General features: G+C 42.7%; 2 protein-coding genes and 1 pseudogene across 9 annotated transcripts; 2 read left to right on the top strand and 1 right to left on the bottom strand.

The window, feature by feature from the left end:
- Positions 1–71,404: 71,404 nt before the first annotated feature.
- Positions 71,405–72,760, bottom strand: LOC101179416 (annotated as a pseudogene). The gene has a single exon (XR_178835.3). The product of XR_178835.3 is annotated as an uncharacterized LOC101179416 (transcript).
- A 109-nt stretch (positions 72,761–72,869) lies between these two features.
- LOC100594689 (zinc finger protein 181) lies at positions 72,870–81,563 on the top strand. Its single transcript, XM_012500217.2, is given in 5 exon segments — positions 72,870–73,070; positions 73,953–74,029; positions 77,970–78,090; positions 78,348–78,443; positions 79,425–81,563. Coding segments are annotated over 4 exon segments (1,653 nt in total). The 5' UTR covers positions 72,870–73,070; positions 73,953–74,020; the 3' UTR covers positions 80,852–81,563.
- ZNF181 (zinc finger protein 181) lies at positions 80,683–135,585 on the top strand. 7 transcript variants are annotated; one of them, XM_030820208.1, is made up of 5 exons: positions 80,683–80,737; positions 129,905–129,981; positions 131,864–131,984; positions 132,235–132,333; positions 133,334–135,585. In XM_030820208.1, exons 2-5 carry the CDS (start codon positions 129,973–129,975, stop codon positions 134,818–134,820), a joined length of 1,716 nt encoding a protein of 571 aa, XP_030676068.1. In that variant the 5' UTR covers positions 80,683–80,737; positions 129,905–129,972; the 3' UTR covers positions 134,821–135,585. The 7 variants fall into 7 exon arrangements, with proteins under 7 accessions (XP_030676068.1, XP_030676067.1, XP_012355670.1 ...); XM_030820207.1 differs by lacking the exon at positions 80,683–80,737 and adding an exon at positions 129,080–129,323; XM_012500216.2 differs by lacking the exon at positions 80,683–80,737 and having other exon boundaries at positions 129,080–129,981; positions 132,238–132,321.
- Positions 135,586–144,179: the final 8,594 nt, after the last annotated feature.

The raw sequence follows: 144,179 nt of genomic DNA, 5'->3' as shown, positions 1-144,179 counted from the left end.
GCCAATAACCCTAATTTCTATTGAAAAACTAGGATTACTTAATTTAACAAAATAATTTTGAAACTAGCTTTATTTACCAAAGATTACTAAAGTCACATGAACTAAAAGGCATTTGAGCTAGCTTCTGTTTTTTTTTTTTTTTTTTTTTTTTTTTTTTTTTTTTTTTGATGGAGTCACCCTCTGTCACCTAGGCTGGAGTGCAGTGGCGTGATGTTGGCTCACTGCAAGCTCCACCTCCCGGGTTCACACCATTTTCCTGCCTCAGCCTCCTGAGTAGCTGGGACTACAGGCACCCACCACTGTGCCTGGCTAATTTTTTGTATTTTTAGTAGAGATGGGGTTTCACTGTGGTCTCGATCTCCTGATCTCATGATCTGCCTGCCTCGGCCTCCCAAAGTGCTGGGATTACAGGCATGAGCCACCGCGCCCAGCCACTTTTGTTTTTTATTGATAAAATATTTCATTTAAATGCTTACTTTTATTTAAGCCAATCAATGAGAGCTTTTTCTTATAATTTTAGTAGTGAAATAGACTTGTTTTTCTTTCTACCTAAAGAAAGAAATAGTTCTGTACATTGTGAACTATTACAAGAGGAGGTGTAAACTGACCATAGCCCACACCTGTGCCAATCACTGAGTTTTGGCCAGTCAGATGTAGCCAACTATTCAAATTGTGTCCAAATAAGGCAAATGTTAAGCTGTAACCAAGCCAGTTGTTTCTGTACCTCACTTCCAGTTTCTGTACCTCACTTCCCTTTTTTTGTCAATAAATCTTTTTTCATCACACAGAGACTTCAGTAAGTCTCTGTGAATGTGCTGTGATTTCGGAGGACTGCCCTGTTTGTGAATCATTCATTACTTAATTAAACTCCTTTAAATTTAATTCAGCTGAAGTTTTTCTTTTATCAGGTGGTGTCAGAAGTGGGATCCAAAGTAGAGCTTTAATGACCTCCAGGAGCACTGACTAAACAAGCAGGGTAGAGACTTGCAGTTCCAAGATGGCCAAATAAGAACAGCTCCAGTCTACAGCTCCCAGTGAGAGGTGACAATGTGCTAACAGCCCTTGCAGCCCTCACTCGCTCTCGGCGCCTCCTCGGCCCTGGCGCCCACTCTGGCCATGCTTGAGGAGCCCTTCACCCCGCCACTGCACTGTGGGAGCCCCTTTCTGGGCTGGCCAAGGCCGGAGCCGGCTCCCTCAGTTTGCGGGGAGGTGTGGAGGGAGAGGCGTGGGTGGGAACCAGGGCTGCACGCAGTGCTTGCGGGCCAGCGCGAGTTCCAGGTGGGTGTGGGCTCAGCGGGCCCCGCACTCAGAGTGGCCAGCTGGCCCCACTGGCCCCGGGAAGTGAGGGGCTTAGCACCTAGGCCAGCAGCTGCTGTGCTTGACTTCTCGCTGGGCCTTAGCTGCCTCCCCCACGGGGCAGGGCTCGGGACCTGCGGCCTGCCAAGCCTGAGCCTCCCCCTCCACCCCGTGGGCTCCTGTGCGGCCCAAGTCTCCCTGACAAGCGCCGCCCCCTGCTCCACAGCATCCAGTCCCATCGACCACCCAAGGGCTGAGGAGTCTGGGCACACAGCACAGGACTAGCAGGCAGCTCCACTGTGGCTCCAGTGTGGGATCCATTGGGTGAAGCCAGCTGGGCTCCTGACTCTGGTGGGGACTTGGAGAATCTTTATGTCTAGTTAAGGGATTGTAAATATACCAACTGGCACTCTGTATCTAGCTCAAGGTTGTAAATACACCAATCAGCACCCTCTGTCTAGCTCAGGGTTTGTGAATGCACCAATCAACACTCTGTATCTAGCTACTCTGGTGGTGACTTGGAGAACCTTTGTGTCGACACTCTGTATCTAGCTAATCTAGTGCGGACATGGAGAACCTTTGTGTCTAGCTCAGGGATTGTAAATGCACCAATCAGCATCCTGTCAAAACAGACCACTCAGCTCTCTGTAAAATGGACCAATCAGCAGGACGTGGGTGGGATCAGATAAGAGAATAAAAGCAGGCTGCCCGAGCCAGCAGTGGCAACCCGCTTGGGTCCCCTTCCACACTGTGGAAGCTTTGTTCTTTCACTCTTTGCAATAAATCTTGCTGCTGCTCACTCTTTGGGTCTACACTGCCTTTATGAGCTGTAACACTCACTGCGAAGGTCTGCAGCTTCACTCCTGAGCCAGCGAGACCACGAACCCACCAGAAGGAAGAAACTCCGAACACATCCGAACATCAGAAGGAACAAACTCTGGACACGCTGCCTTTAAGAATGGTAACACTCACCACGAGGGTCCACGACTTCATTCTTGAAGTCAGCGAGACTAAGAACCCACCAGTTCTGGACACACCAGCATGAGCGACACAGAAGACAGGTGATTTCTGCATTTCCAACTGAGGTACCAGGTTCATCTCACTGGGGCTTGTCAGACAGTGGCTGCAGTCCATAGAGTGTAAGATGAAGCAGGGCAGGGCATCACCTCACCTGGGAAGCACAAGGGGTCAGGGAATTCCCTTTCCTAGCCAACGGAAGCCGTGACAGACAGTACCTGGAAAATCGGGAAACTTCCACCCTAATATGGCACTTTTCCAATGGTCTTAGCAAATGGCACACCAGGAGATTATATCCCATGCCTGGCTTGGAGGGTCCCACAACCCCAAAGCCTCACTCGCTGCTAGCACAGCAGTCTGAGATTGAACTGCAAGGTAGCAGCAAGGCTGGGGGAGGAGCGTCCACCATTGCTGAGGCTTGCATAGGTAAACAAAGCGGAGGGGAAGCTTGAACTGGGTGAAGCCCACCACAGCTCAAGGAGGCCTGCTTGCCTGTGTAGACTCCACCTCTATGGGCAGGGCATAGCTGAACAAAAGGCAGCAGAAACTTCTACAGACTTAAATGTCCCTGTCTGACAGCTTTGAAGAGAGTAGTGGCTCTCCCAGCATGGAGTTTGAGATCTGAGAATGGACAGACTGCCACCTCAAGTGGGTCCCTGACCCCTGACTAGCCTACCTGGGAGACATCTCCCAGTAGGGGCCAACTGACACCTCATACAGCCGGGTGCCCCTCTGAGATGAAGTTTCCAGAGGAAGGATCAGGCAGCAACATTTTCCGTTCTGCAATAGTTGCTGTTCTGCACCCTCCGCTGGTGATACCCAGGCAAAGAGGGTCTGGAGTGGACCTCCAGCAAACTCCAACAGACCTGCAGCTGAGGGTCCTGTTAGAAGGAAAACAGAAAGGACATCCACACCAAAACCCCATCTGAATGTCACCATCATCAAAGACCAAAGGTAGATACAACCACAAAGATGGGGAGAAACCAGAGCAGAAAAGCTGAAAATTCTAGAAACCAGAGCAGAAAAGCTGAAAATTCTAAAAATCAGAGCACCTCTTCTCCTCCAAAGGAACGCAGCTCCTCGCCAGCAATGGAACAAAGCTGGACAGAGAATGACTTTGACAAGTTGAGAGAAGAAGGCCTCAGAAAATCGGTAATAACAAACTTCTCTGAGCTAAAGGAGGATGTTCGAACCCATCGCAAAGAAGCTAAAAATCTTGAAAAAAGATTAGACAAATGGCTAACTAGAATAAACAGCATAGAGAAGACCTTAAATGACCTGATGGAGCTGAAAACCATGGCATGAGAACTACATGATGCATGCACAAGCTTCAGTAGCCAATTCAATCAAGTGGAAGAAAGGGTATCAGTGATTGAAGATCAAATGAATGCAATAAAGTGAGAAGAGAAGTTTAGAGAAAAAAGAGTAAAAAGAAATGAACAAATCCTCCAAGAAATATGGGACTATGTGAAAAGACCAAATCTATGTCTGATTGGTGTACCTGAAAGTGACGGGGAGAATGGAACCAAGTTGGAAAACATGCTTCAGGATATTATCCAGGAGAACTTCCCCAACCTAGCAAGGGAGGCCAACATTCAAATTCAGGAAATACAGAGAATGCCACAAAGATACTCCTCGAGAAGAGCAACTCCAAGACACATAATTATCAGATTCACCAAAGTTGAAACGAAGGAAAAAATGTTAAGGGCAGCCAGAGAGAAAGGTCGGGTTACCCACAAAGGGAAGCCCATCAGACTAACAGCAGATCTCTCGGCAGAAACTCTACAAGCCAGAAGAGAGTGAGGGCCAATATTCAACATTCTTAAAGAAAAGAATTTTCAGCCCAGAATTTCATATCCAGCCAAACTAAGCTTCATACGTGAAGGAGAAATAAAATCCTTTACAGATAAGCAAATGCTGAGAGATTTTGTCACCACCAGCCCTGCCTTATAAGAGCTCCTGAAGGAGGCACTAAACATGGAAAGGAACAACTGGTACAAGCCACTGCAAAAACATGCCAAATTGTAAAGACCATCAATGCTAGGAAGAAACTGCACCAACTAATAAGCAAAATAACCAGCTAACATCATAATGACAGGATCAAATTCACACATAACAATATTAACCTTAAATGTAAATGGGCTAAATGCTCCAATTAAAAGACACAGACCAGCAAATTGGATAACGAGTCAAGACCCATCAGTGTGTTGTATTCAGGAGATCCATCTCATGTGCAGAGACACACACAGGCTCAAAATAAAGGGATGGAGGAAGATCTACCAAGCAAATGGAAAACAAAACAAAACAAAACAAAAAAGCAGGGGTTGCAATCCTAGTCTCTGATAAAACAGACTTTAAGCCAAGAAAGATCAAAAGAGACAAAGAAGGCCATTACATAATGGTAAAGGGATCAATTCAACAAGAAGAGCTAACTATTCTAAATATATATGCACCTAATACTGGAGCACCCAGATTCATAAAGCAAGTCCTTAGAGACCTACAAAGAGACTTGGACTCCCGTACAATAATAATGGGAGACTTTAACATCCCACTGTCAACATTAGACAGATCAATGAGACAGAAAGTTAACAAGGATATCCAGGAATTCAACTCAGCTCTGCAACAAGCGGACCTAATAGACATCCACAGAACTCTCCACCCCAAATCAACAGAATATACATTATTCTCAGCACCACATCGCACTTATTCCAAAATTGACCACACAGTTGGAGGTAAAGCACTCCTCTGCAAATGTAAAAGAACAGAAATTATAACAAACTGTCTCTCAGACCACAGTGCAATCAAACTAGAACTCAGGATTAAGATACTCACTCAAAATCGCTCAAATACATGGAAACTGAACAACCTGCTCCTGAATGACTACTGGACACATAACGAAATGAAGGCAGAAATAAAGATGTTCTTTGAAACCAAAGAGAACAAAGACACAACATACCAGAATCTCTGGGACACATTTAAAGCAGTATGTAGAGGGAAATTTATAGCACCAAATGCCCACAAGAGAAAGCAGGAAAGATATAAAATTGACACCCTAACATCACAATTAAAAGAACTAGAGAAGCAAGAGCAAACATTCAAAAGCTAGCAGAAGGCAAGAAATAACTAAGATGAGAGCAGAACTGAAGGAGATAGAGACACAAAAAAACCCTTCAAAAAATCAATGAATCCAGGAGCTGGTTTTTTGAAAAGATCAACAAAATTGATAGACCGCTAGCAAGACTAATAAATAAGAAAATAGAGAAGAATCAAATAGATGCAATAAAAATGATAAAGGAGATATCACCACCGATCCCACAGAAATACAAACTACCATCAGAGAATACTATAAACACCTCTATGCAAATTAACTGGAATATTAGAAGAAATTGATAAATGCCTGGACACATACACCCTCCCAAGACTAAACCAGGAAGAAGTTGAATCCCTGAATAGACCAATAACAGGCTCTGAAATCACTAATAGCCTACCAACCAAAAAAAGTCCAGGACCAGACAGATTCACAGCTGATTTCTACCAGAGGTACAAAGAGGAGCTGGTACAATTCCTTCTGAAACAATTCCAATCAATAGAAAAAGACAGAATCCTCTCTAACTCATTTTATGAGGCCAGCATCATCCTGATACCAAAGCCTGGCAGAGACACAACAAAAAAAAGAGAATTTTAGACCAATATCCTTGATGAACATGGATGCAAAAGTTCTCAATAAAATACTGGCAAACCAAATCCAGCAGTACATCAAAAAGCTTATCCACCACGATCAAGTTGGCTTCATCCCTGGGATGCAAGGCTGGTTCAACATATGCAAATCAATAAATCCATCATATAAACAGAACCAAAGACAAAAACCACAGGATTATCTCAATAGATGCAGAAAAGGCCTTCAACAAAATTCAACAGCTCTTCATGCTAAAAACTCTCAATAAACTAGGTATTGATGGGACGTATCTCAAAATAATAAGAGCTATTTATGACAAACCCACAGCCAATATCATACTGAATGGGCAAAAACTAGAAGCATTCCCTCTGAAAACTGGCACAAGACAGGGATGCCCTCTCTCACCACTCCTATTCAATATAGTGTTGGAAGTTCTGGCCAGGGCAATCAGGCAGCAGAAGGAAATAAAGGGTATTCAATTAGGAAAAGAGGAAGTCAAATTGTCCCTGTTTGCAGATGACATGATTGTATATTTAGAAATCCCCATTGTCTCAGCCCCAAATCTCCTTAAGCTGATAAGCAACTTCAGCAAAGTCTCAGGATACAAAATCAATGTACAAAAATCACAAGCATTCTTATACACCAATAACAGACAGAGAGCCAAATCATGAGTGAACTCCCATTCACAATTGCTTCAAAGAGAATAAAATACCTAAGAATCCAACTTATAAGGCATGAAACACTGCATGTTCTCACTCATAGGTGGGAATTGAACAGTGAGAACACTTGGACACAGGGTGGGGAACACCACGCACCAGAGCCTGTCATGGGTTGAGGGGAGGGGGGAGGGATAGCATTAGGAGATATGCCTAATGTAAATGACGTGTTAATGGGTACAGCACACCAACATGGCATATGTATACATATGTAACAAACCTGCACATTGTGCACATGTACCCTAGAACTTAATGTATAATTTTAAAAAGCAATTAACTTTAAATAAAAAAAAAGACACATGCACATGTATGTTTATTGCGGCACTATTCACAATAGCAAAGACTTGGAACCAACCCAAATGTCCATCAATGATAGACTAGATTAAGAAAATGTGGCACATATACACCATGGAATATTATGCCGCCATAAAAAAGGATGAGTTCATGTGCTTTGTAGGGACATGGGTGAAGCTGGAAACCATCATTCTGAGCAAACTATTGCAAGGACAGAAAACCAAACACTGCATGTTCTCACTCATAGGTGGGAATTGAACAATGAGAACACTTGGACACAGGGTGGGGTACATCACACACCACCAGGGCCTGTCATGGGGTGTGTGGGGGAGGGGAGGGATGGCATTAGGAGATATACCTAATGTAAATGACAAGTTAATGGGTGCAGCACACCAACATGGCACATGTATAGATATGTAACAAACCTGCATGTTGTGCACCTGTACCCTAGAACTTAAAGTATATATAAAAAAGAGTCAGATGAATTTTCTGCCTAGGAAAAAGCGTTTAGATTATAATTCGTAGTTCCAATGAGTGGACAGTGAAATAGTTCCAGCAGCGATGGAGATGGGGCAAATCTTATAGTATTAACATCAAACCATTTGGCAATAATGTCAAAAGTTACAAAAATACTTGAAATCAGTAATTATGTTTATGAGAATGTATACTGGGAAAACTTTCAAAACAAATTCAAGCTGTATGCAAAAAAAGAGAATGTACCTATTCCTTATTTATAATCCTTAAATAGTGTTCCTATTCCTGAAAGATTAAAGTCACATGAAGTAAAAGGCATTACAGCTTTTCTTTTTCCTTCAAAAAATATTTTATCTAAGTGCTTATTTTTAAAGCCAGTTATTACTCTTTTTTTATATAACCATTACACACATAACATATATATGACTACACAGACAGAAGAAAACCCAGCAGTTGTAAGGTTTTTTGTTTGTCAATTTTCTAATTGGATTATTGGCCTCAGGGTGGAGCTCTTTAAGAACAGGGCTAGGAAAGCATACAGTTTCTAGGGCCTAATAAACAGGCATACCTGAAAGGCAAAAAGAGATTTTGAGTGGGTTATATTCACCTCTAATTCTTGGGGTTTCATGAGGAAAAGAAAGATTTCTCCCAAAATGGAATCCTTGGTATTTTTTTCTAGTGTTTTTTTCCCCCGCTGCCCAAGGAGTCCCAGGCCATCAGAGGCTATCTAGGGCCTTTCATACATGCATTGACTGGCAAGACAAAGTGGAGAAAAGTAGTTTAGTCGACTGAGGAAAAAAAACCTTTTCAGAAAAACAAGATCCAAGGAGAGAAAAACATAAAAATCTTTTAAATATACCTATAACTTGGATATCCACTTTTAATTAAGCTGAGCATTCTTTTTTTTCTTTTTTCTGCACACAAAACAATAAACATTTTCTAAAAATACATACAAACAAAAAGATGCATATCAAACATATTAGGAAGGTTGCACATGGGAAGACTGGGAATAGAAATGAGGGGTGGGAATGAAAGAAAAGAAATGAGAGAGGGACTTTGTATGGATCAATGATAATAACTCAATCCTCTATGTCTTTGACAAAGAAGAAGGAGAAGGAAGAAGAAGAAAAAGAAAGTGGGATAAAGGATCAGAAAGGGAGGAAAATAGAAAAAATTAGAGTATGACTCCAGGGTAGACCTGTTTTGTTGTTGCTGGGTTGGTTGGTTGGTTTGTTTGTTGTATTTTTCATATGTTTCGCCATGTTGGCCAAGCTGGTCTCGAACTCCTAGCCTCAAGTGATCAACCCGCCTCGGCCTCCCAGAGTGCTGGGACTACAGGCGTGAGCCACCACGTCCAGCCCCCACACTGCGTCTGGCCTCCATGGTAAACCTCCCAGACGGGGCAGCCAGGCAGAGATGCTCCTCACTTCCCAGACGGGGCGGCCGGGCAGAGGCGCTCCTCACTTCCCAGACGGGGCGGCCGGGCAGAGGCGCTCCTCGCATCCCAGAAGATGGGCAGCCGGGCAGAGGCGCTCACTTCCCAGATGGGGCAGCTGGGCAGAGGCGCTCCACACTTCCCAGATGGGGCAGCCGGACAGAGGCGCTCCTCACTTCCCAGACGGGGCGGCCGGGCAGAGGCGCTCCTCACATCCCAGACAATGGGCGGCTGGGCAGAGGCGCTCCTCACTTCCCAGATGGGACAGCCGGGCAGAGGTGCTCCTCACATCCCAGACGATGGGCGGCTGGGCAGAGGCGCTCCTCAGATCCCAGACGGGGCGCCGGGCAGAGGCGCACCTCACTTCCCAGTTGATGGGTGGCCGGGCAGAGGGCTCCTCACTTCCCAGACGGGGCGGCTGGGCAGAGGCACTCCTCACCTCCTAGACGATGGGCGGCCGGGCAGAGGGGCTCCTCACTTCCCAGATGGGGCAGCTGGGCAGAGGCCCTCCTCACATCCCAGACGATGGGTGGCCAAGCAGAGATGCTCCTCACTTCCTAGACAGGGCGGCGGTTGGGCAGAGGCACTCCTCACCTCCCAGACTGGGCGGCCAGGCAGAGGCGCTCCTCACATCCCAGATGATGGGCGGCCAGGCAGAGACGCTCCCCACCTCCCAGACGGGGCGGCAGCTGGGCAGAGGCTGCAGTCCTAGCACCCTGGGAGGCCAAGGCAGGCGGCTGGGAGGTGGAGGCTGCAGCGAGCCGAGACCACGCCACCTCACTCCACCCGGGGCAACACCTAGCACCGAGTGAGCGAGACTCCGTCTGCAGTCCCAGCACCTCGGGAGGCTGAGGCGGGTAGACCACTCGAGGCCAGGAGTTGGAGACCAGCCTGGCCAACATGGCGAAACCCCGCCTCCACCAAAAATACCAAAACCAGCCAGGCGTGGTGGCACGCGCCCGCAATCCCAGCCACCCGGCAGGCCGAGGCAGGAGAATCACGGGAGCCTGAGGCAGGGAGTCTACAGCGAGCTGAGACAAAGAAAAAAAAAGAAAGAAAGAAAAAGAAAGAAGGAAGGAAGGAAGGAAAGAAGCTAAGCTGAGCATTCTTTAAGAATATCCTTTTTCATTAATTAAAACTTTACAGGGAATATAAACAATGATTCTTATCATTCCTTCACTGGTTTGCACAGGGACAGAGAGGCCAAAAGTCTGACTGTAAAAAAACTTTTACCCTTTTACCAGCATGTCTGGCTTCTGGGCTTTCTAGGGGAGTTTCTTTGAGGTCCTCCTTGGCTGCATATGTTTGCATGACTGTTCAAAGCCATATTCAGGTTCTTCAGTTTACCTCTGGGAGGTAAGTGTCTGGGTTCAGGCATGGACAGGTTTTTTAACTGGACTGTAGATTCCTCTAACAGCAGAGCCTGATCTTTGAGGAGGTGATTATCTGTTGGCCAGGGACTTCTCTTAGAGGACAGCAGTTCTGCCACATTATGTGGGTTATATACAGTTAAGTCATTCCTCATGGTTAACTTGGTGGCCACTGACAACAGTAAAGCCACTGCTGTAACTGCTCAGAGGCAGGCTGGCCATACTTTAGCCTCCTTGCTTAGGTAACCTACTGGCTGTTGAGCTGGACCTTGAGCCTGAGTTAAAACTCCCAGGGCCATTCCCTTCCTTTTTGGTAACATAGAGACTGAATGTCTTTTCTATGGGAAGACTAAGGGCTGGTGCTTTAAGCAAGGCTTGTTTTAACTGGTTAAAGCTTTTTTGAGCCCCAGGTTCCCAAGTCAGGGACTGAGTTTTAGCTGCTTGCATTTCTTTTAAGAGGTGGTATAAAGGTCGAGTTATCTCACTGTACCTGGGTATTCCTAGTTTGCAAAATTCAGTAATGCCTAAGAATCCCTTCAGATGTTTAAGGATTTTGGGAAGGGCAAAGAGGAAATGGGCTTAATCATTTCCTTACCTAGTGCTCTTGTTCCTTCTGACAGGACTAGACCTAGGTACTTTACTGAAGTTTGACAGAGCTGAGCCTTAAATTTTGAAACCATATATCCCCTTTCAGCTAAAAAATTGAGGACAGCCTCAGTGCCTTCCTGAGACTTTCTCAGTTGGGGCACAGAGGAGAATGTCATCTACATACTGCAAAGCTTCAAATTGAGGGTGAGAAAAATCAGAGAGATCTTTGGACAGGGCCTGTTTTTGCAACTTCCTTCAGATATTAGGGGCTGCCTGAGTAAAAAACTTGTCCTTTAAGATTAGCTGTCCTTCAATTGAAATGAGAGATAGAAAGGTGTGTTTCACTAAAGCTTCTCTCAGCCTTTCCAAAAAGGCTGAGGGGTTTTCATCTTTTTTTTTTTTTTTTAATCTATTATGGAAAGCTTGTAGTAGTTAATAGGTTTGGCTATAGTCCTTTGCGGCTTCTCCAATATACGCATTTGAAAGAGTTTTCTTCTCCATTCACCAATGCTATTATTATGGTCACATTTAGGGTCCTTTAAGGGCACTGTTACTCTCCCAATTGGATAAGGCTCTTCCTCTTCCCTGGCACTGTATGAGACACAAAGTTCATCTCCAAATTTCTTTGCTGCCTGCAGGGCCACCTGTTTCTCAGCAGCAGTTAGGGTTTGATTTAAGAGTAACCTAACATCCTTCCAGCAGATGTGAGTGAAGTTGGGACTTTCCTAAAGCAAACTTCAGGGTCTGAGGATTAAAAGAGATCCAGGCTGCACTCGAGGAAAGTGCAGGCTTGAAGATGGGTTGTTAAGCATCTGGAAAGAGAGGGGAGAAAAGGCGTACCTTAGTCCACTTCCTCCCTTTGAAGTGACCCAGGGTACAGAGAAAGGTAGAAAGGGCGTCCTCCTTCTCCTCTTTCCTCCCATCTCCTCTGGGTCCTGGTGGCCATCAATTGTGCTGCCCATGGATGCAAGAATTACCACCCACGGATGCAGAGGAGCTGGTCAGCAGGAGTAGTCATGTTTACCTGTGAGATTCCCTAGCTCTCCACCTATCTCTGGGTATCCCAGACCTACTTGACCTATAAGGCTCCCATGGTACCCCAGGGACCCAGGAGGGATAGTGCAGTAATTGGATTTGAATAAGACCATTTAATGGAGGGAATGTCCTGACTCGGTCCCTGGCTTCTCTTACTGTGGCCCTAGCAAAGCCCTGATTTCCCAGAGAATGGGACCGATTGACTTCTAAGCATAAAATCCTCTTTTGTTTAAATGCCAATGTAGTTGTGTGTAGGACAGGTGCCTCAAAAAATTTAAGGATTAAATGGCTGTTCTACCTTTGATGAGGAGAGTACTGAGCCTAGAATTTGTCTCTCAAGGGCAGCTTCCTCCTGACTATTGAAAGTGGAGTTTTCCTTGCCTACAAATAGGGCATGGGGTCTGATCACTTATAGAGGGATGCAGGAGGAAAAAGAGTTGAGGAACTAGAGGTTTTGGGAAAAGGGTCAACAGGGCCCCCCAACACAGAAAAATCCTATTTCACTAGGTGGTGTGGCAATAACTGAAATGTTAGGTAAAAACTGTGACTCCAAATTCTTTCCAGGCAGAGAGGTGTGGGGCTTGGTGGGCTGTCCCCACAATATGCCTCTTAGCAAAAATACAATTTATCTCATGGAGGAACTGTTTAAATTCACTGGGCAGTGCTGAGCTTTTATGTGGAGGAATAAAACAACCCAAACGGAGAGGAGGGTATTCACTCAGGGTGAAATATCCTCCTATAGAGTGCCATGAATGACTATCACTGGGGAACAAAAAAGCCCTTACTAGGTGAAAGTTTAGTTCAGTTTAGTTTAGTTTAGTTGAAATCTTGAAATCCCCCCATCTCAAGGAAGTCACAGAAGCAGCAATTCTTTGAGTTACATTCCTGGTTACTAAGGCACTTGCTAACTTTACCCAACATGGTTATCTCCCCAGGCTGTAAAAACTCCCTAAACATAGCATACAAAGAAGGTATAGGAATCATGAGAGCTGCAAAAAAGAAAAGAAAGGAAGAAAATGTGATAGGAAAGTCTGGAAGTCCTGGTGGGCTGTTGGGGACTGGAGTTAGTCCAGGAGTCTTCAGGTAACACCAAGGTGCAGCCTCGGCCAGATGCCTTCAGTTGCCCCAGGACCTTCTTCCAGCCCCACATGATGGCTAGATCTTCTGTGAAAGGGAGCTAGGTTGGAACAGAGCCAACATTCCCAAGAGTGATGGGGGATTGATAAAGTCCTCTCCATCAAGCCTGTCCCCTGAGTCTTGTAAGGCTGGCAGCCACTCTAGAAGCTTTTAATTGGCTGACAGGGGCCCAGTGTTTTGTTTGATCTTACAAGAAAAAAACAGAGGATAAGGATCCTTGGAAATGAAAGTAAAGTGTTGGAGGTCCTCTCCTACTCATCTTCCTGTTTCCTTTCCTGGCCAGTGCACCACAGTGTTGCATTCTTGTTATCTGAGGTATTATTCAGAGTATTATCTGCTTATTCTACTTAGTAACATTTCTGCAGTTTGCAGCAAAACCCTTAATGTTATAAAAGAAGTGGGGTGGAGCCAAGATGGCCGAATAGGAACAGCTACAGTCTACAGCTCCCAGCATGAGTGATGCAGAAGACGGGTGATTTCTGCATTTCCAACTGAGGTACTGGGTTCATCTCACTGGGGAGTGTCGGACAGTGGGTGCAGGACAGTGGGTGCACTGCACTGAGTGTGAGCCAAAGCAGGCGATGCATCGTGTCACCTGGGAAGCGCAAGGGGTCAGGGAATTGCCTTTCCTAGTCAAAGAAAGGGGTGACAGATGGCACCTAGAAAATCGGGTCACTCCCACCCTAATTCTGTGCTTTTCCAACGGTCTTCGCAAATGGCACACCAGGAGATTATATCCCATGCCTGGCTTGGAGCGTCCTACGCCCATGGAACCTCGCTCATTGCTAGCACAGCAGTCTGAGATCAAACTGCAAGGCAGCAGCGAGGCTGGGGGAGGGGTGCCTGCCATTGCCAAGGCTTGAGTAGGTAAACAAAGCAGCCGGGAAGCTCGAACTGGGTGGAGCCCAATGCAGTTCAAGGAGGCCTGCTTGCCTATGTAGACTCCACCTCTGCGGGCAGGGCATAGCCAAACAAAAGGCAGCAGAAACCTCTGCAGACTTAAATGTCCCTGTCTGACAGCTTTGAAGAGAGTAGTGGTTCTCCCAGCATGGAGCTTGAGATCTGAGAACGGACAGACTGCCTCCTCAAGTGGGTCTTTGACCCCTGAGTAGCCTAACTGGAAGGCACCCACTAGTAGGGGCAGTGTGACACCTCACACGGCCAGGTACTCCTCTGAGACAAAACTTCCAGAGGAACGATCAGGCAGCAACATTTGCTGTTCACCCATATCTGCTGTTCTGCAGCCTCTGCTGCTGATAGGCAAACAGGGTCTGGAGTGGACCTCCAGCAAACTCCAACAGACCTGCAGCTGAGGGTCTTGACTGTTAGAAGGAAAACAAGGACATCCATACCAAAACCCCATCTGTACGTCACCATCATCAAAGACCAAAGGTAGATAAAACCACAAAGATGGGGAAAAAACAGAGCAGAAAAACTGGAAACTCTAAAAATCAGAGCGCTTCTCCTCCTCCAAAGGAATGAAGCTCCTCACCAGCAACGGAACAAAGATGGATGGAGAATGACTTTGACGAGTTGGGAGAAGAAGGCTTCAGATGATCAAACTACTCCGAGCTAAAGGAGGAAGTTCGAACCCATGGCAAAGAAGTTAAAAACCTTGCAAAAAAATTAGACGAATAGCTAACTAGAATAACAAATGCAGAGAAGTCCTTAAAGAACCTGATGGAGCTGAAAACCACGGCATGAGAACGTGATGAATGCACAAGCCTCAGTAGCCGATTCGATCAACTGGAAGAAAGGGTATCAGTGACGGAAGATCAAATGAATGAAATGAACTGAGAAGAGAAGTTTAGAGAAAAAAGAATAAAAAGAAACGAACAAAGCCTCCAAGAAATATGGGGCTATGTGAAAAGACCAAATCTATGTCTGATTGGTGTACCTGAAAGTGATGGGGAGAATGGAACCAAGTTGGAAAACACTCTGCAGGATATTATCCAGGAGAACTTCCCCAATCTAGCAAGGCAGGCCAACATTCAAATTCAGGAAATACAGAGAATGCCACAAAGATACTCCTCAAGAAGCGCAACTCCAAGACACATAATTGTCAGATTCACCAAAGTTGAAATGAAGGAAAAAATGTTAAGGGCAGCCAGAGAGAAAGGTCAGGTTACCCACAAGGGGAAGCCCATCAGACTAACAGCTGATCTCTCGGCAGAAACTCTACAAGCCAAAAGAGAGTGGGGGCCAATATTCAACATTCTTAAAGAATTTTCAACCCAGCATTTCATATCCAGCCAAACTAAGCTTCACACGTGAAGGAGAAATAAAATCCTTTACAGACAAGCAAATGCTGAGAGATTTTGTCACCACCAGGCCTGCCCTAAAAGAGCTCCTGAAGGAAGCACTAAACATGGAAAGGAACAACCGGTACAAGCCACTGCAAAAACATGCCAAATAGTATATACCATCGAGGCTAGGAAGAAAATGCATCAACTAACGAGCAAAATAACCAGCTAACATCATAATGACAGGATGAAATTCATACATAACAATATTAACCTTAAATGTAAATGGGCTAAATGCTCCAATTAAAAGACACAGACTGGCAAATTGGATAAAGAGTCAAGACCCATCAGTGTGCTGTATTCAGGAAACCCATCTCACGTGCAGAGACACACATAGGTTCAAAATAAAGGGATGGAGGAAGATCTACCAAGCAAATGGAAAACAAAACAAAAAAGCAGGGGTTGCAATCCTAGTCTCTGATAAAACAGATGTTAAACCAACAAAGATCAAAAGAGACAAAGAAGGCCATTATATAATGGTAAAGGGATCAATTCAACAAGAAGAGCTAACTATCCTAAATATATATGCACCCAATGCAGGAGCACCCAGATTCATAAAGCAAGTCCTTAGAGACCTACAAAGAGACTTAGACTGCCATACAATAATAATGGGAGACTTTAACACCCTACTGTCAACATTAGACAGATCAATGAGACAGAAAGTTAACAAGGATATCCAGGAATTCAACTCAGCTCTGCACCAAGCAGACCTAACAGACATCTACAGAACTCTCCACCCCAAATCAACAGAATATACATTTTTTTCAGCACCACACCACACCTATTCCAAAATTGACCACATAGTTGGAAGTAAAGCACTCCTCAGCAAATGTAAAAGAACAGAAATTATAACAAACTGTCTCTCAGACCACAGTGCAATCAAACTAGACCTCAGGATTAAGAAACTCACTCAAAACTGCTCAACTACATGGAAACTGAACAACCTGCTCCTGAATGACTACTGGGCACATAACGAAATGAAGACAGAAATAAAGATGTTCTTTGAAACCAAAGAGAACAAAGACACAACATACCAGAATCTCTGGGACACATTTAAAGCAGTGTGTAGAGGGAAATTTATAGCACTAAATGCCCACAAGAGAAAGCAGGAAAGATCTAAAATTGACACCCTAACATTACAATTAAAAGAACTAGAGAAGCAAGAGCAAACACATTCAAAAGCTAGCAGAAGGCAAGAAAAAACTAAGATGAGAGCAGAACTGAAGGAAATAGAGACACAAAAATCCCTTCAAAAATCAATGAATCCAGGATCTGGTTAGTTGACAAGATCAACAAAATTGACAGACTGCTAGCAAGATTAATAAAGAAGAAAAGAGAGAAGAATCAAATAGATGCAATAAAAAATGATAAAGGGGATATCACCACCGATCCCACAGAAATACAAACTACCATCAGAGAATACTACAAACACCTCTATGCAAATAAACTAGAAAATCTAGAAGAAATGGATAAATTCCTCAACACACACACCCTCCCAAGACTAAACCAGGAAGAAGTTGAATCTCTGAATAGACCAATAACAGGCTCTGAAATTGAGGCAATAATTAATAGCTTACCAACCAAAAAAAGTCTAGGACCAGATGGATTCACAGCCAAATTCTACCAGAGGTACAAGGAGGAGTTGGTACCATGCCTTCTGAAACTATTCCAATCAATCAATAGAAAAAGAGGGAATCCTCCCTAACTCATTTTATGAGGCCAGCATCATCCTGATACCAAAGCCTGGCAAAGACACAACAAAAAAGGACAATTTTAGACCAATATCCCTGATGAACATTGATGCAAAAATCCTCAATAAAATACTGGCAAACCGAATCCAGCAATACATCAAAAAGCTTATCCACCATGATCAAGTGGGCTTCATCCCTGGGATGCAAGGCTGGTTCAACATACGCAAATCAATAAACGTAATCCAGCATATAAACAGAACCAAAGACAAAAACCACATGATTATCTCAATAGATGCAGAAAAGGCCTTTCACAAAATTCAACAACACTTCATGCTAAAAACTCTCAATAAATTAGGTATTGATGGGACATATCTCAAAATAATAAGAGCTATCTATGACAAACCCACAGCCAATATCATACTGAATGGGCAAAAACTGGAAGCATTCCCTTTGAAAACTGGCACAAGACAGGGATGCCCTCTCTCACCACTCCTATTCAACATAGTGTTGGAAGTTCTGGCCAGGGCAATCAGGCAGGAGAAGGTAATAAAGGGTATTCAATTAGGAAAAGAGGAAGTCAAATTGTCCCTGTTTGCAGATGACGTGATTGTATGTCTAGAAAACCCCATCATCTCAGCTCAAAATCTCCTTAAGCTGATAGGCAACTTCAGTAAAGTCTCAGGATACAAAATCAATGTGCAAAAATCACAAGCATTCTTATACACCAATAACAGACAAGCAGAGAGCCAAATCATGAGTGAACTCCCATTCACAATTGCTTCAAAGAGAATAAAATACCTAGGAATCCAACTTACAAGGGATTGAAGGACCTCTTCAAGGAGAACTACAAACCACTGCTCAATGAAATATTAAAAGAGGATACAAACAAATGGAAGAACATTCCATGCTCATGGGTTGGAAGAATCAATATCGTGAAAATGGCCATACTGCCCAAGGTAATTTATAGATTCAATGCCATCCCCATCAAGCTACCAATGACTTTCTTCACAGAATTGGAAAAAACTACTTTAAAGTTCATAGGAACCAAAAAAGAGCCCGCATTGCCAAGTCAATCCTAAGCCAAAAGAACAAAGCTGGAGGCATCACGCTACCTGACTTCAAACTATACTACAAGGCTACAGTAACCAAAACAACATGGTACTGGTACCAAAACAGAGATATAGACAAATGGAACAGAACAGAGCCCTCAGAAATAATGCCGCATATCTACAACTATCTGATCTTTGACATATCTGACAAAAAGAAGAAATGGGGAAAGGATTCTCTATTTAATAAATGGTGCTGGGAAAACTGGCTAGCCATATGTAGAAAGCTGAAACTGGATCCCTTCCTTTCACCTTACACAAAAATTAATTCAAGATGGATTAAAGATTTAAATGTTAGACCTAAAACCATAAAAGCCCTAGAAGAAAACCTAGGCAATACCATTCAGGACATAGGCATGGGCAAGGACTTCATGTCTAAAACACCAAAAGCAATGGCAACAAAAGCCAAAATTGACAAATGGGATCTAATTAAACTAAAGAGCTTCTGCACAGCAAAAGAAACTACCATCAGAGTGAACAGGCAACCTACAGAATGGGAGAAAATTTTTGCAATCTACTCATCTGACAAAGGGCTACTATCCAGAATCTACAATGAACTCAAACAAATTTACAAGAAAAAAACAAACAACCCCATCAAAAAGTGGGCAAGGGATATGAACAGACACTTCTCAAAAGAAGACATTTATGCAGCCAAAAGACACATGAAAAAATGCTCATCATCACTGGCCATCAGAGAAATGCAAGTCAAAACCACAATGAGATACCACCTCACACCAGTTAGAATGGTGATCATTAAAAAGTCAGGAAACAACAGGTGCTGGAGAGGATGTGGAGAAATAGGAACACTTTTACACTGTTGGTGGGACTGTAAACTAGTTCAACCATTGTGGAAGTCAGTGTGGCGATTCCTTAGGGATCTAGAACTAGAATTACCATTTGACCCAGTCATCCCATTACTGGGTATATACCCAAAGGATTATAAATCATGCTGCTATAAAGACACATGCACACGTATGTTTACTGCGGCACTATTCACAGTAGCAAAGACTTGGAACCAAGCGAAATGTCCAACAATGATAGACTGGATTAAGAAAATGTGGCACATATACACCATGGAATACTATGCAGCCATAAAAAATGATGAGTTCATGTGCTTTGTAGGGACACGGATGAAGCTGGAAACCATCATTCCCAGTAAACTATCACGAGGACAAAAAGGCAAACACCACATGTTCTCACTCATAGGTGGGAATTGAACAATGAGAACACATGGACACAGGAAGGGGAACATCACACACCAGGGCCTGTTGTGGGGTGGGGGTAGTGGGGAGGGATGGCATTAGTAGATATATGTAATGTTAAATGATGAGTTAATGGGTGCAGCACACCAACATGGCACATGTATACATATGTAACAAACCTGCACGTTGTGCACATGTACCCTAAAACTTATAGTATAATAAAAAAAGAGAAATTTGTGAACTTTCTTAAAACATTATGAGATTTTTTTATAATTTTTTTTTTTTAGCTTATCATTCTATCGTTAGTCTTAGTATATTTTATCTGTGGCCCAAGACAATTCTTCTTCCAATGTGGGCCAGGAAAGCCAAAAGATTGGACACCTCTGGTTTACAGGATAGATAATGAATATTTCTATAAAAATTGTACTCCTATGTACTAACAATGACCAATTTAAAATTGAAATTTAAGAGTACTTTTTACAAGAGCATACAACATATACTTGAGATATATAAGATGTGCAAGATATATACACTGAAAACTATGAAAGATTGCTGAGAAAAATTAAAGGTCTAAATAAAGGGAGCGATACACCATGTTTATGGGTTAGAACACTCAATATTGTTAACGTTAAAATTCTCTTCAAATTGGTATACATATATTCAAGGCAATCCCAATCAAAATCCACAATGCTTTTATTAGAAAATGACAACTAAATTCTAAAATTCATATGGAAATGCGAAGAACTTAGAAAAGCCAAAAACAAAACAAAATAAAAACAGAAAAAATTTAAAAATTAGTACAAATTTAAAGGATTACATTGCCTGATTTAAAGACATAGTGTAAAATTATGTTAAATAAGACTTTAAAATATTAGCAAAAATACAGATTAAGAAAGTGCAGAAATAGACCAACAAATATAAGATCAACGAATTTTAAAGGAAGGTGTAAAGGCAACTCAGTGAAGATTGTTTTAAAAAAATGTTGTTGAATGAACTGGACATCCGTATTAAAACAAAAACCAAAAAACAACACTGTAAAGCTGTGACCCCAAACCTCACACGGTATACAATATTCAAGAACTACCTCAAAATGGATTATAAACCTAAAAGTACAAAACTTTAATTAAGTAACATGAGATAATTTCTTAAATCTTGGCAAATACTTCTGAAATATGTACCAAAAATATGTTCAATCAAAGGAAAAATAACACATTCAACTTTGTCAACAGTAAAAATTTCTGCTATAGGACAGACTCTGTTAAGATGAAGGTAAAAAAGATCCATATACTAGAAGACTATACTGGCAAATCACATATCTGAAGAAGGACTTGTATTTAATATTTATTAAGAACCCTCAAAACTCAATAATAAAACAAAGAAAAAAGTTTAAATGGGCAAAAGATTTGAACACTTAACCAAAGAAGACAGAGGGATGGTAGTAGTACACATAAAAATTGTAAACATTAGTCATTAGGGAGATACAAAGTAAAATCACAGAGAAATACCACAACACACCAAATGAGAATGGTGAAAATTAAAGACTGACCATACGAAGTGTTGGTGAGGACATAGAGTTCCTGAAATCCTCATAACACTGTGGAGGGCATGTAAAATAGTATAACCACTTTGGAACACAATTTGTCAGTTTGAAAAAGGTAAACATCCACTTACCCTGTAAATTGGTGTGCTTATGCTTATTTTCTGTATTTTATGGTGACATCTTTAAAAGTTTGCTGGCTCTGGAGAGACTGCCCCTCCCAGGGCTAGCCCTTTCTTAGAGATGGCAAAAGGCTTGACCCAGAGCACCTCTCTCATATACAACCAACCAGTCCAGAGTCTACAGCCCCAATTACCTCTTTATCCAACTCTTACACCCCACGCCAATCTCTCTCCTGCACTAAAGTACCCCCAAACCAGGTACCAGGTAACCAGAGACCAACCCTGTAGGCCAAAGCCTGCTGAAATTATGCAAACTAGCTAATCATAAGCTGTTTACTCTGCCCTGCCTGGTCTTTTCCACAGAAACCCCAATAAAGGCTGTGGCCTATGCTTTCCCCTTGCTCCTGCCTCCTGACCAACACTGGTGCTTTCCATGTGGCCCTCTGTGGCATGATGCCTTTCCTTCTCTTGGAAAATGTGAATGGTGAATTATTTCAATGGCACTGGCTTCTCTGTGTTGTCACTTAGTCACCTGCATAAATTAACATCCCACAGGTAGAAATGAAACACTCAATCCTGTTACTCCTAGGTATTAACATATAAGAAAGACTAGCACATGAATGTTGATAGCAGCCTTATTTGTAATAGCCCCAAACTAGAAGCAATCCAAATGTCCTTTAACAAATGAGCAGAAAAATTATGGAGTATCTATATAAAGCTATACATGAGTCTGTAATAAAACAATGAAGTATCGATACATACAACACGGAGGAATCTCAAAATAATTATGCTGAATGAGAAAAAAGCAAACAGTAAGCATTTTGTTATTCCATTTATGTAAAGTTTTAGAAAAAGAAAATAAGTCTACAGCAAAAGACAGTAAATCAATGTTTGTGGGAATGGGGTGCCAGGGAGGGAGGGATGAATCACCTTTGCAGGTGATGAATCTGCTCATTATCATGATTATGGTGATGGTTTCCTGGGTGTACACATTAGATAACACTTAATACATTTACATTTTAAATACACACAGTTTACTGCATGACAATATCTCAACAGAGCTTTAAAAAAATGGCTCCACATAAAAAATCTAGATCTCCTGCTTCTCTTGAAAAACCAGAAGATTTAGCACATATATAAGGGACTCCACCATAACTATTCTCATTCTTTGGAAGGGACAGCCCTGCTTCAATGGGAGCAAAGACTAGTGAGCAATAAAGCTTGTTTGTGAGTCACAGAAGTCACACGCCTAGACTCCAATCTCTCCTCTCTGTCCCGTTTCTTGCTTGTCTAGCAATGGCCTAGAGGTGAACAGCCAAAACAGCCTCAGCAATCCAGAACACATTCAGATTATTTTCTCTGCCATCGACCTTGTGCATAGGAGAGACTAAATCTGGAAGTCCTGAGAATATCTGTGTACCCTCATGCCTCACAGCTATAGCACACTCTGGAAGCATGTTTAGATGGGGCACATACCCTCTATTTTGTTGCCCCGAGCTCTATGAATCACAGGCAGTGTGTGAATGTAATTATGGTGGTCTCCAATGGCCTCAGCCCACTCATGATTTCCTCCAGGGAAGCGGAAGGAGTACAGAGGTCTGCCTTTGCTGAGCACCTTGGGTAACCTAAGGTACACTTGCCAGCTGGTAGAGGTGAAATGGCTTCTCCCACAGGTACTGGCAGTGACAGAACTCAGGTAAGAGCCTTGGGCAGGTTAGAAAGTGCAATGCAACTCCTGAAAGCTTCCCACCTACCTGGCACTCGCAGGGAATCTCTCCAGCATGGATGTCCAGATGTGAGATTAACTTTTGGCTGATAGCTACTACACAAAGGCTACTCTCAGAGCTTCTGTCCGGTGTCACCCACTATGTGGACCAAGCAGACAGCCTACTCCCTGTGTTCCAAGGCCTTCCTCCAGGGTGAACTTTCTGGCACCACATAGGCTGTTGGTTTAAGCCTTTTCTCCAATGTGATTTTTTTTTATATTTAATGAGGCTGGACTTGTGGCTAAATAATTTCCTACATTCACTACACTCATAAGGTCTTTTTCTAGTATGGACTCTCAGGTGTTGAACAAGTGTAGATTTAATGCTGAAGGCTTTCCCACATTCACTGCATGCATAGGGCCTTTCACCAGTGTGAACTCTCTAGTGTAAAATGAGGCTGGATCTTTGGCTAAAAGATTTCCCACATTCTGTGCACTCATATGGCCTTTCACCAGTGTGAACTCTCTGATGTGCAATAAGGCCAGAGCTTTGGCTGAAAACCTTCCCACATTCAGTGCACTTACAAGGCCTTTCTCCAGTGTGGATTCTCCAATGCCGAGCAAGTGTGATTTTGCAGCTGAAGCATTTCCCACATTCACTACACTTATAAGGCTTTGCCCCAGTGTGAATTCTCTGGTGTTCAATAAGGCCATAGCTTTGTCTAAAGGATTTCCCACATTCACTGCATTCATAAGGCCTTTCTCTACTGTGGATTTTCCAGTGCTGAACAAGTCTGCATTTCTGGTTGAAGGCTTTCCCACAGTCACCACACTCATGGGGTCTTTCACCAGTGTGAATTCTCTGGTGTTGGTACAAGTCTGTTTGTAGCTAAAGGCTTTCCCACATTCATTGCATTCATAAGGCCTTGCTGAGATGTGAACTCTATGGTGTATAGTAAGGTTGGAGTAATGGTTAAATAATTTCCCACATTCACTGCATTCATAAGGCCTGGCTCCACTGGGAACTCTCGGGTGTACAATCATGCCGGAATTCTGGCTAAATAATTTCGCACATTTGCTGCACTCGTAAGGCCTTTCTCCAGTGTGGACTCTCTGGTGCTGAATTGAGTGTGTGTTTGCTGCTATAGGCTTTCCCACATTCACTGCATCCGTAAGCCCTTTCTCCAGTGTGAAGGTTTTTATGCCGAACAAGGTGGGTGCTTCTGCTGTAGGCTTTTCCACATTCACTGCACTCATAAGGCCTCTCTCCAGTGTGAACTTTCTTGTGTCGAACAAGATGGGAGCTTTTTCTGTGGGCTTTCCCACATTCGCTGCACCCATAAGGCTTTAAACCCACGTGAACTCTCCGATGTACAGTAAGGCTAGAGTTATGACTGAAGAATTTCCCACATTCACTGCATTTGTAAGGTCTTTCTCTGCTGTGGACTCTCTGGTGCTCACAAAGCCTATTTCTGTGGCTAAAGGCTTTCCCACATTCACTGCACCTGTGATACCCTTCTCCAATGTGAAAGGCCTCCTTGCACTATTTCTGGGTGAATTCTGGGTCTGGTACTGGAGAAGGCCTGACCTGGGCAGGAGGTCCTTCTCACAGTACCCACATGTGAAGGGATTCACTGACATGTAGACTCCGCAGTTCTTAACAAAGCCCTATCCTTATCCCGGCTGAGGCATTTCTCTCCACTGTGCTGCCTCTGGTGCTAGGGGTTGTCTGTACTGACCCAGAATTGTCTCCCACATGCCCCCTGTGTGTGCAGTTTGTGTCCGGGGTATATTCCCTGATGCTCAGCCAAGAGCAAAATGTCTTTCATGACTGGACCACAAATCCCATAAGGGGAGGCTTTCTGGGCAGCCGGACCTGCCTTAGGAGCCCTGACCTGTGACAATCCTTGAGAAGGTGCCTCCTCATCCCCCACTAGAAACCAACAACCTGAAAGCGAAGAAATGTTGAAGTATACATACAGCCTGGTGGGATCTACTGGGTTCATTGCAAGACTCCTGGTCTAGGACTGACTTTCGTGGGAGAGGCAGCCCTATCACAGTGTGTGTCTTACAAATGCAGGAACAAGTACAGAGGACTCTTGGGGGACTACAGGGGTTACAGGTGACAAAGAGTCTATTGCGCTAAGCCTGGCATCATGATACAATGGGGAGGTCTAGGGAGGAGCAAGGGCACAGCGATGGGATGCAGCCCAGGAAGGAGAGGCTGCATCTCCCTCTCACTTCTCTGCAATGGCTTTTAGCAGGAGCTTGTCTGCTGGTGATACAGGAGCACTGAACAAAAGGGTGTGTCCAGACTCAGGAATACCAACTGCAACTGGGTAGCTGTTCAAGAACTACTTAGGCTATGTACACATCTCCCAAAACATTATGTGTAGCTCAGCAGTAGAGAACACTGCAGAGGGAACAGTGGAAAGGAAGGGGTGAGACCTGGAAATCAGAGAGGTGGGAGTCGGCCCTGGCCAGATGTCAGTGTAGGAAAGAGAAACGGGCAAAATGTCAAGAATGCAAAAAATAGAAAAGAGTTATGGCCCCTGCCCTTGGTATAAAAACAATGATGGACACTGGCAAGGTTGCTGGAATCATGAGAACCCAGCCCTGACGTTAAGCCATCCCTCACTTCCTGCTTACCAGAGCCAGTCCCCCACAAAGTCCCTCCTCCCATAGCTTTGTCAGGCATCCAGGTCTCTTCCTCCAGCCCCAAGTGGACAACTACCTGAGTCTGGGAAGATGCAAGGCCTAAGGGAAAGACAAGGCAGGTGAGTGGACAGCAGGAGCGCAGAGTAACCCACCCCGTGACAGACCCCAGGAAAGAAAACTAGTATTACAAAAAGAGGCTCAGAAGAAGATCCCATAGGAACAGCCCAGTGGTTCCTGCAAATAGTAACCACATTGGTTCTGCAATTCCCAGCACGGTGAGGCATGAGGAAATGCGACCAGGAGGGAAGGGGGCAGAGAGGTGCAATGATTCTGCATAGTCACTCTGCCAGGGTGAGGCCAAGCCTGGTGGGATCTATTGGGTTCATTGCAAGACTCCTGGCCCCCATCTCCTTCCCTGCAAGGCTTTAGGGCATCAGGTAGTGGGGCTGCCTGGGGAGGGGACAGAGAATGCACTCAGTCCAGCACTGGCACCCACAGCGTCTATGCAAGAAAAGCTAGGAAGGAGCAATGTCTATAACCTGGCTGTGGGAAGGAAACAGCAGCTCCTGGAGAAAAGGGGAAGCAAAGAGCCCAGCCTGGGATGCTGAGGTATGAGGGACTTACCCAGTGAGGCCACAAGTGTAAAGTTCTCCAGCATCACATCGCAGACAGACACCGGGTCCATCCTGAGTCCCTCAGGCTTCAATTCTTAGAAGCGCTACACTCCACAACTCATCATGAGGCAGGCAAAATCATTAAAAAAAAATGGCTGGGGGATTTTTCTAAAATTGCTAAAATGGTTGATAATAAATATTTTGTGTTATTTATATTGTTTTTATTTTTTCCTGATCAGATCCATAAGGCAAAAACTCTCTCTAGAGAAGAAAATAATGAATGTTTTGGTTTGTCAAACCCGTAATTCTGGAAAGGCAATTAAAATTTCAGGTGGGAATACACCACCTGATGGGCTATTTAAAAATTTACGGATGGATTTTTCTCAATTGCCAACTTCAATGGCATATCAGTATGTTCTCTTATGAGTTTGAATGTTTTCTGGTTGGGTAGAGGTAGGTAAGCTGAGGCTGTGACAGTAGTTTAAAAAGTCATTAGAAAATTATTAGAAAATGTGTTTCCTTGCTGGGGCATCCCTGGAGAAATCCCCAGTGATAAAGGGAGCCCATTTTACTAGACAAGTTATAAAGTAGTTATATAACATAAGATGTCATGGACACAGTGGCATTAACACTGTCCTTATCACCCTCAGTCTTCTGGAAAGGTCAAAAGGACAAATGGCATTTTGAAACAAATTGGGCCAGGTGCAGTGGCTCACACCTGTAATCCCAGCACTTTTGGAAGCTGAGGTGGGTGGATCACTTGAGGTCAGGAGTTCAAGACCAGCCTGGCCAACATGGCAAAACCCCATCTCTACTAAAAATACAAAAAATTAGCCTGTGGTGCATGCCTGTAATCCCAGCTACTCTGGAGGCTGAAGCAGGAGAATTGCTTGAATCCAGGAGGTGAAGGTTGCAGTGAACCATGATTGCGTCACTGCACTCCAGCCTGGACAACAGAGGAAGATCCTGTCTCCAAAAAAAAAAAAAAAAAAAAAAAAAAAAGAACACCCATCCGCCCCCCCCCCCAAAAAAACAATGACAACAACAACAAAACAAAAACAAAAACAAAACTGAAATCGGCAAAGCTCACTGAATTGATTATATTTCCATGGCCAACTGTATTACCATTGGCCTTGTTGGCAATCAGATTCATCCCCACCAGAAAGCATAAATTGGCCCCTGATAAAATAGTCATTGGAAAGTTTATGCCCCTAATAATAGAATTTCACTCTCTTAAACTCTGATATGACTAAACACTTCAAAGGTTTAATGCCAAAATATATTATCACCAGGTAAAGGAAGCTTTTCATAATCCACCAATGAGAACAATCAAGCCCTGTTTGATTTGGAATCTGGAGATTGGGTCTTCTGGAAATGATATCAGAGGAAGATTGCCCTTAAACCCCATTAAAAGGGACCATATCAAGTTCTTCTTACCACCCAAATTGCAGTAAAACTTCAGGGTTGCAAACCTTAGATCTACATCACACAATTCAAAGGGACCTCTGCAGACTCTTGAAGTTTTTCTCCAGAAGCAGACAGCACCCTACATATGGACAGCTCTCCTAAGACCATGGGCCAAGACTTACCTCCCTCCTGAAAGCCGTATCCTTTTACTTTTACTTTTACTTTTTTTCCCCTAATTTTCTTCTGCCCCAATTATTTCCTTTTCCTTACAGGAATATCCATGGGACCAAAATCTGTGGATAGCTTTACCTAAGGCTTATTCTGTAGCAAAAAAAACCTTGAGCAATCCTTGGGCTTGTGGGCTAATGCCAAAAACTCAAGCAATTTCACAAATGCCAATGCCTCCGTGTTTCCAATTCACCCTGGCACTCCAAAAGAAGAACAGAAAGCTATCTTGATATTCTAGACATCACTACCACTTGTTTTCCTACACTTGCTGGAAACAATATCCTAACATTTCCAATTAGTAACCTAATCACTACCAAATATAGAAAACACATTAGAGTGATGCCTGCAAAAGATGTATTATGCTTCCACGCATCACATACTCAAGATCTGGGGACTGTGTATGCAGGCTATTCGTGCATAGTATCATAAGTAATTGCTATATAATGTCACCAGAACAAATCCAGTAGGGTACTTCTTCATGTGGTTATACACCTTAACAGCATGCTGTAAAAGGACCACAAAGAATTTTCCCACTGAACTTTGTTCAGGAGCCATCAGGCTTACATGTCAAATTTAACTTACTTCTGCTCAAACACCACCAGGAGGCGCTCTTTTCCAATGCTTGAGGACCTATCTTGGGTCCGCAGAGAATTTGCTTACCCTTTCTTCCTCTTCACTGGTTTAGATCTTGCTCTTTGATGGGTCTCACTCCTGCCTTTTGAATAGCTTCCCCTGAAAGTTCCCATAATAGCTTCCATAATCAGAGGCCAAAACAGTAAACAAAATGATCATCGGCCTTGAAAGAGACTAAGATAAGCTAGTTTCTACTGAAGAAAGGTTCCAGTGGGGTTCCTGGGGGCTTGCTCTTGGTGGTAGTAGGGTGCTGGTAGTGTGGAATTCGGAACAGATCCATAAATTGGGGAAAATCTTGGACTTTATGGCCAACCAAACCTTCCAGTGGTTCAGTAGGAGCCACCCTCCAAAAGGTAGATGATAACCTATGCATCTAACGAACACTTAATAGAATATCATGCAGCTTAATTTATTTATTTGAGATAAGGTCTTGCTCTGTCACCCAGGTGGGAATGCAGTGGGGCTCACTGCAGCCTCGACCTTCTGGACTCAAGGGATCCTCCCACCTCAGCCTCCTGAGTATCTGGGATCACAGGTGTGCACCATACCTGGCTAATTTTTAATTTCTTTTTCTTTTTTCTTTTTTTTTTTTTATAGAGACAGGGTCTCCCTATGTTGCCCAGGCTGGTCTCAAACTCCTGGGCTCAAGTGATCCTCTCATCTTGGCCTCCCAAAGTACTGGGATTACAGGTGTGAGCCCCCGCACCCAGCCTCATGCAGCTTTAGATCATTTTGCTCATGTTGGGGACTTGTGCTGAACCAAACTGAGTGCCGTATCTATGCTTCCCCTGATTTTGCTACTACAGAAAGCTTAATTTAAAAGGTAGCTGTTTCTTTAGATACTTTTATCAAATACGTGAAGAAAATTCCAATACAAGAAGAAAAAAAATTTTTTTTTTACTCTGGTAAAATACACATAGCATGAAGTTAATCATTTTGACTATGTTAAATGTATAGTTCCGTGGCATTAAGTACATTCACAATGTTGTGCCACCATCATCATCAATGTCCAAAACTTCTTCACGAATGGCAAGCTTAGCTTTTCCAGGGTTTTGTCATCTTTATGTTTTTTTCTGGTGGGTCTCCAGGTTACTATGACTTATGGTACCAGGCTAATGACACAACTGGATATCTCTTTATTATTTTTTTCCAGATGTGAAGTTATAAATGCAGGGACTTAGAGCTCATACAACTTTAAAAAGGTTGGGAGAGTGAAGTTATCACCACTTGGTTATATCTCCTAAGGAAACTAATTTGAGGTCTCCTGTTCTCAATTTTTCCTTCTTTATAGGTACTATTAATGCCCTAGCCCAGCAACCTGACTTTTATTGAATATATTCAGGGTGTGATGGTGAATACTTAATCACCATCACACCCCGAACAAAGATTATGACCAACTAGACTCATATACTATTGAGCTGCTCATATGCCTGGACTTTGACTTGTTTGGTTTTGACTGGTTTTGTTCATAGGGCCTCCTGTGAAGGAGTACACTTTGGTCTCTTAGTATTATTTTCTGGTAGTCATCGTAATAGTCCCCCGGTGCACTGTATCCTGGCGACTCTTAAATGTGTGTACGCAGACATCCACTGTGCACTGAATGGTCTCCCTTTGACTAGATCAGCAAGAACACAATTATCTAACTGATCTGACATCATGACTTGTGAATTCCATGCTGAGGCCAAGTAAGTCTAATACAATGGTGACAGACAGTGTCAATGCCCAGGGTCTTGGTCACTATGTCAAAATCCAATGGCTGACCCAAAGTGGGGAATTGGCAAATTGAACTAAATTTGGCCTGAGGCTGTCTCCATATCTTGAGTCCCTGTGGAGCTGGGTTTGGAGTTTCGTTTTGGAATTTGGTAGCTGAAGGTCAAGGTCGTTTGCCAGCTGGCTATAACTTCTCTTTATGCTCAAAGATCTTGACAGTATGTAAATTGGGTGATCACGTTTTCTATTTCTGGTTTTGGTCAATCTTCTGTTGGATTTGACCAACTCTTGGCCCCTCTTATGTCGACTAAAACTCCTGCAGCTGCAGGAAGTCAAGTTCCAACACTAGAAACAAGGACCAGTTAAGAGAAATCAACATTTTATCCTAAAAATATATTTCTTTGACATATTTTGAAGGGACCCTGCTAGATCTTTCCTGGTCTAGATCTAGGAAAGATTAGCTAAAGGTCTTCATTCTGAAGGCTCCCATATATACACATTAAATAAATTTGAATGCCATTTCTTCTAAAAATCAATCTTCCTCATGTCAGTGATTTACAGTAAACCTTTCAGGGGCCAAGAGCCTTGTCCCCACAGTTTTGGGGCAGCAAGCAGGGTCTCCAATGCCACTCTGCTGTTTTGGAAGCTGCAGTGAAGGGAACCCAGGAAGCTGACAAGCTGGCAAAAAGGGTAAAAACTTCTTACCAGTCAGGCTTCCAGCCTCTTTCTGTACAATTTAGTTGAGCAGATGATAAAAGATCAGTTCTGTCTCAAAGGATTTTGTTTTTCTTTTCTATAAAGGCAAAGGGCTAGTGGGAGACCCTCAGTGTCCTCAGTATCACTGGGGACTCCTGCAATGCTACCCACAGGAGAGCCCCTCCACCCTTGTGGGCCCTAAAACTAACATAGGGAGCTGCTGAAAGATTGTACCATGGCACATACGTGAGGTTTTCTTCAAAACAGATTGTGTTGGAGGAACTGAAACACCACCAAAAACAATCCCATTAAAAGTGGGCGAAGGGGCCAGGCCTGGTGGCTCACACCTGTAATCCCAGCACTTTGGGAGGCCAACGCAGGTGGCTCACGAGGTCAGGAGTTCAAGACCAGCCTGGCCAACATGGTGAAACCCTGTCTCTACTAAAAATACAAAAAAATTAGCTGGGCATGGTGGCAGGTCCTTGTAATCCCAGCTACTCGGGAGGCTGAGGCAGGGAATTGCTTGAACCCAGGAGGTGGAGGTTGCAGTGAGTCAAGATTGCACCACTGCACTCCAGCCGGGGCGACAGGGCAAGACTCTGCCTCAAAAAAAAAAAAAAAAAAAAAAAAAAGGGCACAGGACATGAACCAACATCTCTCTAAAGAAGACATACAAATGACCAACACGTATATGAAAAAATGTTCAGTATCACAAATTATCAGAGAAATACAAATAAAAAACAATGCAATATCACTTCACCAAAGTTAGAATGGCTGTTATTAAAAGAACAAAAAATAACAGAAGCTAGTGAGGATACGGAGAAAAATGAACTCTTAGATACTATTGGTGGGAATGTAAATTAGCACAATCACTATGGAAAACAGTATGGACATTTCTCAGAAAACGAAAACTAAAACTATCATACAATCCAGCAATCCCAGTACTGAGTATCTATCCAAAAAGGAGGAAATCAGTCTATCAAAGGGATTCCTGCACTTGTATGTTTATCACAGCCTGTTCACAATAGCCAAGACACTCAGTCAACCTACGTGTCCATCAGTGGGTGAATGGATAAAGCAAATGTGGTACATATACACAATGGAATACTATTCCTATACTATTACTATAAAAAAGAGTGAAATCATGTCTTTTGCAGCAACATGAATGGAACTGGAGGAAATTATGTTATTTGAAATAACCCAGGCATAGAAAGACAAATACCACATGCACTCACTCATGTGTGGGAGCTAGAAAAGTTGATCTCATAAAGGTAGAGAGTAGAAGGATAGACACTACAGGCTGGGAAGGGTGTGGGTGGGGGGTGGAGAGGGAGATTAATGGATGAAAGCATACAGTTAGATAAAAGGCATAAGTTCTACCATTCAATAGCAGAATAGAGTGACCATAGTTAACAACCAAACATTGTGTATTTCAAAGTAGCTGGGAGGACTTGAATTGTTCCCAGTGCATAGAAATGATAAATACTCCACGTGATGGACCCTTCAAATACCCTGACCTGATCATTACACATTCTATGCCTGTAACAAAATACCACATGTACTCCATAAACATGGAAAATATTATGTATCAATAAAAAATAAAAGGTATTCCTAGAATGTTAAAAGGAGAACATTAGACAATTTCTGTTCAGTGGGGATAGTCCAAATTTGAGTAAAAGTTTCAAAAAAATATTTATTTAAGGGGAAAAAATGGTAGAACACCTGATAATGATAAAGATGGACAATGTGAGGTCTAATTATCCACAAGAAGTCAGGAAGTTAAGCAGAAAAAAAAAGAAGACAATTACTTTGTACAAGAAGGAAGGAAAGGTAATTACAATGTACTATATATCCCAGCTGTGAGTATATCAACAACAGAAGATTTGTGATTTATGATTTATGATTATATCAACAACCAAAGTTTTGCAGAACTGTATTGGGATGATGGGTAATGTGGCATAAGAGCAGATAGATAACTAAATTTTCCTCTTCATCTTCAATATTGGAAAGTCAACAGACAGTGCCGAAAATAAAAATTTTGTTTGTAGAGACAAGGTCTCACTATGTTGCCCAAGGTGGTCTCAAACTTCTGGCCTCAAGAGATCCTCCTGCCTCAGCCTCCCAAAGCACTGGGATTACTGGTGAGTGCCACCTTGCCCAGCCCCACCCTTGTTTTTTTTTTTTTTACTCTGGTAAAATATACACAGCATGAAGTTAAATCATTTTAACTTTAAGTGTATAGTTCAGTGGCATTAAGTAAATTCTCAATGTTGTGCCACCATCACCACTATCGATGTCCAAAACTTTCTCATCATTTCAAACAAAAACTCGGTACCCATCAAGAAATAACTCCCCAGGCCCCGCCCTGCCCCCTTGTAACCTCTCTTCTACTTCTGTCTTACAGAGTTAGTTGCTTATTCTGGGTAACTCATATAAGTGAAACCATATAACATTTGTCCTTTTGCGTCTGGCTTATTTCACTTCGTTTTATTTCTTCTCAAGTGTCAGCCATGTCACGCATATAGAAAAAGTTCATCTTTTTGGCCAAATTATATTTATATATCACATGTATTCACTTATGTGCTGACGGACACTTAGGACATTTCCATGGACTCACATAATTTTGATGCAAGTAGAAACTTTTATAATTAACACAATATTTTATGAAAGGCTCATATACAATAAGTACTATTAACTGAGTGCCCAATTTGCAGAACCTGTGTGAGGGGCTTTATATAAACTGAAACACAACGAGCTTGGGAGGTGGAAACTGCTATCAGTTTCACAGATGAGCAAGCTGTTTCAGTGTCTTCAGAGCTGAAAGGGCCTCACCCAAGTGCACAGGCCAGAGCCTGTGCTCCTTCCACTGCAAGCCCAGGTGCTGGACATGAACACAGACACAGGGAGAAACACACACACGAACCCAGATATCTACCCAGAAATATCTTTGTGAAGGGACAATAAATGCACAGGCACACATTCAGACAAACTCACTTAGCAAATGTCTGTTGAGCCTGGACTCAGTGGCAGATTCTGATCTAGGGGATACCAGGTGCAGATACATTTGTCAAGACACAGGGTCATGCCCCAGGGGCTCCTGGGCACACATGCACACACAGACCTGCGGGCTCACACCACAGTGCTCAGCCTGTTCCCAATCCCAGGAAACTCCAGGGAGGACAGAGACTGTCACGCCAACACCCAACCCCTCCCACTGCAGGCTGAGCTGAGTTCCTGATACGCTGCCAGCCCAACAGCATAGCCCAGGGTCCTAGGTCTCTCTGCAGACCTGCCCTGACCCCACTTATGTGCGTACACAGACACAGACACAGACACAGACAGACACACACACACACACACACACACACACACACACACAAAGGTGTGTCAGTTGTCTAGATATACATAAAGCTCATCCATGGCCAATTCCCTGTCTGTGCCTGCTGGGACCAGACTCCACTGTCATGAGGATGACACCCACCGCCTGTGCTCTTCTGCTGGCTCTAATCTGCAGCGTCCAGCTGGGTGAGAAAGAGGCGGGCAGGGCTGGGAGGAAACAGGTGGCCCTGCTCCTTCACTGTCATTGCCATCCCAGGGTCTCAGCTGTCCCTGTTGCAGACATTTGCCATGGGAGGTTTCAGTGAATTCTGACCTCTGCTGCTTTCTTATCTTGCCTCATCCACCACAGGGGATGCCTGCCTGTGTTTGGGAGAGTTGCTTTTGCATACCCAGAGGATCTGAAGCGGGAGCTTGCTCAATACAACCCCAGCCCCCTGACAGAGGAGTCCTTCCTCAAGTTCTAGCAATGCTTTGCCTCTGTTTCATTCCCAGAAAGGCTTGCTGTTGTTGGAATATGGTGAGTGTGCCCTGGGGAACCTGCACATGCTGCACGGCCACAAGTCCCAGGCCTTGTGCCCTGCACTTACCTTCCCTTCCTGCTTGCCATATCCTGAGCAGGAAGCCACATCCCAGGATGCTCATGATCAGATGAAGGCCCCCACGTGCCCCAACAGGGCCTCCTGCCTCACCTTTTTCAGCCCTGAACCCAGACACTGCAACCCTGCAAGGGGAGAACCTCTGCCCCTGGTGTCCAGGAGAGGCCCAGGGACACAGGGAACCACAATCACTGCGTCAATGCACTGATGATGAGCACACAGCAACACACACTCACACAGGATGCTGTTAACAGCAACACATACACTCCATGCCTGCACAAGCACATGCATACACGTGTGTTACACCAACATATGCAGAGTCACACTCAAGCAGGAGTCACAACCCACACTCACCGTGTTTGTCCAGAGCCTGGGATCCCCAAGAAATGGACAGACCTTAAGGAGCTCCTCTGACCTCTGGGACTGGGTGGTAATGATGGGTCTAGGGATGCTTTCACAGAGGCTCCCAGGTCCCCACTTTATTTCTTTCCCAACAGTCTAGGATCGTCGTCAGCGATGACTGCAAAGATGTGTAGATACTTCCTTTTGATCTGAGGACCCCTGCAGCCCACCTGGCCCTCCCTTCCTCGGGGCTCCCCACACTCCTGACCTGACTCTGTCCATCAACAAACAATTCCCAATAAACACCTGCAGCTCAGCTCTGTATTCTGGCGTCTCTGTGGGGTTGGCTGTGACCACATGTGCAGTGTGTAACCAGGGTCTGCCTGTGAAATTATGTGACTGAGGAAGAACTCAACAGGAATGTGTACACATATGTGTTTTCTGAGCCCAGGAAATAAACCCTAACACAATCCTCCATCTCCTCCTACCCAAGTCCTCCTTCTCTCTACCCCTACCACAACCTCACCCTGCCTTGACCCAACCCCCCAGGACTCGGGATGCTGGAGGCTGGGAAACCTTGCCCTCCTGACTGAGTCACAGGCCTCAGCGTCCCCATAAATACCTGCAGCTCAGCTCTGCTCCTGGGGCTGTTGGGACCAGGCAATCTGCATGAGGCTGTGGGGGTCTCTGTGGCCATGTGACCATGACAGGGGACACTGAGGTCACAGGGAATGAGCGCCACTCTCAGGCATGGCACCTCTGTCCCACTTCACCCCTCAGTTGATTTCATCCTCGCTGGAGGTCTCAGTGGCCTTCAATACATTGACGAGGCTCCATCAACTCCCTCAGGGGGAGGTCCCTCCCCAAACCTCAGGCCCTTTCCGCAGGCTCCTTGGATCTTCCGGGCAATGGTCACCTGTGCCCATCAGCTCATACTGCCCTAAACTCCTCTGTCTCCCTCCCAGACTCTCACTGCCCCAAATGTCCTTTCTTCCCTCCATTCATTCTTTTTGTCACCTCTCAGCTGTCATTTCCTCCCGGGTCAGACATTTCTGGCCCCCATCTCAGGCCACATCTTCTCACCTTTGTCCCCAGAATTGGCTTCACTTAACACACTGTCTGTCCCAGTCATCACCCATGCACTCAGCCAGGGAGGGAGTGTCCCCTGCCACATGTCAGGACTTTTCCCAGAGCCGGACACCCCATGGAGAACAAGGCAGATGAGGGCGCTGCTTCCCTGAAGTTCACATCCAAGGTGAAGAGGGGGTTGTAAAGCTAAAGAAAATTGTAATAGTGATGAGAACCACAAGGACCACCCAACAGGGAAATGTGATCAGGTGGGACTGGCTTGGGGTGCCACATTGGGTCAGGTGGTCCCAGAAGGCACTTGAGGAGACATCTCCCCTGAGTCCTGAAGAACTTGAGGCAGCCACCAGGTGAAGGTCTGAGGCAGAGAATGCAGCATGATGAGAAAGGGTTTAGTGTGTCGGAGAAATGGCCAGTGTACCTGGAACAAGGGGCAGTGGGGAAGCAGGTCACATTGGGCTGGAGCAGCTGGGTAGATGTGATGCTACTGCTGAGGTGAAGCCTGGGGAGAAGCAGGTTTAGGGCAAATATCCGGAATCCCACACTGGCCTGGATAAGTTTACAATCAAGACATCCATTAGCCATCCAGGAGGATGAGACACAGAGAGCGTGAGACGCGCTAGTTTGGAGCTCATGGGAGAGTCAGGCCTGGAGACAAAAATATATGCTTTCAACATGTAGGTGGAATTTAAATCCATGGAGATAAAGACAAGAATCAATCTCATGTTATTTAATTCAGACACACATAACATTCAGCTTTTAACAATCAAAGGCCATGGGTTTCAACTATAAGTTAATGAAAACAGTTAAAAATGGCCTGAGAAATTTTGGACAAAGAAGCTGTTGATGTAAGTTCTCTGAGGATGCAAAAGCATTTCACATGTGTTTGAAAGAATAAGGAAAATGTAGGCTGGGCGCGGTGGCTCACGCTTGTAATCCCAGCACTTTGGGAGGCCGAGGCGGGCGGATCACGAGGTCAGGAGATCAAGACCACGGTGAAACCCTGTCTCTATTAAAAATACAAAAAATTAGCCGGGTGTGGTGGCGGGCGCCTGTAGTCCCAGCTACTCGGAGAGGCTGAGGCAGGAGAATGGCATGAACCTGGGAGGCGGAGCTTGCAGTGAGCTGAGATTGCGCCACTGCACTCCAGCCTGGGCGACAGAGCGAGACTCCGTCTCAAAAAAAAAAAAAAAAAAAAAAAAAGAATAAGGAAAATGTTAGAGAATATTTGTCTGGTTACCATGAGTCTACCCATAATCTGTAAGTTGTCATGAAATTGAATAATTTCTTATAATTACAATGTCCTTTAATCAAAACATATTTATTGCCAAGCTATGCTTTTTAAATTAATTTTGTTCATATTTATCTGGCAAATCCACAGAATATATTATGTTAAATTATGACCTTTGTATTAATGTTAAAATTTTGTGATATGTCTTTTTCCTTTTTTCCACAGTTTTAATATATTACTCTTTAATATTTTTAAACTTCATACTTTTTTGGTTATTAAAATGAATTTTTTAAATGCAATAAGAACGTGTTGCATTATTTATTTTAGAAATTCCCCTTTGTGTTGGACTGCAAATTGAGTTTCTTTCTCTTTGGATCGTTCTTTTTTATTTTATGATTTATTTTATTTATTTATTTATTTATTTTGAGATGGAGTCTTGCTTTGTCGCCCAGGCTGGAGTGCAGTGGTGCGATCTCAGCTCACTGTGACCTCTGGCTCCCGGGTTCAAGCGATTCTCCTGCCTCAGCCTCCCAAGTAGCTGGGATTACAGGCATGTGCCACCAAACCCAGCTGAGTTTTTGTATCTTTAGTAGAGACAGGGTTTCACCATGTTGGCCAGGCTGGTCTTGAACTCCTGACCTCATGATCTGCCCACCTTGGCCTCCCAAAGTGCTGGGATTACAGACGTGAGCCACTGTGCCTGGCCTGGATCTTTCACAACTAGGACTGACAATGTATGTAAAAGTTCTGCAACAGTACAGAAGGAAAACAGTTTTTACGTATAACTTCAAAAAGGGAAGGAAAAAAGAGAGAAATCCTTTGACTTCCACGTGCCCATCTCAAGACATTCCACTCACAGATTTGAGGCTCTGGGTTCTGGGTTTGGAGTTTCAGTCTTAACCTCAACAGAACTGACACACACACATAAAGATGAGTGTAATGTGTAATTATTATTCCTCTTGCTGGTCACCACCACCACTTTCGATTTCTCTTTTTTTCTGTGAATTTACTTAAAAGAAAAAAAAACTTTTTGCAATAACTATTTGGAGTTTAAAAATCAATAAACCAGCCAGGTGTGGTTGCTTATGCTTGTAATCCCAGCACTCTGGGAGGCAGAGATGGGTGAATCATTTGAGGTCAGGAGTTCGAGACCAGCCTGACCAACATGGTGAAACCCCGTCTCTACTAAAATACAAAAAAATTTAGCTGGGTGTGGTGGTAGGTGCTTGTAACCTCTGCTACTCGGGAGGCTGAGGCAAGAGCATCGCTTGAACCCAGGAGCTGAACAGGCAGACCCAGCCTGATGCCCTTGGGACCTGATCCCACTGCCCTCTTCCTGTGCACCCCAGCTTTCCACTCTGTTGTTCCCCATCTGTCAAGTTTCTTTTTGTCTCTGATCTCTGCCAGGGTGATTCCAATGCCTGACCATCTGTTCTTTAAGTCAAGGGTGAACTCTCAGCCCCACCATTTCCTCTTCCTCCACTCCTAAGTCATCCCCTAAGTGCCCTGAGGGCAATAACTGGGTCGTAAATGCCCTATGTGTCTCCAGCATGGGCTCTGCATGACTTCACTAGACACTGAGTCACACTGGTTGAGGGCAGAGGACAGAAAATCTAGCGAGAGAGGGACTGGAGCAAGAGGTGGAGCGTCTGACCCTTGTCGGGTGGTTCAGCTACTGGGGCTGAGCGTACCAGAGACCTGGAAACTCACCATGCCTGACATTTACCTTTCTGCTTTAATCCCAAGAAACCTATGGAGATTGGGGATCTTCCAGCCGAGCCAGCGGCAAAGATGAGGATTTCCTGGTGCCCCTTGGCCAAACCTCCCGCTCACCTGGCCGAGCCTGACTCACACTGGTATGTGGACCTGTGGTGTGGGTGGTGGCCACATCACTGAGGAATTGGGCTTCATCCAGGGTTGATTTTCCATGGTTAGATTTTCACTCAGTAGAGGTTGTTATGAACAACAATATGACAACAAATTAGAACACCTAGCAGAAATGTATAAATTCCTGGAAAAATATAACCTACCAGGATTGAGCCGAAAAGAAATCAAACTCCTGAACAGACCAATTACAAGTCAGAAATTAAAATCTGTGATAAAATGTCTCCTATCACAGAAAAGTCTAGATTCCAATGGCTTCATTGCAGAACTCCACCAAACATTTAGGAAGAAATAACAGCAATTCTTCTCAAACTCTTCTAGAAAATTGAAGAGCATGGAATTCTTCCAAATTCATTTTGCAAGACCAACATTATCCTGATACCAAAACCAGAGAAGCACACACAACAACAAGAAACTATAGGCCAATATCCATGATAAACATAGATGTAAACATTCTCCACAAAATACTAGCCAACCAAATTCAGCAGTACATTAAAGTAATCATTCCCCATGACCAAGGGGGATTCAACCCAGGGATGCAAGAATGTTTCCAGATACACAAATCAATAAATGGAACACACCACACTGACAGAATGAGTACAAGAACCATATCGTCATCTCATTAGGTGTGGAAAAAGCATGATAAAATTCAATAGTCCTTAATGGTAAAAACTCTTAACAAACTGTGTATAGAAGGAATGTAGCCCAACACAGTAAATCAATGCATGGCAAACCCACAGCCAACATCATAGTGAACAGGAAGAAGTACAAAGCTCTTCCTCTGAGATCTGGAACAAGGCAAGAATGTCCACTTTCACCACTTTTATTCAACATAGTACTAGAAGTCCTAGGCAGAGTGATTAGGCAAGAAGAAATAAAGGGCATCCAGACTGGAAAGGAGGATGTCAAATTATCTCTGCTTGCAGAGGACACGATCTTATGTACAGAAAACCCCTAAAGCACCACCAAGAATCTCTTAGAAAGAAAACCCCTAAAGCACCACCAAAAAAACTCTTAGAACTGATCAACGAATTCATTAAAGGTGAAGGATACAAAAATCGACATATTAAAATCAGTACCATTCCTGAACATCAACAACAAATTAGAAATCGAGAAAGCAATCTTATATAAAATAGCTATTAAAAAAAGAAGTGCTTCAGAATAAATTTAACAAAGAAGGTAGAAGACCTCTACCAAAACAACTATAAAATACTGAGGAAATCAATTGAAGAAGACACCAAAAAATGAAAACATATCCCATGTTCATAATTAGAAGGATCACTATTGGGAAAATGACCATGTTACCAAAAGTGATCTGCAGATTCAATGAAATTCCTATCAAAATATCAATGATATCTTCACAGAAATAGAAAAAATAATCCTAAAATTTATACGAAACTACAAAAGACTCTGAGTGGCCAAAGCAATCCTGAGCAAACAAACCAAAGCTGGAGGCATGGCATGACTTGACTTGAAAATAGACTACAAAGCTATAGTAAACAAAACAGCATGGTACTTGCATAAAAACAGACACATAGACCAGTGAAACTAAATAGATAACTCAGAAACACATCCAACTGTTTACAACCAAGTGATTTTCAACAAAGGCACCAAGAACATTTACTGGTGAATGGACAGTCTCTTCAATCAATGATGCTGAAAAACTGGATATCCGTATGCCAAAAAAATGAAACTAGCCCTGTATCTCTCATTATGTTGATAAAATCAACTTGAAATAGTTTACAGACTTAAAAGCTGAAACTATGAAACTGCTTGAAGAAAACATAGGGGAAATACTACAAGACTGATCTGGGCAAAGAGTGTATGGTGAAGAACCCAAAAGCACAGGGAACAAAAGCAAAAATAGGCGAATTGGATTATATTAAACTAAAAAGCTATTGCGCAGCAAATGAAACAATCAACAGAGAGAAGAGACAACTTGCAGAATGGCCAAAAAAACTGTAAACTATTCATTCAACAAGGGATTAAGATCCAGAATACACAAGAAACTCAAACAATTCAATGTCAAGAAGAAAAACCACAAGTAATCTGATGTAAAAATGGATAAATGAGCTGAATAAACATCTCTCATAAGATGACATATACATATGGCCAACAGGTATTTTTAGATGAGATCTGGCACGTTCAGGGTGGTATGGCCATAGACACCAACAGGTATTTTTAAAATGCTCAACATCACTTATCACCAGGAAAATGCCAATCAAAACCACATTCAGATATCACCTCACCCCAGTTAGAATGGCTAATATGAAAAAGACAAAAGATACCAAATGCTGGTGAGAAAGCAAAGAAGAGGGAACTCTGGTGTGCTGTTGGTGGGAATGTAAATTAGAACAGTTATTATAAAAAACAGTATGAGGGTTCCTCAAAAACTAAAAATATATTTACCATATGATCAAGCAATCCCATTACTGGGTACACATCCAGGCAAAATGAAATCAGTATATCAAAGCGATATCTGCACTCTCATGTTTATTGCAGAACTGTTCACAATGGACAAAACATGGAATCAACTTAAGTGTCCATGAACACGTGAACAGATGAAAAAAAATATGGTATACATACACAATGAAATAGGATTTAGATATGAAAAAGAATAAAATGCTGTCATTTGCAGCAACATGGATGAGCTTGGAGTCATTGTTTTAAGCAAAAGAAGCCAGGTACAGAAAGATGAATCCTATATGTTCTCACTCACATGTGGAAGTAAAAAAGCTGCTCTCATAGAAGCAGAGTGTAAAATAATGGTTACTTGAGGCAGGAAGTAGTTGGGGGAGGTGGGAGTATAGCCAAAAGTTGATGGATGGATACAAAAGTGCAGCCAGATAGGAAGACTAACTTCTAGTGTTCTATAGGATTGTAGGGTGCGTGTAATATACAATTTATTGTATATTTTCAAATACATAGAAGAGCAGATACTGCATGTTCCCAACACAAAGTAATGATCAATGTTTGAGGAGGTGTATATGCTAATCACCCTGCTTTGGTCATTACACATTGTATACATGTATTGAAATATCACTGTAACCCATAAATATATACAATTATTACTGCAACCATTTAAAATAATAATAAAAGCAAAAGAAGAAAAGAAAAAAAGCTACAGTCTAATATCCACAAGTAAATCTTCAATAACATAGTAGAAAACCAAGTTCAAACACACATTAACAGAATTATACAATATGACCAAGTAGACTTTATCCCTGAAATAAAAGAATAGTTCAACATATGCAAATCAATCAATGTGACATTCCACATTAACAAAATAAAAACCACGGGATCACCTTAAAAGATGCAGAGAAGGGTGGAGCCAAGATGGCCGAATAGGAACAGCTCCGGTCTACAGCTCCCAGCGTGAGCGGCACAGAAGACTGGTGATTTCTGCATTTCCGTTTGAGGTACCGGGTTCATCTCACTAGGGAGTGCCAAACAGTGGGTGCAGGACAGTTGGTGCAGCGCACTGTGCACGACCCGAAGCAGGGCAAGGCATTGCCTTACTCGGGAAGCGCAAAGGGTCAGGGAGTTCCCTTTCCTAGTCAAAGAAAGGGGTAACAGACGGCACCTGGAAAATCGGGTCAGTCCCACCCTAATACTGCGCTTTTCCAACGGGCTTGGAAAACGGCACACCAGGAGATTGTGTCCCGCACCTGGCTCGGAGGGTCCTATGCCCACGGAATCTCGCTGATTGCTAGCACAGCAGTCTGAGATCAAACTGCAAGGTGGCAACGAGGCTGGGGGAGGGGTGCCCGCCATTGCCCAGGCTTGCTTAGGTAAACAAAGGAGCCAGGAAGCTCAAACTGGGTGGAGCCCACCACAGCTCAAGGAGGCCTGCCTGCCTCTGTAGGCTCCACCTCTGGGGGCAGGGCACAGACAAATATTCAGCAGGAATCTCTGCAGACTTAAATGTCCCTGTCTGACAGCTTTGAAGAGAGTAGTGGTTCTCCCAGCACGCAGCTGGATATCTGAGAATGGACGGACTGCCTCCTAAAGTGGGTCCCTGACCCCCAAACAGCCTAACTGGGAGGCACCCCCCAGTAGGGACAGACTGACACCTCACTTGGCCAGGTACTCCTCTGAGACAAAACTTCCAGAGGAACTATCGGAAAGCTGAATTTGTGGTCTCACGAAAATCCACTGTTCTGCAGCCACCGCTGCTGACACTCAGCCAAACAGGGTCTGGAGTGGACCTCTAGCAAACTCCAACAGACCTGCAGCTGAGGGTCCTGTCTGGTAGAAGGAAAACTAACAAACAGAAAGGACATCCACACCAAAAACCCATCTGTACATCACCATCATCAAAGACCAAAAGTAGATAAAACCACAAAGATGGGGAAAAAACAGAGCAGAAAAACTGGAAACTCTAAAAAGCAGAGCACCTCTCCTCCTCCAAAGGAACGCAGTTCCTCACCAGCAACAGAACAAAGCTGGATAGAGAATGACTTTGACGAGTTGAGAGAAGAAGGCTTCAGACGATCAAACTACTCTGAGCTACGGGAGGAAATTCAAAACAATAGCAAAGAAGTTAAAAACTTTGAAAAAAATTAGATGAATGGATAACTAGAATAACCAATGGAGAGAAGGGCTTAAAGGAGCTGATGGAGCTGAAAGCCAAGTTTCGAGAACTATGCGAAGATTGCAGAAGCCTCGGGAGCCGATGAGATCAACTGGAAGAAAGAGTATCAGTGATGGAAGATGAAATGAATGAAATGAAGCGAGAAGGGAAGTTTAGAGAAAAAAGAATAAAAAGAAACCAACAAAGCCTCCAAGAAATGTGGGACTATGTGAAAAGACCAAACCTACGTCTGATTGGTGTACCTGAAAATGACGGGGAGAATGGAACCAAGCTGGAAAACACTCTTCAAGATATTATCCAGGAGAACTTCCCCAATCTAGCAAGGCAGGCCAACATTCAGATTCAGGAAATACAGAGAACGACACAAAGATACTCCTCAAGAAGAGCAACTCCAAGACACATAATTGTCAGATTCACCAAAGTTGAAATGAAGGAAAAAAGGTTAAGGGCGGCCAGAGAGAAAGGTCGGGTTACCCACAAAGGGAAGCCCATAAGACTAACAGCTGATCTCTCGGCAGAAACTCTACAAGCCAGAAGAGAGTGGGGGCCGATATTCAACATTCTTAAAGACAAGAATTTTCAACCCAGAATTTCATATCCAGCCAAACTAAGCTTCATAAGTGAAGGAGAAATAAAATACTTTACAGACAAGCAAACGCTGAGTGATTTTGTCACCACCAGGCCTGCCCTAAAAGAGCTCCTGAAGGAAGCACTAAACATGGAAAGGAACAACCGGTACCAGCCACTGCAAAAACATGCCAAACTGTAAAGACCATCGAGGCTAGGAAGAAACTGCATCAACTAACGAGCAAAATAACCAACTAACATCATAATGACAGGATCAAATTCACACATAACAATATTAACTTTAAATGTAAATGGGCTAAATGCTCCAATTAAAACACACAGACTGGCAAACTGGATAAGGAGTCAAGACCCATCAGTGTGCTGTATTCAGGAAACCCATCTCACGTGCAGAGACATACATAGACTCAAAATAAAGGGATGGAGGAAGATCTATCAAGCAAATGGAAAACAAAAAAAGGCAGGGGTTGCAATCCTAGTCTCTGATAAAATAGACTTTAAACCAACAAAGATCAAAAGAGACAAAGAAGGCCATTACATAATGGTAAAGGGATCAATCCAACAAGAAGAGCTAACTATCCTAAATATATATGCACCCAACACAGGAGCACCCAGATTGATAAAGCAAGTCCTGAGTGACCTACAAAGGGACTTAAACTCCCACACAATAATAATAGGAGATTTTAACACCCCACTGTCAACATTAGACAGATCAATGAGACAGAAAGTTAACAAGGATATCCAGGAATTGAACTCAGCTCTGCACAAAGTGGACCTAATAGACATCTACAGAACTCTCCACCCCAAATCAACAGAATATACATTTTTTTCAGCACCACACCACACCTATTCCAAAATTGACCACATAGTTGGAAGTAAAGCTCTCCTCAGCAAATGTAAAAGAACAGAAATTATAACAAACTGTCTCTCAGACCACAGTGCAATCAAACTAGAACTCAGGATTAAGAAACTCATTCAAAACTGCTCAACTACATGGAAACTGAACAACCTGCTCCGGAATGACTACTGGGTACATAATGAAATGAAGGCAGAAATAAAGATGTTCTTTGAAACCAACAAGAACAAAGACACAACATACCAGAATTTCTGGGACACATTCAAAGCAGTGTGTAGGGGGAAATTTATAGCACTAAATGCCCACAAGAGAAAGCAGGAAAGATCCAAAATTGACACCCTAACATCATAATTAAAAGAACTAGAAAAGCAAGAGAAAACACATTCAAAAGCTAGCAGAAGGCCAGAAATAACCAAAATCAGAGCAGAACTGAAGGAAATAGAGACACAAAAAACCCTTCAAAAAATTAATGAATCCAGGAGCTGGTTTTTGGAAGATCAACAAAATTGATAGACCGCTAGCAAGACTAATAAAGAAGAAAAGAGAGAAGAATCAAATAGATGCAATAAAAAATGAAAAAGGGGTTATCACCACCAATCCCACAGAAATACAATCTACCATCAGAGAATACTACAAACACCTCTACCCAAATAAACTAGAAAATCTAGAAGAAATGGATAAATTCCTCCACAAATACACCCTCCCAAGACTAAACCAGGAAGAAGTTGAATCTCTGAATAGACCAATAACAGGCTCTGAAATTGTGGCAATAATCAATAGCTTGCCAACCAAAAAGAGTCCAGGACCTGATGGATTCACAGCCGAATTCTACCAGAGGTACAAGGAGGAACTGGTACCATTCCTTCTGAAACTATTCCAGTTGATAGAAAAAGAGGGAATCCTCCCTAACACATTTTATGAGGCCAGCATCATCCTGATACCAAGGCCTGGCAGAGACATAACCAAAAAAGAGAATTTCAGACCAATATCCCTGATGAACACTGAGGCAAAAATCCTCAATAACATACTGGCAAACAGAATCCAGCAGCACATCAAAAAGCTTATCCACCATAATCAAGTGGGCTTCATCCCTGGGATGCAAGGCTGGTTCAACATATGCAAATCAATAAATGTAATCCAGTATATAAACAGAACCAAAGACAAAAACCACATGATTATCTCAATAGATGCAGAAAAGGCCTTTGACAAAATTCAACAACCCTTCATGCTAAAAACTCTCAATAAATTAGGTATTGATGGGACGTATCTTGAAATAATAAGAGGTATCTATGACAAACCCACAGCCAATATCATACTGAATGGGCAAAAACTGGAAGCATTCCCTTTGAAAACTGGCACAAGACAGGGATGCCCTCTCTCACTACTCCTATTCAACATAGTGCTGGAAGTTCTGGCCAGGGAAATCAGGCAGGAGAAGGAAATAAAGGGTGTTCAATTAAGAAAAGAGGAAGTCAAATTGTCCCTGTTTGTAGATGACATGATTGTATATCTAGAAAACCCCATTGTCTCAGCCCAAAATCTCCTTAAGCTGATTAGCAACTTCAGCAAAGTCTCAGGATACAAAATCAATGTACAAAAATCACAAGCATTCTTGTACACCAATCACAGACAAACAGAGAGCCAAATCATGAGTGAACTCCCATTCACAATTGCTTCAAAGAGAATAAAGTACCTAGGAATCCAACTTACAAGGGATGTGAAGGACCTCTTCAAGGAGAACTACAAACCACTGCTCAGTGAAATAAAAGAGGATACAAACAAATGGAAGAACGTTCCATGCTCATGGGTTGGAAGAATCAATATCGTGAAAATGGCCACACTGCCCAAGGTAATTTATAGATTCAATGCCATCCCCATCAAGCTACCAATGACTTTCTTCACAGAATTGGAAAAAACTACTTTAAAGTTCATATGGAACCAAAAAAGAGCCCGCATTGCCAAGTCAATCCTAAGCCAAAAGAACAAAGCTGGAGGCATCACACTACCTGACTTCAAACTATACTACAAGGCTACAGTAACCAAAGCAGCATGGTACTGGTACCACAACAGAGACATAGATCAATGGAACAGAACAGAGCCCTCAGAAATAATGCCGCATATCTACAACTATCTGATCTTTGACAAACCTGACAAAAACAAGCAATGGGGAAAGGATTCCCTATTTAATAAATGGTGCTGGGAAAACTGGCTAGCCATATGTAGAAAGCTGAAACTGGATCCCTTCCTTACACCTTATACAAAAATTAATTCAAGATGGATTAAAGACTTACATGTTAGACTTAAAACCATAAAAACCCTAGAAGAAAGCCTAGGCAATACCATTCAGGACATAGGCATGGGCAAGGACTTCATCTCTAAAACACCAAAAGCAATGGAAACAAAAGCCAAAATTGACAAATGGGATCTAATTAAACTAAAGAGCTTCTGCACAGCAAAAGAAACTACCATCAGAGTGAACAGGCAACCTACAGCATGGGAGAAAATTTTTGCAACCTACTCATCTGTCAAAGGGCTAATATCCAGAATCTACAATGAACTGAAATTTACAAGAAAAAACAAACAACCCCATCAAGAAGTGGGCGAAGGACATGAACAGACACTTCTCAAAAGAAGACATTTATGCAGCCAAAAAACACATGAAAAAATGCTCATCATCACTGGTCATCAGAGAAATGCAAATTAAAACCACAATGAGATACCATCTCACACTAGTTAGAATGGTGATCATTAAAAAGTCAGGAAACAACAGGTGCTGGAGAGGATGTGGAGAAATAGGAACACTTTTACACTGTTGGTGGGACTGTAAACTAGTTCAACCATTGTGGAAGTCAGTGTGGTGATTCCTCAGGGATCTAGAACTAGAAATACCATTTGACCCAGCCATCCCATTACTGGGTATATACCCAAAGGACTATAAATCATGCTGCCATAAAGACACATGCACACGTATGTTTGTTGCGGCACTATTCACAATAGCAAAGACTTAGAACCAACCCAAATGTCCAACAACGATAGACTGGATTAAGAAAATGTGGCACATATACACCATGGAATACTATGCAGCCATAAAAAATGATGAGTTCATGTCCTTTGTAGGGACATGGGTGAAACTGGAAAACATCATTCTCAGTAAACTATCGCAAGGACAAAAAACCAAACACCGCATGTTCTCACTCATAGGTGGGAATTGAACAATGAGAACTCATGGACACAGGAAGGGGAACATCACACTCCGGGGACTGTTGTGGGTTGTGGGGAGGGGGGAGGGATAGCATTAGGAGATATACCTAATGCTAAATGACGAGTTAATGGGTGCAGCAAACCAACACGGCACATGGATACATATGTAAAAAACCTGCACATTGTGCACATGTACCCTAAAACCTAAAGTATAATAATAAAAAATATCTATATATAAAAAAATAAAAAAATAAAAAAAATAAAATAGACATCCAAAAAAAAAAGATGCAGAGAAAGCACTTGATAATATTCAATATCCATTCATACTGAAACCATCAACAAAATAGGTATTGAAGGAACTTACCTCAACACAAATATGGTAATATATAAAAACCCACTGCTAACATCATAATAAATTAAGAGAAATTGAAATAATTTCCTCTAAGATCAGGAACAAGATAAGGATGCCTACTCTTACCACTGGTATTTAACATGGTACTGGAAGTCCTACCCAGAGCAATGAGGCAAGAAAAAAAAAAGGCATCTAAATCAGACAAAAAAGAAGTAAAACTTTATCTCTTAGAAGATCACATGATCTTGGTTGGGAGATGTGTTCATTATTTTTATTATTATGGTAGTTGTTCTGATTTTTACAACTGTCAAAAGTTACAAATTATATACTTCAGACAAACATACTTGTTATATGTAAATTATACTTCAATAAAGCTATTAAAACAAAAAATCAATTTAATAAACATATATAAGATTTTAAAATAAAATTAGAATCAACTTCACAGGTTAATGAAGACAGAAACATTAAAAAGAAACATTGAGTTAATACTTTAAATGATAATATTTAAAGCTCAACTTCCCCTAAACTCAACTGTTTATGTAAAGCTAATGAGAGACCATCAGGCTGGGAGGATAGAGGAGCCTTAATTTGGCCAAAGTACAGACACACAAAAAAGTTACAAATTATACACTTTAGATAAACATACTTGTTACATGTCAATTATACATTAATAAAGCTATTAAAACAAAAAATTAAATTTAACAAACATATGAAATAATTGCCAGCAATTATTCTGGCAGTCACAGATATGCAACTTCTCCAGTTACTTCTGCAGATACCATCACTATTTTAGAACCTGAGATTGGCCTTTTGAGATGTCTTTTCAGGTTTTTTTGTATGTCTAACACCAATGGCTCCACCTGGATTCACCAACTGTTCCTGTGGCCCCACCCAGAAGGAACTGCATGCAAAAAAACAGCTTCAACTCTACGAATTCATCTCCAATCCAACAAATCAGCACTTCACATACCCTAGCCCCTTGCCCACCAAGCGTCTTTGAAAAACCCCTAGCCTCTGGGCCTTCAATGAGATCACTTTGATGTTAACTCTGTCTCCCCCATGGCATGGCCAGCCTCCCATCAATTAAACTCTCTGCAATGCCATGGTCGCCCTGAATTGATTTGTTTGTGCAGCAGGCAGGAAGAACCCTTCAGGCACTTACACCACTCCAATCTTATGTAAATTCTTCCAAAGAATAAACAAAGAGGGTACATTCTCTGTACCAGTCAGTGTCCCTGCAGGAAAGAAATGGCACACTCACACAGGATATATGACAAGAGTTGAATGAATGGCTGTAAATGAAAAATAAAATTCTAAGGCCCCCAACCATCTGAATGGACCCCTCCCCTCTTGGCCAAGGGCATTCCAAAGTTAACCTGAAAAACTAGTTCAGGTGAAGATGGAAGGAGAAGTCAGACCTGCCTCATTATACCCATCTCCCTTTTGGAATTCAGGAAAAGCTGACCAAGGTTTAACATCAACATAGACCTTAAGTCTGATAAGAAACATTTACAATTTATTCGCTCTGAAGCCTGCTACCTGGAGGCTTAATCTGCAGGATAAAACCTTGGTCTCCACAAATGCTTATCACAACCCAGGCATTCCTTTTTATTGACAATAACTCTTTGAACCAATTGCCAATCAGAAAATTTTTAAAACTACCTAAGACCTGGATGCCCTCCCAACCCCACTTCTTGTTATCCTCTTGCCCTTCCAGATGGAACCAATGTAAATCTTACATGCACTGATTGATGTATTATGTCTCCCTAAAGTGTGTAAAAGCAAGCTGTACTCGGACCACCTTGGGCACATGTCATCAGGACCTCCTGAATCTACGTCATGGGCACATCCTTAGCCTTCGAAAAATACTTTCTAAGTTGATTGAGACCTCTCTCAGATACTTTCTGGTTCACAGGCTTATGGCTGTGCTGTGAGCAAAGTTAAGGGAAACCAGTAAGAAAAGTGAGAAACCCAAAGCAAGCGAGAGCAACATATCTAATGAGAGGCAAGGAAAAGGAGCCATTTCTAGAATCCAGTGAGACCTGTAACTGCAGGAGAGGCCAAGGTCACAGGAGGAATGCAGCCACTGCCAAACTGTAGCCCTGAAAAAAACCAAAGGGCAACATTGCCCAGTGATGCAATTCAGAAAAGGTCAGGTCCTGGGGTACAAAGCAGGCTATGGAATGAAGACTAACTCTGTTGGAATAAACGTACATCACCTCTACATCCCCCAATTCATAATGAGCTGGTATCATCCTGACACCAAAATCCAACCACTCAAGGACATAGACAAAATGTTCTATGCAAGATATTGGCAAAGTGAATGAAATTACATATAAAGAAAACTATATGCTGATTAAGGATTTACACCAGAAACGCAAGGTAGGTTTCAAATTACAAAATTATTTTATGCAATTTAACACATTCAGAGACTAAGGGAAAAAATTGTATGCATATTTCATTAAATGCAAGTGAGATATGTTATAAAATTCATCTTTTCTTGATTTAAAAAATTCCTTTACAGACGGTGCAGTGGCTCATGCCTATATTCCAGCACATTGGGAGGCCGAGGTGGGCAGATCACTTGAGCCAGGAGTTCAAGACCATGTTGGGCAATATGGCAAAATGCTGTCTCTACAAAAATTACAGAAATTAGCCAGGTGTGGTGGCACCCACCTAAAATCCCAGCTACTCAGGAGGCTGAGGTGGGAGGATCGCTTAAGCCCAGGAGGATGAGGCTGCAGTGAACCATGACTGCACCACTGCACTTCAGCCCAGGTAACAATGCACGACCTTGTCTCAAAAAATTTTTTTTAAAAATTCTCTTAGAAAATAGAAATAGCATAATATATCTTAATCTAATGAAGACCATCTACCAAAAAAATCTTACGTTAAACTTCTTCTGTAATGGTGAAATATCAAAAGCTATCCTTTAGAATCTGAATGAAGGGTAACCAGAAATACTTTTAAAATGTTGTATAACTTTCTTGTAAGCCTAAAATTATGTGAAATTTAACAATTTATATAAGATAAAATGCTATCAAGAGCAAAAGAAAGAAACAAAAAAGAAGTTCATCTTGAGTTCAGATACTAAACAAAAATGCCTACTTTCACCATTGCTATCTAACATTGTACTAGAGATTCTACAAGTGGAATAAAGCAAGACAAGTAAAATATATGAATATTGAGGAGGAAAAAACAAATATGCATTAGATATATTTATATAAATAATCTTAGAGCATCTACAGAGAATATATTAAAGAGTTTTTGAATGCTGAATGCAAAACAATATAGAATAATTATACTTTTCTATACGGCAGCACAAACATTTATAAACTGACACTTTAAGAGAATGCAATATTTACAGTGGCATTAAAAAGAACAGATGCCTTAGAAGAAATCAATTAATACATGTATAACAGTACCATAGAAATATATATGTAATACCAACACTAACCTTAAATGTAAATGGGCTAAATGCTCCAATTAAAACACAGACCGGCAAATTGGATAAAGAGTCAAGACCCATCAGTGTGCCGTATTCAGGAGACCCATCTCATGTGAAAAGATGCACATAGGCTCAAAATAAAGGGAAGAAGGAAGATCTACCAAGCAAATGGAAAGCAAAAAAAAGCAGGGGTTGCAATCCTAGTCTCTGATAAAACACACTTTAAACCAGCAAAGATCAAAAGAGACAAAGAAGGCCACTACATAATGGTAAAGGGATCAATTCAACAAGAAGAGCTAACTATCCTAAATATATATGCACCCAATACAGGAGCACCCAGATTCATAAAGCAAGTCCTTAGAGACCTACAAAGAGACTCAGTCTCCCACACCATAATAATGGGAGACTTTAACACCCCACTGTCAATATTAGACGGATCAACGAGACAGAAGATTAACAATGATATCTAGGACTTGAACTCAGCTCTGCACCAAGCAGACCTAATAGACATCTACAGAAATCTACACTCCAAATCAACAGAATATACATTCTTCTCAGCACCACGTCACAATTATTCTAAAATTGACCACATAATTGGAAGCAAAACACTCCTCAGCAAATGTAAAAGAACAGAAATCACAACAAACTGTCTCTCAGACCAAAGTGCAATCAAATTAGAACTCAGGATTAAGAAACTCACTCAAAACTGCACAAATACATGGAAACTGAACAACCTGCTACTGAATGACTACTTGGTAAATAACAAAATTAAGGCAAAAATAAACATGTTCTTTGAAACCAATGAGAACAAAGACATAACATACCAGAATCTCTGGGACACATTTAAAGCAGTGTGTAGAGGGAAATTTATAGCACTAAATGCCCACAAGAGAAAGCAGGAAAGATCTAAAATCGACACCCTAACATCACAATTAAAAGAATGAGAGATGCAAGAACAAACAAATTCAAAAACTAGCAGAATGCAAGAAATAACTAAGATCAGAGCAGAACTGAAGGAGATAGAGACACAAAAAAAAACCTTCAAAAAATCAATGAATCCAGGAGCTGGTTTTCTGACAAGATCAACAAAATTGATAGACTGCTAGCAAGACTAATAAACAAGAAAAGAGAGAAGAATCAAATCGACGCAATAAAAAAATGATAAAGGGGATATCACCACTGATCCCACAGAAATACAAACTACCATCAGAGAATACTATAAACACCTCTACACAAATAAGCTAGCAAATTTAGCAGAAATGGATAAATTCCTGGACACATACACTCACCCAAGACTAAACCAGGAAGAAGTTAAATCTCTGAATAGACCAATAACAGGTTCTGAAATTGAGGCAATAATTAATAGCCTGCCAACCAAAAAAAGTCCAGGACCAGACGGATTCACAGCTGAATTCTACCAGAAATACAAAGAGGAGCTGGTACCATTCCTTCTGAAACTATTCCAATCAATAGAAAAAGAGGGAATCCTCCCTAACTCATTTTATGAGGCCAGCATCATCCTGATACCAAAGCCTGGCAGAGACACAACAACAACAACAACAACAACAACAACAACAAAAAGAATTTTAGGCCAATATCCCTGATGAAGATCCATGCGAAAATCCTCAATAAAATACTGGCAAACCGAATCCAGCAGCACATCAAAAAGCTTATCCACCATGATCAAGTGGGCTTCATCCCTGGGATGCAAGGCTGGTTCAACATACACAAATCAATAAACGTAATCCATCACATAAACAGCACCAATGACAAAAACCACATGATTATCTCAATGGATGCAGAAAAGGCCTTCGATGAAATTCATCAGCCTTTCATGCTAAAAACTCTCAATAAACTAGGTATTGATGGGACGTATCTCAAAATGATAAGAGCTACTTATGACAAACCCACAGCCAGTATCATACTGAATGGGCAAAAACTAGAAGCATTGCCTTTGAAAACCAGCACAAGAGAAGGATGCCCTCTCTCATCACTCCTATTCAACACAGTGTTGGAAGTTCTGGCCAGGGCAATCAGGCAAGAGAAAGAAAGAAAGGGTGTTCAATTAGGAAAAGAGGAAGTCAAATTGTCCCTGTTTGCAGATGACATGATTTTATATTGAGAAAACCTCATCGTTTCAGCCAAAATCTCCTTAAGCTGATAAGCAACTTCAGCAGTCTCAGGATACAAAATCAATGTGCAAAAATCACAAGCATTCCTATACACCAATAATAGACAGAGAGCCAAATCATGAGTGAACTCCCATTCACAATTACTACAAAGAGAATAAAATACCTAGGAATCCAACTTACAAGGGATGTGAAGGATGTCTTCAAGGAGAACTACAAAGCACTGCTCAGCGAAATAAAAGAGGACACAAACAAATGGAAGAACATTCCATGCTCATGGATAGGAAGAATCAATATTGTGAAAATGGCCATACTGCCCAAGGTAATTTATAGATTCAATGCTATCCCCATCAAGCTACCAATGACTTTCTTCACAGAATTGGAAGGAACTACTTTAAAGTTCATATGGAACCAAAAAAGAGCCTGCATAGTCAGGAAAATCCTAAATAAAAAGAACAAAGATGGAGGCATCATGCTACCTGACTTTATACTACAAGGCTACAGTAATCAAAACAGCATGGTACTGGTACCAAAACAGATATATAGACCAATGGAACAGAACAGAGGCCTCAGAAATAACACCACATGTCTACAACCATCTGATCTTTGACAAACCTGACAAAAACAAGCAATAGGGAAAGGATTCCCTATTTAATAAATGGTGCTGGGAAAACTGGCTAGCCATATGTAGAAAGCTGAAACTGGATCCCCTCCTTACACCTTATACAAAAATTAACTCAAGATGGATTAAAGACTTAAATGTAAGACCTAACACCATAAAAACCCTAGAAGAAAACCTAGGCAATACCATTCAGGACCTAGACATGGGCAAAGACTTTATGACTGAAACACCAAAAGCAATGGCAACAAAAGCCAAAATAGACAAATGGGATCTAATTAAACTAAAGAGCTTCTGCACAGCAAAAGAAACTATCAGCAGAGTGAACAAGCAACCTACAGAATGGGAGAAAATTTTTGTAATATACCCATCTGACAAAGGGCTAATATCCAGAATCTACAAAGAACTTAAACAAATTTACAAGAAAAAAGCAAACAACCCCATCAAAAAGTGGGCAAAGATATGACCAGACACTTCTCAAAAGACAACATTTATGCAGCCAACAGATACATGAAAAAATGCTCATCATCACTGGCCATCAGAGAAATGCAAATCAAAACCACAATGAGATACCAGTTAGAATGGCGATCATTAAAATGTCAGGAAACAACAGATGTTGGAGACGATGTGGAGAAATAGGAACACTTTTACACTGTTGGTTGAAGAGTAAATTAGTTCAACCATTGTGGAAGACAGTGTGGCGATTCCTCAAGGATCTAGAACTAGAAATACCATTTGACCCAGCGATCCCTTTACTGGGTATATACTCAAAGAATTATAAATCACTCTACTATAAAGACACATGTACACATGTTTATTGCGGCACTATTCACAATAGCAAAGACTTGGAACCAACCCAAATGTCCATCAATGATAGACTGGATTAAGAAAATGTGGCACATATACACCATGGAATACTATGCAGCCATAAGAAAGGATGAGTTAGGCTGGGCACGGTGGCTCACGCCTGTAATCCCAGCACTTTGGGAGGCCGAGGCGGGCGGATCACGAGGTCAGGAGATCGAGACCGTCCTGGCTAACACGGTGAAACCCCGTCTCTACTAAAAATACAAAAAATTAGCCGGGCGAGGTGGTGGGTGCCTGTAGTCCCAGCTACGTGGGAGGCTGAGGCAGGAGAATGTCGTGAGCCCTGGCGGGGGGGGGGGGGGGGCGGAGCCTGCAGTGAGCCAAGTTCATGCCACTGCCCTCCAGCCTGGGTGAAAGAGCGAGACTCCGTCTCAAAAAAAAAGAAAGGATGAGCTCATGTCCTTTGCAGGGACATGGACGAAGCTGGAAACCATCATTCTCAGCAAACTATCACAAGGACAGAAAGCCAAACACCACATGTTCTCACTCATAGGTGGGAGTTGAACAATGAGAACACATGGACACAGGGCAGGGAAGATCACATGTTGGGGCCTGTCAGGGGGTGGGGGACTGGTGTAGGGATATCATTAGGAGAAATACTTAATGTAGGTGACGAGTTGATGGGTGCAGCAAACCAACATGGCACATGTATACCTATGTAACAAACCTGCACGTTGTGCACATGTACCCTAGAACTTAAAGTATAATTTAAAAAATCAATAAATAAATGTGCAATGACATTAAAAAAAGAAATACATATGTAAAAAATTATTGAGATAAAATAAGGGAGACCAAAATAAATAGCAACATGTACCAGCGTTATGAAGAGGATTATTCAACATTATCAAAATTTCAATTCTCTCCAAATTGAATTCAAAAAGCTGTTTCTAAACATCTGGCACTGTAGAGGGCCAAAATCGGCAAAGGCATTCTAGGAACAAGGCCGAAGTGGACGGACTCCCTCTGCCAGAGTCGAGAACTAAGTAAAGCTTTAGTGTGTACTCAACGCAGTGCCACACTGGCATAGAGACAGACAAAGACCAGCGACATGAAATAGGGAACTCAGAAGCAAACTATGTCCCTCTATGGGGCACTTGGTTTTTGACAAAGGGACATTGAGAATAATGGAATAAGGGCCATCTTCTCCTAAACCAAGCTTGTCCAACCTGCGGCCTGCAGGCCCCATGCAGCCCAGGACAGCTTTGAATGTGGCCCAACACAAATTTGTAAACTTTTTAAAAACATTATGAGTTTTTTTTGTGATTTTTTTTTTTTTTTTTAGCTCATCAGCTATTGTTAGTGTATTTTTTTTAATTTTTTTTTTTGAGATGGAGTCTTGCTCTGTCACCAGGCTGGTGTGCAGTGGCCCGATCTCAGCTCACCGTAACCTCTGCCTCCCAGGTTCAAGCAATTCTCCTGCCTCAGCCTCCCAAGTAGGACTACAGGTGTGTGCCACCACTCCAAACTAATTTTTTTTGTATTTTTAGTAGAGAGGAGCTTTCACCATGTTGGCTAGGATGGTCTTAATCTCTTGATCTCGTGATCCCCCTGCCTTGGCCTCCCAAAGTGCTGGGATTACAGGCATAAGCCACCGTACCAGGCCATGTTAGTGTATTTTATGTGTGACCCAAAAGAATTCTTCTTCTTTCAGTGTGGCCTGTTGAAGCCAAAAGATTACACAACCCTGTCCTAAACTGGGACAGCAGGGAATCTACATAATTAAAAAGTAAGGGGGTTCTTACCCACACTTCACATAAAAGTCCATTCCATGTACCTTATAGACCTCAATGGGCAATCCAAAACAATAAAGACTTTACAATCTTTATGTAGAAGAGTATCTTTATGACCATGACATGAGAATCTTTTTTCCAAAGGAATAAAACCATATTAAAAATAACAATAAAGAGATAAAAATGTTTTTTAAACAACACACACACACACACAACATGAAGCATAAAGTATAACATTGATAAATTTAATTATATTAAACTTTAAACTTCTGCTCATTAAAAACCATAAAGAAAATACAAAGCTGATCCACAGTGTTGGGGAAGACATTTTCCACAAATAACCAAACAAGGGCTTTTATCAAGAAAATATAAAGAACTCCTTCAGCACGTTGGGAGGCCAAGGCACAGGAGTTCAAGACCAGCCTGGGCAACATGGTGAAATCCCGCCTCTACTGAAAATACAAAAATTAGCCAGGCACAGTGGTATGTGCCTGTAGTCCTAGCTACTCAGGAGACTGAAACAGGAGGATCGCTTGAGCTCAGGAGGTTGAGGCTGCAGTGAACCGAGATTGTGCCACTGTACTTTAGCCTGGGCAGCCGAGAAAGACCCTCTCTCAAAAAAAAAAAAAAAAAAAAAGAATAAAAGTGGGGAAAAAGCCTTCTACTCACATTTCACTAAATGACCAATAAACATATGAAGAGGCCTCAACCTCATTACACCAGAAAATGCAAATGGGAACCCAATGAGATGCTGATGCTCCAGACACCTGCCTACCAGATGGTTCACACGACACTGATGATACCACCTTGTGGGGATCTAGAGCAGCAAGAAATACTACAGTGTGGCTGGGGGTGTGCATGTACAACTGCTTTAAAGGTTTCCTGTTTCCTAGGACAGTCAAGAATATGAATGTCTTATCACCTAAAATTCCACACATGGGCACAAACCCTAACAAATGTGAATGTAAATGTGTGCCAGGACATTGACATATAAAAGCTCCCTGTAGTGTTGTTCATGATAATAGAATCAGTACACAATGGTAGATTTTTTAAACCACAAAGACAGCAATGTGGATTGATAGCAACAGCAATGTTGAACAAAAAAGTAAGATACAGGAGAATACACACGATGACCATGGCCATAAAAATTATAAAAAGGCAAAATCAATGTTTACTGTATGTGCAGATGTTCAGGTAGCAAAACCATCCACTAAAATAACAGAAAACCACAAAGTCAGGACAGTGGTCAACTCTAGGCAGTGAGGCTGGTGCCAGGAGGGGCTCACCATGACCTTTCTTGAACTGCAGGGGTATTGTGAGGTTTGCATCACAGCCATCACTTAAGATACACTTTATATGGTGTGTCCTATTCTGTATTTGTGTCATATGTCACAATAGAAAGATGAGAGGTGAGGGGAGTGAAAGGGAGAAAGGGGAAGTGAAGGGCAGGAGAAATGAATAAAGAAAAAGAATAAAGAAAAAGAGACGGGAAGATGGAGATGCAGAGGGGAAAGAGGGAAAGAACAGGGCAGGGAGGAAGAGACAGGAGAGGATTGGGAAGAGACAATGGGGAGAAGGAGGGAGTGTGAGCTGCACCCGTGTAACCTGCCTGCCCCAGCTCCTCCACAGCTGGGTCATCCTCCCTGCCCACCCCACCCCTCCCCCATGGGAGCCCTCTGCTATGGGACAACTCCCCATTCAGCAGGCTGTTGACTTCCAGGCCCTATCCAGAAAGTCTCATCTCCCAAAAGCCTGCCCAGAACCCTAAGGTGAACTCACAGTTGAGGGAGCTCCTCCCCTAGTGTCAACCTGGCTCCCACCTCCCAGTGCGGGAGAAAAGCAAAGCAAGTGAGCTGGGAGGCTTTGGGGACAGGCCATTCTCCAGGAGCCAGCCTGGCCACAGGGCCAACGGTGCCTGGCAGAGAACCACAGGGCTCAGTAAGCAGAGGCCACGCAGGCCCCGAGGCCAGACTGCAGTGGGGGCCAGTGTGGCCAGGTGCCCAGAAATCCCATCAGCACCACTGGGTCCCTTGGAAGATGCTCAGGTTCCCAAAACAACTGGGGGTTAGAGGCTAGGGATTAGGCAAACCTCACCTTGGACAGCAGCCTCAGCCCTGTCCTCAGCCCAAGGGACACCAGGGCAGGAGGCTGTCACAAGGAAGTAGGTGGCTCAAGGCCACCTACTGTGCCTTGGCTGAGGGACGTGGCTCAGGTCAGTTTGCTCCATGACTCCCTGGGCCCCACAGACCCCACTCCGCTCTCTGCTGCAGCCCAGTGCACTGCATGGTACTCTGCTGTGCCAGGTTGTGTTGTGTCCAGTTGTGCTGTGTTGTGTGCTGTGTCACTGTTCCTGCAAACTCCCTGTCCAGAAGCTCTAGGGCCCTGGCTTCTGAGAAGCCCTAGCCCTGAGTCAGCCTCAGGCAAGGCCTGCATCCCTGCTGCCTCCCTTTCCCTGGCTCAGCCTTGCAGCTCCCACTGACCCCTCTGCCACTCACCTACCACCCATCACCCCCACTTAGAGGCCAGGAAGCAGCGGGAGCTGTATCTCCCTCCCAACCACCCCCTCTCCTCTTCCTTCATCCTCCAGGACATGCATTTCTAACAGAAACCAGAAATCCTGCAAATGCCCTGACCCACCTACCAACCCCAGGGCACCTCCTGCCCAGGTATTTGGCACAGGGGACACCCCCACACTGGCCCCATCATGTGCCTAGTGGCCCCGAGGCTGCAGCACGGGATGCCTGTCTGGCCCTGGACCTGCCCTGGGCTCTGCCCTCTGCCACCACCCACAGGACAAACCCAAACAATTGCTGTCCTCCCTCTGAAATGGTGGCCATGGGGGTGCAGGGAAGGCCTTGCGTCCCTCCTGTGCCCAGGCCCCTCACCCCCACACTCTGGCTGGATGCATCTGCTGTCCAGAGCCCTTAGTCACAAGGTGTGAAGCCCGGACCACGATGATGGCAAAGGAGGGCCTTCCTAAGCCTAAAGATGGTCTAAACCTTCATAGAACTGCTGGTCCCAGGGCCAGCCAGAGTCCCAGGTGAGGCTGAGGTGGCTCAAAGTGGTGCACGGGAGATGTCTGATATCAACACTCTCCTGGAGGTAGATGATGTCTCTGGCCTGGTGACTTCCCTGGCCGCCAGCCACCACCACAGCCCCGTGTCGCCAAGGCTGAAGGTGCAAGCTTGCCCTGGCCCGGGCATAGAAAGTGCACGATCTGGTCATGTCATGCAGGTGACCTCAGGCGGGCATGGTGGCGCTTGTGGGGCAGTCCTGTAACCTGCAGTGTGGTGGGTGGGATGGATGTGTGTGACACAGGCAGGAACTACCCCTCATGGCAGTTGAGGGCCCACGTGTGTATTGGGTGGGGGCTGATGGGATTGAGAGGTGAGTGGCTGGGCACAGGCAGGTGAGTGAGTGACAGCTACACAAACCCCACCACTGAGCATGTCCCTCCGAGGGCAAAGCAGATCAGAACCACAGGCCCAGCCCTGGGAGGCCCAGAGGGGCCTCAGGTCCTCAGGGACCTGGCCTTCTCAGCCCTCAGAGGACCCAGCCTTCTCAGCCCTCAGAGGACCCCACTTCCTCTACAGAGCCCCCCAGCTGGCTCCACCTGCAGCTGTGTGGGTGGGAAGGGGACACAGTGCTCTGAGGTGCAGAGAAGGAAGGAAGATGGAGGGAGGGCAGCCCTCTGCTCCCAGGTCCTCTGTTCCCTGACTCTGCTGCTCAGCCCCCTGCGGCCCTCCTGGAGCCCACACCTTTCAGCTGCAGTCTCCCAGCCTCTGTCCCCAGGACGAAGCCCACTCAGCCAGTGCTTTTCCACTGTAGCTGGCTTTTCCCCTTGGGGAGGGTCCCCAGATTGTGCAAAGTGCGGAGGGGTCCCCTGTCCCTGTCCCGCAGGGTCCCCACACCAGGCTTTCTCAATGTCTCCCTGTCTCTCTCAGACAACGAGGGCAGAGGCAGCCACAAGGCCTGTCCCAGCCACAATCAAACCCGCATATTCAGGTAATCACAGATGCTTGTCCCACACAGTCACACACCCCAACCTCAGGTACCAAACACCCCACACGCTCCTGACAGCGCATTCTACTCACACACAATCCCATTCTCACACATGTGCATCCGAGCCTCTTGACCCACATACAATGTGACAGGCCACTGGGCCACCTGGGGGTCCCAGTGCACATGGATGCCTGCACTGCACAGCCACCTGGATCCTGTGTCACCAGACAGGCAGGGGGTGGACACCTGGCAAATGCCACCTGCTGTGCCTGCTGGGCCACCAGAAACTCCACTCTCTCCCCAACTCTCCAGGTCCCAGCCAAGCCACGCCCACCGGGCCCACCCCCAGCACCCTGAGTTTAAGGACTGCATCTCCCCAGATGCCAGAGGGAGAGGCTTCCGCAACACCCCAAGTGTAACCCGTACCCCAGTCAGCCCTGACCCCGCACCGCATGGCGCCCACCTGAGCCCTGGTGTTGCTGGGCTTCCTGCTGCTGCTGTTGCTAGCAGGTAGGTCCCGCCAGGAGACCCTGGGCCACGCTGCAGCCCTGGGGTACCCACCCCTCCCTGCTTACATGCTCCTACTCTCCCTGCAGATCCCAAGAAACTATGCCTGCAGCTCGTGACTGTCATGAACCAGTTTCTGACCGAGGACAAGGACACCTACATGGATTCTGTCAACAGATACCACCCCATGGAGCTGGAAAGAAACACATCCTCCAAACTCAAGGACATGGTGACCAACACCACAACCCCCGAGGAGGGACAGGCCGTCATGCAGCAGGCCCGGCCACCAGCGCCTCCTCACAGCCCTTGACCTCCTTTGAGAGCAGGGACTCTGTTCCCTGAGAGCCTCTCTCTCCACCCAAACACTTCCCCACCTCTCACCAAGCAATGTCCCTGCAGACGGGCAGCTGCCCAGGGACAAGACCTCAGGGCGCTGGGCCTCCGCCCTCTGATGCTCAACCTCTGCTGTCAACCCCATCCTATCCCTCCTTCCCCAGAAGACCCCTCCCTTCAGCCTCCCACCCCTCCCCACAGGAAGAAATCAACAACCAGTGTGCCTACACGGTACTGAAGTGACACCATCCACAGGCACCTGGGGTCTCTGCCCAGGCAGCCTGTCTGGCCCAGGAGAACCTGGGCCCAGGGCCCCACCCTCCCCAGCTCCTGCCCTGCTGCTGCCCCTCCTCCCACTCCTGCTGTGCTAATTGGGGCTGATTGTAGGCCACTACTTTATTTACATAGGGTGTACACCAAGTAACCAATGGGAAGCCTCTAGAGGGTATTTAGACCCCAGGAAATTCTAACTGGGCTCTTGAGCCCTTATGCTTGGGCCTGCTCCCACTGTTTGGAGTGTACTTTCACTTTCAGTAAGTCTCTGCTTTTGTTGCTTAATTCTTTCTTTGCTTTATGCGTTTTCCCCAATTCTTTGTTCAAAACAGTAAGAACCTGGAGACCCTCCTCCCATAACAGGAAGGTGGGATGGAGGGAGCCCACCCTGACACTGACCCGGGCCACCCACATGCTCCTCCCCCCACACCCATACTCACTAGGGTCCTGGGTCGAGCTTCCCCTGCTGCTCACAGCTCAGTGAGTCGCCAGGCCAGCAAGGACCCCCAGCTGTGCCCCTCTGCTGATTTTGCCCCTGGACACCCTTACCAATCAGGGTCCAGTCAGGTGACAGAAGTCACAGGCAAGTGGCTTCAACACCCACACATGTAGTGAGAGGTGACAGCATGCTGGCGGCCCTCGCAGCCCTCGCTCGCTCTCGGCACCTCGTCTGCCTGGGCTTCCACTTTGGCGGCACTTGAGCCCTTCAGCCCACCGCTACACTGTGGGAGCCCCTTTCTGGGCTGCCCAAGGCTGGAGCTGGCTCCCTCAGCTTGCAGAGAGGTGTGGAGGGAGAGGCATGAGCGGGAACCAGGGCTGAGCGCCATGCTTGTGGGCCAGCTGGAGTTCCCAGTGGGCATGGGCTTGGCAGGCCCTGCACTCGGAGTGGCCGGCCAGCCCTGCCGGCCCAGGCAGTGAGGAGCTTAGCACCTGGGCCAGCAACTGCTGTGCTCAATTTCTCACTGGGCCTTAGCTGCCTTCCCGCGGGGCAGGGCTCGGGACCTGCAGCCCGCCATGCCTGAGCCTCTCCCCCAACTCTGTGGGCTCCTGTGCAGCCTGAGCCTCCCCAATGAGCACTGCCCCCTGCTCCACGGCGCCCAGTCCCATCAACAACCCAAGGGCTGAGGAGTGCGGGCGCGTGCGAGGGACTGGCAGGCAGCTCCACCTGCGGCCCCAGTGTGGGATCCACTGGGTGAAGCCAGCTGGGCTCCTGAGTCTGGTGGGGACTTGGAGAACCTTTATGTCAAGCTAAGGGATTGTAAATACACCAATCAGCACCCTGTGTCTAGCTCAGGGTTTGTGAATGCACCAATCGACACTCCGTATCTAGCTACTCTGGTGGGGACTTGGAGAACCTTTGTGTCCACACTCTGTATCTGGCTAATCTAGTGGGGATGTGGAGAACCTCTGTGTCTAGCTCAGGGACTGTAAACACACCAATCAGCACCCTGTGGAAAAGACCAATCGTCTCTCTGTAAAATGGACCAATCACCAGGATGTGGGTGGGGCCAGATAAGAGAATAAAAGCAGGCTGCCCAAGCCAGCAGTGGCAACCCGCTCCGGTCCCCTTCCACACTGTGGAAGCTTTGTTCTTTTGCTCTTTGCAATAAATCTTGCTACTGCTCACTCTTTGGGTCCACACTGCCTTTATGAGCTGTAACACTCACCATGAAAGTCTACAGCTTCACTCCTGAAGCCAGTGAGACCACGAACCCACCGGGAGGAACGAACAACTCCAGATGCGCTGCCTTAAGAACTGTAACACTCACCGCGAGGGTCCGCGGCTTCATTCTTGAAGTCAGTGAGACCAAGAACCCACCAATTCCGGACACAGTAGCATCTCTCCACTGTGTAACATGTGTTCCTAATGCACTTCCTATATCTCACTTCCTTTAGGTTGTGTTTTATTCCAGGTAATGTCCCTTGAATCTAAATTACAATTTACTAATTTTCACGAAAGCTGCACCTAATCTGCTACCCATTCAGACAAACAAACTCACTTATCAAATGTTTGTTGAACCGGCACTCAGTGGCAGATTCTGTGCTAGGGCGTGCCAAGTGCAGATACATGTTTGCCAAGACACACAGTCATGCCTCAGGACCTCCTGGGTGCACATGCACACATGGACCTGCGGGCTGGCACCATAGTGCTCAGCCTGTTCCCAATCCCATGGTGCTCCAGGGAGGACACAGGATGTCACAGCAACACCCAACTCATCCCACTGCATGCTGAGCTTAGTTCCTGATACACTGTCACCCCAAAGGCATGGCCCAGGGCCATGGGTCTCTCTGCAGACCTGCCCTGCCCCCACTTACACACACACACACACACACACACACACACACACACACACACACGAAGAGGTATGTCTCATTTCCACCTGTGGGATTCTAATTTATGGCAGTGACTGAGTGACCACACAGAGCGGCCAATGCGATGGAAAACATTATTATTTACATTTCCCAGGGGCACACTATGCCACACAGGGCCACATGGAGAGCACCAGTGCTGGTCAGGAGGCAGGAGCAAGGGGAAAGCATAAGCCACAGCCTTTATTGGGGTTCCCATGGGAAAAGCCAGGCAGGGCAGAGTAAACAGCTTATGATTAGCTAGTTTGAATAACTCCGGCAGGCTTTGGCCTATAGCGTTGGTCTCTGGTTACCTGGAACCTGGTGGGGGGGTGCCTCAGTGCAGAGGAGATATTGGTGTGGGGTGTGAGAGTTGGATAAAGAGGTAATTGGGGCTGTAGATTCAGTGCCAGTTGGTTGGGTATGAGAGAGGTGCTCCAGGTCGAGCGTTTTGCCATCTCTAAGACTAATCCTGAGAGGACAGTCTCTCCAGAGCCAGCAAACTTTAAAAGATGTCATCATAAAATACAGAAAATAAGAAGCATAATTACACCAAGTCACAGAGTAAGTGGATGTTTACCTTTTTACAAACTGACTGTGTTCCAAAGTGGTTATACTACATTACATTCTCACCACAGTGTTATGAGGATTTCAGGTACTCCATATCCTCACCAACACTTGGTATGGTCAGTCTTTAATTTTCACTATTCCCATTTGGTGTGTAGTGGTATTTCCCTGCGATTTTACTTTGTATCTCCCTAATGACTAATGTTTACAACTTTTATGTGTACTACTGCCATCCCTCTATCTTCTTTGGTTAGGTGTCTATTCAAATCTTTTGCCCATTTAAACTTTTTTCTTTGTTTTATTATTGAGTTTTGAGAGCTCTTAATAAATAATGAATATAAGTCCTTCTTCAGATATGTGGTTTGCCAGTATAGTCTTCTAGCATATGGCTCTTTTCTTCCTTCATCTTAAAAGAGCCTGTCCCATAGCAGAAATCTTTACTGTTGACAAAGCTGAATGTGTTATTTTTTTCTTTGATTGAACATGTTTTTGGCGTATATTTCAGAAGTATTTGCCAAGATTTTAAAAGTTCTCTCATGTTACTTAATGAAGGTTTCATATATTGAGGTTTATAATCCATGTTGAGTTAGTTCTTGAATATTGTATACCGTGTGAGGTTTGGGATCAGAACTTTGTGGTTTGTTTGTTTGTTTTGAGACGGAGTCTTTGTCACCCAGGCTGGAGTGCAGTAGTGCAATCTCGGCTCACTTCAACCTCCGCCTCCCAGGTTCAAGCAATTCTCTGCCTCAGCCTCCCAAGTAGTTGGGATTACAGGCACGTGCCACCACGCCTGGGTAAGTTTTGTATTTTTATTAGAGATGGGGCTTTACCATTTTGGCCAGGCTGGTCTTGAACTCCTGACCTCCTGATATACCCACCTTGGCCTCCCAAAGTGCTGGGATTAAGGGCGTGAGCCACTGCACCTGGCCTGGTTTTTGTTTTAATATGGATGTCCAGTTGTTCCAACAACACTTGTTGAAAACATGATCTTCAGTGAATTGCCTTTGCACCTTTCTAAAACATCATTTGAGCTTCTATGTGTTGGTCTATTTCTGGACTTTCTTAATCTATATTTTTGCTAACATTTTAAAGTCTTAATTAACTTTATAATATGTCTTTAAATCAGGCAATGTAATCGTTTAACTTTATGCATCTTTTTCTTTTTTTTTGCTATTCTAAGTGCTTTGTATTTTCATATCAATTTTAGAATTCACTTGTTATTTTCTAATAAAAGCATTGTGGGATTTTGATTGGATTGCATTGAATATATGTTTATCAATCTGAGAAGAATTAGCACATTAACAATACTGAGTGTTCTAGTCCATAAACATTGTGTATCTCTCCTCTTATTTAGATCTTTAATTTTCCTCAGCAATCTTTTGTAGTTTTCAATGTATATATCTTGCACATCTTAAGTGTCTCAAGTATATATTGTATGCTCTTGTAAAAAGTGCTTTTAAATTTCAGTTTCAAATTGATCATTATATATAGAAGTATAATTTTTTAAAAAAATTATTATTTACCCTGTAAATTTTGTAAATTCATTTATTCCAGATTTTTGTTCACAGATTCCATGGGATTTTCTCCATTAATATTTATGTTGTCTAATTTATTTGTTCAATTTTATGTGTTTATTTTCAAACTGGCAACTGTGAAATGTATTGGAAGATTATTCATAAAATTCCTTATTACTGTTTTAGAATCTGTAAAAGCTGGTTGTGGTGCACTCCTGTATTCCAAACTACCTTGGAGGCTGAAGCAAGTGAATTGCTTGAGCCCAGGAGTTCAAGACTTCAGTGAGCCATGATGGGGCCAATGCACTCCATGTGGGGTGTAAAAATAAATAATTAAATGAATAAATGAATAAATAAAATATGTAGTATCTAGTGATGTCACCTCATCTGTACCTAATTGGTAATTTGTTTTTTCTCAAATTTTTTTCTTGCTAGATCCACAGAGGTGGATCCCTTTTATTGATCTCAAAAAATCTGTATTGGTTTTACTGGTTTTTCTCTATTGCTATTCTGTTTTCCACATCATCAATTTCTTTCTGATCTTTACTATTTCATTCTTGTTTTGAGTTTCAATTGTCTTTTTTCAGTTTTTAAGGTTGAATCTGTCATTGATTTGAGATAGTTCTATCTATAGGCATTTAATCTATAAATTTAGCAGCATCTACAATTTATTTTGTACGTTGTGCTGTCATGTAATAAGATAGTGGCCTAGCATAGCTCTAGTCTTATCTGTGGAGATTCCTGGGTATCCATCTTTATCCCTTGGTCAAGATAAATTAGTGGGATTTATAATGAGCTCATTAAAATCTAAAATCCCTCATAGTCCCAAGGGCCAATGTATCTACCAATGGCTTTTGCTGTGGTCTGAATATTTGTATCCCCCCAAAATTTCTATGTTGAAATCTAATCATCAATATGGGACTCATTTGAACCTAAACTTCCACCAAAACACAAATCTGAAACTTTGTCTCCATACACGACACCTTCTTCCATAACCTCACATGGCAAAAGGAGCAAACAAGCTTGGGCCTCTTTTATAAGGACACCAATCCATTCATAAGAACTCCAGCCTCATGACTTAACATTTCCTCAAAGGCCTCACCTCTTAATATTGTCACACTGGGGATTCGGTTTCAGCATATGAATTCCGTGGTGGGGGCGGGGGACAGACATTCACATCATAGCACACCCTGAATCTTAAACAGCTTCTGCATCAGCATAAACTGGCTTTTCTTCTCCAAAGTTTATATTCTAAAATGTGCCCTTGACCAGATAAATCCCAACAGCAAAAATTACTGATTGTAAACATTGCATTATTTTAAATAGGAAAGGGACAGAAGGCAGCTAAGAGCTAGTGGAAGGGAGTGGGTTGAGTATTGCATGTAATGTGTTTTAGTTTCTCCTTATTGCTGTCTCTCTCTGCCTCATTTTCTTTCTCAAGTGTCTGGCATATTTGTTTAAGTCAGACTTGCTTATGCCTATGATTCTCTCTACCTCACACCCCTGATTTCTGCTCCTCATTCTCTATTCCAGTGCCTCTAACCTTTCTGCTAACAACGCAAGTCAGGGTGTCACTGGAAAAGGGGTCTCGATCCAGACCCCAAGAGGGTTCTTGGATCTTGTTCAGGAAGGAATTTAAGATGTGTCGCAGAGTGCAGTGAAAGAATCAAGTTTATTAGAAGCTACACCATTAGTGAGCAGGAGGCCCTCAGAAAACAAGAGGAGGAATGCACTGGCTTTAAGTTTTTCTTATATAGGGGTCTTATCCATGAAAAAACTAAGCTAAGCTGGGTCTATGTGTGGGTGAGCAGGCAGAATAAAAAAATTATTACAGTATTCACTTAAACTAACCTGGACATTCCAGTGTGTAAGTACATCAAAACATAGCTATTATCTTCAAAGCACATATTGTTACGGGTATTGGGACATCTGGACTCTGCACTGTTGTAGGAGTGTCCCTGTAGGTTTCCTTAGGCTGTTTCCTCAACTATAAACACCCCATGACTAGGGGCCATGACCGACAAGGAATGTACTTTGCTAGTCTCAAAATGGAACTATACTTAAAATGGCATCCTCTGGCTCTCCTATACTCCTGCTTCCCTAACGATGGGGCATTCTCAAGTTAGGGGTTTAACTTCACAGGAATGCTTTTTACGAGATGGCCAGACATAGCTATTGAAACAAAAGGACTAGCCCTCCATTTAAAGTTCTTCTCCCCTATGCCCTGAGTCACATCTAGTCCTTTAATGTTGGCCCTCTCTCCACTCATGAACTTAACTCATATTCCAAATATCTGAGGACTCATAATGGAAAGCCACCATAATTCTTCCAGTGAGATCATGAGGAAAAGGAGAAACAGTGAAGAATCCCTATGTAAGCTTTTCTGGATGGACTGAGCAGGGACTTTATGTCTTAAGTGTTGTTTAAAGTGGTTCCAGAGGGATCCTGGTCTTGTCTGAAAAAAAAAAATTATATAATCTCTAGAAGAGAAAGGCACTTTCATCTAAGGATATGGGAAAGCTACAGGAAATCTCTTTTCAAGAGCAAAGATAACAAAAAAGGAAGCAAAGCAAACTGACTGAAGAATTTGGAAATAAACACCCAAAGGGGCCCATAAAATCTTCAGTTATTGTTATTATCAGATACATATTATGAAGCAACTATACCTACCATGTTAAAAAAATTGAAAAATTGAAATTAAAATGTCCTGGAGAGACAATTATGAATGGGCAATAGATCGGAATAAATTATCCAGAACGCAACACAGAGATTGAAGGACGAAAATTACAGAGAATTTAAGACACCTGGAGGATAGAGTGGTAACACCTGCCTCATAACGAATTAGGGTTCTCAAAGCAGAGAAACAATGGTGAAGAGGCAATATATGAGAGAGGAACAGTTTGCTGAGCACCAGGGATGACACGTCACAGATTCAAGTTGTTCAGCAAATCCCAAGCAGGAAAGAATTTAAGAATTTCATAACCAGAAACATTATGCCAAACTCCAGAAAACACATTCAGTTACTATTTCAGTTGAAAGCCCAGGATTCTAAGTGGGAAACGATCTTAATAACCTAGTCACTGCACTATCTCACTATCTCAAACCTCATTTCTTCCTATGTCTCTTGCATTTTAATATTAAAAAGGTCATCATTCCAAAAGAACATTGACCAAAAGACCTGCAATTCTCAGAGAAGGGAATACTAAGACCAACAGACATTCAAAAAGATTCTCAATCTCATTAACAATTAAAAAATGCAACTTTGAGCCACAATGAGTTACTATTTCACACCTAGTAGATTATTAAACTTTTAAAGTTTCACAAAGCGTGTTGGCAGTAAGAGTTGGCAAGCAAAATAACCATAAACTCTGGTAGGAGTGAAAATTGGTACAACTTTGGAAAACAATTAATCATTGTACAGTAAAATCATAGACGGGAACATACTTTGCACAATCCAGACTTTCCTTATTACATACTCTAAGCTTTGAGAGGAAGCCAGCTGATGCCAGTGTTTTTTAAAACTGTGGCTGCTATAGGAATTCACCACCATACCCACAGGATACACCAAGGTAGAAGTGTCAGAGGTGTTTAAACCAGAGCGACTCCATCTTGAATAGGGCCTGGGTAAAATAAGGCTGAGACCTACTTCCCAGACACTTAAGGCATTCTAAGTCACAGGATAACATTAGAAGTCGACACAAGCTACAGGTCAGGTCATAAAGGCCTTGCTGGTTAAACAGGTTGCAGTAAAGAAGCTGGCCAAAACCCACCAAAATCAAGATGGCGAGGATACTGACCTTTGGTGTCCTCACTGCTTGTTATGTGTCCGGAATTGGTTCCTTCTGGTGGGTTCCTGGTCTCGCTGGCTTCAGGAGTGAAGCTGCAGACCTTCGCGGTGAGTGTTAGAGCTCATAAAGGCGGTGCGTCCGGAGTCGTGCTGGAGTTGTTTGTTCCTCCCGGTGGGTTCATGGTTTCGCTGGCTTCAAGAGTGAAGCTGCAGACCTTCGAGGTGAGTGTTGCAGCTCATAAAGGTAGTGCAGACCCAAAGAGTGAAAGAACAAACATCCCACACCGTGGAAGGTGACCCCAGGGCGGTTGCCGCTGGTTGTTTGGGTGGCCAGCTTTTATTCCCTTATTTGGCCCCGCCCACATCCTGCTGATTGGTCCATTTTACGGAGCGCTGATTGGTCTATTTTACAAAGTGCTGTTTGGTCCGTTTTTACAGAGTGCTGATTGGTGCATTTACAAACCTTTAGCTAGACACAGAGCGCTGATTGGTGTGTTTTTACAGAGTGCTGATTAGTGTGTTTACAAACCTTTAGCTAGACACAGAGTGCTGATTGGTGCATTTACAATCCTTCAGCTATACAGAAAAGTTCTCCAAGGCCCCACCCAATCCAGAAGCCCAGCTGGCTTCACCTCTCGGTTATATGCTAATTATATGCATTAGCACGCTAAGAGACACTCTCATCAGTGCCATGACAATTTACAAATGCCACGGTAAGGTTCAGAAGTTACCCTGTATGGTTCAAAAAGCTGGGAAGCCCTCAGCTCCAGGAAATTGAAATTGCCCACCTCTTTCCTGGAAAACTCATGAATAATCCACCCCTTGTTTAGCATATCATCAAGCAATAACTACAAGTATCCCTAGTCCAGCAGCCCAAGCTGCTGCTCTAACAGTGGAGTACCCATTATTTCTTTACTTTCTTAATACACTTGTTTTGGCTTTGCACTGTGGTCTCCCACAGATTTTTTCTTGCGTGAGCTCTAAGAACTCTCTCTTGGAGTCTGGATCGGGACCCCTTTCTGGTAACAGAAGCACTGCTTCACGAAGATCATGCAGGTCAGTACTTACTAAGTACAAAAAAGTCTATAGCCACACTATTTATAATTTTAAAAATGAGTGAAGTCAATTAACATTTAAGTGTTAAAAAGAAAGTAAACAATCCAAATATACACAAACAGTAGACTGCTCTGGCTTGCATACAGAGAGGTCCATTGCACTTTTGGGTGGACCGGGAAAGGTCAAAGCCTAAGAAGCACTTCTAGGGAGAGGGGGCGTCAGGCTCTGATGGCTGCGGGAGGAGTGACTCCTCCCAGGATGAGGGTCTCCATCCTCCCAGTGCTCACTCAAGTTCAGTATTTCCAAGTCCTTCCAGGAGGCGTAACGCACGTCAGAACGGCCGTTAGTGTCACAGATACGTGTCCCCTTGCATTTCCAGGAAATGCCCTTGGTTGGCGAACTACAGTCGTGACAGTCGGGCCACAGGGCGTTTTGTGAGCTATCGTCTTGGGCAAATGAGTGCCAAAAAAACAAAAAGACCTCTGAAGGTGAACAGCATAGCAGCAGGGTTTGGGGATGAGAGGAGCCCCTTTGCTAGCAACGGCGAGCACTTGCGCGGTACCAGCAAGGGCTGCCCATGTCTCAGAGGGAAACGTTTGTGTGAGCGCAGGAATGACCCGGAAGACCTTGGCACGGCTGCAGAGTTTTCTGGGAAATGTAATTTCTTGGTCCAGGCGCCATGGCCCTTATAAATAGAGGGTGTCCCTTGGTTCCGAGGTGTGTCGTTCACCAGACGACAACTGTGTGCCCCAGGACAATTTGCGCATGGTCCTAGTTGGCCGGCTCTGGGTCGACGGCCCCAGGCGTTTTAGCTACTTACCAAGCCATGACTGGTTTGCCCGCGGGGCACCAGGTCCGCGCAGCCGCAGAGATCCTTGGGAAGTGTGGTCTTCCGGTGCCGGCGGTTCGCGGCTCCCGGGACATTTGTGTTGCAGCTCATAAAGGTCCCCGCAGGCGGAGGATTCTGGGAAATGTGGTTCGCTGTGGGCGGTGCACTGGGTCAGTCCCGCGATAGCCTCAGGCCTGGCGGCGGCTTCCAAGCTAAGGAACGGTTTGGGGTAGTGTCGTTCCCGACCGCCGTTACCCGCTCACCAGCTACGCGGCGCGTCAGGTCCCCGGAGACGCGGGCTCGGGAGGTGCCTGCGGGACGGCGAGGCCCTGCTGAGGACTCCGGCAATTGTGGGTCCCGGCGGCGGCGGGGCTCAGGCCCTGGGTCCGCGCCGCGGTTTGACCCCGGCCGGGGTCTTGGGCATTTCCTGGCCTTCCTGTTGAGCCGTGTAAACGCGGGGTGATGACGGCGCCGACCCCTTGGCACTGTTGTAAGAGCGAAGTGGGCGCCAGAGCAGACGCCAGCCACAGTTTTTTTTGGGTTATGTCGTCATGAAGCCGGCGCTTTCAGTTGTGCAACCTTGAACAAATGGGTTCAGCATCTCGGAATGTCAGTTTTGTCTTCATTAAAAAATCTGGTTTAGAACTCGACCTCAAGCGATCCTCCCGCCTCCGCCTTCCGAAGTGCTGGGATTAAAGGCGTAAGCCACTATACTAGCCTGACCAACATGGTGAAACCCTGTCTCTACTAAAAATACAAAAAAAAAAATTAGCTGGGCGTGGTGGCACGTGTCTATAATCCCAGCTATTCAAGAGGCTGACGCAGGAGAATCGCTTGAACCCGGGAGGCAGAGGTTGCAGTGAGCCGAGGTCGTTCCATTGCACTCCAGCCTGGGCGACAGAACGAGACTCTGTCTCAAAAAAAAAAAAAAAAAAATCTGGAATAATGTGAATGCCTACCTTGCAATGTGGAGAAGAGTGAACGAGCTGATAAAGTTGTTACCGTTGTTTTATGAGTCTTTTATATACAGAATAATTGATTTTCCCCGCAGGTGGCACCTGGTAAATGGTTAGCCCTTGCGGAGAAACACCCTGTTCGTTCCCAGGGAGAGACTGACGCTCCGGAGAGTGATTACCAGTGTGTCTTTCCATTATGGTGTGTCACAGGTGCCGCAAGATAAGCCTGATTTTTCATGACTGCTTTTTCCTGCCCTTCTGTGCCCTCAGGACACTGCCCATCTCTAAGATAAGAACCTGGAAAGGGGACTCTGTTGGCCATTGGAAATTGCCGAATAATGTCTCAGGTAAGTCGGTGTGTCCCCAAATCTTCCTGAAACACTTTATTAGGCCTCTGTGTGTTTGCTTTGCTTCTCCTGCCTGTTCCCACCTAATCAAGTCCATTTAAGGGACTAGATCTATGGTTCCTTTCACTATAGGAAGGATTGAGCCCACAGGAGAGTTCCAAGGTATTGTCCTTATCACCCAGTGTTCCTCTTTTCTACAGTTTTCGCTAGAAGACTTTCTAGATTGCCAAAATTTTTAAACTGTAATTCACAATGCAACTTTGGAATGTAAGGTTATTTGGTTTATGGTTGTCAAAACTGTACCATGTGATCTCAAGTGAAGAGATGTTTGGAGTCATCCTTGATTCTTCCTTTTGACTTATAACTCATATTCAGGTCCTCTAGTTGGATCTAAACGATACACCGTATACAGCGTCTGACCATTAGTTAGCCCATCACCACCACCACCACTACCACCCCAGTCCGAACCACCTGGATTATTGCAGTAGCCTCCTAGCTGGATTCCCAGCATCTGCCCTTAACCCTCATCAGTCTCTTCTCAGTACAGCTGTTACCGTCGTCCTATTGCTATATAAATTCCTGTCACTCCTCAACCTAAAATTTTTCAGTGGCTCTGAGTCACTTCTGCAATGACCTGTTTGTACAATTAGGCCATTACCTCCCTGATCCCACCTTCCTTCTTTGCCTCCTCATTCCTGTGAGCTCCAGCCACTGTCACCGGTTGCTGTGCCATCCACGTGGAATATTCTTCCCCCACATACGCACAAGCTTGCATCCTTATCTCCTGTGTTTCTTCCGTGGTTACTTTCTCAGAACAGCTTCCCTGAACGCCTATTTGCAATTGCAGTCACCTTCCCTCGCCTAGCGCTTCCACTCCTCCATCACTGCTTTGTTATTTTCCATGGCGCGTGTCACTCACTAGCTGATGTACTGTGTGTTCAGTATATGCACGTGCTCATTGTCTGTTCCTGGTGGGAGGAATGTTTTTTCTTTTTTGTTGACTGTTATAGCTTCAGTACCCAGAGTGGTACCTGGCACCAAATGGATGCTTAGTAAGTAATTGTGGAGTTAATAAGATGAGTAATGAAGAACTGGTGGGGTAGAATCATGGCATGGAAGGTGAAGCTTGCACAGAAGGGGATGTAAGTAGCAGATGTACATCTTGGGTGAAGTCTGTTTTCCTGGAATAATTAGATAATTAGAATTGAAAAACTGGTGTGGTGGTGCATGCCTGTTGTCCCAGCTACTCGGGAGGCTGATGAGGTGGGAAGATTTGTTGAGCCCTCTGGTGTAAGCCTGTAGTGAGCAATGATTATGTCACTGCACTCCAGCTTGGTGACAGAGCAAGAACCTGCCTCTTAAAAGAAAAGAAAAGTAAAGGCTAAAGTGAACTAATGCCAAAACCATTCATTGGTTCATCTTCTAAACACTTATGAAGTACCTGTTAGGAAAAGTTGTACATGGATTTTGGTGTACACTGACACACAGGACTTCATGATCTAGTGCAGTATTGTCTAAGAGAACTTCTGCAGTGGTGGAAGTGCTCTGCATGTGTACTGGTCAGTACGGTAGCCACCAGCCCTGTATGACTATTGAGTACTTGAACTGTGGCTTAAGCAATGGAGGAAATAAATTTTAAATTTTACTTAATTATTTTATTTTTACATTTTAATTAATTTAAATGTTGTAGCCAAGTTTGCTAGTGGCTCCTGTATTGAAGATTGTGGCACTGGTAGAAAAGTAAGAAAGCATAGGAAATTTAAATAAGTGCTAGGATAGATATCCTATGCTCTTTTGGGAACTGCCCAGGCAACTGAAGGGGAAGAAAGAAGCATCCCTGGCTCTAAGTTGTAATGACTGGTTTGTCAAAGATATGAGAAATGTTATTTTTATTTGGGATATAGGCAATTAACACAGTGGCAACTCCAATTAACAGGTGAATTTAGAAGAAATTTTGTGTAGCAAATTGAACTGTCAAATCTTACTTGAGGATAAGTTATTGTTTATTTGGAAAACATGTGTGTTGGATTGTATCTGCTTGCCTATATAAAAAGATGAGATTTCTTCGTGTCCTTTTCATCTCAATAGTGGATTGCTTTTGAAGTGCATCAAGGTCTGATTTAGCTTATTCAGTAATAAAACTGCTTTCTTTTTTTTTCTACATTTGTGGAGATGATTTTCTGCCATTGGAAGGAGATTCGAATTTTAATTATTTTCCCCAAACCTGAGAAAAGTAAATTCTGCCTTTAAAACCAAAGATCCGTGTCACTGGTGAACATGCATGCAAAATATCCAAATAAAGTAATACAATACTGAATGAACTCTCAGAGCTAAAAAATTACCACAGTAGAGCAGTCTGTTTTACAAATCACAGACAGTAATAACTCTGTATTAAATGGCTGTACTTTTTGCACATATTATAATTTGACTAGCCAATAAGCTATTACTGAATATTTAAGCTTCTAAAGTTTTACTATTTTAAATAATACTGTGAAATGAGTACTATTGAGAAGAATTTCTAAGCACATCTGTGAGCATTTCCTTAGAATATTTTCTTTGAAATCTACTCTTTTTTTTCCCCCTTCCAGGTCCTATTTAAGGACTGTCTGTGGCAGGAGTCCTCAACCTTTTTGACACCAGGGACCAGTTTCGTGGAAGACAGTTTTTCCACGGAAGTGGGAGGTGGTGGAGGTGGTGGTTTGGGGATGAAACCATTCTACCTCAGATCATCAGGCATTAGTTAGATTCACATAAGGAGCGTGCAACTTCGATCCCTTGCATGTGCAGTTCACACTAGGGATTGCGCTCCTATAAGAATCTATGCCATAGCTGATCTGACAGCAGGCGGAGCTTGGGTGGTAATGCTCACTTTCCTGCCACTCACCTCCTGCTGTGTTGCCCGGTTCCTAAAGGCCACAGACCAGTACCAGTCCGTGGCCCGGGTGTTAGACCCCTGATCTATGACATGAAACCATCCTTCAGTCTTTTCACCCAGGAGTCTCATATTTTAATTATTAAATGTTTGTCAGTACAAAGTTTAAATATACACAAATATATTTTTCTTTTTTGTTTATGAATCAGTTATGTGTATGTTTTAGTCCATTTGTGCTGCTGTAACAAATACCCCAGACTGAGTAGTTTATAAATAATGAAAATTGACTTCTCATGGTTTTGGTGCCTAGGAAGTCCAAGATCAAGGGGCAAGCATCTGGCAAGGGCCTTCTTGCTGTGTCCTTTTGTGGTGGATGGGCAAAGAGAAGAGAGAGAGGCAAAGGGGGCCGGAACTCATTTTTTTAAATAAGGAACCCTCTCCCCCGATGATGACATTAATCTATTCATGAGGGCAGAGTCCTCAAGGCCCAATCGTCTCCTAAAGATCTAACCTCTCAATACTATTAGAATGGTGATTAAGTTCAATACATGCTTTTTTGGGGAACATAATCAAACCATATGTCTATCAGTCTTTAATATTAAGATGTCTTTTTTTTTCTGAACCCATTTTTTGTGAGATTTAGTGAATCTTCCTGAGTATCCCATTTGAGAGACAATCGCTTTAGCCTTATTTTTAATTACTTAGCTAGCATGTCAGCTATAAAAGATATAACTAAATACTTGACTCTGTGCTGTCAAATGTCAAATGTTGATTTTTAAAAATTCATATAATTCTAAACTTTTAACAAAATTACTGAAGCAAAGCTCTCATATTTGTCTCTCATTCTCATTGTATAAAAATTCTAAGCACATAACTGCCCGCTTTATTGTATGATAATTCCAACTACATAACTGTCCTATTATTACTTACCTGACATCACATTCCCAATCATTGTCACAACTCCTGAATCTTGTTCCATTTCTTCTACAAGCTGGCTGATTTTACCCCTTCTTCAGTGAAAGAAGAGGCCTGGGCTATGGCTGAGCCTAAATATATTTGCTATTTCAGGTGACATTTAGCGATGTGGCTATAGACTTCTCTCATGAAGAGTGGGCATGCCTAGATTCTGCTCAGAGGGACTTATACAAGGATGTGATGGTCCAGAATTATGAGAACCTGGTCTCTGTAGGTAAGGATATCACCCCATCCGCTCCAATAGGGGACACCTTTCTTTTGCCACCCTGAATTGCTGGAGATCCTCCTAAGGGAATGGCTGAATTTCTGTACCATGCTCCCAAGGAAATGTGCAGCTCTGTCGTGCCCTGCCTGAAGCTTATCTTTCCATTCCAGTGAACACCCTTCATCCATTCCTGTGGTCCCTCTTGTGATGGCCTCTCATAATAGAGGACCATAGGTTAAACAATTCTATATTCTTCCTGTAAGCAGGTCTTTCCATAACTAAGCCATATGTGATCATGTTATTGGAGGATGGAAAAGAGCCCTGGACAGTGGAGAAAAAACTGTCAAAAGGTATGATTCCAGGTGAGTCATGGTGAACAAAACAAAGGAAGATTTTGTTAAAGATGTTTATAGTGAGTGTGGAGGCATTTTAGGGATACTGTCTTCAAAGATCTCAGATAGAAATGAAAAATTGAGGGATATTTAGCTTAGATTTTCAAAACAATTGTTCTTCCCTCTCAAATTATTATCTGTATCACTCATGTCACCTAATCAAGGTTAAGGGTTTTGCCATCATAATAATTCAAATTGTTACTATATTCATGACAAAGTAAGACAATTTATTCTTTCTTAATTCTACTTAAGAAAAATATACTAATAGTTTTAAGCTAAGAAAAGCTGTCAGTTAGATGGAAAATCACTTTTCTAAAGCTGAGCTTTGTAGATGAAATATGAACATATTAGAGGAAATAAGGGACATATAAATATATGTTTCTAGGAATAATATTTTCTAATGTTCGAGAAATAATATGATTCACACAGTTTCTTCATAACCTCAGAAAGCCTAAATTTTTGTCAGCTATAAAGAGTATTTAGATTACTTTGTTTTTACTGCAGTTGTTTAATGTAGTAGTATCAATTCTGTATTTTAAGCTTGATAATCCAGCAGCAAATTGAGATTAATGGAAGGTTGGAGAAAAAGGCTATGAAACAAAATGCAATCTTTCCCATATGAATATAGGCACAAAATGATGATTTGTAATCCTGAATGTCTTCCACATCTTATTTCTGATAGTTTCCTGTTTTCCATACTATTTTATCCATTTCGTATAGTTTACCCATTTCCTTTATCACACTCTGTTCCTGCTTCTGTGAACTTTGTATTCTCTGCTCCATTTGAGCATTGTTCAGAAGTCACTGAAATATTTGAGTTGTCAGAGCTATGTGTTTTCTGGGGGCTTCATTTCTTATCCAATTCTCCTAATTCCTAATTACTTTTCAAGGAGTAAAAAAAAAAAAAAAAAGAAAGAAAAAGCAGTGCTTTGCTTTCTTGATATATTTCAGATTGGGAATCAAGATGGGAAAACAAGGAATTATCAACAAAGAAGGATATTTATGATGAAGATTCACCCCAACCAGTAACAACAGAAAAAGTTGTAAAACAAAGTTATGAATTTTCAAATTCTAATAAGAATTTGGAATATACAGAATGTGACATATTTAGAAGCACCTTTCATTCAAAGTCTACTCTTTCTGAACCACAAAACAATTCTGCTGAAGGGAATTCACACAAATATGATATATTAAAGAAGAATTTATCAAAAAAGTCAGTTATAAAAAGTGAGAGAATAAATGGTGGAAAGAAACTTTTAAATTCTAATAAAAGTGGGGCAGCCTTCAACCAGAGCAAATCTCTTACCCTTCCCCAGACTTGTAATAGAGAGAAAATCTATACATGCAGTGAATGTGGGAAAGCCTTTGGCAAACAGTCAATCCTCAATCGCCACTGGAGAATTCATACAGGAGAGAAGCCCTATGAATGTCGTGAATGTGGGAAGACTTTTAGCCATGGCTCATCCCTTACACGACATCAGATAAGTCATAGTGGAGAGAAACCTTACAAATGTATTGAATGTGGGAAGGCCTTTAGCCATGGCTCATCGCTTACTAACCATCAGAGCACTCACACTGGAGAGAAACCATATGAATGTATGAACTGTGGAAAGTCTTTTAGTCGTGTGTCCCTTCTCATTCAGCATCTAAGAATTCATACGCAAGAAAAACGCTATGAGTGTCGTATATGTGGAAAGGCCTTCATTCATAGTTCATCTCTCATTCACCATCAGAAAAGTCATACTGGAGAGAAACCTTATGAGTGTAGAGAATGTGGGAAAGCTTTCTGCTGTAGCTCACACCTTACTCAACATCAAAGAATTCACAGCATGAAGAAAAAATATGAATGCAACAAATGTCTCAAAGTCTTTAGTAGCTTCTCATTTCTTGTTCAGCATCAGAGTATTCATACTGAAGAAAAACCCTTTGAAGTTTAGAAATGCAGGAAATCCTTCAACCAGCTTGAATCATTGAATATGCATTTGAGAAATCACATTAGATTGAAACCCTATGAATGCAGTATATGTGGGAAAGCCTTTAGTCATAGGTCGTCCCTGCTTCAACATCACAGAATTCATACTGGAGAGAAACTTTACAAATGTATTAAATGTGGGAAGACCTCCAGCTGTAGTTCAAACCTTACTGTACATCAGAGAATTCATACTGGAGAAAAGCCAAATAAATGTAGTGAGTGTGGGAAAGCTTTTAGCAAAGGCTCAAATCTTACTGCCCATCAAAGAGTACATAATGGAGAGAATAGTGTGGTAAGTGTGGAAAAGCCTTTAGGTCATATGAATCCCTATACATGTGAGAAATCTTACAGAAGAGAAGCAGTGTTTATCATGGTAAACTTCATTCATAGATCCTCCCTTATTTAACGTCAGAAAAATTTATACTGGGGAAAAGTTGTATGAAGGTGGTGAACATGGGAGACTTTTAGCAATGATGCAGATGTTTTTATTAGAGTTTATACTGTAGAGAAATTATATGAAGTCAGTAAATGTGGGAAAGCCTTTGTCAGTATTAATCCCTTAATTGACATAAGTATACTCACACCAGTTAAAATCTGTGTACATGTAGCAAATATGGGAAAGACTATAGGCAATAGGAATCTCCTACAAACTCCTACAGGAGAAAAGTTGTATGAATGTGGAAACTTTAGAAATTGAAGGAATTGCTCAGTTCCAAGTGTATCCCTTATTCTATAGGAAATAAACTGGAGACAAATCTCATTTAAGAGATGCAGCAAAGTGTTCACTAAGAGTGTTTATCTTGCCAGACATCAGAAGATGAATGGTAGAGCAACCTGAAGGATTTAGAAATTCCATGTAAATCTTTGCAGTGATGCTATTTGTAAACAGGATTCTATAGGAGAGCAAATAAACATAAGTGTGCATTTCTTAGAGCACTAGCTTGCAGTTTCATTTGAGTTCTACTTAGAAATTCTTTTTAGCTAGTGGGCATGTGAAGATATTTAGTCACCCAGAGGAGCCAGTAAATGTTACAATGTTAAAAATTAAAGCTGCAAAAGAAATAAAATGGTGTTTATAAAAGTTTGGCATCTAATAAAATAATTTTGTATATCATGAACTCTTTCTCTGTGACTGTTTCCGACAAAAAAAAAAAAAATTTCACTAAGATTAGCCTTAGTGGGAGACTAGCAAACTTAGAGAAAAATGGCCTGCTCTTTATACTAAGAGTAGCAGTATTTTGGTGAGGATTATTGAATCCATATCCAGTAGGCTAAATTAAATACATTTCAAGAAAATTTACCGAGCATTACTCATGTGTATTACACAGGGATGGGATAAAGGAATCTAGTAGTTCTGAGCTCTAGTGGTGTGTCAAAAATCACTGGAAGGACTTGTGAAAGCACAGATTGCTAAGCCTCAATCCTAGAGTTTCTGTATGAGTTGACTTGAATTTGCATTTTTCACATGTTCTTAGGGGACACTAACACTGTTTGTCCAGAATATAATAATAATGTTATGGTGTCACTGACAACATACTGTTTCCTCAATCATACCTATTAACCATTTCTTGAGCATCTTCTGTGGACTTAAGAAACACTCCATACTCCTTAAGAGCTTTGAGGTGTGTGTGTGTGAAGAGCATTAAGCTTTGGAGTCTTGTTACCTGGGTTTAAATCCAAGTTGCATGTATACTGGCTTTGTGACCTTGGACAAACTGTTTCACTGTGACATGCTGTAGTTTCTCCATCTGTAAAATGGTAATAAACCTATTTCATAGCATTATTATGAAAATTAAATGAGTTAATTGATGCACAATGTTTACAACAATGCCTGGCCTCTCAATAGCATTCAATAAGTATTAGCTATAGCTATTGATTTCATCATCATCGTCTTCTCTTGGTTGCTTCATTATTCTGGTCTCAGATGTCACATCTAATCACTTGTCACTCTTATCTGTTTACTGTTTCACATTTTTGGGGGAGAGCATTTACAAAACACCCCCGTTTCCTTCCAACAAATCCTTTAGTATCTGAGCCATTTTGAGGGTATGTTTCTTACCCAAAATAACCTGAGGAGAAACAAAGAGACCAGATAGGAGATGAGATGAGAATTCAGCAGGTCTGTGAGAAGGAAGGAGGATGCCCTACAGAGTTGGCAAATGGGCCGAGTGAAGGAGGCATCAGGCTTCCACATGGAGGAAAGGGGAGGGTTTACCCACTGAGACCAGAAGACTACAGGTCTTTGTCATCATCTGTGAGTACAGAGTCCCATGGGCTGGGTGCCACTGCCCTCACTCTTCCTGAATGGAGGTTACAGCTTGTCATTGAAGGTCACCGATGCCTGGAAAGTCAGCGTTTTCTTGTTAGCCTTGGGCCAGTCAAATGTGATTAGAACTCAGTTGCTGGTAAACATCTAGAAAGAACCAATGCACATATCACTGAGTACCTCCTGGGAGCTTAATTCTTTGCTGCTGAGGGGGAGTCAGTTTTTAAACAAATTGCAATTGTGTTAGAGGAAAAAAGCTTTATATGCAGAAGTAATTAATGCAAGATACAAGACAATGACAAGGCCGTATGGCCCGAGAGGTGCTGAGGGTAGGCACTCTGGCATCAAAAAAATAGGGAAAAACTATAATGATCATAATACAATACCGTTAATAGCAGCAGCCACTGTGCCTTGTGTTTGCTTTGTGTGCTGCATTCAGACAATTAAATGCCCTCAGCTCTGGACAAAAATTGCTAGGTGTGAATTCAGCCTATTGGGACTGTCGCTTGCTTACTCTATAAACTTGGGGAAGTCACTTCATTTCCCGATGTCTCCATCAAAACAAAAATATTTCTCATCTTACCAGGTGGTTGTGAGAATTAAGAGATTTATAAAGCAAGCAACAAAGTGCCTTTGCATGGAAGTTTGTTGCCGTGTTTTTCCTGCTTTTAATAATCTTCCCACATACTGTAAGGTAAAGGCTGTAATCATCTTTGTGCTAGTGATCTGAGTCTCTCTCAGAGTCACACATCTTAGGAATATAGGCTACATTTGAACATTTAGTAAAAGACCACAAAATATTGCCCTCCTAGGACAGATCTCAGAAGACTGGGATTTCTTTTGGCAACCATACGGGCTCTCTTGCCTCATTGAACAAAAAACATTTCCTTTGGCCATGCCACTCCTTCTGCCTAGAATGTGTCCCATACCCCATTTATTACCACGCTTACCTGCCGAGGGAGGCCTGCCTACCTTGCAAAGCTCACTAGGTGTGTCAAAGACGAACAAAGCTGGACATTAATGACAGTGGTGAGAACAGACTAATTGATAACAACTATTGCAATGCGGAAAGGAATTTGGCATGAAGTCAACTCAGCTTTGATTTGGACAAAGGTAAATGAGTATGTTAAAGGGAGGGTGAAGAAATAGGGGGTGGTGAGGAGGGGTTCAGTGGAGTCAGAAAAGTGAAAAATTAGGAAGGGAGGGGGCTGGTCTATGTGCAGTCTATCTGGGTTTGCTACTGGCACTTTAGAGTTAGGCTTATATCCTCCCACAGAGGCTGGGAGACAGGGGCCTTATCTTCAGGTGTTGGCTGGAGGAAATTCTTTGGACAGCCTTGAGTTTTTCAGAAAAGCACTTTAGGAGTCATTAGAAAATATTAGTGTTGTTCAAGTCTTAATAGGCCACAGTTGACAGGCATATTCAAGAAGGCTCAGAGGGGCCTGGGTAGAGTTTGGTCAAAGAAAATCTTTGTCAGGTGTCACCCCAGGCTTCTTCAGCCCACTGAGGAGGAATGGTGGCGAAGAAAAAAGAACATAGGCTCAAGGGATCAACGTACAGGGTGTGAGTTTCTGCCAAGAGTTGTGTGACCCTGAGAAGGTAACTTAAGTTTTCCAAATCTCAGGTTCCTTTTCTGTAAAGCAGGAATAATAGAAACTAACTCTGAGGAAATTGGGATTAAATGAAGTGCTACATAATGGTGCTACATAACGAGTTACCCTCAGAGCTCAATAAATGTAGCTATTATTGTTATTTAGCCTCTTTGCTTCCACACCACCCTGGAAAACCCAACCAAGTCCTGATCTCTACTTTTGTAAGTGTGCCACATTCCCTGCACAAAGATTCCAGAAGATGAGAAATACTTAACCTAGAACCAGCAAGGCCGAAAAAAAAAAAAAGACTCTCCTAGTAGGTGACATTGGTGCAGAACAGGGAAGGATGCAAGGGAGGAGAGGAGAGGGAGAGGCACTGCAGAGATCTGGACTCAGTGTCCCAGGCAGAGGGAAAGACTGGGAAGTCGGAAAGAGCTTGGAATGATCAGGACAGCTTGGCAGGAGAGCAGTGAGCAAAGGAAGATGGAGTAGAGGACACATTTCTGGGACTGTTTCTCTTTAGAAATAGCATCCAGAAGGTCCTGAATGGTGCTGGGCACTGGGAACACACATTACACATTAGCCATCTCTGGTACTCTCACCTAGAATGAATGATGGTTAATATTTCCCCTTTAAGCCTTCCTTAGGAAAATGGAGGTGAAAGGTAGCACAAGGCCACAGCCCTGAGATAGGGCACAGCACGATCCAAACATGTCTCTGGATTCTGCAGGCCATGCCTCTCCCGAGGATCTGCACATGCCGCTGTACATGAATGGTGGGGGGTACTAAGAAGTTGTAGTTCATACTTCCCCACCACATACCACTGATTTCCAGAAAGAGGAATTTTCTCTTGTAATACTTGATGTAAGTCTAGGACTCTGGACAGACAGTGACCCTATCAGCAGGAAGAGAAGGCCTGAAGAATCCCAGGATTCCACAATCTTCCATGTCAGTGTGCCACAGCCATGTGGTTAAGAGTCCAAGTATGTGAGACTGGGGGATAGTTAACACACCTGTGCTAGGAGGGAAGCGACTGTATCAGTACTTCAGACTCAGCTGAACTCTCTCCCAGGCCCTGCAAAGGTGTCTAGATGGGTCCTATCCTTCTTACTGGCCTTCCTAACTTGGTCCCAAAGAGCCTCCTGCACCCACTGGGTGGTGTGGGCAGACAAGTCATGTGACAAATGAAAGTTCACCCTTGCAGTACCAAAAGTCCAGCCCATGATAATGCAGGCTGCAGGAAACACTCCTGTCCCAGGCTGTCATTTGGACGTGTGAAGCACATCCTTCTGGGTAATGTTGCTCTTCACATTCTCTGAGGCAATAGCTAAGTAGCACCCAGAGGGCCACTAGGAAGAAGCATCAAAAGACTCTTCTATGAGAGTGGTACTTCACATCAGTTCTTATGAACCGGGCTTTCTTGCATGGATAGTTGTTCAATTTGGTGTTTCTGCAGGGAGGAGGGGATGATCACTAGAGGATTCTTTTCAACTATTTTATCCTACTTCCTCCCAAAACATGTATTTTTTTCTAAACATGTTTTTGGGTCTTTTTAAAAATACATCTGTGTTTTGTCAAGTGTTCCTTTACTCTCTTGAACATTTCATACAATTTTAATAACTGTTTTAATATACTTCTTTACCAATTCTACCATGTGTGTCATTTCTGGGTCTGTTTATACTGGTTGATTGTTCTGATAATAGGTTATGCTTTTCTGCTTCTTTGCCTGCCTGGTAATTGTTTTTTTCAATGCAAAATATTGTGAAATTTAATTTTTTAGGTGCTGGATAACTCTGCATTTCTACAAATATTCTTGAGTTTTGTTCTGTTACTCAGTTAAGTTATTTGGAAATAGTTTAATCCATTGGAAACTTTTTGCAAGTTTTGTTAGGTGGCACAAAGGCAGCCATATGCAAAGTGAATTTTATATAATACCTTTCTTGAGTTATCTACTTGTCTCCCCATGAATAACCAGGGTATTCCTCTCTGGCTTTAGGAATACAAAGTATTTCCAGCCCTGTGTAAATTCCAGACATCGCTTCCCCTGCTCCTTTCAGGTGGTTGTTCCCTAGTCTTGGGCTATTTTCTCACATGCATAAACAGCAGTATTCAGTGAGGACTTAACAGGGACTTTCTGCAGAACCCTGAAGATCTCTCTGTGCAGCTCTCTCCTCTATAGTCTCCTGTCCTGAAAATGTAGCCACCTTGGCCACAGTAGACTCCTAACTCTGTCTCAGGAACTCAGAGACTGCTGATTTTCCCTGGAATTCCCCCTTCCTGCATTGCAGTCTGGAAATTCTCTGAAGGGAATCTGAGGCAATTACTTGGTTCCTTGTTTCCCTCTCCCAGAGATCACTCTTCTGTGCTCCCTGATATCCAATTTCTGAAAATTACCATTTTTGTTGAGTGTTCGATGTTCTAGGTGAGAGTGTAAATCTGGCCCATGCTACACCATTGTGGCCAGATACAGTAATCTTTTTGTCTTGTTTTGATGTCTTATGACATTCTATTGACTACAAACATGGGGAGAGTATTATTTCTTATACTAAATATCATGCCAGAGTAGGCAAAGAACATAATGGAATTAAGGATTTCACGAGTAACTGTGGATTGGGGGGGCGGGGGCCAATATATGCAAATATTTATTGATAATTTCTACGTGAAGGATGTTTCTTTAATGACTAAATTTTTTCCCTTATCTAGCTTACATTTGGTAGTGGCAGAAAAATAACAAACAAGATAGCCCAACAAATATAAGCATGTTAGCAGAGAAAGCAGGGAAAGGAGGGAGGCAATTGGAGGGCAGAAAGTGGGTAGAAGAGATACGGCCAGAGAAACTAATAATGTGGCATTTGAGTGGTGTCCTGAAGAAAGGTTCGGATTGAGTTTTCAGTTTTGAAACATATGTTAGCATTCCAGGTTTTGTGCTCAGTTGTAGGTTCATGAATGACTACTACATTGTTAATAATCAATCAATCATTCATTGAAGACTGAACTCAAAACTTCCCTAGGGGAAGAGAGTTCCAGAATATAAGATTTGTCACTTCCCAGCATCTTCACCATTCCTCTCCTCTCTTTTCATTTCCCACCATTTTTCATAGCTCTCTTTGCCATTCATTGTAATATATATTTGTTCATTTGTTTGTTTTCCAGAGACAGGGTCTGAGTCTGTCACCCAGGCTGGAGTGCAGTGATGCAGTCATAACTCGCTGCAGCCTGGAACACCTGAGCTCAAGCGATCCTCCCACCTCAGTCTCTGGAGTCACTGGGACCACAGGCATGCACCACCACACCTGGCTAATTTAAAAAAAAAAAATGTAGACAGGGAGTCTTGCTATGTTACCCAGGCTGGTCTTGAAGTCTTGGGCTCAAGCAGTGCTCCTGCCTTGATCTCTCAAAGTGCTGGGATTACAGGTATGAGCCATCATGCCTAGCTCTTGTAGTTTTTTGATTTTTATACTCTACTCGTCACTCCAGGACAGTCTTTATTACTCACTTCCTTTGTTGTCCTTTGTCATCTCCCGCCAAGCTCAGCTTCCCTGCCACTCTTCCTGTGTCCACCACCCCCTCACTTTGCATCACTCCTCCCCTTCACTCTCTGTGTGGGCTGTGCCCCCCTTCCAGGCTCTATATTGGCATCGCCTCTAGGGAAGGGGTTGCCCAGTTTATGGTACCAGCAGCAGAGTGTGTGAGCACTTGTTTCTCCACATTCTGATACATTGCTTGTCAGACATTTTGTCCTTGCCAGTCCAATAGAAGAGACAAAAAGCCATCCCAGGATAAATGTTTTAATGGTGCAGCGACTTATTGAATTAACCTCGATTCATGATGTCCTCTGATAAACTTCTTCGTTGAATGATTATTAATAATGTAGTAGTCATTCATGAACCTACCACCTAGCACAAAACCTGGAATGCTAACATATGTTTCAAAGCCACTTTTTTTTGTTGTTTTCTTTGAACTTTTCTGCTAGGAACATTTGCTCCTTTTCCCACCAGTATGTTGGTCTTTTTCTTATCATTTGTAGGAGCTGTGGAGGGACTCCATACATGCTAGGAAAATAAGCCAATTGTAATATGACTTGCAAATATCTTCACCACAATTTTCTCCTAACATTTTGAACTTTTTTTGATGCAGTTATTTCATGCATAATATTTCATTTTTTATGCACTCAAATTTATCAATTTGGGTTTTTTAATCTTTGCAATGGTCTTCTTTCTTCTGAGATTCTAAAAGATCTTCTTTATTTTTTTCCCAAGAGTTTCATGGGATTTTTTTTCTTACTCTTTCAATGTAGAAATATTTCAGAGATCTGAAGTTAATTTTGAAGTAGCCTGTGAGAAGTAGAGCTAACTGTTTAATTTCCTCAGATATTCAATCAGTGGGTTCAACACCACTTTATTTACAAAATAATCCAGATCACCTTGATTAGCAAGTTACCTTTTTTCACAAAATTTTGATTATTTAGATCTGTCTTTCCATTGAAAGTTCACTTATTGGTGCATGCCCACATGCACATGTGTGTTTTAAAGAATACTTCATAGGGCTTCTTGTCCCTAATACTCTATTTTAAAATTCTTTCTCAGCTATTTTTACTTATTTTTCTAAGTATAATATGAATGTCATTTAAATGAAACATCCAATAGTAGCATTTTGAGTTTTGTTTCTTTCATCTTAATCCACATGAGACTCTTCTATGTTGTTGCATGTGTCAATAGTTTGTTCCTCTTGTGGCTTCATAGCATTCAATTGCATGAGTGTAACACACTTTGTGTATCCATCCACCAGTTGAACATTTGGGTTGTTTCCAGTTTCAATAAACTGAAATCTGAGTAAAACTGTTATAAATATTGCTGATCAGGTTTGTTGGTTTTTTTTTTTTGTTTTTTTTTTTTGAGACGGAGTCTCCCTCTGTTGCCCAGACTGGAGTGCAGTGGCATGATCTCGATTCACTGCAACCTCTGCTGCCTGGGTTCAAGCGACTCTTCTGCCTCAGCCTCCCGAGTAGCTGAGACTACACATGGGTGCCACCACACCCAGCTAATTTTTGTATTTTTAGTAGAGACAGGGTTCCACCATATTGGACAGGCTGGTCTTGAACTCCTGACCTCGTTATCTGCCTGCCTCGGCCTCCAAAGTGCTGGGATTACAGGTGTGAGCCAGTGCCCGACCGCTGATCTGGTTTTTTATGTGAACATAAATCTTCATTCTCTTGGGTGCATACTCAGGAGAGGGATTGTTGGGTCACGATAAATGGAAGATTAATTTTATAAGGATAAAGTACATCTTTTTCTTTAAAATAAATCTCGTTAGAAGAACTCAAACAACTCCACACTAAAAAAAAACAGAGACAAATAATCCCATTAAAAATTGGGCTAAGGATATGAACAAACATTTCTCAAAATGTGACATACAAATGGCCAACAGGTGAATGAAGAAAATGCTGAACACCACTAATTATCAGGGAACTGCAAATCAGAACTGCAATGAGATATCATCTTACCCCAGCTAGAATGGCTGTTATTAAACAGACAAAAAAAAAAAAACAGACGCTAGTATGGATGTTTAGAAAAGATAACACTTATACACTGTTGCCTGGAATGTAAATTAGTGCGGCCACTAGGGAAAACAGTATGGTGATTTCTCAAAAACCTAAACACTAAAAATGGAAGTACCACATGATCCAGCAATTCCCCTGCTGGACATTTATCCAAAGGAAAATTAATCAGTATATCAAAGAGATACCTGCAGTCACATGTTTATTGCAGCACTATTCACAATAGCATAGATATGGAATCAACCTAAGCATTCATCAACAGATAAATGGATAAAGAAAATGTGGTGTATATACACAATGGAATAGTATATGGCCATAAAAAAGAATGAAATCTTATTCACAGCAACATTGATGACATGGAGGTCATTATGCTGAGTGAAATAAGCCAGACACAGAAAGACAAATACTGCATATTCTCACTTCCGTGTGGGAGCTAAAAAAGTTGATCATGGAGGCAGAGATTACAGTGATAGATATCGGAGGCTGGGAAGGGGAGGGAATGAAGAGAGCTAGGTTAATGGATACAAACATACAGTTAGATAAAATATATAAGCTCATTCTTTGATGGCAGAATAGAATGACTATAGGTAACAACAATGTATTGTATATTTTAAAGTATCCAGAAAAAAGGATTTGAATTGTCTCAACACATGAAAATAATAAATAGTCAAAATGATAGTGATGTAGTTTGGATGTGTGTCCCCTCCAAATCTCATGTTGAAATGTGATCCCCAGTGTTGGAAGTGGGGCCTAGTGAAGGTGTTGGAGTCATGGTAGTGGATCCTTCTTGAATGGCTTGGGACCCTTCCCCATGGTAATGTGTTCACAGGAGATCTGGTTGATTGAAAGAGATGGGGACCTCCCTGCTCTTGGTCCCACTCTCACATGTGACATGCCTGTTATAGCTCCACCTTCTGGCATGAATATGAGCTTCCTGAGACCTCATCAGAAGCTGAGCAAATGCTGGTGCCATGCTCGTACAGCCTGAAGAACTGTGAGCCAAATAAACCTCTTTTCTTTACAAATTACCCTGTGTCAGGTCTTTCTTTATAGCAATGCAAAATGGGCTAATACAGATAGAGGCCAGATGTGGTGGCTCACACCTATAATCCCAGCACTTTGGGAGGTCAAGGGAGGAGAATTGATTGAGGCCCAGAGTTCAAGACCAGCCTGGGCAACAGAGTGAGATCTTGTCTATACAAGAAAACTGAAAAAATTAGCCAGCCATGGTGGCTGTTACCTGTGATCCCAGCTACTCAGGAGGCTGAGGCAGGAGGATCACTTGAACCTAGGAAGTCAAGGCTGCAGTGAGCTAGTATTATGTCACAGCACTCCAGGCTGGGTGACAATGCAAGACCTCATCTCTTAAAATACATAGATAGATAGATAGATAGATAGATAGATAGATAGATAGATACCACAAATACTGTTACTTGATCATTAACATTCTATGCATGTAACAATATTATGCATACCCCATTAATATGTTCAATATTATGTATCAATTTTTAAAAAAATCTTATTGGTATTTTCATTGTTATTACATTAAACTGGCTTCTATTTTAGCAGAAAAAGCACCTTTATTCTATTGAAAATTCCCATTCAGTATTTTCATTTATTTAAATTATGTTTATATTTGTCCCTCATGAGGATTTTAGAGTTTAAAAAAAGTCATTAATTGGAGGGATCTGGCAAGATGGCCAAATAGGAACAGCTCCGGTCTGCAGCTCCCAGCGAGACAAATGCAGAAAGTGGATCTGCATTTCCAACTGAGGTACCTTGTTCATCTCATTGGGACTGGTTAGGCAATGGGTGCAGCCCATGGAAGGCAAGCTGAAGCAGGATGGGGTGTTACCTCACCTGAGAACTGCAAGGGGCCAGGGACCTCCCTCCCCCAGCCAGGGGAAGCTGTGAGGGACTGTGCTATCTGGCCCAGATACTATGCTTCTCCCACAGTTTTTGCAATCTGCAGACCAGGAGATTCCCTCATGTGCCTACACCACTAGGGCCCTGGGCTTCAAGCACAAAACTGGGCGGCTGTTTGGGCAGACACTGAGCTAGCTGTAGGAGTTTTCATATCCCAGTGGTGCCTGGAACCCCAGAGAGACAGAACCATTCACTCCCCTGGAAAGGGGGCTGAAGCCAGGGAGCCAAGTGGTCTCACTTGATGGTTCCCACTCCCACAGAACCCAGTAAGCTAAGAACCACTGGCTTGAAATTCTCACTGTCAACACAGAAGTCTGAACTCAACCTTGGATGATACAGCTTGGTGGGGGGAGGGGCGTCTGCCATTACTGAGGCTTGAGTAGGTGGGTTTCCCCTGACTCTGCTAAGGACTGGCCTGAACTAAACACAGTGAGGCAAAGTGACTGTGGGCAGACTGCCTCACTAGATTCCTTTTCACTAGGTGGGGCACCTCTGAAAGAAAGGCAGAAGCTTCAGTCAGGGGCTGGTTTATAAATAAAACTCCCATCTCCCTGGGACAGAGCACCTGGGTGAAGGGGCAGCTTTGGGCACAGCTTCAGTGGACTTAAACGTTCCTGCCTGTTGACTCTGACAAGAGGAGTGGATCCTGACAAGGAAGGTTCTCCCAACACAGTGCTTGAGCTCTGTTAAGGGACACACTGCCTCCTCAAGTGGGTCCCTGACCCCCATGCCTCCTGACTGGGAGAAACCTCCCAACAGCAGTTGACAGACACCCCATAGAGAAGAGCTCTGGCTAGCATCAGGCCAGTGCCCCTCTGAGACAAAGCTTCCAGAGGAAGGTGCAGGCAGCAATCTTTGCTGTTCTGCAGCCTTTGCTAGTGATACCCAGGAAAATAGGGTCTGGGGTGGACCTCCAGCATACTGCAGCAGACCTGCAGAAGAGGGGCCTGTTAAAAGAAAAACTAACAAATGCAATAACATCAACATCAACATCAACAAAAAGGACCCCCCTACACAGAAACCCCATCCAAAGGTCATCAACCTCAAAGATCAAAGGTAGATAAATCCATGAAGAGGGGGAGAAACCAGCCCCAAAATGCTGAAAATTCCAAAAACCAGAATGCCTCTTCTCCAAATGATTGGAACCCCTCTCCAGCAAGGGCACAAAACTGGACAGAGAATGTGTTTGATGAATTGACAGAAGTAGGCTTCAGAAAGTGGGTAATAACAAACTCCTCTGAAATAAAGTAGCATGTTCTAACCCAATGCAAGGAAGACAAGAACCTTGACAAAAGGTTACAGGAACTGCTAACTAGAATAACAAGTTTAGAGAAGAATATAAATGACCTGCTGGAGCTGAAAAACACAGCACAAGAACTTCCTTAAGCACACACAAGTATCAACAGCTGAATCAATCAAACAGAAGAAAGGATATCAGAGATTGAAGATCAACTTAATGAAATAAAGCATGAGGACAAGATTAGAGAAAAAAGAATAAGGAACTAACAAAATCTCCAAGAAACATGGGACTATGTGAAAAGACCAAACCAGTGATTGACTGGGGTCCCTGAAAGTGATGGGGAGAATGGAACCAAGTTGGAAAACACACTTCAGGATATTATCCAGGAGAACTTCCCCAACTTAGCAAGACAGGCCAACATTCAAATTCAGGAAATACAGAGAACAACACTAAGATACTCCTTGAGAAGTGCAACCCCAAGGCATATAATTGTCAGATTCTCCAAGGTTGAAACAAAGAAAAAAATGTTAAGGGCAGCCAGAAAGAAAGGTCAGGTTACCTACAAAGGGAAGCCCATCAGACTAACAGCAGATCTGTCTGCAGAAACCCTTCAAGCCAGAAGAGAGTGGGGCCCAATATTCAACATTCTTAAAGAATTTTTAATCCAGAATTTCATACCCAGCCAAACTAAGTTTCATAAGTGAAGGAGAAATAAAATCCTTTGCAGACAAGCAAATACTGAGCAATTTTGTCACCACCAGGCCTGCCTTACAAGAGCTCCTGAAGGAAGCACTAAATATGGAAAAGAAAAACCGGTACCAGCCACTGCAAAAACACCAAAATATAAAGACAAGTGACAGTATAAGAAACTGCATCAACTAACGTGCAAAATAACCAGCTAGCATCATGATGACAGGATCAAATTCACACATAACAATATTAACCTTAAATGTAAATGGGCTAAATGCTCCAATTAAAAGATACAAACTGGCAAGTTGGATACAGTCAAGACCCATCGCCCATTGGAGTGTGTATTCAGGAGACTCATCTCACATGCAAAGACATACATAGACTCAAAATAAAGGGAATGCGGAATATTTACCAAGCAAATGGAATGCAGAAAAAAGCAGGGGTTGCAATCCTAGTCTCTGATAAAACAGACTTTAAACCAACAAAGATAAAAAAAGACAAAGAAGGGCATTACATAATGGTAAAGGGATCAATGCAACAAGAAGAGCTAACTATCCTAAATATATATCCTAAACCCAATACAGGAGCACCCAGATTCATAAAGCAAGTTCTTAGAGACGTACAAAGAGACTTAGACTCCCACACAATAATAGTGGGAGACTTTAATATCCCACTGTCAATATTAGTTCAACAAGACAGAAAATTAACAAGGATATTCAGGAATTGAACTCAGCTCTGGACCAGGCAGACCTAATAGATATCTACAGAACTCTCCACCCCAAATCAACAGAATATACATTCTGCTCAGCACCACACAGCACTTACTCTAAAGTTGACCACATAACTGGAAGTAAAACACTCCTCAACAAATGGAAAAGAACAGAAATTATAACAAACAGCCTCTCAGAACACAGTACAATCAAATTAGAACTCAGGATTAAGAAACTCACTCAAAACCACACATCTACATGGAAACTGAACAACCTGTTCCTGAATGACTACTGGGTACATAACGAAATTAAGGCAGAAATAATGAAGTTCTTTAAAACCAATGAGAAGAAAGATATAACGGGCCGGACACAGTGGCTCACACCTGTAATCCCAGCACTTTGGGAGGCCGAGGCAGATCATGAGGTCAGGAGATTGAGACCATCCTGGCTAACACTGTGAAAGCCTGTCTCTACTAAAAATACAAAAAATTAGCCGGGTGTGGTGGCAGGTGCCTGTAGTCCCAGCTACCGGGAGGCTGAGGCAGGAGAATGGCATGAACCCGGGAGGCAGAGCCTGCAGTGAGCCGAGGACAAGATTAGAGAAAAAAGAATGAGAAGGAACGAAGTCTGCACTCCAGCCTGGGCAACAGAGTGGGACTCTATTCTCAAAAAAAAAAAAAAAAAAAAAGGAAAGAAAGAATGATATAACAGATATAACATACCAGAATCTCTGGGACACAGCTAACGCAGTGTTTAGGGGGAAATTTATAGCACTAAATGCCCACATCAGAAAGCAAGAAAGATCTAAAATCGACACCCTAACATCACAATTAAAATAACTAGAGAAGCAAGAGCAAACAAATTCAAAAGCTAGCAGAAGACAAAAAATAAGTAATATACGACCAGAACTGAAGGAGCTAGAGACACGAAAAACCCTTCAAAAAATCAATGAATCCAGGAGCTGGGTTTTTTTTTTTCAAGTTTTTATCATGTTTATTTAACTACAGGTATAGCATAAAAATGAACTTCAAATATTATGGGAAATTAAATATTCTGTGTTGGTCTACTCTTTTAAATTTCAGTGTACCTCTTCTTAACTAAAGAGAAATGTCTTAAACCTCTTTACACTTTACATCCATTTTATGTATTTAGATTCTTATCCAGTATTTCATTTTATTTATTTATTTATTTATTATTATTTATACTTTAAGTTTTAGGGTACATGTGCACAACGTGCAGGTTTGTTACGTGTATACATGTGCCATGTTTGTGTGCTGCACCCATTAACTCATCATTTACACTAGGTATATCTCCTAATGCTATCCCTCCCCGCTACCCCCACCCTACAACAGTCCCTGGTGTGTAATGTTCCCCTTCCTGTGTCCATGTGTTCTCATTGTTCAATTCCCACCTATGAGTGAGAACATGCAGTGTTTGGTTTTTTGTCCTTGCGATAGTTTGCAGAGAATGATGGTTTCCAGCTTCATCTATGTCCCTACAAAGGACATGAACTCATCATTTTTTATGGCTGCATAGTATTCCATGGTGTATATGTGCCACATTTTCTTAATCCAGTCTATCGTTGTTGGACATTTGGGTTGGTTCCAAGTCTTTGCTATTGTGAATAGTGCCGCAGTAAACATATGTGTGCATGTGTCATTATAGCAGCATGATTTATAATCCTTTGGGTATATACCCAGTAATGGGATGGCTGGGTCAAATGGTATTTCTAGTTCTAGATCCCTGAGGAATCGCCACACTGACTTCCACAATGGTTGAACTAGTTTACAGTCCCATCAACGTGTAAAAGTGTTCCTATTTCTCCACATCCTCTCCAGCACCTGTTGTTTCCTGACTTTTTAATGATCACCATTCTAACTAGTGTGAGATGGTATCTCATTGTGGTTTTGATTTGCATTTCTCTGATGGCCAGTGATGATGAGCATTTTTTCATGTGTCTTTTGGCTGCATAAATGTCTTCTTTTGAGAAGTGTCTGTTCATATCCTTCGCCCACTTTTTGATGGGGTTGTTTCTTTCTTGCAAATTTGTTTGAGTTCTTTGTAGATTCTGGATATTAGCCCTTCATCAGATGAGTAGGTTGCAAAAATTTTCTCCCATTCTGTAGGTTGCCTGTTCACTCTGATGGTGGTTTCTTTTGCTGTGCAGAAGCTCTTTAGTTTAATTCGATCCCATTTGTCGATTTTGGCTTTTGTTGTCATTGCTTTTGGTGTTTTAGACATGAAGTCCTTGCCCATGCCTATGTCCTGAATGGTAACGCCTAGGCTTTCTTCTAGGGTTTTTATGGCTTTAGGTCTAACATGTAAGTCTTTAATCCATCTTGAATTAATTTTGTATAAGGTGTAAGGAAGAGATCCAGCTTCAGCTTTCTACATATGGTTAGCCAGTTTTCCCAGCACCATTTATTAAATGGGGAATCCTTTCCCCATTTCTTCTTTTTGTCAGGTTTGTCAAAGATCAGATAGTTGTAGATATGCGGCATTATTTCTGAGGGCTCTGTTCTGTTCCATTGGTCTATATCTCTGTTTTGGTACCAGTACCATCTTGTTTTGGTTACTGTAGCCTTGTAGTATAGTTTGAAGTCAGGTAGCGTGATGCCTCCAGCTTTGTTCTTTTGGCTTAGGATTGACGTGGCAATGGGGGCTCTTTTTTGGTTCCATATGAACTTTAAAGTAGTTTTTTCCAATTCTGTGAAGAAAGTCATTGGTAGCTTGATGGGGATGGCATTGAATCTATAAATTACCTTGGGCAGTATGGCCATTTTCATAATATTGATTCTTCCTACCCATGAGCATGAAATGTTCTTCCATTTGTTTGTATCCTCTTTTATTTCATTGAGCAGTGGTTTGTAGTTCTCCTTGAAGAGATCCTTCACATCCCTTGTAAGTTGGAATCCTAGGTATTTTATTCTCTTTGAAGCAATTGTGAATGGGAGTTCACTCATGATTTGGCTCTGTGTTTGTCTGTTATTGGTGTATAGGAATGCTTGTGATTTTTGCACACTGATTTTGTATCCTGAGACTTTGCTGAAGTTGCTTATCAGCTTAAGGAGATTTTGGGCTGAGACGATGGGGTTTTCTAGACATACAATCACGTCATCTGCAAACAGGGACAATTTGACTTCCTCTTTTCCTAATTGAATGCCCTTTATTCCCTTCTCCTGCCTGATTGCCCTGGCCAGAACTTCCAACACTATGTTGAATAGGAGTGGTGAGAGAGGGCATCCCTGTCTTGTGCCAGTTTTCAAAGGAAATGCTTCCAGTTTTTGTCCATTCTGTATGATATTGGCTGTGGGTTTGTCATAAATAGCTCTTATTATTTTGAGATACATCCCATCAATACCTAATTTATTGAGAGTTTTTAGCATGAAGCGTTGTTGAATTTTGTCAAAGGCCTTTTCTGCATCTATTGAGATAATCCTGTGGTTTTTGTCTTTGGTTCTGTTTATGTGCTGGATTACGTTTATGATTTTCATATGCTGAGCCAGCCTTGCATCTGAGGGATGAAGCCCACTTGATCATGGTGGATAAGCTTTTTGATGTGTTGCTGGATTCGGTTTGCCAGTATTTTATTGAGGATTTTTGCATCAATGTTCATCAGGGATATTGGTCTAAAATTCTCTTTTTTTTTGTTGTGTCTCTGCCAGGCTTTGGTATCAGGATGATGCTGGCCTCATAAAATGAGTTAGGGAGGATTCCCTCTTTTTCTATTGATTGGAATAAAAGTTTCAGAAGGAATGGTACCAGCTCCTCCTTGTACCTCTGGTAGAATTCGGCTGTGAATCCATCTGGTCCTGGACTTTTTTTGGTTGGTAAGCTATTAATTATTGCCTCAATTTCAGAGCCTGTTATTGGTCTATTCAGAGATTCAACTTCTTCTTGGTTTAGTCTTGGGAGAGTGTATTTGTCGAGGAATCTATCCATTTCTTCTAGATTTTCTAGTTTATTTGCATAGAGGTGTTTATAGTATTTTCTGATGGTAGTTTGTATTTCTGTGGGTTCAGTGGTGATATCCCCTTTGTCATTTTTTATTGCGTCTATTTGATTCTTCTCCCTTTTCTTCTTTATGAGTCTTGCTAGCAGTCTATCAATTTTGTTGATCTTTTCAAAAAACCAGCTCCTGGATTCATTGATTTTTTGAAGGGTTTTTTTGTGTCTCTATTTCCTTCAGTTCTGCTCTGATCTTAGTTATTTCTTCTGCTAGCTTTTGAATGTGTTTGCTCTTGCTTCTCTCGTTCTTTTAATTGTGATGTTAGGGTGTCAATTTTAGATCTTTCCTGCTTTCTCTTGTGAGCATTTAGTGCTATAAATTTCCCTCTACACACTGCTTTGAATGTGTCCCAGAGATTCTGGTATGTTGTGTCTTTGTTCTCATTGGTTTCAAAGAACATCTTTATTTCTGCCTTCATTTCATTATGTACCCAGTAGTCATTCAGGAGCAGGTTGTTTAGTTTCCATGTAGTTGAGAGGTTTTGAGTGAGTTTCTTAATCCTGAGTTCTAGTTTGATTGCACTGTGGTCTGAGAGACAGTTTGTTATAATTTCTGTTCTTTTACATTTGCTTAGGAGTGCTTTACTTCCAACCATGTGGTCAATTTTGGAATAGGTGTGATGTGGTGCTGAAAAGAATGTATATTCTGTTGATTTGGGGTGGAGAGTTCTGTAGATGTCTATTAGGTCCGCTTGGTGCAGAGCTGAGTTCAATTCCTGGATATCCTTGTTAACTTTCTGTCTCATTGATCTGTCTAATGTTGACAGTAGGGTGTTAAAGTCTCCCATTATTATTGTGTGGGAGTCTAAGTCTCTTTGTAGGTCACTAAGGACTTTCTTTGTGAATCTGGGTGCTCCTGTATTGGGTGCATATATGTTTAGGATAGTTAGTTCTTCTTATTGAATTGATCTCTTTACCCTCATGTAATGGTCTTCTTTGTCTCTTTTGACCTTTGTTGGTTTAAAATCTGTTTTATCTGAGACTAGGATTACAACCCTTGCCTTTTTTTGTTTTCCATTTGCTTGGTAGATCTTCTTCCATCCCTTTATTTTGAGCCTATGTGTGTCTCTGCACGTGAGATGGGTTTCCTGAATACAGCACACTGATGGGTCTTGACTCTTTATCCAATTTGCCAGTCTGTGCCTTTCAATTGGAGCATTTAGCCCATTTACATTTAAGGTTAGTATTGTTATGTGTGATTTTGATCCTGTCATTATGATGTTAGCTGGTTATTTTGCTCATTAGTTGATGCAGTTTCTTCCTAGCCTCGATGGTCTTTACAATTTGGCATGTTTTTGCAGTGGCTGGTACCGGTTGTTCCTTTCCATGTTTAGTGCTTCCTTCAGGAGCTCTTTTAGGACAGGCCTGGTGGTGACAAAATCTCTCAGCATTTGCTTGTCCGTAAAGGATTTTATTTATCCTTCACTTATGAAGCTTAGTTTGGCTGGATATGAAATTCTGGGTTGAAAATTCTTTTCTTTAAGAATGTTGAATATTGGCCCCCACTCTCTTCTGGCTTGTAGAGTTTCTGCTGAGAGATAGCTGTTAGTCTGATGGGCTTCCCTTTGTGGGTAACCCGACCTTTCTCTCTGGCTGCCCTTAACATTTTTTCCTTCATTTCAACTTTGGTGAATCTGACAATTATGTGTCTTGGAGTTGCTCTTCTCGAGGAGTATCTTTGTGGCATTCTCTGTATTTCCTGAATTTGAATGTTGTCCTGCCTTGCTAGATTGGGGAAATTCTCCTGGAAAATATCCTGCAGAGTGTCTTCTAACTTGGTTCCATTCTCCTCGTCACTTTCAGGTACACCAATTAGACGTAGATTTGGTCTTTTCACATAGTCCCATATTTCTTGGAGGATTCGTTCATTTCTTTTTACTCTTTTTTCTCTAAACTTCTCTTCACGCTTCATTTCATTCATTTCGTCTTCCATCACTGATACCCTTTCTTCCAGTTGATTGCATTGGTTACTGAGGCTTGTGCATTCATTATGTAGTTCTCATGCTGTGGTTTTCAGCTCCTTCAGGTCCTTTAAGGACTTCTCTGCATTGAATATTCTAGTTATCCATTTGTCTAATTTTTTTTCAAAGTTTTTAACTTCTTTACCATTGGTTTGAACTTCTTCCTTTAGCTCGGAGTAGTTTGATCTTCTGAAGCCTTCCTCTCTCAATTTGTCAAAGTCATTCTCCATCCAGCTTTGTTCCATTGCTGGTGAGGAGCTGTGTTCCTTTGGAGGAGAGGCGCTCTGATTTTTAGAGTTTCCGGTTTTTCTGCTCTGTTTTTTCCCCATCTTTGTGGTTTTATCTACCTTTGGTCTTTGATGATAGTGATGTCCAGATGGGTTTTTGGTGTGGATGTCCTTTCTGTTTGTTAGTTTTCCTTGTAACAGTCAGGACCCTCAGCTGCAGGTCATTGGAGTTTACTGGGGGTCCACTCCAGACCCTGTTTGCCTGGGTATCAGCAGCGGTGGCTGCAGAACAGTGGATATTGGTGAACCACAAATGCTGCTGCCTGATCGTTCCTCTGGAAGTTTTGTCTCAGAGGAATACCCGGCCATGTGAGGTGTCAGTCCACCCCTACTGGGGGGTGCCTCCCAGTTAGGCTACTCAGGAGTCAGGGACCCACTTGAGGAGGCAGTCTGCCCGTTCTCAGATCTCAAGCTGTGTGCTGGGAGAATCACTACTCTCTTTAAAGCTGTCAGGCAGGGACATTTAAGTCTGCAGAGGTTATTGCTGTCTTTTGTTTGTCTGTGCCCTGCCCCCAGAGGTGGAGCCTACAGAGGCAGGCAGGCCTCCTTGAGCTGTGGTGGGCTCCACCCAGTTCGAGGCTCCCAGCTGCTTTGTTTACCTACTCAAGCCTGAGCAATGGCGAGTGCCCCTCCCCCAGCCTTGCTGCTGCCTTGCAGTTTGATTCCAGACTGCTGTGCTAGCAATGAGTGAGGCTCCATGGGCGTAGGACCCTCCGAGCCAGGTGCAGGATATAATCTCCTAGTGTACCATTTGTGAAGCCCGTTGGAAAAGCACAGTATTAGGGTGGGAGTGACCCAATTTTCCAGATGCTGTCTGTCACCCCTTTCTTTGACTAGGAAAGGGAATTCCCTGACCCTTTGCGTTTCCCAGGTGTGGTGATGCCTTGCCCTGCTTCGGCTCATGCATGGTGCACTGCACCCACTGTCCGGCATTCCCTGTGAGATGAACCTGGTACCTCAGTTGGAAATGCAGAAATCACCCATCTTCTGCATCAATCACGCTGGGAGCTGTAGACTGGAGCTGTTCCTATTCGGCCATCTTGGCTCCACCCATCAAGCTGGGTATTTTTTAAAAGATTAACAAAATAGACCACTAGCCACACTAATAAAGAAGAAAAGAGAGAAGAATCAAATAGACACAATAAAAAATGATAAAGGGGACATCACCACTGATCCCACAGAAATACAAACTACCATCAGAGAATACTATAAACACCTCTATGCAAAGAAACTAGAAACTCTAGAAAAAATGGATAAATTTTTGGATGCATACACCCTCCCAAGACTAAACCAGGAAGAATTTGAATCCCTGAATAGACCAATAATAAATTCTGAAATTGAGGTAGTAATTAACAGCCTACCAACAACAACAAAAAAAGCCCAGGACTAGATGGATTCACAGCCAAACTCTACCAGAGATACAAGGAGGAGCTGGTACCATTCCTTCTGAAACTATTCCAAACAATAGAAAAAGAGGGACTTCTCCCTAACTCATTTTATGAGGCCAGCATCATCCTGATTCCAAAATCTGCCAGAGACACAATAGAAAAGAAAATTTCAGGCCAATATCCCTGATGAACATCGATACAAAAATCCTCAATAAAATACTGGCAAACTGAATCCAGCAGCACATCAAAAAGCTTATCCACCATGATCAAGTTGGCTTCATCCCTGGAATGCAAGGCTGGTTCAATATACACAAATCAATAAATGTAATCCATCACATAAACAGAACCAATGACAAAAACCACATGATTATCTCAACAGATATAGAAAAGGCCTTTGACAAAATTCAACAACGCTTCATGCTAAAAACTCTCAATAAACTAGGTATTGATGGAACATATCTCAAAATGATAAGAGCGATTTATGACAAACCCACAGCCAAGTTGAAGTTGCTTATCAGCTTAAGGAGTTTTGGGGCTAAGATGATAGGATTTTCTAAATATACAATCATGTCTTCTGCAAACAGAGACAGTTTGACTTCCTCTCTTCCCATTTGAATACCACTTATTTCTTTCTCTTGCCTGATTGCTGTGGCCAGAACATCCAATACTGTGTTGACTAGGAGTGGTGAGAGAGGGCATCCTTGTCTTGTGCCGGTTTTCAAAGGGAATGCTTCCAGCTTTTGCCCATTCAGTGTGATACTGGCCCCTAAATCTGTCCCTGGAAGCTGCTGAGAGATCACCATCGGGGGCAGAATGGGAGAGAGTGGGGCAAGGATAGGAGGGCCATCTCTTTCCTCCTTCCCACTCTCATCTGTCTAGAAGTGCAGCTCTCTGATCACCAGCAAGGCCAGCACAAGCAGTGCCCCCTTCATCATGTTGTCTACTGGAGTGTTCTGCTCAGGGCAGGGCTTCTGCTGCTTTATAAACAAATGCCTGTGGGCTGGGACCTGGCACATGTGCTTTCCTCACCTGAGAAGTGGTACCCACAGGAAGCCCCTCCCACTCTGTGGAAACAAAGGGCTAAAGATGTTGATCCAGCTGCTGTTGATTCTGCTGCTGGTGGCTTTGGAGAGAAGCAGTTGTACCTTGGCCAAGGAGCAACTGCAGCTGACCTTTCTAAGTGGCACCATTCAGCCCCAAATGCTCTGTTGTCCCACCCCCAACTGTCACCTCTGCTTTCTGGCCACATTCTTCCCCCACCTTTCTTGGCTCCAAAAGCAGCACTCTCCCAAAATTAAGAGATAAAAACCACAGAAGGTCCAAGGACAGGTTTATGCCACTATAGGTAGCCAAAATACCATGCAGAACCTTCTTTAGGAAAGCAGTTTCTTGGCACAAACAAGATGAGATTGTCTATGAAAATTCTAGCAGAAAGAGGCCTGAGAAAGCTCCCAAGGATCAAATCTGGAACAATCTGAGCAACGAAATAAATCACATAGTATGGGATTATAACCCAGAGTATAAAATAGTATAAAATAACATACAGTTGGCCATTTGTATCTGTGGGTAGGCTCCCCACTGTTCATTCAACTAAGCATAGATTGAAAATATTTGGGGAGTAGGGGAGGGAATTCCACACAATTTCAAAAAGCAAAACTTGAATATATCCCATACCGAGTGCTATGTTGAATCCATGTGAAGGAAGTTATATGTGGGCATTGTATTAGGAATTATAAGTAATCCAGGAATGACTTAAAAGTGTACTGGAGGATGTGTGCAGGTTATATGCAAATACTAGGCCATTCTATATACAGGACTTGTACACCTGTGGATTTTAGTGTCCATGGGAGGTCCTGGAACCAATGCCCCATAAATCCGAAGGGACAACTACATGTGAGTCTATACTGATAAAAATAAATGATTATGTTCTCACTCATAAGTGGGAGCTAAGCTATGATGATGCAAAGGCATAAGAATGATACAGTGGACATTGGAGACTCAGGGGAAAGGGTGGCAGGAAGGTGAAGGATAAAAGACTATACACTGGGTGCAGTGTACAATACTTGGGTGATGGGTTCACCAAAATCTCAGAAATCACCACTAAGGAACTTATTCATGTAAATAAACACCATATGTTCCCCAAAAACCTACTGAAATAAAAAAAGAAACAAAAAAACAGGGAAGAAAAAAATACAAATAAACGATTGAACAAATAAATAAATGAGGAAGAAAAGACAGATATTCCTTACAGAATAATTCCAAATTATATATATAGATCCTCCCCTCTCTGCTACTCTTTTCCCCATTTCCTACTTTTTTCTTTTTCTTTTTTAGAGACAGGGTCTTCCTCTGTCACCCAGGCTGGAATGCAATTGTGTGATCATAGCTCACTGCAGTCTCAACCTCCCAGGTTCTCAAGCAATCCTCCTACCTCAGCCTCCCAAGTAGCTGGGACCACAGTCCACCACACTCAGCTAATTTTGTTATTTTTTAAGAGACAGGGTCTCACTATGTTGCCCAGGCTGGCCTTGAACTCCTGGGCCCAAGGGATCCTCCTGCCTCTGCCTCCCAAAGTACTGGTATTGTACACTTGAGCCACCACACCTGGCCACCCTACTCTTGTCTTCAGAAACATCTAGCCACCCTCAAGCTTACTGCCCTCCCACCTTGAGTATGTGCTGAATGTTTCCCAAGAAAATAGTAGGGAAAGGGAAAAACAGTAGAGAAAGCCAACACAGATGACACTAATCAAGTGATAAGTGATAACCAGTGCCCAGACATTGATGTCACCAGGTCCTGCACTTCCAGGGTGTGTTCCCTAAAACCCTAATCCCAATGTAAATATTATGAGAAAAAATGCCAAACTCAGCTTGGTGGGCATTTGACGATGTCCACCGCCTCAAGACTACCAAGGCCTTAAAAAAGCAAAGCAGGACTAAGACACTGTCACACACCAGAAGACATGATGAACAGCTGACAGCTGGAGCTCATTGCTTGGTACCTGTCAACCAAGAGCCATTACCAGATGTGAATCCTGTTTTGCACAGGGTTCTAATCAAGGCCAAAAACCTTGCATTCTACCTTTGACTCTGTGGCTTCAGCAAACCTTATTCTGTCACGGCTGACTCAGAGAAAAGGTCAGCCAAGAACCTCTAGCCAAAAACTGCCTTATTCTGAACTAACAAAGTACTGAAAACTTTCACTTTATTTAACTAATACAAAGCAATTTAATAAGAAAATACACAGCAAGTATCTGTAAAAGTTCTTGTCCATAGACTCCAGAGGCCGGGCACAGTCTCTTAGGCCTGATGAGTGTCTCTCCCAGCACTTTGGGAGGCTGAGGTGGGAGGATCGCTTGAGTCCAGAAGTTTGAGATGAGCCTGGGCAAGATGGGGAAACCCCATCTCTACAAAAACTAAAAATAAAAAAGTTAGCCAGGATTGGTTGTGCACACCTGTGGTCCCTGCTACTTGGGAGGCTAAGAGGGATGGCTTGAGCCTGAGAGGTTGAGGCTGCAGTGAGCTCTGATTGCACCACTGCAATCCAGTCTGAGCAACAGAATGAGACTCTGTCTTAAAAATATAAGAAACCAAAATAAGTTTTAAAAATGTGTAGTTTATAGACTCCATAGCAATGGGATATCCCTTCAATTCATCTAACAGACATTTATAGAGCATCTACTTTGTGTTGGTCCTGGTCTGAGCCCTGAGGATGTAGCAGCACATTGGAGCTCCTTATACATCTATGGGTAGGGGGAGATAATCAGCAAATGGCAAGACACAGGCCTTTTCCTGCCCCACTGTGAGACCTGGCACAGGTATAAAAGGGCCTCAAATGGGGCCTGACGAACCTGCCACTGGCACCATGAAGCTGGCTCCTACTCTCAGGCTGCTTTTCACTGCTGTGCTCCTGATCTCCAGGGCAAGTAGGGGCCAGGCTGTGAATGCCTGGGGATGTGGATGCTGGGGCTTTGATGGCATCCAAGGGCAGTTTTGAGCATACATGGAAGGAAAGGGATGTGTGGGCTCTGATGAGTGTCTCTCAAGGGCCTGTCCACATGTCATTGTGTTCCAGATTGTGACATCTGCCCAGTTGTGAAAAAGGATGTTGATCTCTTCCTGGTGGGAACCCCTGATGAATACGTTGATTATGTGGCACAATACTGAACATCCTCATTAATATTGTCCAATGCTAGAAAGCTGAAGAACTGTGTCAATGGCAAATTGGCAGATGAGGACAAGCAGCATGTGCTCAGTGGGCTAGTGAGTGCAGCTGTGTGTGCCTGTGCCTTAGTCTGGGTGGAGGGTCTGCTGGTTCTAGGGCAGTGGGTGGGAGTGCTTATTCTCCTCCCACCGAGTTACCATTATGACACGTAATTGAGACTACTGGAAATAGATTTACATGTGAGGTGTGTAGCAACAGTAAAATGTATTTTAATAAAAGGTTATAAGAGGCATAAAAATGTAAATTCTTGCCTAGGATTAAAGAATTGTTTTAAATTAGAAAATATGAAGTTAAAAGTTCAAACAAGTGGTGGAAAGTGTAAAAATAAATCTTGCAAAAATTCTATGTATGAATATATTGACTAAATTCAAAAGGGTATTATATGATTTTTCTCTAAATTCAGCATTAAAATAAGAGCATGACAAGGTACTCTCCCACCAAGGCCTTTCCCTGGGAATCTGGGAGGAAAAGGAACCTCGTGAATGAGGAGGTAGAGAGGAGGGAGCAGACACCAATGACTCAGGGAAGGGTCAGGAAGGGGGATTCAGCTAGCCCTTGAGCTTGTGGGCTGGCTCTGGCTGTTCAGCTCTGTAGGCTAGCCTAGGAACCTCCAGAACCCCCTGTGTCCATGGCACCACTCAACCTCAATTTTAGACCCTTGGCTCTGACCTCCCTGCCTCCAGCCTCTTGAGCACATGAGACTATGGAGTGAATCTTTTCCAAACCATGAGCCCTGGGTCTTTCTAATACAGAATTTATTAAGAAATTATTTTTAGGCAGCTAGAAAGGGCAAAAGTTCTTGGTGGAATTTTCCTTTAATAAAAAGCAGCCACAAACCATTTCTTCTCCAACAGAAAGCAGCCTGATATATATGAAAACTAGGAGCTTTCGTATGTAAATGCCAGCAGCAGTACCTGGAAGCCAGGTACATTCAACATGGTGGTTCCTGCTCTCCTTTTCCTTGTCACCATGTGTGTAGGAATCATGGTGACCCACCAGGTAGAACCACATTTGCATAATAAAACAGTAGGGTGGGAAGGCCAGTCTTTTTGCAGGCTATGCAAATGGAACGTCTAGTCAAACCAATCCCCTGGGCCCTATTTAAATCAATCACCACCTCCCCAAGCCTCTGCACAAAATCGATTGCATCCTGCTGCAAACTGGAGACGCTCTCTTGGGCGACCTGCTTTCTCAGCATGAGGAAGCCTTTTCTCTCTCTTCTTCTTGTCTATTAAACTTTCTGCTCCTAAACCCACTCCTCATGTGTGTTCATGTCCTGAATTTTTCTCGACTGAGACAAAGAAACAGGGTATATACCCCAGTCAACCAAGCTGTTTCATCTGGCGGTTCTCATCCAGGATCAGGATCAGAATGTAAGATAGAAACATCAGACTGGTGAGTATGGAGTGAGCCTCAAATCTGCCCTTTAATCTCAAGGCTGTCTTCAAACCAGTTTTTTTTTTTTTTTTTCCACAGAGTTCCTAGCCATCACATGAGGCTGGGAGAAGTCCTAGGGCAACTGAGAATTTCTGTCCAGGGCACACCCTGGCATTATTCAAAGGCTTCAGGACTGAACCCAGCCTCCAACAGCCCATCCATTGATCATGGATCCATGGATCATGGATCTCCAGCTATCCTGTCACAAAATTTTTCTTTCCTTTCCTTTCCTTTCTTTTCTATCTGCAGTCATTATGTCTCCTATCCTCTGTGTGTGCAGTGTGCAGGACATTTTACAATTCAGGGAAACAGTTCTGTTAGGAAAGATCAGCAAACACCACGTCAGCAACTCAACAAGCATCTCTCTATCCTTCCTCTGGCGAGCACATGGTATTTCTAAGCCAACAGCTCCACCTAGTGGAAATATAAATCCTCTTCATGAGGCAAATTGTAGTTGTTTTACAGTAACACTGCAGCTTCTCAATTCTTTCTTTTTGCACCACTAGAAATCAGCCTCTAAGCTCTTTCTGTGAATGAGAAAGCTCCAACTTCAATAATTAGGAGGAAAATGTCCTTCACAGCCAAATGTTAGCGCCTATACTGTCCCAACAGCAGGAAAAATCACCATTAGGTCCCTATGTTCATTTCTGTCTCCAATGAGAGCAGTACTTAATTAGTAAAGTGATTTTAAGTACGGAGGTTAAACAGAACCATTTTGCTAAGGGTAAATATTTTAGCACAGGCCATAATAGGTAATTTAGCACATTGACTCTGTTAAAGAATCCTGGCCCAAAGGGGACACAGTCTCTCCAGAGATCCATTTCTTCAGGAAGCCAGGCAGATCACACAGATTGATAAGCTAAGGCTGTGTGGGTAAAGTGTGGTTAATCCCATAACTTAGTTCATAAGTTTCCATGACTTGGAGGGCCACGCCTATAACAATGGGCAGCACATTTAACACAATGCTGGGACACAGGAACCAAGGAGAGAAAACTGTTGGGGGGGACACTCCCACTGTCTTCCTCTCCACCCTAGGTCACAATGAAAGGACACCTAGGGAGTAGAAACAGAGGGACAAAAGAAGTACAGGGCAAACAAAAATGTTAACAAAATGGCAATAGTAAATGGTAGGAGACTTCCACATGTCACATTTAATGATAGACAGACCATCTAGACAGACAACCTATAACAGACTGAAACAAAACGATGGAACAAATGGACCTACGAGACACACACAGAACTTTCCTCCCAACAGCAGAAGACATTCTCCTCAAGAATACACATTACAGTCTCCAGGATAGAACACAAGTTAATTCAAAAACGAGTCTTAACAAATTTAAGATCAGAATCATATTCAGTGTCTTTTCTAGCCACGATGGAATGAAACCAGAAAGCAAAACTGGCAAGAAAACAGGGAAATTTATATATATGTGGAAAAATTCAAAATTTGTTGACACAATTGCTGCACTTCTGACCAAATGGCTCTTGCAGATATTTATAGACTATTTCATCCAACAGCTGCAAAACATTATTTCTTTCCATAAGAACATTTAACAAATAATGAGTAAGGTTTAGTATTTGATAGGGAAACAGGATGACTATAGTTAATAATCATTTAATTGTACACTTTAAAATAACTGAAAAAGTATAATTGGATTATTTGTAACACAAAGAATAAATCCTTCAGGTGACGGATATCCCATTGACTCTTTTTTTCTTTTCTTTTTTTTTTTTGACAGAATCTAGCACTGTTGCCTGGGCTGGAGTGCAATGGTGCAATCTCAGCTCACTGCAACCTCCGCCTCCTGGGTTCAAATGATTCTCCTGCCTCAGCCTCCCAAGTAGCTGGGATTACAGATGCCTGCCACCATGCCCTACTCAATTTTTGTATTTTTAGTAGAGACGGGGTTTCACTCTGTTGGCTAGGCTGGTCTTGAACTCCTAACCTCATGATCTGCCTGCGTTGGCCTCCTGAAGTGCTGGGATTACAGGTGTGAGCCACCACACCCAGCCTCCCATTGACTCTTATGTGATTACTATACATCGTTTGCCTGCATCAAAATGTCACATCAAGTATCATTTCTGACCACAATGAAGTAACACTATAAATCATCAATAACAAGATAAATTTTTTAAAATGAACAACTATATAAAAATGAGACAATGAGTAAATAAATTAAGCAAATTAAAAAATTTTTTGAAGCAAGTTAAAATAGAAATGCCACATACCAAAGCCTGTGTGATCCAGCAAACACAATATTGCAAGAATTTTGATAATAAATATCTTCATCAAAAATGTAGAAAAAGTTCAAATAAAACCTACACAACATAACAAAATCTATAGGGTACTGAAAAGACAATAATAACAAGGTAGTTTAGTAGTAACTACCTACATCAAAAAAACAAAAGAAAGATTTAAAGTAAAACTTAATGCATTTCAAGGAACTAGAAGAGCAAATACAAACCAAACGCAAATTTAGCAGGAGGAAAAATATAATAAAGATCACAGCAGAAATAAATGAAATCGAGACTAAAAAACAGTATAGAAGATCAACAAATGGAGAGTTGGTTTTGTTAAAAGAAAAAAAATCATCAGACCATTAACTAGATTGTGAAAAAAGACCCAAGTAAATAAAACCAGAAGTAAAATAGTAGACATCACAACTGATACCACACAAAAATGAAGTATCATTAGAGATTGCTACAAGTAACTATAAGCTAACAAATTAGAAAACATACCAGAAATGTGTGAATTATTAGACACATAAAATTTACCAAGATTGAACCAAGAAGAAATAGAACTCCTGAATAGAGCAATTACAAGTAATGAGATTGAACCTGTAATAAAATGTCTCCATCAAAGAAAAAACCCAGGCTCCACTTTCTTCCAGAATTGTACAAAATATTTAAGAACTAATACCAATTCTTTTAAAAGTCTTCCAGAAAATTGAAGGGAATGAAATTCTTCCAAACTCATTCTACAAAACCAGCAATACCCTGACGGCAAAGCCAGACAAGGACACACACACATACAGAAACAACAACAACAACAACAACAACAACTATAGGCCAATATCCATCATCCTCAACAAAATTCTAGCAAACCAACCCCAACAGCACAGCAAAATGATCATTCACCATGATCAAGTGGGAGTTCTCCCAGGAATGCAAGGATGGTTCAAAATACACAAATCAATACATGTGACACATCACATCAACAGAAGGAAGAGCAAGAACCATATGATCATATAAATAGATGCAGAAAAAGCATCTGATAAAATTCAACAGTGCTTCATTATAAAAACTCTTAACAAACTGGGTGTAAAAAGAATGTACGCCAATATAATAAATGAAATATATGGCAAACCCACTGCCAACATCATAGTGAATAAGGAAACATTGAAATGTCATTCTCTAAAATCTGGAACAAGAAAAAAAATGGCCACTTTCATCAGTTTTATTCAACATAGTACTGGAAGTCCTAGCCAGAGCAGTTAGGCAACAGAAAGAAATAAAGTGCATCCAGACTGGATAGGAGGATGTCAAACAGTCTCTGCTTGCAGATGACATGGTCTTGTATATAGAAAAACCTAAAAGGACCAACAAAAACTCTTAGAACTGATAAAGAAATTCAGTAAAGGCACAGGATACAAAATCAACATATAAAAATCAGTAGCATTCATACACATCAGCAACAAATTAGTAAAGGAAGAAATGAGAAGGCAATCTCATGTAAAATAGCTACCAAAATAATAAATTTAACCAAAGAGGTGAAAGACCTCTACCAAAAAAGCTATAAAACACTGATGAAAGAAAGTAAAGAGGACATCAAAAGTGAAAAGGCATCCCATGTTCATGATTGGAAGAATTAATGTTGTGAAAATGAGCATATCACCAAAAGTGATCTTCAGATTCAATGCAATCCCTGTCAAAATACCAATGACGTCTTCACAGAGGTAGAAAAAACAATCCTAAAATTGGTAAGAAACCACAAAAGACTCAGAATAACCAAAGCAATCCTCAGAAAAATGAACTAAGTTGGAGGCATAACACTTCTTGAAGTCAAAATAGATTATAAAGCTATGGTTAAAACAAAAACAACACAACAACAAACAGTTGGGCATAGTGGCTCATGCCTGTAATCCCAGCTCTTAGGGAGGCAGAGGTGGGAGGATACCTTGAACCCAGGAGTTCGAGACCTGCCTGGGCAACATAGTGAAACCCTGTTCACCACAAAAAGGAAAACAAAAGAAAAAAAAACAGTATGATACTGTCATAAAAATAGACATATAGTCAATGGAACTAAATAGCACAGAAACAAGTTCACATATTTACCATCAACAGATTTTCAGCAAAAGTGCCAAGAACATTTATCGGGGATTGGACAGTCTTTTCAATAAGTGGTGCTGGCAAAACTGGATATTAATATGCCAAAAATATGAAACCAGACATCAATTTCTAGTCATATTTTTCCTTAAATCAACTCGAAATAGCTTAAAGACTTATATGCAAGAGCTGAAACTATAAAACTACTAGAAGAAAATATGAATAAAAATTTTCAGGACATTGGTCTTGGCAAAGATTTTATGGAGAAAACCCCAAAAGCACAGACAACAAAAGCGAAAATAGACAAATGGGATTATATTAAACTAAAAAGCTTCAGCACAGCAAAGGAAACAATCAACAGAGAGAAGAGATGACTTGCAGGATGGAAAAGAAATATTTGCAAACTATTCATCTGACAAGGGACTCATATCCAGAATATATAAGGAACTCAAATAACTCAATATGGAAAAACACACAAATAATCTGATGTACAAATGGCAAATTAGCTGAAGAAATATCTCTCAAAAGATGGCATACAAATGGTCAACAGGTATTTTTCAAATGGTCAGCATCGCCAATCATCAGGGAAATGCAAATCAAAACCACAATGAGATTCATCTTACCTCAGTAGGAATGTCTATTATCAGAATTGCAAAAGATAAGAGATGCTAGCGAGGAAGCAAGGAAAAGGGAAACCTTGCATACTGTTGGTGGGGATGTAAATTAGGATAGCCATTATGGAGAATGATATGGAGATCTCTCAAAAAACTAAAAACAGAATTACCATATGGTCGAGCAATACCATTACTGAGTATACAGCCAAAAAAAAAAAAAAAGAAAATTCGTATATCAAAGGCATATCTGCACTCTTATATCTATTGGAGTACTGTTCACAGCCAAGATTTGGAATCAATCTCAGTGTCCATCAAGAAGTGAAAGGATGAAGAAAATACAGTATATATATGCAATGAAATACTGTTTAGCCATTAAAAAATCACAAAGTTCTGTTATTTGCATCAACATGGATGAATTTGGAGCCATTGTGTTAAGTGAAATAAGCCACGCACAGAAAGATAAATGCTCTATGTTCTCACTCATACCCGGAAGCTAAAAAAGTTGAACTCATAGAAGGAGAGTGATTACTGATACAAAATGCGACTAACTAGGTAGGAGGAATAAGTTCTAGGGTTCTATAGCACTATAGGATGAGTGTAATTAACAACATATTGTTACAGTACTGATAATTCTAGTAATGTCGTAGGATACAAAATACACATATGAAAATCAGAGACATTTCTATACACTGATAATGAACTATCCAAAAAGGAAAATAAGAAAACAGTTACATTTGCAATAACAAGAGAAAGAATAAAATGCTTCAAGATAAACTTAGCCAAAGAGGTGAAATACTTGCACACTGAAGACTATAAAACATTGGTAAAGGAAATGAAAGAAGACATATTCAGATTCTATGAATCCCAATGGCATTTTTTATAGAAACAGGAAAATAATCTTAAAATGTTTATAGAAATGCAAAAAAGCTGAAAAAGTGAAAACAATCCTGAGTGAGAAGATGAAGCTGGAGGTATCAACCTAAAAAATGGGAGAAAACCTTTGTAAACCATATATTTGATAAGGGGTTAATATCCAAACTATATAATTACCTCATACAACTCAATGCAAAAAATAATCCAATTGAAAATGGGCAAAGACCTGTGTAGGCATTTTTCCTAAAAAGACATACAAATGGCCAATAGTTGCATGAAAAGATGTTCACCATCACGAATCATCAGGGAAATGCCAATCAAAACCACAAGATACCATCTCACACACATTAGCACGGCTTCTACCGAAAAGACAAGAAATTATAAGTGTTTGCAAAGATGTAAAGAAATTGAAACGCTTGTGCACTATTGGTAGAAATATAAAATGGTACAGCCTTTATGAAAAACAGAATGGAGCTTTCTCAAAAAATTAAAAATAGGCTGGGCGCGTTGGCTCACACCTGTAATCCCAGCACTTTGGGAGGCGAAGGTGGGCAGATCACCTGAGGTCAGGAGTTTGAGACCAGCCTGGCCAACATGGTGAAACCCTGTCTCTACTAAAAATACAAAAATTAGCCGGGCATGGTGGTATGTGCCTGTAATCCTAGCTACTCGGGAGGCTGAGACAGGAGAATCACTTGAACCCGGGAGGCAAAGGTTGCAGTGAGCCAAGATCGCACCATTGCACTCCAGGCTGGGCGACATAGCAAGACTCTGTCTCAAAAAAAAAAAAAATTAAAAATAGAACTACTGTATGATCCAGAAATCCCACTTCTATGTATATATCAAAAAAAATAATAATAAGATCAGTAGATTGGCACCCCAAGGTTCATTGTGGCATTATTCACAGTCACCAAGATAGGGAAAGAACCTAAATGTCTGTCAATGGATGAATGGATAAAGAAAATGTGATATATACAAAAGCTATCTATCTATCTATCTATCTATCTATCTATCTATCTATCTATCATCTATCTATCTATCTATCATCTATCATCTGTGTTTTACAAAATATACAATGGAATACTATTCAGCCTTTTAAAAAAGAGGGAAATCCTGCTACTTTCAACAACATGGGTGAACCTGGAGGACATTAGTGAAATAAGCTAGACACAGAAAGACAAATCCTGCGTGATCTCACTTGTATGTGGAATCTAAAATGATAAAACTCATAGAATCAGAGAGTAGAATTGTGGTTGCCTGGGGCCACAAAGTGGTGGTGGGTGGGATGAGTGAGAAGTTGTCAGTCAAAGGGTACAAAGTTTCAGCTATGCAAGATGCATGAGCTCTGGAGATCTAATGGGCAGCCTGGTGACCATGATTAATAATACTGTATTGTATAGAGGAATCCCCTTTATCCTCAGGGGATACATTCTATAACTCTCTGTGAATGCCTGAACCCAGGCATAGTACTGAACCTTGTGTACAATATACTATGCTTTTTTCCTACGCATCTATGCCTATCTTAGAGTTTAGTTTATAAATTCAACTAAGAAATTAACAGGAACTAATTATAAAATAGAACAATTATACCAATATACTGTAGTAAAATTTATATGAAACTGATCAGTGTCTCTCTCTGAAAATATCTTATTGTACTGCCTCACCAATTTTTGGACTTTGGTTGACTATGAGTAACTGAAACTGCAGAAAGTGTGAAAAAGGGAGGGGCCATTGTACTTGAAATTTGCTAAAAACTTTTATCTTAAGTGTACTCACCAGCAAAAAAAAAAAGAAAAAACCTGTTTTCTACCCCTCAAAAAATTTCTTCTGCTGTTCCTTTGTACTCAAATAATCTCCTCATCCTTAATCATTAGTGGCCACTGGTGTGCTCTTATCCTTATAGCTTTATCTTTTCCAGAACTGCTAATAAGTAAAATCATGCAATATGTAGTCTTTGAGTCTGGCTGACTTTAATACCTTTTTATTTTAAAATTCTAAGTATAATCAAATCTATGATGAATATGTTAATTACCTTGAGTATGGTGGTCACTTCACCCTGTAAATATATATCAAATTATAAAGCCATACATTTTAAATATACACAATTCCTATTTGTCAATTATACCAATAAAGCTAGAGGGAAAAAATAAATCTATGATCTAGTTAGTATATAAAAATATATTAAATATATTACCACATAAGAACCTGATTTTTAAAAAATAAATTGGGTAATCTTATTTCCAGCAATTAAAACATCTGAAAAAATGAGTATTAATAAAGTTACTTGATACCTTTAGTATTTTAAGATTATAGGTAGAATTTGTCAATGAGGAAATTATTGAAAGAAGCCAGACTCAAAAAGCTACATAGTACATGATTTCATTGATAAGCAGTTCTGTAAAAGGCAAAGCCATTGGAATGAAGAACAAGCTCATGGCCACTCAGGATTAAGGGCAAGGAGACCATCTGACTACAAAAGCACAGCACAAGAAGCGTCTGAAGTTAGGAAACAACATCTCTACTGTGGTGGAAGTGCCTATGACTCCAGACACCCATACAAAACCTACATAAGACAGAGTTCTCAAAACTCATGGAAACTCACATCAAAAAGAGTGAGTTTGCTGTGTGTAAATTTTTTAACATTTGAAACTCAAAAAAAGGTATGAAGTATTGATACTCATAAGACCAATGAACCTGAAAGATTATAAGTTCTGGGAAGGAAATTAGACCAAAAACAGTGCATGCTCTATGATTCCATGTACATGAAGTGCTAGAAAATGCAAACTAATCTATACTGACAGAAACCAGATCAGTGGTTGCCCAGAGAGAAGGAAGGGGATAAGGAGAGGCAGGAGAGAGGCACTTAAAGAGGCACAAGGAAACTTTCACAAGGGATAAATCTGTTCATATTTTGATCGTGGTGATGATTTTTCTGGTTTTCACAACTGTCAGAAGTTATAAATTGTACATTTTAGATACACATGCTTATATGTCATTTATACTTCATTAAAGCTGTTAAAATAAAAAAATTAAACATATATAAGATTTAAAAATACAATTAGGAAAAAATAGAATAAGGCATGTAATAACGGAGGAATATGCATTTTTAATTGCATGTGGATGATTAATAAAAATGACCACTTATTAGAACATAAAGTAGCTCTCAACAAATTTCAAAGGATTTTAAAATTTCCAGAGGATATAATTTGATCTCAATGCAATTTTCATAGAAATCAATAACAAAAAGTGATTGCAAACTCTTCATATTTATAGAAATTAATGATTCAATTGGCTCACTTTTACTGTGTCACAAACAACCTGAAAATTCAATAGATTAAAATGACAATCATTGATGATGATGACAATCACTGATCCCTCATGTGCTGTGGGTTGGCCGTGTGATATCCTACCTTGTTTTCACCTGAAATTGACACTCTCTTAGCTGAGAGAGCCAGACAGACTCCATTTTGGCTCCTTCACTTGCAGCCCCTTACCCACCCAACTTTCTTCAAGGACTTAACTTGTGCAAGCTGACTCGCAGCACATCAAAGTATGCAATTACTGATAAGATACTGTGGCAAGCTATATCCACAGTTCCGGGAATTCGTCCAGTTGATAGCACCCAAAGCCTCCGCGTCTATCACCTTGTGATAGATTTAAAGCCCCTGCACCTGGAAATGTTTTTTTTTTCCTGTAACCATTTATCCTTTTAACTTTTTTGCCTGTTTTACTTCTGTAAAATTGCTTCAGCTAGGCTCCCCCTCCCCTTTCTAAACCAAAGTGTAAAAGAAAATCTAGCCCCTTCATCAGGGCTGAGAGAATTTTGAGCACTAGCCGTCTCTTGGTCGCCGGCAATAAAAGGACTCCTGAATTAGTCTCAGAGTGTGGCGTTTCTCTACAACTCGCTCGGTTACAACATTTGGAGGCCCCAGTGAGATTTTGCCACCAGGTGAGTGCCGGACTCGTTCCAGGCTCCCCCCGACGGACGGCGGGCTTATAGGGGAGGCGCCACCTGAAGACTTTCCAGGGCCCTGTAGGCCACTGTCTTCTGGAGGGGAATGGATTGACCGCCAGTGTGTGCCCACCAAATTCAACTCCTGAGTCCTGTCTCTGGTCCCAGGAAGGTAAGTCAGATCTGACTCTGTTTCTCTGGGAGGGAAATGGCCCTGACGAGGGCCCTCCCTCAGACTCTGTCCACATTCCAGGACGCTGGAGGACAGAGTCCTGGTTTCTGTCAGGCTTCTCTGTTAAGACTAGTCTGTCTGTCTGTCTCTCTCTCTCTCTCTTATCTCTTCTTCTCTCGTTCAGGTCTCTAGGAGACCTCTGTTTTAGAACAGGAATAAGAATTGTAATTAACTCTGTGTGAGTCAGTGAGTGAATGTGGAGTTCAAGGGCTTGTGCTTGAATTTCCAGTTTGTAGCTCCATGGTGAAAGCTATGGGGTTTGAGTGGGCCCTCACCTGTGGTTCCATGGCGACCTCATAAGGCTTAGGGCAGCATCAGGCATAGCTCGATCCGAGCTGGGGGTTTACACTGGCCTGCCAATGCCAAGAGGAGCCTAAGTCCTCTCCAGGGGAGCGGCCAGGTGGGCATCTGACTGATCCCATCATGGGACCCCCTCCCCTTGTCTGTCTATAAAAATTGCCATACTTGTTCATATACCCCAGTGTCTATTTTTCTGTTTGGTCTGTCTAAATTTCGTATGTCAGGTCACCGATACTGCCCATGGCGATTGGACAAGGACTTCTTCAAAGTCCTTGGTACAGATTTTCTATCCTGGGAGGAAAAATCTCTCATCAGTTGTTTTGGCTGCCCATCACAGTCCTGCCTTTTCTGTCAGAAACAAATCAGGTGTTATTATGGGGAGGGGTGTGGGAAACATTCGCCCGTTTGGGATTTCTGGCACCATAAAGGTTGCTGGCATTTGGATTGCCATACCGCATGCCCCAGTGACTGACCATCTCCTCCTTAGACCAGTGGTGGATTCAAAATAGCCATGCTGCAGACCTCCTTGCTCACCTTTTCTGTCATCCCATAACTTTTCCCGTGCCCTTGGATAAGGCACTGTGCAGAGAAACCTATGCCCGTGCTGCTTTACTCCATCTGGACTCTTATTCTATTCCTCTGTGGCTACTCTCCTACCTTAGGAAAGATCTGAGTGGCCCCTTTCCTCCTCATCCCCATCCCTTACCTCACACATCTTGTTTTTCCGTGTCACAGCAAGTCCAGCGCCTCCAAGACTTGGCTGTGCTCTCCCTCCTAAAACCCTTAAAAGAAAAGGCCAGGTTTGAACTTTTTGCCTTCGAGTCGTGGAGACACCAAAAATATTTGGGCTATAAGTCAAAGAGGAGAGGGCAATCACATAGGTCCCACTGGCCTCGGACCCACCTCTTGTCATCCCCCTAGATCGGAAAGATTAAAGAGACAGACCTTATGTGGCAATAAGTGTTGGCTATAGTTGATTTCCTACTTCTTCTGGTTATAATACTTCTGTTCTTCCGATATTACAGCCCCCCAGGTCATGAATTTCTCTGTCTATGCTGGGTTTAATATTTCTGCTCAAACCTTGTTAAATTGCCTCCAGAATGGGAAACTCTTCTTCCCATCCTCATAAAGATTGGAGCCCTCTCTAATGTATGTTACAAAATTTCTCCCTGGGCTTCTCAGAGGATTGTGGGGTCTGCCTTAAAAAAGGCAAACTCCAGACATTCTGTGAAGTAGAATGGCCACAGTTTGGAACCCGGTGGCCCCCAGAAGGGTCACTGAATCTCACAGCTGTTCAGGCTGTGTGGGGGGTCATTGCTGGAGCTACCAGTCACCCCGATCAGTTTCCCTACATTGATCAATGGCTGAGCTTGGTCCGGAGCCCTTCCACTTGGCTCCACTCAAGTGCCATTCATAATCTTACCTCCAAGGTCCTTTTGAGCCAGGCCTCACTGTCATCCCAACCCTTGGCCCCCTCGGCTCCTCCTGTACTGCCTCCTTCTGAAGAAGAGGAAAGTTTTTCTCACGCATTTCCGCCGCCCTATAACCTTCCTGCTCCCCTAGAATCTTCCCTAGTCTCCTCGACTACATCCCCTGTGGGCTCTCCTCCTATTGCCTTCTGATTGCAGCCGCAGCAGTAGGAGGTAGCCCCCCTCCTCCCGCTGACAGAGGCACAAATCCCTCCGGGTGATGAGCGCTCAGATCCATTCTTAGTTTATGTCCCTTTCTCTACTTCTGACCTGTATAACTGGAAGGCTCATAATCCCCCCTTCTCTGAAAAACCCCAGGTCTTGACCTCATTGATGGAGTCCATGCTCCAGACCCACCGGCCCACCTGGGATGACTCTCAACAGCTCCTTTTAACTCTTCACCTCTGAAGAGAGGGAACATATCCGTAGAGAAGCTAATTTGTTACAGTACCTGCAGTCTCTCCAACAGGTACGAGACATCATCCAGCTGCTTGTCCGAGGAGCTCACCCCAATCCAGTTCCTGACCAGATGGGGCTCTGCCACTCTTTCCAGCTGGGTTACCTGGTATATGTTAAAAAGTTCCAGAAGGAAGGACTCACTCCTGCCTGGAAAGGACCTCATGCTGTCATCCTCACCATGCCAACAGCTCTGAAAGTAGACAGCATTCCTGCTTGGATTCATCACTCTCGCATCAAGAAGACCAACAAAGCCCAGCAAGAAACATGGGTCCCCAAGCCTGGGACAGGCCCCTTAAAACTGCGCCTAAGTCGAGTGAAGCCATTAGATTAATTCTTTACCTCTTTTGTTTCCGCCTGTCATGCCCTCTGCTCCTTCCTACTCTTTTCTCCTTACTTCTTTCACGACAGGACGTGTGTTTGCAAACACCACCTGGAAGGCAGGAACCTCCGAGGAAGTCTTTTTTTGCAGTTGATTTATGTGCTCTGTTCCCAGAGCCTGCCTGCACTCTCGAAGAGCAACACAATCTGTCGATCATAGGAGCAGGGAACATTGACCTTGCTGCAGAGTTTGGACACTCCGGAAGCCAGACTGGATGTAGGAGCTCCAAAGGTGCAGAAAAAGGACTCCAGAATGTTGACTTTTACCTCTGTCCTGGAAATCACCCTAACTCTAGTTGTCGAGATTCTTACCAGTTTTTCTGCCCTGACTGGACATGTGTAACTTTGGCCACCTACTCTGGGGGATCAACCCAATCTTCAACCCTTTCCATAGCTCATGCTTCCCGACCTAAACTGTGGACTAAGAGAAATTGTAATCCCCTTACTATAACTGTTCATAATCCTAATTTAGCTCAATGGCATTATGGCATGTCATGGGGATTAAGGCTTTATATCCCGGGATTTGATGTTGGAACTATGTTCACCATCCAAAAAAAAAAAGTCCTGGTCCCATGGAGCCCTCCTAAGCCAATCAGGCTTTTAACTGATTTAGGTGACCCTATGTTCCAAAAACACCCAGACAAGGTTGATTTAACTGTCCCACCACCATTCCTGGTTCCCAAACCTCAGCTGCAACGACAGCACCTCCAAGCCAGCCTGATGTCCATTCTAGGCGGGGTACATCACCTCCTCAATCTCACCCAGCCTAAACTAGCCCGAGATTGTTGGTTGTGCCTAAAGGCCAAACCTTCTTATTATGTTGGATTAGGAGTAGAAGCCACGCTTAAAATTGACTCTCTTTCTTGTCATACATGCCCCTGTGCCCTCACACTAGGAGACGTGTCCAGGAATGCTTCTTGTCTAATTAGCACTGGATATAATTTATCTGCTTCTCCCTTTCAGGCTACCTGTAATCAGTCTCTACTTACTTCCTTAAGTGCCTCAGTCTCCTACCAGGCACCTAACAATACCTAGTTAGCCTGCACTTCAGGTCTCACTCACCGCATCAATGGGACTGAACTGGGACCTCTCTTGTGTGTGTTGGTTCATGTGCTCCCCCAAGTCTATGTATACAGTGGGCCAGAAGGACAACTTCTCATCACTCTCCCTGAATTACATCCCAGGTTTCACCGAGCCGCTCCACTCCTTGTACCCCTCCTGGCCGGCCTAAGCACAGCTGGATTGGTAGCCATCAGCACAGCTGCCTTCATTCAGGGGGAAACTGGACTAATGTCCCTATCTCAACAAGTAGATGCTGATTTAAGCAATCTCCAATCAACCATAGATATACTCCATACCCAAGTAGAGTCTCTAGCTAAAGTAGCTCTTCAAAACCGCTGAGGCTTATATCTGCTCTTTGTCTCCCAAGGAGGGTTATGCACAGCTCTGGGAGAGAGTTGTTGCTTCTATGCCAGTCAGTCTGGGGTCATAAAAGATACTCTCCAAAAAGTTCGAGAGAATCTAGATAGATGCCAGCAGGAGCGGGAAAATAACACCCCCTGGTACCAAAGCATGTTTAACTGGAATCCATGGCTAACTAATCACTGGGTTAGCTGGACCCCTCCTCCTCCTCCTACTGTTAGGCTTAGTCTTCGAGCCTTGTATATTAAATTGGTTTCTTAACTTTGTAAAGCAACACATAGCTTCTGTCAAGCTTATGTATCTTAAAGCCCAATATAACCCCCTTGTTAAAACTGAAGAATCAATGATTTGATTCCCCAAAAACACAAGTGGGAAATGTAATATCCTACCTTGTTTTAACCTGAAATTGACTCTCCCTTAGCTGAGAGAGCCAGACAGACTCCATTTTGGCTCCTTCACTTGCAGCCCCTTACCCACCCCCCTTTCTTCAAGGACTTAACTTGTGCAAGCTGACTCCCAGCACATCAAAGAATGCAATTACTGATAAGATACTGTGGCAAGCTATATCCGCAGTTCCCAGGAATTCACCCGGTTGATAGTACCCAAAGCCCCCGTGTCTGTGTCTCGTTGATGGTACCTAAAGCACCTGCGTCTATCACCTTGTGATGGATTTAAAGCCCTTGCATCTGGAACTGTTTTTTTTTTTCTTCCCTGTAACCATTCATTCTTTTAACTTTTTTGCCTGTTTTACTTCTGTAAAATTGCTTCAGCTAGGCTCCCCCTCCCCTTTCTAAACCAAAGTGTAAAAGAAAATCTAGCCCCTTCTTCAGGGCTGAGAGAATTTTGAGCACTAGCCATCTCTTGGTTGCCAGCAATAAAAGGACTCCTGAATTAGTCTCAGAGTGTGGCATTTCTCTACAACTCACTCAGTTACGACAGCTGGTGTTTTAGCTGATGTAAGCTGGGCTTGGCTAGATGGTGAACACTCAAGCTGTGGGCCTGGTAGGACTTGGCCCCTCCTGTAGGTTGGGCTCAAATCTGATCAACATCTATTCATTCAGGGGCTAACAGCTAAGAAACAGCACTTCTAGGGGAAAGGCCGTCTTATAGTGACCACAGGAATGTGGGAAGGAAAGACTAACTGCATGGTCCTATTGAAGCAATTAACTTAACTGCCTATTGTCTGCTAACATCCCATTGTCCAAATCTAGGGCCAGCAATCGAGTGAGGGGACTTGGGGGACTGCGCCTGAACTGGGAGGGCAGTGAGTGGAGTATGGACACTGAATGACGACATGATTAGGATCACGTAGAAGACTGTGTGGCAATTTAGTGGCACAAAGTAAATGTTGTGGAACATTAACTTAATCTACTACCAACTGAAAAACTTATGGGGAGGGAGACATTAAAAAGAAAAATGGAAAAGACACAAATAATGAATAAATTAAAAGGATACCACCTTAAAGATCTTTCAGCCATTAAATTAGAGTATATTCAGGAGGCTGAGGTGGGAGCGTTGCTTGAGCCCAGGAACTTGAGGCTGCAGTGAGTTATCATCACACCTGTGAATAGCTCCTGCATTCCAGCCTGGGCAATATAGTGAGAGTTTTTCTGTTAAAAATAAAGTAATAAAACATTTTAAATAGGATACTATGGAAACTTTGTTTATTTTTAAAATTAGGTGAGATTTTTAAATTCTAAGAAAAACATTCAAATACTGACATGAGAAGATAGAGAAACCCTGAATAGTCCTTATGGGTGAACTGTGAACAGAAGGCCTGGGCTCTCTCCTATATTCAATCTTAAGAAGATGATGTTGCTTTTATTTTCCTCCTGCACTGTTTCCTTAGAATGGACTTAGATCAATGAGAAATGCTGCATTTCAGGCATTGTTTATTGTGAAAGCTTTGCCTAGGGAACTGCACCTGAACTGGGAGGGCAGTGAGTGGTGTATGGACACTGAATGATAACATGATTAGGATCATGTAAAAGACTGTCAGGAAAGCAAGGTTTTCCTGAACATGGACATGGAGGTGTCCTCCAATTTGTAAGATGTTCTGGATCAGACAGTGACACATGAACATTTCAAGGTGAACCTCATGCACATTAACTTTAATTCCCATATAGCTATGCTACTGAATAGTGGTGTGAAATGTTAGACTGCTGCTGCTGGACAACTCTCACCCCACGAATAACACTGAAAATACTGAATATGCTTTTTCTTTGTCCTTTCATAAATCTATGTTAATTTAGAGTCAAGTGAATGCCTATTGTGTCGGTGAGTTTTATTGCCCATAAGAATCTGCAACTGTTGCTGGTGGCCATGCAGTCCTCTAATTGTCTGTGAAACCAAATTAAAATTTTAAAAGCTTTTGCAAAGAAAATCCCAGGCAGATGACTTTTTCTGGAAAGTTCTAGCAAATACTTAAGGAGGAAATTACTCCAATCTTATACAAATTCTTCCAAAGAATAAACAATGATGGTACCTTGTCTGTATCGGTCAGTGGTCCTGCAGGAAAGAAATGACAAACTCACACTGGACACCTGAGGAGAGTTTAATGAATGGCTCTTGGCTCTGGTGTGAGCAAAGTCAAGGGAAGTCAATAAGAAAACACCTGGCCGGGTGCGGTGGCTCACGTCTGTAATCCCAGCACTTTGGGAGGCCGAGGAGGGCAGATCACCTGAGGTCAGGAGTTCGAGACCATATTGGTCAGATATAGTGAAATCCTGTCCTAAAAATACAAAAATTAGCCAGGCATGTTGGTGGGCACCTGTAGTCCCAGCTACTCAGGAGGCTGAGATGGGAGAATTGCTTGAACCCGGGAGGCGGAGATTGCAGTGAATCAAGATCATGCCACTGCACTCAAGCCTGGGCGACAGAGCAAGACTCTGTCAAAAAAAAAAAAAAAAAAAAAAAATCCAAGGCTAGAAAAAGCAAAATACCCAAAGGGAGACAAAGAAAAGGAGCTGTTCTAAGCATGCAGTGAGACCTGCAACTGCAGGAGAGGTCAAGCTCATGGGACCTTTTGCCATCAGTAGAGGGACACAGCCATTGCCAACCTGCAGCCCTAAGGGAAGTCAGCTGGGAGCAAATCACTTCATCTCACTCTCTTCTTCCTTCCCATGTCCTGCCATATCTCCAACGTGTCAACACTCCCCCCAAAAAAGGGCAACATAGCCCAGTGATGCAATCCAGAAAAGGCCATGTTCTGTGTATGGAACAGGTTGGGGAAAGGGTAGCCTAGATCTCGTAGAATAAATGGAAACCACCACTATATTCCTCAGTTCATTTAATGAGGCTGCTATAATCCTGACAGCGAAATCCAACCACTCGGGGACATAGACAAAATTTTCCACACAAGATATTGGCAAAGTCAATGAGATTATATATAAAATAATACTACATGCTGATTAAGGCAGATCTATACCAGAAAAGCAAGCCAGGTTTCATATTTAAAAATCATTTGATATACTTTAAAACATTAACAGAACTAAGAAAAAAAACATATGCACATTTCATTAAACGTAAATAAGATGTATTATAATATTCTTCATCTTTCCTTGTTTAAAAAATGTTCTCAGGCCGGGTGCAGTGGCTCACACCTATAATCACAGCACTTTTAGAGGCCAAGGTGGGTGGATCACTGGAGGTCAGGAGTTGGAGATCAGCCTGGCCAACATGGTGAAATTCCGCCTCTACTGAAAATACAAAAATTAGCCAGGCGTGGTGCTGTGTCATGGTAGTCCAAGCTACTCCGCAGGCTGAGACAGGAGAATCACTTGAACCCAGGAGGCACAGGTTGCAGTGAGCTGAGATCGTGCCACTGCACTCCAGCCTAGAAGACAGAGAGACTCTGTCTCAAAAAAAAAAAAAAGAAAAAGAAAAAGAAAAGAAATAAAGAAAATAGAAATAGATTAATATATCCTTAATCAAACAAAGAGCATCTACCAAAAACTCCTAAATTAAACTTCCTATTTAATGGTGAAATATCAAAAGCTATCCTTTTGAATCTGGATGAAGCATATCCAGAAAAGAAGGAAAGAAGAGGGCAAGGAGGAAGAGACAGGAGAGGACAGTGGGGAAGAGGATGGGGAGAAGCAGGGAGTGTGAGCTGCACCCATGTAATCTGCCTGCCCCAGCTCCTACACAGCCAGGTTGTCCTCCCCACCCACCCCACCGTCCACCATGAGTCTCTCTGCTATGGGACCACTCCCCACTCAGCAGGCTCTCAAGCTCCAGCCCCTCTCCAGGAAATCTCATCTCCCAAAACTCTGCCCAGGACTCTCAAGTGAAGCCAGACTTGAGGGAGCTCCTCCTCCAGGGTCAACCTGGCTCCCACCTCCCAGTGTGGGAGAAAAGCAAAGCGGGTGAGCTGGGAGGAGTGCAGGCTTTGGGGACAGGCCATTCTCCAGGTGTCAGCCTGGCCGCAGGGCCAATGGTGCCTGGCAGAGAACCACAGGGCTCAGTAAGCAGAGGCCACACAAGCCCAAAGGTCAGATTTGAGTAGGAGCCAGTGTGGCCAGGTGGGCAGGGGCCTGGTTGAGGTGCCGAGAAATCCCATCAGCACCACTGGGTCCCTCAGAAGATACTAAAGTTCCCAAAACAACTGGGGGTTTGAGGCAGGGGATTAGTCAGACCTCACCTTGGACAGCAGCCCCAGCCCAGTCTCAGCCCCAGGGACACCAGGGCATGGGGCTGTCACAAGGGAGCAGCTGGCTCAAGGCCAGGTGCCTGTGCCCTGGCTGAGGGACACAGCTCAGGTCAGTTTGCCCCATGACTCCTGGGACCCTACAGACTCCACTCCGTGTTCTGCTGCACCCCAGTGCACAGCATGCTGTTCTGCCATGCCAGGTTGTGTTGTGTTGAGTTGTGCTGTGTCATGTGCTGTGTCACTGTTCCTGCAGACTCCCTGTCCGGGAGCTCTAGGGCCCTGGTTCCTAAGAAGCCCCAGCCCTGAGTCAGCCTCAGGCAAGGCCTGCATCCCTGCTGCCTCCGCTTCCCTGGCTCAGCCTTGAAGCTCCCGCTGACCCCTCTGCCACTCACCTACAACCCATCACCCCTACTTAGAGGCCAGGAAGCAGCAGGGGCCATCTCCCCCTTCTCTCCACCCTTTCTCTCTTCCTTCTATCCTCCAGGACACACAACTCCAACAGAAACCAGAAATCCTGCAAACGCTCTGACCCACCCACCGACCCCAGGGCACCTCCTGCCCAGGTGTTTGGCACAGGGGACGCCCTCACACCGGCGCCATTATCTGCCTTCGTGGCCGCGAGGCTGTACCACTGGATGCCTGTCTGGCCCTGGATGTACCCTAGGCCCTGCCCTCTGCCACCACTCACAGGACAAACCCAAATAATTGCTGTCCTCCCTCTGAAGTGGTGGCCATGGAGGTGCAGGGAAGGCCTTGCATCCCTCCTGTGCCCAGGCCCCTCACCCCCACACTCTGGCTGGCTGCATCTGCTGCCCAGAGCCCTTGGTCACAAGGCTTGCAGCCTGGATCACGGTGACAGCAAGGGAGGCCCTTCCTAAGCCTAGAGATGGTCTAAACTTTCATGGAACTGCTGGTCCCAGTGCCAGCCAGAGTCCCAGGTGACGCTGAGATAGCTCAAAGTGGTGCACGGGAGATGTCTGATATTAACCCTCTCCTGGAGGTAGATAATGTCTCCAGCCTGGTGACTTCCCTGGCCTCCAGCCACCACCACCCCCAGTGTCCCCCAAGCTTGCCCTGGCCCTGGTCCTGGCATAGAAAGTGCACGACCTGGTCATGTCATGCAGGTGAGGATACTTGTGTGCCAGGTAACCTCAGGCGGGCATGGTGGCGCTTGTGGGGCAGTCCTGTAACCTGCAGTGTGGTGGGTAGGATGGGTGTGTGTGACACAGGCAAGAACTACCCCTCATGGCAGTTGAGGACTCACATGTATATTGGGTGGGGGCCAATGGGAGTGACAGGTGAGCGGCTGAGCATAGGCAGGTGAATGAGTGACAGCTACACAAACCCCACCACTGAGCATGTCCCTCCCAGGGCAAAGCAGATCAGACCACAGGCCCAGCCATGGGAGGCCCAGAGGAGCCTCAGGTCCTCAGGAAGCCTCCTGGCCCTCTTCCCCCTAGGAGGATCCCCCCAAGCCGGCTTCACCTGTAGCTGTGGGCATGGGAGGGGGACAGAGTGCTCTGGGGGCCAGAGAAGGAAGGAAGATGGAGGGAGGGAGGACCTCTGCTCCCTGACCCTGCTGCTGGGCCCCCTGCGGCCCTCCTGGAGCCCACATCTTTCAGCTGCAGTCTCCCAGCCTTCCTCCCCAAGACGAAGCCCACTAGGCCAGTGCTTTTCCACTGCAGCTGGCTGTTCCCCTTGGGAGGGTTCCCAGATTATGCAAAGTGAGGAAGAGTCCCCTGTCCCTGCCCCGCAGGGCCCCCACTCCAGGCCTCCCCCATCTCTCCCTGTTTCTCTCAGAGGTAGAGGCAGCATTAAATTAAAATTTAAATATTAACAATAAGGTAAAAAATTCAAATATACACCAACAGTAGACTGCTCTGGCTTGCATACAAAGAAGGCCATTGCCCCTTTGGGTGAGCCGGGCAAGGTGAGGGTCTAAGAAGCGCCACTGGTGAGAAGGGGTTGTCAGGCTCTGAGGACTGCGGGAGGAGTGACTCCTCCCAGGATGAGGGTCTCTGTTCTCCCAGTGCTCACTCAAGTTCCGTATTTCCAAGTCCTTCCAGGGAACGTAACGCACATGAGAACTGCCATTTATGTCACAGATACGTGGCCGTATGCATTTCCAGGAAATGTCCTTGGTTCGCGAACTACAGCTGGCACAGTACAGCCCAGGGCGTTCTGTGCGCTGTAGTCTCCGGAAAGTGAATTCCAAAAAAACCTCAAAGACCATATAAGGTGGACAGCGTAGCAGCAGGGTTTGGGAAGAGAGGAGCTCTTTTGCTAGCAAAGGCGAGAGCTCGCGTGGTACCAGTAAGGTCTGCCCAAGTCCCCGGAGAGAAACATTAGTGGGAGCGCACGCTGGACCCAGAAAAGTTTGCCACGGCCGCACGGTTTTCTGGGAAGTGTAGTTTCTTGGTCCCGGCGCCATTGTCCTTAAAAGTAGATGGTGGCCCTTGGTTCCGAGGTGTATCTTTCACCACAGGATGACTGTATGCCCCAGGACACTTCGCGCATGGTCCTAACTGGCCGGCTCTGGCAGACAGCCCCAGGCGGTTTAGTTTCTTAAGAAACCGAGATCGGTTTGCCCGCGGCGCGCCAGGTCCGCGCGCCCGCAGAGACTGCTGGGAAGTGTGGTCTTCCGGTACTGGCGGTTCGTTGCGCAGGGAACTTTTGTCTCCTGCGCGGATAATTCTGGGAAATGTCGATCGGCCGCGGGTGGCGCACTGGGTCCGTCCCGCGGTAGCCTCAGGCCTGACGGTGACTCCCAGGCTTAGGGACGATTCTGGGCAGTGTCGTTCCCGGAGGTCGGCGGCCGTTGCCCGCTCACCAGCGACGCGGGGCGTCAGGTCCGCGGAGGTGCGGGCTCGGGGCCCCTGCGGGGACGGTGAGGCCCTGCTGAGGACTGCGGCCAGTGTGAGTCCCGGGGGCGGCGGCGGGCTCAGGCCCTGGGTCTGCCCCGCGGTGTGACCTCGGCCGATGCCTTGGCTTTTCCTGGCCTTCGTGTCCTCCTATGTAAACGCGGTGGGATGACGGCGCCGACCTCTTGGCGCTGTTGTGAGAGCGAAGTGGGCGCGTGAGCAGACGCCAGCCACAGTTGTCGTTGGGTTATGTTGTCATGAAGCCGGCGCTTTGCAGTTGTGTAACCTTGAACAAATGGGTTCAGTATCTTGGAATTTCAGTTTTGTCATCGTTTAAAAAAGAGATCTGGAAAAATGTGAATGCCCACCGTGCATAGTGATGAAGAATTGAACGAGCTGATAAAGTTTTTACCGTTGTTTTATGAGGCTTTTATTTACAGAGTAATTGATTTTCCTCGCAGATGGCACCTGGTAAATGGTTAGCCCTTGGGGAGAAACACCCTGTTCGTTCCCAGGGAGGGATTGACGCTCCGGAGAGTGATTACCAGTGTGCCTTTCCATTATGGTGTGTCACAGGTGCCGCAAGATAAGCCTGATTTTTCATGACTGCTTTTTCCTGCCTTTCTGTGCCCTCAGGACACTGCCCATCTCTAAGATAAGAGCCTGGAAAAAGGACTCTGTTGGCTGTTGGAAATTGCAGAGTAATGCCTCAGGTAAGTCGGTGTGTCCGCAAATCTTCCTGAAACACTTTATCAGGACTGTGTGTTTGCTTTGCTTCTCCTGCCTGTTCCCACCTAACCAAGTCCATTTAAAGGACTGGATCCATGGTTCCTTTCAGTATAGGAAGGATGGAGCCCACAGGAGAGCTCCAAGGTGTTGTCCCCCTCACCCAGTGTTCCTCTTTTCTACAGTTTTCTGCTGGAAGACTTTCTAGTCTTGCCAACATTTCAAAACTGTAATTCACAATGCAACTTTGGAATGTAAAGTTATTCGGTTTATGGTTGTCAAAACTGTACCATGTGGTCTAAAATGAAGAGATGCTTGCAGTCATCCTTGATTCTTCCCTTTGACTTCTAACTATATTCAGATCCTCTAGTTGGAGCTAAGCTATATACCGTATACAGAATCTGACCATTAGTTACCCCAGCACTACCACCACCAGTTTTTCCACAGAAGCGGGAGGTGGTGGTTTGGGGATGAAACTGTTCCACCTCAGATCATCAGGCATTAGTTCAATTCACATAAGGGGCGTGTAACCTTGATCCCTTGCATGCGCACTTCATAGTAGGGATTGCGCTCCTATGAGAGTCTAATGCCATAGCTAATCTGACAGGAGGCGGGGCTCAGGTGATAATAGTCATTTGCCTCCCACTCATCTCCTGCTCTGTGGCCTGATTTCTAACAGGCCACAGACTGGTACCAGTGGTTAGGGACCCCTAACCATCAGGGGGTTAGGGACCCCTGATCTATGGCATGAAACCATCCTTCAGTCTTTTCACCCAGGGGTCTCGTATTTTAATAAATGTTTATCAGTACAAAGTTTAAGTATACACCATAAATATATTTTTCTTTTTTGTTTATGAATCAGTTATGTGTATATTTTAGTCCATTGGTGCTGCTGTAACAGAATACCACAGACTGAGTAATTTATGAACAATAGAAATTGACTTCTCATGGTTTTGGAGCCTGGGAATTCCAAGATCAAGGGGCAGGCATCCAGCAAGGGCCTTCTTGCTGTGTCCTTTTATGGTGGAAGGGTGAAGAGAAGAGAGAGAACCAAAAAGGGGCCCAAACTCATTTTTTAAAAAAGGAATTCACTCCTAATGATGATGACATTAATCCATTCATGCAGGCAGAGCCCTCAAGGCCTAATCATCTCCTAAGGTCTCACCTCTCAAAACTTACAGCAGCAATTAAGTTCAATACATGCGTTTTGGGGGTCACAATCAAACCATAACAGTGTATGTCTATCAGTCTCTAATATAAAGGTTTTTTTTTTTTTTTTTTGGAGACAGAGTCTTATTCTATTACCCAGGCTGGAGTGCAGTGGCACAACCTCCGCCTCTTGGGTTCAAGCCATTCTCCTGCCTCAGCCTCCCAGGTAGTTGGGATTACAGGTGTGAGCCACCACACCCGGCTGCCCATTTTTTTGTGAGCCTTAGTGGATCATCCTGAGTATCCCATTTGAGAGACAATCGCTTTACCCTCATTTTTTAATTACTTACCTACCATTTAAGCTGTAAAAGATATAACTAAATACTTGACTCTGTGCTGTCAAATGTCAAATGCTGATTTTTAAAAATTTGTGTATTTCTGGAACTTTTAGCAAAATTAACTCTACTGAAGCAAAGCTCTCATATTTGTTTCTCACCCTTATTGTATAATAATTCTAAGCACATAACTCTCCCCCTTATTGTATAATAATTCCAACTATATAACTGTCCTATTATTACTTAACTGAGATCACATTCCCAATCATTGCCACAACTCCTGAATCTTGTTCCATTTCTCCCACAACCAGGCTAATTTTATCCTTTCTTCAGTGACAGAAGAGGCCTGGGCTATGGCTGAGCCTAAATATATTTGCTATTTCAGGTGACATTTAATGATGTGGCTATAGACTTCTCTCATGAAGAGTGGGGATGGCTCAATTCTGCTCAGAGGGACTTATACAAGGATGTGATGGTCCAGAATTATGAGAACCTTGTCTCTGTAGGTAAGGATATCACCCCTTCCATTCCAATAGGGGACACCTTTTGCCACCCTGAATTGCTGGAGACTCTCCTAAGTAAATGGCTGAATTTCTATAGCATGTCCCCAAGGAAATGTGCAGGTATGTTGTGCCCTGCCTGAAGTTAATCTTTCCATTTCAATGAATACCCTTCATCCCTTCCTGTGGTCCCTCTTGTGATGACCTCTCATAATAGAGCACCAAGGCTTAAACAATTCTATATTCTTCCTGTAAGCAGGTCTTTCCGTAACTAAGCCATATGTGATCACGTTATTGGAGGATGGAAAAGAGCCCTGGATTATGGAGAAAAAACTGTCAAAAGGTATGATTCCAGGTGAGTCATGGTGAACGAGACAAAGGAAGATTTTGTTTAAAAGGGTCCCAAACTCTTTATAGTGAGTTTATAGTGAGTGTGGAGGCGTTTTAGGTATGCTGTCTTCAAAGATCTCAGATAGAAATGAAAAATTGTGGGATATTTAGCTTAGATTTTCAAAACAATTGTTCCTCTATCCCAAATTATTATCTGTATCACTCATGTCATCTAATCAAGGTTACAGGTTTTTGCCTTCATAGTAATTCAATTGTTACTCTATTCACGACAGTAAGGCAAATTATTCTTTCTTAAATCTACTTAAAGAAAAACATACTGATAGTTTTAGGCTAAGAAAAGCTGTCAATTAGATGGGAAATCACTTTTCTAAAGCTGAGCATTGTAGATGAAATGTGAACATATTAGAGGAAAAAACGAACATATATAAATATGTTTCTAGGAATAATATTTTCTAATGTCCAGTAAATGACATGATTCACACAGTTTCTTCATAACCTCGGAAAACCTAAATCTTTGTCAGCTATAAAGAGCATTTAGATTATTGTGTTTTTACTGCAACTGTTTAGTAATATCAATTCTGTATTTTAAGAATGTTAATCTGGCAGCAAATTGAGATTAATTGAATGTTGGAGAAAAAGGCTATGAGACAAAATACAATCTTTCATACATGAATATAGGCACAAAATGATGGCTTGGAATCCAGAATGCCTTCCACATTTTATTTCTGATAATTTCCTTTTTTTCCATACTATTTCATCAATTACATATATTTTTCCCATTTCCATTATCACACTGTGTTCCCACTTCTGTGAACTTTGTATTCTCTGCTCCATTTGAGCACTGTTCAGAAATCATTGAAATATTTGAGTTGTCAGAACTATGTGTTTTCTGGGGGCTTCATTTCTAATCCAGTTCTCCTAATTCCACTGTAGAAGTTTCTTTTCAAGAAGTAAAAAAAAAAAAAAAAAAAAAAAAAGTGCTTTGCTTTCTTGATGTATTTCAGATTGGGAATCAAGATGGGAAAACAAGGAATTATCAACAAAGAAGAATATTTATGATGAAGATTCACCCCAAACAGTAATAATAGAAAAAGTTGTAAAACAAAGTTATGAATTTTCAAATTCTAAGAAGAATTTGGAATATATAGAGAAGTTGGAAGGGAAGCACGGAAGTCAGGTAGACCATTTCAGACCAGCAACTCTCACCTCTAGAGAAAGCCCCACTGCAGACAGTGTTTACAAATACAATATATTTAGAAGCACCTTTCATTCAAAGTCTACTCTTTCTGAACCACAAAAAATTTCTGCTGAAGGGAATTCACACAAATATGATCTATTAAAGAAGAACTTACCAAAAAAGTCAGTTATAAAAAATGAGAAAGTCAATGGTGGAAAGAAACTTTTGAATTCTAATAAAAGTGGGGCAGCCTTCAGCCAGGGCAAATCTCTTGCCCTTCCCCGGACTTGTAATAGAGAGAAAATCTATACATGCAGTGAATGTGGGAAAGCCTTTGGCAAACAGTCAATCCTCAATCGCCATTGGAGAATTCATACAGGAGAGAAGCCCTATGAATGTCGTGAATGTGGGAAGACTTTTAGCCATGGCTCATCCCTTACACGACATCTGATAAGCCATAGTGGAGAGAAACCTTACAAATGTATTGAGTGTGGCAAGGCCTTTAGCCATGTCTCATCACTTACTAACCATCAGAGCACTCACACTGGAGAGAAACCATATGAATGTATGAACTGTGGAAAGTCTTTTAGTCGTGTGTCCCATCTTATTGAACATCTAAGAATTCATACTCAAGAAAAACTCTATGAGTGTCGTATATGTGGAAAGGCCTTCATTCATAGGTCATCTCTCATTCACCATCAGAAAATCCATACTGGAGAGAAGCCTTATGAATGTAGAGAATGTGGGAAAGCTTTCTGCTGTAGCTCACACCTTACTCGACATCAAAGAATTCACACTGTGGAGAAACAATATGAATGCAACAAATGTCTGAAAGTCTTTAGTAGCCTCTCATTTCTTGTTCAGCATCAGAGTATTCATACTGAAGAAAAACCCTTTGAATGTCAGAAGTGCAGGAAATCCTTCAACCAGCTTGAATCACTGAATATGCATTTGCGAAATCACATTAGATTGAAACCCTATGAATGCAGTATATGTGGGAAAGCCTTCAGTCATAGGTCATCCCTGCTTCAACATCACAGAATTCATACTGGAGAGAAACCTTACGAATGTATTAAATGTGGGAAGACCTTCAGCTGTAGTTCAAACCTTACTGTACATCAAAGAATTCATACTGGAGAAAAGCCATATAAATGTAATGAGTGTGGGAAAGCTTTTAGCAAAGGCTCAAATCTTACTGCCCATCAAAGAGTACATAATGGAGAGAAACCCAATAGTGTGGTAAGTGTGGAAAAGCCTCTAGACCATATGAATCCCTATACATGTGAGAAATCTTACAGAAGAGAAACTATATGAAGCAGTGTTTATCATGGTAAAGTTCATTCCTAGATTCTCCCTTATTTAACATTAGAAAAATTTATACTGGGGAAAGTCTTATGAATGTGGTGAATATAGGAAGACTTTAGCAAAGATGCAGGCCAGTTTATCAGACTTTATACTGTAGAGAAATCATATGAAAACCATAAATGTGGGAAGGCCTTTGTCAGTATTAATCCCTTAATTGACATAAGTATACTCACACTAGGATAAAAACCTGTACATGTAGCAAATGTGGGAAAGACTGTAGGCAATAGGAATCTTTTATAAACTCCTACAGGAGAGAAGCTGTATGAATGTAGAAAATTTAGAAATTGAGGGAAGTCTTCAGTTCCAAGTGTATCCCTTATTCTACAGCAGAGAACTGAAAATGGAGAGAAATCTCATTTAAGAGATGTAGCAAAGTGTTCACTAAGAGTGTTTATCTTGCTACACATCAGAAGATTAATGGTAGAACAACCTGAAGGATTTAGGAGTTATGTGTAAATCTTTGCAGTCATGCTATTTGTAAACTGGATTCTACAGGAGAGCAAATAAACATAAAAAAATATGGATTTCTTAGAGCAGTAGCTTGCAGTTTCAGTTGAGTTATACTTAGAAATTCTTTTTAGCTAGTGGGCATGTGAAGATATTTAGTCACCCAGAGGAGCCAGTAAGTGTTATAATATTGAAAATTAAAGCTGCAAAAGAAATAAATGATGTTAATAAAAGTTTTGGCATCTAATAAAATCATTTTGTATATCACAAACTTTCACTGTGACTATTTCTTGTAAAAAAATTTCACTAAGATTAGCCTTAGCATAGCCTTTAGTGGGAGCCTAGCAAACCTAGAGAAAAATGACCTGCTTTTTGTACTAAGAATAGCAGTATTTTGATGAGGATTATTCAGTCAATTTCCAGTAGCCTTAATCAAGTACATTTCAAGAAAATTTACTGAGCATCACTCATGTATTATTACACAGGGATGGGATACAGGAATCCATTAGTTTTGAGCTTTAGTGGTGTGTCAAAATCAGTAGGAGGGCTTGTTAAAGCACAGATTGCTAAGTCTGAATCTTAGAGTTTCTGTATGAGTTGATTTGAATTTGCATTTTTCATGTGTTCTTAGGTTACACACTGTTTGTCCAGAAAGCACATTTTGATAACCATTGTAATAATGGACAAAACAAATCTGATCTTTTTCTCACAGGGCTGTTATCTGACAAGAAAGATGGATAGCAAATAAATTTGAAATAATGGTTTACAAGTGCTATGAGGACATAACCAAGAAACAACATACTACAAGAGATCAGAGCAGGCTTAGCGAGATGTGATTTTTGAAATGAATCCTAAATGATGAACACTAATTATGTAATGAGTACTACTTATGTAGCTGTGTGCATCCCTGCATGTGCCTGTGCATTTTTATATGTGGTGTGCTGGGTGTTAATCTAGGTAAAGCAGACAGTCGAGTTCTGTCATACTTGCTGCAGCTGGATTCCATGTTCCCATGTCTAGTTTCAGATTCTGTGGCTTTGAGGTAGTACTGCTGGCAGCATCATTGGTTTCAGCAACCGTCATTTCTCTATCCCTGAGTCATAGTTACGGGAGTTTTCACTAGTCCAGAAGTGTTCTCATTACTTTTACAGCCCACCTACCAATTTTGAAAGCACTAATTTGCAGCAATATATGTCTTGAAATAGTTAAGAGAGATTTTGTTCTCTGCACTGAAACTTGACAGATAATTATGGTTTGTAAGGAGGCAGGATGGCTTCAAATATTCTAAGTTCTAGATAAGAAATGGAACAGTCTCACTGGCCCTGTGATTAGAATCCTATCTTGTGATTAGAAAGGTAATGCAGATCAATTTGATTTGGAGTGTATGGACACTGATGCAAGCGAAGGGCTGTGATATGGATTATGCTTCAGATTTTGTTCTTTATCTCAGGTGAGAGTAGAAAGATACGTTATTTTAAAAAGGAACATTATGTTATAGATATGATAATTCTGGTGTGGAATGAGTGATAAGGTTTCTGACTTTCAACAAAATGTATCTCCTCTGATATATGTGCTACCTTAACAGAAAGCCAAAGCACAGAGGCATATTCCAATAGCAATTTGCAAGAGACAGTAGGTTTGGAATGGGGTGGTAAACTTTTACTATTTTGCAGGGGTTTTATCTTTCATTTGATTTATTTTTAATCATGAAATTTATATTGAAATTCTGTGGAGCATTGAAGGATCTTTGGAAGATTTGTAATTAAGGAAGGGCCAGGTGTAGTGGCTGTCTGTACTCCCAGCACTTTGGGAGGCCGAGGCAGGAGGATTGCTTGAGGCCAGGAGTTCGAGACTAGCCTGGGCAATAGAGCAAAACTCATTAGTCTGTTAAAAAAAAAAATTACCCAGGTGTAGGCACACACCTGCAGTCCTAGCTATTCAGGAGGCTGAGTGGGGAGGGATTGCTTGAGTACAGTTTTAAGGTCACAGTGAGCTATCATCACACCACTGCTTTCCAGCCTGGACAGCAGAACACCACCCTGTCTCCAAAGTAAATAAATACAATTAAGGAAACATGATGTGGTATCAAACAGTTGCAAGTATGGATAGACTGGCTACCACATATATACTTACGGGATAATGAGAGTAGCCTTCTTTTCTCCCATTCTGTGTCCTTTCTCTGCTCTCCCAAGCAACTGGTACCACAAAGATGAAGTAGTCCTATAATGCCCAGATTTTGTTTCCACTACACATAGTTTAATGCTACCATGTCACTTTGTTATGAGAGGATTCATCGAAATACCCGTGCTTTGTCATTTAAAAAGCATGGGCATATACATGATAATGCTTTACGTTTCTGGATTTAAAGTGCCTTCACAATACAGAACTAGGAAAAAGAAGGCCATCTTTTTAAATGAAGATAGTTTTAAGAGAGCAATAAGAGACTCTTACTTTGTTATGATAGAAGGTTGGACTGATGTCATAATGATGTTATGATGTCACTGACATCACATTATTTCCTCAGTCATACCTATTAACCATTTCTTGAGCATCCACTGTGGGCTTAATAGATAAGAAACACTCCATATCCTTTAAGAGCCCTGAGGTGTGTGTGTGTGAACAGCATCAAACTTTGGAGTCATGTTACCTGGGTTTAAATCCAAGTTACATGTATACTGGCTTTGTGTGACCTTGGACAAACTATTTCACTGTGTCTTGCCTCAGTTTCTCCATCTGTAAAATGGTAATAAAGCTATCTCACAGCATTATTATGAAGATTAAATGCATTAATTGGTGCAAAATGTTTACAACCATGCCTGGCCTCTCAATAGCATTCAATAAGTATTAGCTATTGATTACATCATCGTTGTCTTCTCATGGTTGCTTCATCATTCTGGTCTCAAATGTCACATCTAATCACTTGTCACTCCTATGTGTTTACTGTTTAACATTTTTAGAGGAGAGCTGTTACAAAACCCCCCGATTAACTTCCAACAAATTCTTGAGTATCTGAGCCATTTTGAGGGAGGGAATGTTTCTTGCCCTAAATAATCTGAGGAGAGACAAAGAGACCAGGTAGGAGATGAGATGGGAACCTAGCAGGTCTATGGGAAGGAAAAAGGGTGCCCTACAGATTTGGAAAACGGGCCGAGTGAATGAGGCATCAGGCTTCCACATGAAGGAAAGGGGAGGCTTTACCCAGAGACCAGAAGCCTACAGGTCTTCATCATCATCTCTGAATACAGAGTCCTGTGGGCTGGGTGCCACTGCTTTCACTCTTCCAAAATGGAGGTTAGAGCCTGTCATTGAAGGTCACTGATGCCTGGAAAGTCAAACAGTTTCCTTGTTGGCCTTGGGCCAGTCAGATGTGATTAGAGCTCAGTTGTTGGTAAACATCTAGAAAGAAGCAAGGCACATATCACTGAGCACTTCCTGGGAACTTAATTTTTTGCTGCTGAGGGGGAGTCAGTCTTTAAACAAATTGCAATTGTGTTAGAGAAAAAAGCTTTATATGCAAAAGTAATTGATGCAAGATACAAGACAATGACAAGGCCATATGGCCCAAGAGGTGCAGAGTGTAAGCACTCTGGCATCAAAGATAAATAGGGAAAAATTATAATGATCATAATACCATACCGTTAATAGCAGCAGCAACTGGGCCTTGTGTTTGCACTGTGTGCTGCATTCAGACAATTAAATGTTCTACGCTCTGGACCCAAATTCCTAGGTGTGAATTCAGCCTATTGGGACTGTGGCTTGCTTACTCTATAAGTTTGGGGAAGTCACTTCATTTCCCAATTTTTCCATCAAAACAAAAATAATTCCCATCTTACCAGCTGGTTGTGAGAATTAAAAGATTTATAAAGCAAGCAACAAAGTGCCTCTGCATGGAAGTTTGTTGCTGTGTTTTTCTTGCTTTTAATAATCTTCCCACATACTGTAAGGTAAATACCATAATCATCTTCATGCTAGTGACCTGAGTCTCTCTTAGAGTCACACATCTTAGGAATATAGGCTACATTTGAACATTCAGTAAAAGACCACACAATATTGCCCTCCTAGGACAGATCTCAGAAGACTGGGGTTTCTCTTGGCAACCATACAGGCTCTCTTGCCTCCCTGAGCAAAAAATGTCTCCTTTGGCCATGCTGTTCCTTCTGCCTAGAATGTGTCCCATACCCCATTTATTACCACGCTTACCTGCCGAGGGAGTCCTGCCTACCTTGCAAAGCTCACTAGGTGTGTCAAAGATGAACAAAGCTGGACATTAATGACAGTGGGGAGAATGGACTTTAATTGGTAATAACTATTGCAATGGGGAAAGGAATTTGGCATGAACTGAACCCAGCTTTGATTTGTACAGAGGTGAATGTGTATGTTAAAGGAAGGGTGAGGAAATAGGGAGGGGGTGGCGAACAAGGGCTCAGTAGAGTCAGAAAAGTGAAAAATTCCAAAACACAGGAAGGGAGGGGGCTGGTCTATGTGGAGTCTATCTGGGTTTGCTACTGGCACTTGAGTTAGCCTCCTATCCTCCCACAGAGACTGGGAGACAGGGGTCTTATCTTCAGGTGTTGGCTGGAAGAAATTCTTTGGACAGCCTTGAGTTTTTCAGGCCAGCACTTCAAAAGTCATTAGAAAGTGTTAGTGTTGTTCAAGCCTTAATAGGCAAAAGTTGACAGGCCTATTAAAGAAGGCTCAGAGGGGCCTGGCTAGAGTTTGGTCAAAGAAAGAGAAATCTTTGTCAGGTATCACCCCAGCCTTCCCCAGCCCACTGAGGAGGAATGGTGGTGAAGAAGAAAGAACGTAGGCTCAAGGGATCAACATACAGGGTGTGAATTTCCGCCAAGAGTTGTGTGACCCTGAGAAGGTAACTTAAGTTTTCCAAACCTCAGTTTCCTTTTCTGTAAAGCAGGAATAATAGAACCTAACTCTGAGGAAATTGGGATTAAATGAAGTGCCACATAACAAGTTACCCTCAGAACTCAATAAATGTAGTTATTACTGTTAGTTAGCCTCTTTGCTTCCACACCACCCTGGAAAACCCAACCAAGTCCTGATCTCTAGTTTTGTAAGTGTGCCACATTCCCTGCACAAAGATTCCAGAAGATAAGAAATACTTAATCTAGAGCTAGCAAGGCCAAAGAAAAAAAAAAAAAAGACTCTCCTAGTAGGTGACATTGACATTGGTGCAGAACAGGGAAGGATGCAAGGGAGGAGAGGAGAGGGAGAGGCACTGCAGAGATCTGGACTCAGTGTCCCAGGCAGAGAGAAACACTGGGAAGTGAGAAAGAGCTTAGAATGATCAGGACAGCTTAGCAGGAGAGCAGTGAGCAAAGGAAGATGGAGTAGAGGGCAGATTTATAGGCCTAAGGATGTATCTCCCTAGAAATAGCATCCAGAGGGATGTTCCTTGCACAGTGCTGGGCACTGGGAACACACATCACACATTAGCCGTCTCTGATACTCTCATCTAGAAAGGATGATGGTTAATATTTCCCCTTTAAGCCTTCCTTGAGGAAAATGGAGGTAAGGATAGCAAGGTAGCTTGCACAAGGCCACAGCCCTGAGATAGGGCACAGCATGATCCAAACAACGTCTCTGGATTCTGCAGGCCACGCTTTCCTGAGGATCTGCACATGCCACTGTACATGACTGGGGAATACTGAGAAGTTATAGTTCATACTTCCCCACCACATACCACCGATTGCCAGAAAGAGGAACTTTCTTTTGTAATACTTGATTTAAGTCTAGGACTCTGGACTGAGAGTGACCCTATCAGCAGGAAGAGAAGGCCTGAAGAATCCCAGGATGCCACGATCCTCCATGTCAGTGTGCCACAGCCATGTGGTTGAGAGTCCAAGAATGTGAGACTAGTTAACACATCTGTGCTAGAAGGGAGGTGACTGTATCAGTACTTCACTCAGCTGAACTCTCTCCCAGGCCCTACAAAGGTGTCTAGATGAGTCCTATCCTCCTTACTGGCCTTCCTAGCTTGGTCCCAAAGAGCCACCTGCTCCCCCTGGGTGGTGTGGTCAGACAGGTCATGTGACAAATGAAAGTCCACCGTAGCAGTGCCAATAGTGCAGCCCACAATAATGCAGGCTGCAGGAAACACTCCTGTCCTAGGCTCTGATTTGGGCATATGAAGCACATCCTTCTAGGTAATGTAGCTCTTCACATTCTTTGAGGCAATGGCTAAGTAGCACCCAGAAGGCCACTAGGAAGGAGCATCAAAAGACTCTTATGAAGAGAGTGGTACTTCATTTCTTTCTTTTTTTTTTTTTTTTTTGAGACGGAGTCTCGCTCTGTCACCCAGGCTGGAGTGCAGTGGCGCAATCTCGGCTCACTGCAAGCTCCGCCTCCCGGCTTCACGCCATTCTCCTGCCTCAGCCTCTCCGAGTAGCTGGGACTACAGGCGCCCACCGCCACACCCGGCTAATTTTTTTGTATTTTTAGTAGAGACGGGGTTTCACCGTGGTCTCGATCTCCTGACCTCGTGATCCGCCCTCCTCGGCCTCCCAAAGTGCTGAGATTACAAGCGTGAGCCACCGCGCCCAGCCGGTACTTCATTTCTTAAAGGTGAGTACCCAGTTTTCCATATTTTACTGCCTGCAACAGATCACATAAATATTTAGAGATATATTATTTCAGATACTATGAAATACTACAAAACCAAATATGTGGAGTATGATTTCAGGGAAAATGACCAAATGGGAAGTGCCATGAATCTGCCACTGTACCTGAAAAACTATTCTGGCATCTTTCTGAAGTGACTATGTTGGAACTCCAGAGTCTATTTGAATGCTTGTAATTTCCAGCTTGCCTAATAAATTACAATTTGTGTTGATTGCAGCCGTCAGAGTGGTATTGGCTACACATTCCTCACTCCCAGCTCCATGGCAAGCAGCTTTGGAGATGGGAATGTCATTCTGGTGCAGATTTCTGGAGCCAGGGTGGGCATAAGTACCTTATCCCACAGATACTGAGGTTTTGTGTTCTGACTGTGGATTGGTGCTTCTGATCTTGTGGGCTTGTAGGCTAGTCATCATTGTTTCAACCCCCAATGGATGAAGTTGTCTTTTCACGAGATATAAAAGAATTGCATCTATTTGTTTGTGTGTCTTCAAAAACAACTACATATACGGAAGAATTCAGAAAGCCACCTCACATGCCCATGGAAAGATACAAGCACTGAAAAGACCTTCTTCAGCTTTCACTTTAGGCTGATCTCTGGCACATAGTTATCCCATAATAATGAAAACAGAGGCAAAAATGCAGCAAATCCAGGGAAAGGTGAGGGGGAAATATGATTTCCAGAGTTATCACATGGTAAGATTCAAATGCCCAGTCTTCTACAACAACAACAAAAACCTGAAGGCATGCCAAAAAAAAAACATAAAAGTATGGCCCAATTAAAGGAACAAAATGAATGGGGAGAAAACATACTTGAGGAAACCCAGATGTCAGTCTCACTAGAAAAAGACAACTGTCTTAAAGATGCTTAAAAAGCTAAAGACATGAACAAAGGAAAAAGATGTATGAGCAAAATGAGGATAGAAACAAAGAGATAAAATGATTTCTAAAAAGAATGAAAACAATTCTGGATCAAAATTTACAGTAATGGAAACAAAACATATGAATACAATAAAGGGATTCAAAAGACATGCAAGCAGAGGAGAGATTCAGCAAACTTAAAAATAGGAAAATATAAATTATCAATATAAAAAAGAATGAGGATTGGAACTTTAGCACAACAACAATTTGGGAATCCCCGAAGGGGAAGAGAAAGAAAGGGGCAGAGAAAAATACTTGAAGACATAATGGCTGAAAAATCTCCAAATTTGATGAAAGATATGAATTTGCCAACCCAGCAAGAGTTCACCATGAATGAACTCTAAGTAGGAGAATTGCAAAGAGACCCACACTGAGACACATAATCAAATATCAAAAGCCAAAGACAGATAATCTTGAAAACAGGAAGAGAGAAGCAACTCCTCTCATACAGGGGATCCTCAAGACTATTAGCCAGTGTCTCATCAGAACCTTGGAAGCTAGAAGGAAGTGGGTCAATAAACCTAAAGGGTGAAGAAAAAAGCTGTCAATAGAGAATTTAATATTCAGCAAAATGTTCTTGAAAAATTATAGAGAAATTCACATATTCCCAGATAAACAAAAGTGGAGGGAGCTGATTATCACTAGACCTGCTCTGCAAAAAAAAAAAAGCTAAAGGAAGTCTATCAGGTTGAAATTAAAAGAAGCTAAAATGTACCCAATGACAAAACTCCATGGACATAATCAGTACTGGAGCTCAAATTACAGTTATACCGGGGGATCCCATTAAATTTAAGCATTGTGCCTCTCCTATCTTAAGAAAGTCACTATATATAAAATAGAGAAGAAGTAGGAATGCCTCACTTTAAATGTAGCCTTGCCTATATTTCCTAAGTCATAATACCCATTGCCCTAAAATATCCCATATTGAACACAGATGCTCTAACATAAATCATAAATTAAGGTAGGTCTTTTACAAACTGGCTTGATAAAATGGGACCCCATGAATACTCAGTTAAAATAGTTAATCTGGTCCAATATAGGGTACAACAGGGCCTTCAAGGGTTAAACCTAATTAATAAATTGGCAATTATCCCAACTGCTTCTCTATTTGATATCCCAATCTTGCCTGTTAAACCTGGGGGATAAAAAAAGGGTAAAGTGCCTCATGGTGCATTACTATAACCTTAACAATGTGTTTCCACCAATTAGGGCCCCCATACAAAACAGCTAATATTATTAAAATTACTGATTCTATTAAATCAATAACGAACAAATATTTTGCTTTTATAGATTTGGAGAGGGTGTTC

This window comes from Nomascus leucogenys, chromosome 10 (genome assembly GCF_006542625.1).
Source record: "Nomascus leucogenys isolate Asia chromosome 10, Asia_NLE_v1, whole genome shotgun sequence".
Classification (NCBI taxonomy): domain Eukaryota; kingdom Metazoa; phylum Chordata; class Mammalia; order Primates; family Hylobatidae; genus Nomascus; species Nomascus leucogenys.
The sequence above is the reverse complement of the archived record's forward strand: the minus strand, read 5'-3'. Positions and strand labels throughout refer to the sequence as shown.

Bases quoted from the DNA above. Each gene is read 5' to 3' on its own strand.
- ZNF181 (XM_030820208.1), top strand. The intron at 131,985-132,234 runs GTAAGGATATCA...TCTTCCTGTAAG, and splicing joins TGAGAACCTTGTCTCTGTAG to CAGGTCTTTCCGTAACTAAG. The intron at 132,334-133,333 runs GTGAGTCATGGT...GATGTATTTCAG, and splicing joins GTCAAAAGGTATGATTCCAG to ATTGGGAATCAAGATGGGAA.